At 47.9% G+C, this 117,896-nt stretch overlaps 11 protein-coding genes and 1 pseudogene across 19 annotated transcripts; 10 read left to right on the top strand and 2 right to left on the bottom strand.

Annotated features, from left to right (window-relative positions):
• Nucleotides 1-3,009: 3,009 nt before the first annotated feature.
• On the bottom strand, nucleotides 3,010-4,113 carry TMEM256 (transmembrane protein 256). Its single transcript, XM_016142135.2, has 4 exons — nucleotides 3,976-4,113; nucleotides 3,657-3,688; nucleotides 3,346-3,426; nucleotides 3,010-3,251 (listed from the first exon to the last, which is right to left on the bottom strand). Exons 1-4 carry the CDS (start codon nucleotides 4,058-4,060, stop codon nucleotides 3,108-3,110), a joined length of 342 nt encoding a protein of 113 aa, XP_015997621.1. The 5' UTR covers nucleotides 4,061-4,113; the 3' UTR covers nucleotides 3,010-3,107.
• A 496-nt stretch (nucleotides 4,114-4,609) lies between these two features.
• Nucleotides 4,610-19,605, top strand: NLGN2 (neuroligin 2). 3 transcript variants are annotated; one of them, XM_016142136.2, is made up of 8 exons: nucleotides 4,610-5,545; nucleotides 7,915-8,619; nucleotides 11,869-11,919; nucleotides 14,035-14,184; nucleotides 14,360-14,545; nucleotides 14,663-14,855; nucleotides 15,225-15,821; nucleotides 16,658-19,605. In XM_016142136.2, the coding sequence occupies exons 2-8, from the start codon at nucleotides 8,157-8,159 to the stop codon at nucleotides 17,529-17,531; spliced, it is 2,514 nt and encodes an 837-aa protein (XP_015997622.1). In that variant the 5' UTR covers nucleotides 4,610-5,545; nucleotides 7,915-8,156; the 3' UTR covers nucleotides 17,532-19,605. The 3 variants fall into 3 exon arrangements, with proteins under 3 accessions (XP_015997622.1, XP_015997623.2, XP_036078814.1); XM_036222921.1 differs by having other exon boundaries at nucleotides 4,612-5,545; nucleotides 8,487-8,619; XM_016142137.2 differs by lacking the exon at nucleotides 11,869-11,919.
• A 120-nt stretch (nucleotides 19,606-19,725) lies between these two features.
• Nucleotides 19,726-21,370, top strand: SPEM1 (spermatid maturation 1). The gene is made up of 3 exons (XM_016142139.2): nucleotides 19,726-20,263; nucleotides 20,366-20,426; nucleotides 20,622-21,370. Exons 1-3 carry the CDS (start codon nucleotides 20,120-20,122, stop codon nucleotides 21,368-21,370), a joined length of 954 nt encoding a protein of 317 aa, XP_015997625.2. The 5' UTR covers nucleotides 19,726-20,119.
• A 2,033-nt stretch (nucleotides 21,371-23,403) lies between these two features.
• SPEM2 (SPEM family member 2) lies at nucleotides 23,404-25,151 on the top strand. Its single transcript, XM_016141957.2, has 3 exons — nucleotides 23,404-23,541; nucleotides 23,707-23,764; nucleotides 23,899-25,151. The coding sequence occupies exons 1-3, from the start codon at nucleotides 23,404-23,406 to the stop codon at nucleotides 25,149-25,151; spliced, it is 1,449 nt and encodes a 482-aa protein (XP_015997443.2).
• Nucleotides 25,152-25,924: 773 nt separating this feature from the next.
• On the top strand, nucleotides 25,925-29,842 carry SPEM3 (SPEM family member 3). Of its 2 annotated transcripts, none has more exons than XM_036222253.1 (3): nucleotides 25,925-26,062; nucleotides 26,201-26,258; nucleotides 26,367-29,842. In XM_036222253.1, exons 1-3 carry the CDS (start codon nucleotides 25,925-25,927, stop codon nucleotides 29,816-29,818), a joined length of 3,648 nt encoding a protein of 1,215 aa, XP_036078146.1. In that variant the 3' UTR covers nucleotides 29,819-29,842. The 2 variants fall into 2 exon arrangements, with proteins under 2 accessions (XP_036078146.1, XP_036078147.1); XM_036222254.1 differs by having other exon boundaries at nucleotides 26,201-26,262; nucleotides 26,473-29,842.
• A 1,712-nt stretch (nucleotides 29,843-31,554) lies between these two features.
• Nucleotides 31,555-34,872, top strand: TMEM102 (transmembrane protein 102). Of its 3 annotated transcripts, none has more exons than XM_016142142.2 (3): nucleotides 31,555-31,654; nucleotides 31,976-32,208; nucleotides 32,471-34,872. In XM_016142142.2, the coding sequence occupies exons 2-3, from the start codon at nucleotides 31,995-31,997 to the stop codon at nucleotides 33,616-33,618; spliced, it is 1,362 nt and encodes a 453-aa protein (XP_015997628.1). In that variant the 5' UTR covers nucleotides 31,555-31,654; nucleotides 31,976-31,994; the 3' UTR covers nucleotides 33,619-34,872. The 3 variants fall into 3 exon arrangements, with proteins under 3 accessions (XP_015997628.1, XP_015997626.1, XP_015997627.1); XM_016142140.2 differs by having other exon boundaries at nucleotides 32,300-34,872; XM_016142141.2 differs by having other exon boundaries at nucleotides 31,566-31,654; nucleotides 31,854-32,208; nucleotides 32,300-34,872.
• Nucleotides 34,873-35,567: 695 nt separating this feature from the next.
• On the top strand, nucleotides 35,568-41,067 carry FGF11 (fibroblast growth factor 11). Its single transcript, XM_016142143.2, has 5 exons — nucleotides 35,568-35,877; nucleotides 37,583-37,693; nucleotides 37,881-37,984; nucleotides 38,742-38,940; nucleotides 39,218-41,067. Exons 1-5 carry the CDS (start codon nucleotides 35,685-35,687, stop codon nucleotides 39,286-39,288), a joined length of 678 nt encoding a protein of 225 aa, XP_015997629.1. The 5' UTR covers nucleotides 35,568-35,684; the 3' UTR covers nucleotides 39,289-41,067.
• A 127-nt stretch (nucleotides 41,068-41,194) lies between these two features.
• CHRNB1 (cholinergic receptor nicotinic beta 1 subunit) lies at nucleotides 41,195-48,880 on the top strand. 3 transcript variants are annotated; one of them, XM_016142146.2, is made up of 11 exons: nucleotides 41,195-41,333; nucleotides 41,423-41,562; nucleotides 42,156-42,200; nucleotides 43,183-43,292; nucleotides 43,378-43,486; nucleotides 43,875-44,022; nucleotides 44,337-44,546; nucleotides 46,446-46,669; nucleotides 47,169-47,350; nucleotides 47,690-47,837; nucleotides 48,136-48,880. In XM_016142146.2, exons 1-11 carry the CDS (start codon nucleotides 41,264-41,266, stop codon nucleotides 48,274-48,276), a joined length of 1,527 nt encoding a protein of 508 aa, XP_015997632.1. In that variant the 5' UTR covers nucleotides 41,195-41,263; the 3' UTR covers nucleotides 48,277-48,880. The 3 variants fall into 3 exon arrangements, with proteins under 3 accessions (XP_015997632.1, XP_036079745.1, XP_036079746.1); XM_036223852.1 differs by having other exon boundaries at nucleotides 43,363-43,486; XM_036223853.1 differs by lacking the exon at nucleotides 42,156-42,200 and having other exon boundaries at nucleotides 43,363-43,486.
• A 2,044-nt stretch (nucleotides 48,881-50,924) lies between these two features.
• On the bottom strand, nucleotides 50,925-64,167 carry ZBTB4 (zinc finger and BTB domain containing 4). Of its 2 annotated transcripts, none has more exons than XM_016142145.2 (4): nucleotides 64,022-64,167; nucleotides 56,429-56,498; nucleotides 54,940-55,994; nucleotides 50,925-54,270 (listed from the first exon to the last, which is right to left on the bottom strand). In XM_016142145.2, the coding sequence occupies exons 3-4, from the start codon at nucleotides 55,983-55,985 to the stop codon at nucleotides 52,326-52,328; spliced, it is 2,991 nt and encodes a 996-aa protein (XP_015997631.2). In that variant the 5' UTR covers nucleotides 55,986-55,994; nucleotides 56,429-56,498; nucleotides 64,022-64,167; the 3' UTR covers nucleotides 50,925-52,325. The 2 variants fall into 2 exon arrangements, with proteins under 2 accessions (XP_015997631.2, XP_015997630.2); XM_016142144.2 differs by lacking the exon at nucleotides 64,022-64,167 and adding an exon at nucleotides 57,378-63,982.
• A 114-nt stretch (nucleotides 64,168-64,281) lies between these two features.
• SLC35G6 (solute carrier family 35 member G6) lies at nucleotides 64,282-68,070 on the top strand. The gene is made up of 2 exons (XM_016142147.2): nucleotides 64,282-65,310; nucleotides 65,791-68,070. The coding sequence occupies exons 1-2, from the start codon at nucleotides 65,101-65,103 to the stop codon at nucleotides 66,802-66,804; spliced, it is 1,224 nt and encodes a 407-aa protein (XP_015997633.2). The 5' UTR covers nucleotides 64,282-65,100; the 3' UTR covers nucleotides 66,805-68,070.
• A 111-nt stretch (nucleotides 68,071-68,181) lies between these two features.
• On the top strand, nucleotides 68,182-91,128 carry POLR2A (RNA polymerase II subunit A). Its single transcript, XM_016137084.2, has 29 exons — nucleotides 68,182-68,675; nucleotides 76,489-76,621; nucleotides 76,766-76,902; nucleotides 76,992-77,165; nucleotides 77,268-77,549; nucleotides 77,901-78,062; nucleotides 78,205-78,425; nucleotides 78,595-78,727; nucleotides 79,249-79,373; nucleotides 79,476-79,686; nucleotides 80,225-80,434; nucleotides 80,520-80,688; nucleotides 80,874-80,968; nucleotides 81,128-81,331; nucleotides 81,487-81,709; nucleotides 82,176-82,359; nucleotides 82,779-82,950; nucleotides 83,041-83,146; nucleotides 83,240-83,445; nucleotides 85,772-85,996; nucleotides 86,158-86,404; nucleotides 86,715-86,815; nucleotides 87,634-87,738; nucleotides 87,838-88,020; nucleotides 88,295-88,498; nucleotides 88,697-88,883; nucleotides 89,015-89,128; nucleotides 89,292-89,441; nucleotides 89,543-91,128. The coding sequence occupies exons 1-29, from the start codon at nucleotides 68,583-68,585 to the stop codon at nucleotides 90,697-90,699; spliced, it is 5,913 nt and encodes a 1,970-aa protein (XP_015992570.2). The 5' UTR covers nucleotides 68,182-68,582; the 3' UTR covers nucleotides 90,700-91,128.
• LOC118604804 lies at nucleotides 84,641-84,759 on the top strand (annotated as a pseudogene).
• Nucleotides 91,129-117,896: the final 26,768 nt, after the last annotated feature.

Below are 117,896 nucleotides of genomic sequence, written 5' to 3'. Positions count from 1 at the left end.
CCTTGAAAGCTCTTACATTGGTCTGGAACACACCCCTTTCTCTCTTCATCACCTAATTCCTTCAGGTCTCCACTGAACACTCTGCTATACTGCAGCTGCTATAGGAGTCTGGAGCTCAGTAGGGTTGAGGATGAAAGATAGAAATACTGAATTTAAAAGTATGCAGATCGTAATTAAAGATATGGGGCTAAATGACATTACCTAAAAATCCTCTCATTTAGAGAAATGGTTTGTACTTTTTTGAATGCACATCTTCAGAAAAATCAAGTATGCACCTCCAGTGTACTATACAGTTATGCACTTTAAAAACATACACAAAAATAGAAATGAAAAAGGATAGAATTTAAAAATGTATACATAAGAGTTCTAATTAAAATTTGGAAACTTGATTTAAACTGCATAGAGGAGAAGCTGGCAAAGCATCCACAGAAATAGGGAAAACCAGGCAAGTGGTGTCATAAAAGCAACATGATGTGTTTCAAGGACAATGTGGCTAACTGTGTCAACTGCTGCAGAGAGGCTGAGGAAGATGAGATTGAAAATGATCCATTGGATCTGGCAACCAGGAGGTTATAGTGATTCACAGGATCCTTCCAAAGGCATTTATGGGGAAGAGATGGGAAGGAAGATTGACCAGAGAAGGCTGCAGAGTAAACTTGAGTCCAGACCTTTTTCTTGAGCTCAGATAAACTCCCTGAGCTCCCCAACTACCTGCTTGGTGCCTCCACTTGGATGCCTCCCAGACATTGTGGAAGCAACATATACAAAACTGACTTTCTGATCCACCTTCCCCTAATCTGCCCCTCTTTCAGTTTTTCTCATCTGAATAACAGCATCACCATCCAATCAGGTATGTAAGCCAGAAATCTCCCTCTCATTCACCCCTTATGTCCAATCTATCAGTAAGTCCTATCAGCACTATCTTTCAAAATATATTAATTGGACTTTCACCACCCCTTCCATCCTAAAGCAAGCTACCATCATCACCTCACACATGGACCTCTTTAGTGGCCTCCTGACTGGTCTCTTTGTTGCCATCCTTGCCTTCCTCTGATTGGTTCTTTAGATCTTTTAAACATATAAATCAGATTCTAGCACTCTCACTTTAAAAACCTTTCAATGACTTATTGTTGCACTACAAATAAATTCCAAGTGCCTATCTGTGAGGCCTGCACTGACCATCCGAGACTGCCTAATCATCCACTACCTATCAGCCACACTGGTTTTGCTTTCTCTAACTCACCCAATTTTCTCCTGCTTCAAGGATTTTGAACTGCTCTTTGGCCTGGTTTGCAAGCTGTTCTTTCTGCCTAGAATATACTTCCTTCCCATTTTGTGCACGGTTAATTTCAGCTTCAAATGAACCTTCTCTGCAATGTCTTTCCATCTAAAGGGGCAAACCTTCCACTGCCCCAGTTCTGCTGACTCCCTGTTCTTTTAAGCACTGCACAACTCACAATGGTATATTTGTGTTTAGTTATTGAAGGTCCACTTCTACTACTAGATGGAAAACTCCATGAGGGAAAGGATGACATCTATCTTCTTCACAGTTGAATTTCCTTGTAATGTCTGACACATGATCAATATTTGATGAGCACTGGCTTACTAAATAGTGCCCCTTAAATATCTTCCAGTTCTCTACATGCCATGGGTGCTATCCAGCATGCCTTGCCACCTTTTCTGCTTAATTTAGAAACTGAAGACTCATTTAGCCCCATACTCCTCCATTCCCTACCTTTGTCTCTTTGTTCACTGTGTTTCTTTCACACAACAGTTTTTTTAAGATCTTCTCAAGCACGGTGAAGCATTTTCTAACCCCTAATACATGATTTGAACCCCAAAGTACTGTATAACTACAGTAGTCCCCCTGTATCCAAGAATACGTTCCAAGACCCCAGTACATGCCTGAAATGACAGATAACACTGAACTCTATAAATTGTTTTTTCTATACACACATATACTTGCTGAAGTCTTCATACAGGCTCAATGCTTTCTGACATGACAGGTTGCTATCGGAACATGTTTTCTGTTCATGTCTTCCACCCACAAATGCCTTTTCCATCTTAACTAAGAACTTACCATGCACTGTAGCTTTAATTTTTGCAGTCTAAAGTAAAACAGCAAAACAAGCATAAACTCTTCCTTCATAATTTCATGGATAGAGGATTAAAAGATTCATTCTCAATGTAGATCTCTGCAACCTCGGCAAACATGTTTTTTTCCTTTATTAAGTCAAGAACTTTCACCTTTTTCACTTATAGGAGGCACTTTATAGCTTTTCTTTGACATATCCAAATTGTCAGCATCACTACTCTTGCACTTTGGGACCATTATTAAATAAAATCAGTGTTACTTGAACACAAGCACTGCCAAACCACGACAGTCAATCTGATAACTGAGATGGTTATTAAGTGACAAATAGGCTGGTAATGCTAGACAAAGGGATGATTCACATTCTGGTAGGACAGAGTGGGACAGCGAGATTTCATCAAACTACTCAGAACAGCGCGCCATTTAAAACTTATGAATTGTTTATCTCTGGAATTTTCTATTTAGTATTTCTGGACCACAGTTAATTGTAGGTAACTGAAACTGCACAAAATGAAATCACACATAGTAAACCCCCAAATAAGGGAGGACTCCTCTAATGGCACGCCTGTCCTGCCTTGCCTTAACCCTGACTTCTAGAATGAGTGCTCAATAAATTTGTGGAATGACAGGGCTGAAAACTACTACCCTACAGCAATCTTCAAATTCTGGTGAGCATGAGAATCACAAGATGAGCTTATTAGAACACAGATGCCCAGGCCCCAAAGAGGGCTTCAGTAAGAATCTGAATTATTTCAAGTATTCTTTATAACTTTGATGCCCACCAGTTTAAGAACTTTATGACAAGTTAACTACAAGTGAACAGACTTCCCAGACCCAAAGCTTGCTGATTCAATCTGATTAAAGGGAGGAAGTTCAGAGGTTGACAATCCCTACCTTTCCTCCTCCAAGAAGTTATGTGAACAAAGACTCGAAAGTTCTTTATTTGCCTTTCTCTTTTAATCCCCTTTCAGCTCCAACTCTCAAAAAAGTACCCAGAAATTAAACACAAGGAAGCTCAAAAAGCCAAGGCAAGCCAGCCCAAGAGTAGAAGGCTCCCTCCCACAGGGCCCAAAGTCTGGACGCTAGGGTCTCCACTCAGAGCCTGGTAGTAGAAGCTGGTGCAGAATAAGGTGGTTCCAGAGGCTAGCAGTAACCCCGCCTGAAGGAGATACAAAGAATACAAGCTAGTAAAAACAGGGCAGAACGAGGAGTAGGTGGGGCTTAGTGAGGGTTAGGCAAGGGGATAAGATTACCCAGAGGGGCTTTCTGCAATGGGGCACCCCCAACAGGGCCAGGCTGTGTAAGAAGTGGTGTTTGTTGGCCTTGTCAAAGAGCTGTAAGAAAACGAGAAACGGAGGGACGTCCTAAGGAACGCAGGAGCTTGGATCCCGGGGGACAAAAGTTCAACCCTTGACTGAAGTCCCAGCTTGCGTCTCCCTCAGGCACCCAAGCCTCAAGCTTGCAGCCCTTGTTGCTCCAAAGAGCCACGCTCCGCCTCTCCGCTACTTCCCCCGGGAACTCCAGACTTTGCTCCCTCATAGACCAACAGGCACAGCTACTTCACCTCCTTCCCGTAGGCATCCGGGAACCTGGCGCCTGTGGAAAGGAGGAGAGTCAAAGGTTACTAGTCCTAACGCCTAACACTCGGGAGGACCCAGGAGAACACTGGAGAGAAAGGGTGCCCCCAGGAAGTTTCTGACTGGTGGAAGCACGCATGGGCAGTTCTGGGAACCAAATGGACCAGGCTAACAACTTTAAAAGGTTTAGGGCTTCGTGGGCTGTCTGGTCTATGGGAGCCCCGACACTTCCCATGGACTCTGCCCCTGCACCAGACCTCAAAGGTCGCCCCAACCACAATCCCAGCTCCATCCCTCGCCCCCTACCGTGTGCCCCGTAGGAGGCCAAGGCTAAGGCCCCAGCTCCCGACAAGGCGCCCAAGCGGCGGAAAGAGGTCCCTGGTCCAGCCATGGTAATGAATAGTCACGCGCATGGCAAACACCACCCAGGCCTCCCAGGAGGCCAGCCAATCCTGAGCTCCCGTGCAAATAAGATGCACAGATGCCCAATCCGGGCTGTGTTCATTTCAGCGTCGAATTCTTCAATCCGTGTACTTGCGCCTTTGTAAAGCCTCTGCTGAGTGGCGAAGACGTGTGGCGGGCGGAGAAAGCAGAACCAATTAGGAGCGGAGGAGCAGAGCAGTGGGGAGGCGGGCTTGATGGGGGCGGTATTAGAGGATTTGCGTCACGGATTGGCCCACTTTCCAAGTTGATCGTCTCTTCTAACACCCCCCCTCCCATCTCCGGCTAATTTCCAAAGATCCCGGTCCCCACGCAAAGTTCCGCCCCTTTCCCCACAAGCTCCTCCTTTTCAGCTTTAAACCAGACCTCTCCCAAGAAGAGGCGGCTCCACGGATACCCGTCGCCATTAAACTCCGCCCGCTGTCCATATGGCTCCTCCTCCGGGCCCAAAGGCCCCGCCTTCTTTATATGATGCTCCGCCCCCTGATAGTTCACCCTCCTTCCCTCCCCACTAACCGCGAGAGCCTGGAGGGTGGGAGATGGGGAGGGGGAAATGTCTCCACCTTGTCCGAGTCCGCTTCGTCCATCCGTCGGTCTGTCCACTCCCGCCCTCTTTCACTGTCTCCAATCCCCCTACACTCCAGAGGGCGGGCGGGCAGGCGGGTGCGAGCGAGGGGTGTGCGCTGCTCTCTCTGCAGGGGGCGGGGGAGGCGGCCGCGCGGTGACGCGCGGGGCTGCTGCGGCTGCTCCGCCGGCGGATCATCACTCTCAGGCTGGGATGGACGCGGGGCGGGCGGGCCCTGGCGCGCGGAGCCAGGAGTCCGGGCCTCCTATCTGCTGAGCGTTTCCCGAAGCCTCTCCCTTACCCCTCTTTACCTCCTAGGAGCCGTGCTGGCTCCCACCGCCCTCTGACTCCCCGGACCTCCCACTCCTGCCCGCCCTAGGGATCGACTAGATCCCTCCCCCTCCCCGAGGATTCTGGCTGGATCCCTGCCCCTGCACCGCGGATCCTGCGTTCCGGGGCTCCGGGGTCCTGGGGATTGCCGTGGACTCCACCTCCCGCCCTCGATCTCTTAGGATCCTCCGCTTGTACCGCCCTCTGGTCCCTCGAAACCGGCCCACAGAGCCAGTGGATCCCCAATCCAGTCCTGTCCCGTTGCCCCAACCTGGCTCCGCCGTCCCCACTGCGGGGTTCCCAGTTCTTGGGTTCCTCCTGACCCCATCTCCTACCTCTCCTTTCCCCGGGGATCGACCGGATCCCGGCCCCGCCCCCAGGGGCTAGGGCGATCCTCTTCCCCCGCCGGGTGAGGCGCTGCGGGCGGGGGCTGGGCCTGCGGGACCGCGGGGGCTCAGGACCGCCGCCCCCTTCCCGAAGCAGGTTCGCCCCCTACTCGGAACCCTGGATGGAGGCACCACGGCCCCAGGGCTGAGCCAGGTAGGAGCTAAACCGGGCCGGTGGAAGGGACTGCGTGGCGGTCCATTAGGGTCTCCCACTCCCCATCTCTCTCCTCGTGCCTGGTTTCCCCCAGCCTGCTCTGTCTGCGTGTCTCCGCCTAGGGATGCTCTCGCCGTGTCTCTGCGTCTCGGTCTCTTTGTCTCTGCCTCTCTCCAGCCCATGAATGATCCTTTGAATGGGCCCACAGACCCCGTGTGTTCCCATCTTCCCCTCCCCCTCCTTCTCCCCTTCCCGGCCAAGCCATTTTCCCCACTGCAGGAAGAAGGGGGGGCCTGCGGCCTGAGACCCTGTCCCTCAATTCTCCCAGGCTGGGGGAGCCATGCCTGGGCAGGAATGGAGAGAGCAAGGTAGAGGATAAGGAGGAGGGGGGAGCAAGATGTGGCAGACAGAGATGGAGAGAACAGGGGAGAGAAAATGGGGGAGACAGAGATAGGAAGAGAGGAGAGAGAGAAGTAGAGGAGGCTTGAGGGAGAAATTTGGGGAAGGGATTTGAAGAAGACAGAAAGATGAGAAATACCAAGGAGGGAGATATAGAAGAGAGAGATGAAAAAAAGACTTGAAGGCGAGAGACTGAAAGCAAGAGCTGATGCTGGCTGGAAGAGGCTGGGGAAAATGCTCTGAGGAAGAGCTATGGAGAGGAGAGAGATGGGGTAGCGGGGCTCCAGTAGGAGGGAAAGAAGAAGAAAAACTGCGAGAGAGAAGGACAGGGGTGACAGAGGCAGACTGTGATAGTGGAAGGGGGAGGGGTGGCAAGACTGTGGAAGCAGAGACCAGCCTGGCACGGGCTGAGATCTTGAGGGAGCCAGTCCCAAGTCCCCTCCAGGTGATGGAGGAATAGGAGCTTAAGAGGACCTGAAGAGAGGGAGGGGAGGGCATGACTGGGTGTGTATGGTAAGGATTCCTGTGTCCTCGTCTCTGGAATAAATTGACACCTGCAGAGATCCACCCGCGGGCTGGCGCCTGGCTCTGAAAACCCCGAGTCAGCAAAGAGCTCTGGTGGCTGGGGGGCGGGGGCGGGGGGGCTTGCTGAAATGATCTGGGTGTCTGCCCCTTCAGTCTGATTTCTTCCCTCGTCCTGTCCCTGCTGCCCTGAGCACCAAGGCATCAGAACAGTAACTGTGGGGGGCTGGTTAAGTGGAATGGGAGGTGAATAGCTAGGATAGGATGAGAAGAAAGCCGAAGTAGCCCCCAGGACATGGGTCAAATGCCGAGCATGGAAGAAGAGATGCCTAGGGTCCAAGGCTGTTCAAGACTGGCGGGGGGTGGGGGCAGTGAGTGGGTGCATCTGATGCCCTCCAAACCCACCTCAGCACCCCTTCTCCTCAGCCAGAGGCCTGGTCACTAAGACTGGGCTCTGATTGGTCAATAAGGGGCAAGAGGCGGGTCTCTTAGGGTTCTCTATGCCCCCAATCTCCTGTTCCCCTTAACATATATACTTCTTCCTCTATGCTAAGGTTGGGAGAAACTCTAGCATTCTAACTCATGCCTCTGCTCTTATGCCCTGAATGGACCCCATAACCAAGCCAGTCCCTTCCCCTTCCCAGCGCCCCCCCCCCCCCCGGGGTTAAAGCTGCAGCCCGTTGCCGAGGTAACATTGCGGGGCAGCATCCTGTCGCCCAGCAACCGGACGCAGGATCACGCATCTGTCCCTGCATTTGCCCCCCAGCATCCCCTCCCTACTCTAGCCCCTGCCTCAAAGCACCTTAACTTCCGAGGGAAGAAATGGAAAGGACCAGGGGAAAAGGGGTCCGACTGCTGCACAAAATCTTAAAGAATGGGTTGAAGGGAGCCGGTGCTGGGTTTGTGCAGTCCCAAGAAAGGCCCGAGTCTAGCCTGGTTTGGGGGTTCAGTGCTATGAAATTACTGCTCAGGAATAATTAACACGTATAAACAAACCCGCCACTTCCTGCTAATTAATGACTTGGTATTTTTATTTTCTCTTCCTTGTCTGGCTCATTCCTCCCAGAGAGGTGGGAACTGGGACTCCTGAGTCCCTGAGGGGAACCTATCTGGGAGGGAAAAAACAGCTGGAAGAGTGGCGGGTTGGGTCTGGGGAGCTGACTCTTCCCCTCCTGCTATGTCCTGAACTTTTACCACCCCCAGCCTCAGACTTTTCTATCTGGGTCCCTGCTGACAGAGGGGGTTGCTGAGGTGGGAGGAGGTGCCAGGGTGCCTGAGGGTGGAAGGAGGGGGGCAACTGGTTTGAATTCCAAGTCACTAACCACTTGTCTCTTCTGTTTCCCCATTCCTTTTTGTCTGCCCCGTCCAATTTCCCTTCCCTTTTTCCACCTACCCTCTGTATTTTTCTCTCTCCTTTTGTATCTTACATACCATCCTTCTCCCTGCAGGTCCAGCCTGAGTTCACTTTCTCCCACCTCCTTCCCCTTCCCCACCCCTTCCCCCCCCCAATGGAGAGGAACAGACCCCTTCTCTGTCCAGTCTAACCCAGGTCCCTCCCCACCCCCCTCCTCCCTCCTTTCCCTGCCCCCTCCTCCCTCCTGGGGCGAGGGGGGCCTCCCTCCCTCTCCCCCCCTTCTCTCTCTCTCCGAGGGGGGGGTCCCGGGGAGGGAGGGGGGGTCCCCCCATCAGCATGTGGCTCCTGGTGCTGTATCTGGTGGGGCTGGCGGGGGCTCAACGGGGGGGAGGGGGACCCGGTGGCGGCGGCAGTGCCCCAGGCAGCCCAGGCCTGGGCCTCGGCAGCCTCGGGGAGGAGCGCTTCCCAGTGGTGAACACGGCCTACGGGAGAGTGCGCGGTGTGCGGCGCGAGCTCAACAACGAGATCCTGGGTCCCGTCGTGCAGTTCTTGGGCGTGCCCTACGCCACACCACCCCTGGGTGCCCGCCGCTTCCAGCCTCCTGAGGCCCCCGCCTCTTGGCCCGGCGTACGCAACGCCACCACCCTGCCGCCCGCCTGCCCACAGAACCTGCATGGGGCGCTGCCCGCCATCATGCTTCCTGTGTGGTTCACCGACAACTTGGAGGCAGCCGCCACCTATGTGCAGAACCAGAGCGAGGACTGCCTGTACCTCAATCTCTACGTGCCCACCGAGGACGGTAAGGGCGCGGGCATCAGGCTGGGCACCCCATGGACACAACCCACAAACGCACATACAGATCCTCAGGCACTGGCACAGCCCACCTGAGAGCTGGGCTTTGTGCAGACAGAGAGTGGACAGTATGTCCCTGCTGGCTCTGACTGCCCTCCGAGGGTGGTACCGGGAGACTCAGGAACAAATCCCAGAAACAGCCACCCCAGAAGTTCTTTGTGCCCACAGAGAGCCATTGGTAAGGTCAGCAGGCACTAGGTTGGACTTACCAACCTGGTTCCCACAGAGGCACACAGAGTGGCCACTGAGGGCGATAAGGTGATGGAGGTATCTATCACCTGCCTCAGACCCACTCCAGCTCTGCCCCACCTCCCATACCCACACCTGGCAGAATTTAGCAACATTTATACCTAAAGAACAGCACAGACTCTTCCTTTCCTCCAGGCCAGCACTGCAGACTTGCATCAATCACATCACATCCAGAGCCCCTTACCTGAGCTGAGTGCCTCTTCTCCAGGATGCTATGTACCCAGACCGCTATACAACCCTGAAGGATCAGGGAAACTCCTTGCCAGGGGCTCCTCCACTCACAGCACAGCCCACCCATCCCCATCAGAACACCTTCACTGAGGCTCTCCAACTGGTCGTCTTGTCAGTGAACTCTCAGTTCACTACCACTCTGCTCATAACCCACAGCACGCTCCCCCTGGACAGTTCTCCACCTGTCAACCTTCAGCACACTGAGATTAATCAGAATATCTTTCAGAGTGCCTTCTAGCTTTCTACAACAGGAGTAATCAGCAGAACACCAGCCACCCCAATAGACCATCCTCACAGCCCCCACATAACCCTTTTAACACTCCATGTCACTATTCCAAGACACCCCAACACCTCCACAGAGACCATCCACTTCTACCATACCCCCCACGGGCCATTTTCCAACAACTTAACACATAGTCCTGGTACCCAGGAACCCCTACCCACACAACACCACATCATGTACTCTAGTCCCGAAACAGATAAAGAATCTCAACTACTCAACATTCAATTTAGGTCATGTACCCAACCAACCTATACACTGACCATGTATGCTCTCCAACATCCTATATATATCACAATTCCCAATACTTTTTCACAGCACACACTCCAACACTTCTGTAAAATTGTATACCCTTATCACCCATACCTGTGGCTCCCAGTATCTCTGTTTATAGATCACGTGCCCTACTAACACCCATACATAGATAGACCTTTACCCCAATAACCCTGCATCCTGGACCATGTGCTCCACCAGGCCACTCATACCACAGTCCCTGTACCCAAAGTTCTCATGCCAATCACAGAATACCTCATGCACCCAGCCTACCTACATCCTTCCCAGCACCTTCCATGTGGATCATCCACCCTACATTGCTCATACCAACCATATAACCTAATATCCTAACTACCTCTCTCCATATAAACCATGCCTTATAGTAACCCGTATACACAGTGCACAGAAATATCATTTACTCTAATCCCATCCAGATTCCAAGCACCCTAATAGACCATATATCCCAACACCCTCTGCACGAGCTCTCTCCCTGCCTTCTCATGAACCACTCTCTCCAGTGCCTCCACATAGACTGTTTATCTCAAAACTCCACTCCCACATCTTCACGTAGGCTATCCAACCCAATCTCCTCATCAGTGGGCTATTTCATCACCCCCTATGTGAAACATCCACTCAGCACTTCCCACCAATGGACTGTCTACCCCAACGCCTCCACACAAATTGTCCACCCTGCCCCCACACCACCCATGCCCACACCTTCTGTATTTTTAACCATTGCTTATTGCAGACCTGCTTGAGGCCTGACACATTCAGGTGATCTCACTGAATCTTCACACCAGCTCTGGAAGGAAGAGGTTGACTCAGGCACACACACACTTAATATTCTCATGAGCACTAATGCCCTGCTGACTTCATCCCCATCCCAATCCTGTCACAGAGACAAACAGACCCTGATCCTAATCAGTCCCCATGGGGCCATCATTGCCAGTTGGGAAAAGCCTTTCAGAGGCTGGATCGGGCCTTACTGACCCATCCTTCCCCTTGCTATTGAGGAGAAACCAGTCAGCTGGGGACCCCCACAGGTCTCTGGGTTTCAGCTCTCCCTGATCAATCTCCCAATCTGAAAGAAACCTGAAGCCAAACTCTGGGCCCTGTCTGAGACCTTTCCTTGACAGTGGGCACACTTTTTGCCTCCCAGCACCTCCTGTCACCTTATGTGTCAGGCGGGCTCAGGGCACTATGTTTCCTATTCCCTATTTGTGGACTGAACCCCCAATTGGGGAGGGGGGCTTTTTGGCATTAGAGCAGGGGCTGGCTAGGGGCTGGTTCCCCTGGTGGGAAATTTACCATTTGGAGGGAGGAGAGCAGGCCTGGGTAAGGAATGAGGTTGGGGGGTGGTGCAGAGGGAAGAAGTGGAGTGGAGGGCAAGACCTGATGACCCCTTTCCCTGCTTCACCCCATGTTGGGGAGATGGGGTGAGAAGCCAGGCCTGTGAGTGCGGATGGAAGAGAAGTGCTGACGCTGAGAGGCTGGGTATGTGGGCAGGCAGCCTTAGCTGACCTGCCCACAGCCCTCCAGTGGGGAGCTGAGGGCTTCCAGGGGCTGTGAACTTCAGGGGCAGGCTGCCCCCAACGCCATCCTACCCTCTGCCCTCTAGATTGGTCCAGAGGGAAGCAGAGTCCTTTCTGCTGCAATTCCTCCTCTCTACAGCTTGGGGAAACAGAGAGGTGCTTGGCTGGCCCTAAAGAGGGTCTACTTGAGTAGTGACCCAGAGTGGCACAGCTGGCCTTGGTTTCCTGGGCTCCCTGGCGAGTTTCCACTCCCCTCCCACCCCACCTCTAACACTGTTTCATTTCCAGCCATTAGCCAACACATCGACAAGCCAAATCCTTTCCAGCCAAGTCAATATGTCTTAAGACAGGCCTCAGCCCACTCAGGCGCCCCACCCCCCAAAACCAGCCTTTTCTTTGGGGCATGACTTTTTCCGGGGAGGGGAACAAAATTGGGTTGTAGAAACGTTTTTCTCTTTTCTTGGTTTCTTTTTCTTGCAAACAAATTTTGCTTTTTTTGGCTTATTTTTTCTGCCCCCCACCCTCCCCTTTTCTGCTTTCTCTCCTCCCCTCCCCATCCACCACCTCCCCTGACCCCCATGTTTCCCCACAAAATTGTCCTTTTTTCTCTGTTTTGTGTTCCCGGTCTTAGGTCCGCTCACAAAAAAACGTGACGAGGCGACGCTCAATCCGCCAGACACAGGTAGATTTAAAAATCCCGCTGCTGCATGTGGTTGCTGATAAGAGGACATTCATGTTCACGGCCCTGTCCCTAACTAAATGCCCCCACAGCCCTCAAGGCCCTCAGTTGTTCTCCCAACTAAAAACGAAAAAGAAAAGAAAAGAAAAATTTGTAATAATTGGAAAAAAGAATTATGAAAGCTTCGAAAGAAATTTGAACAATGTCGGAACCACTAGAAAACCTGTAAGAAAAGCCAAATATGGCAAAAATAACATGAAAAAAAATTGGAATGCCAGGAAAAAAACACTGAAGAATTGGATAAAATGTTAAGAGTTTGACAGAAATTTGGACTGTTTTGAACTTTGTGAAATGTAACATTTGAAAAAATAATTTTAATTTGGAGCAAAACAAATTTGAAAAAAATTAAGTTGGCAATTTGACACAACTGAAATATTAGAAACCTGTTACAATTTCCAAAAGCCTGTCAGATGTAGAAAATGCAAACATTTGAAGCAAATTAAAAAATTTGGAAATTTTTGAAAACAGGCCCCAATATCTTGAAGTTTCACCACAAAATTTTGAAAAAAAAAAAAATGCAAGAACTTTTTTCTTTTTTTCTTTTTTTCCAAAAATGGATCTTTTTCTTTTTTTTCTTTTTTTTTTTTTTTCTTTTCTTGTTGAATCAGCCCCGAGAGCTTCTTGCTTTTTGGTTGTTGTTTTTTTCTTTCTTCTTTCTTGATCCTGTTTTTTGTTGTTGGTTTTGAATTCTTGTTGCCCCAGCCACCCTTCCTGCTCTTTCCCTTTCTGACTCCCCTCCCCTTATAATGGGAGTGGAGGTGTTGGGTGGGGAAGAGGAGGTAACTGAGGACCTTTAGGACAGGACCTTGGAGGGAAGGAGACTTCAGCCCAAACTGCTGGAAGGCCACTGGAGGTTCAGGAACAAAGGGAAGAACAGGATTTGAGGACACAGAAGGGGAACTGCCTACCTAGGACCTCCTGGCCAAAGTCAGGCTGAGGGAGGTGGGAGAGAAGGTCCTAAGACACAAGAGGCAGGAAGCTGTCTGTGAGGAGTGGTGGGAAGTGTCTTAGTGACCTATTGGTTGACCTGGCTGGAAGAAAGTTTCTACCAGGTTGAGGGAGGCAGGCAGAGGTGAAAGAGACCAGCTATGGAGACCTAGGCCTGGTTCTTGTTTGCTGAGTGCCCAGGCTAGTCAGAGATTGCAGGTGTCAAGAAAGAGGAAGGCCTGTAGGCCAGGGGTGATCCCAACCCTGGTGCTATGGTGAATTATGGAGGGGCTTCAGGGTACTTGCTATAGCCTTGGGGACTATGACAAGCCCTCTGAGACTCCCACCCTTTTCTGGAGTTAGTCATCCCTCAGTCCAGTCTGGAGTGCCATGTGGCAGTGATTATGGAATTCTTTTGGACATGACAAGAGAGGGATCTGGTGCAGAACCCAAGGCTCAGATCAGTTTGGTGGGGTCCAAGACTAGAGAGCTGCACCCTGGCTTCATTAAACAGGATCTTTCCTACCCTGCCTCCTTCTGCCACAATAATTAGTCTGGGGGTTGCCATGGTGACTAGGGAGGTGACCTAGAAAGGAATTAGGGCGGGGAGGAGACCAAACCCCCAGGGACCCTAGGGCCTGGTACCCCCTCACCCACAGACCAGGCTACCATGTGGAGCTGAGGCCCAATGCCTAAGTCTGAGGAAAGTCCAGGACCCTCCCAGCATCTTTAGCTCTTAGTGCCAACCTTGGGAGCTCACTCTTCCTAGGAGCAGGAAGGAGATTTACTGTGTGTGGGGGGGAGAGGGTAGGAGGTCCCCTGGATCCAGCAGATGTCCTGAGGAGGGCCACCTCCCACCCCTGTCTCTGTTTGGCTTCTTGGAAGGTCTGCCTGGCATTTGGAGAAGTGCTGTGGGGCAGACTGGCAGGAGATGGGGAAGGACTTTCTGCCAGGGCTAGCTGGGGAGGGAGGAGGGGAATCCGGTCTTGCCCCCCAGGGACAGGAGTGACATGTCCCCTGAGCTCTGGGCTGGTCTTCAGCAGGCCTGGGAGCTAGGCAGTGCTACTTCTGGTCTCACTATGTCCTTGTTCCCTGCTCCCTGGCCCTCCCACCCATCCCCTCCCCACACAGATATCCGGGATTCTGGGAAGAAGCCGGTGATGCTGTTTCTGCATGGCGGCTCCTACATGGAGGGCACTGGGAACATGTTCGATGGCTCCGTCTTGGCCGCCTATGGCAACGTCATTGTAGCCACACTCAACTACCGTCTTGGGGTGCTCGGTGAGGGTGGGCAGCCAACTCTTAGGGGCTGGAGTCTGGGAGCGGGGCGTGATGGGAGGGGTTCCTTTAAGCTCAGCAGCAGCAGAATGGCTTCTGGGCTGGACTGAGCTGCCCAGATAGGGGACAAGGCGCTATAACACCCCCAGGAAGCCCCCCTTTCTTCCTCTACCTTCAGGTTTTCTCAGCACCGGAGACCAGGCTGCAAAAGGCAACTATGGACTCCTGGACCAGATCCAGGCCCTGCGCTGGCTCAGTGAAAACATTGCCCACTTTGGGGGTGACCCCGAGCGTATCACCATCTTTGGGTCTGGGGCAGGGGCCTCCTGTGTCAACCTTCTGATCCTCTCCCACCATTCAGAAGGTACGAACAATCTCTTCAGCCTGCCTGTCCTGTCCCCTTTCTCATACCCCTGAACCTACCAGGTTCTCCTTCTCTTGGGCTGATAGTGCCCAGCCTGAAACCTGCCTGTCCCTCCAGGGCTATTCCAGAAGGCCATTGCCCAGAGTGGCACTGCCATTTCCAGCTGGTCTGTCAACTATCAGCCGCTCAAGTACACACGACTGCTGGCAGCTAAGGTGGGCTGTGACCGGGAGGACAGTGCTGAAGCTGTGGAGTGTCTGCGCCGGAAGCCTTCCCGGGAGCTGGTGGACCAGGACGTGCAGCCCGCCCGGTATGGGTATAGGGGTGGGAGAGGGCTGGGTCCAGGACTTCACTCTCCTTGCTGGTTCCAAGGATGTTGAGGGCGAGAGGTGCCTGCAAACATTTTATTTGGAAAGGAGAGGTGGGTTTCTAGTGGCTCTGCCTTCTTCTCTCAGAAGCCTGCCCTAAATGGGGGTGCCCAAATAGAGCAAGTATGCACGAGGTGCCAGGAAGTGCTTCAGGGAAGACTTCCCAACAGGCCAAGTGCCCTGAAGGACTCGTAGATGAGATTTTAACTCCAATCTGTGGAAGAAAGGTCTTTTGGGTGGAGGGCTCACTAGGCTATGAGCCAAGAGGAGGCCAGTGAACAGGTGATGAGACCCTGCCACCTTCTCCCCAGCTACCACATTGCCTTTGGGCCCGTGGTGGACGGTGACGTCGTCCCGGATGACCCTGAGATCCTCATGCAGCAGGGAGAATTCCTCAACTATGACATGCTCATCGGTGTCAACCAAGGAGAGGGCCTCAAGTTTGTGGAGGACTCAGCAGAGAGTGAGGACGGTGTATCCGCTAGCGCCTTTGACTTCACAGTCTCCAACTTTGTGGACAACCTGTATGGCTACCCGGAGGGCAAGGATGTGCTGCGGGAGACCATCAAGTTCATGTACACAGATTGGGCAGACCGGGACAATGGCGAGATGCGACGCAAGACCCTGCTGGCGCTCTTTACTGACCACCAGTGGGTGGCACCAGCCGTGGCCACCGCCAAGCTGCATGCTGACTACCAGTCCCCTGTCTACTTTTACACCTTCTATCACCACTGCCAGGCTGAGGGCCGGCCCGAGTGGGCAGATGCAGCACATGGGGATGAGCTCCCCTATGTCTTCGGTGTGCCCATGGTGGGTGCCACTGATCTCTTCCCTTGCAACTTCTCTAAGAATGATGTCATGCTCAGCGCCGTGGTCATGACCTACTGGACCAACTTCGCCAAGACTGGGTGAGGGCCAGAGGGGCTGGGTGGGCCACCCTGAAAGCCAAGGCACACACACCCTCCATCCTCAGCTCCTTCTTTTTCTCACTCTCTCACAAGGCCATCATCCCTCTATTAAGGCACTCTTAGTCTTGCCTTCTCGACTCAGACACCTGCTGAATACCTTCTCTGTGCCAGACACTGATTTGCGTGTTGGAGATTCAGCAGAGTTACAGAGAGGTCCCTGTCCTTTTTGGGGGTGGACTCACTAGGTGGCTTTGGCTCCATATCTGTCTCTCCTTCCCTCCCTTGCCTACCTACCCTCTTTCTTTTTTCCCCCTGTGCTCTGCCCTCTGACTGCTTTCGTCTGTGTCTGAGTATGTGTAAGGGTTTGTGTCTGTCAGTCTCTTTATTGCTGTCACTAAGTCTCTCTTAAAATCCATTAATATCTTTCCTTTTCCCTTTGCTTTCTTTGATCGGTTTGCTTTTTGCTTGCTGATTTCACCCTGGCTGTCTCTCATGTGTCTTTGTCTCTTTCTATATGTCTCTATTTCACTCAGTCTCAGCCTCTGCCTCTCTCACTGGCTATCTCTTTCTTGTCTCTGCCAGTCTGTCCCTCTGTCCTCATCTCTAGCTGTCTCTGGGAGTCTGTCTCCATCCTCGTTTGTGTCTTTGTCCCTGTCTCTGGTATTTTTTCTCTTTGTGTTCATCTCTGTCTCTCTGCCTCTTTTTTTCTGACTTTCCTTCTTGTCTCCATGGGTCTCAACATCTCTGTCTGTCCCCTCCCCATTCCTCTCCCACCCTTCCACATTTGTTGGAGCCTCACCCTCACTGCTCCTTTCCCTGCCCTCCTGTGCCCACAGCGACCCCAACCAGCCAGTGCCACAGGACACCAAGTTCATCCACACCAAGCCAAACCGCTTCGAGGAAGTGGTGTGGAGCAAGTTCAACAGCAAGGAGAAGCAGTACCTGCACATTGGGTTGAAGCCGCGTGTGCGTGACAACTACCGTGCCAACAAGGTGGCTTTCTGGCTGGAGCTTGTGCCCCACCTGCACAACTTGCACACAGAGCTCTTCACCACCACCACACGCCTGCCTCCCTATGCCACGCGCTGGCCACCTCGCCCACCCCCTGGTGCCCCAGGCACACGCCGGCCCCCACCACCTGCCACCCTGCCACCGGAACCTGAGCCTGAGCCAGGCCCCAGGGCCTATGACCGCTTCCCTGGGGACTCCCGGGACTACTCCACAGAGCTGAGTGTCACTGTGGCTGTGGGCGCCTCCCTCCTCTTCCTCAACATTCTCGCCTTTGCTGCCCTCTACTACAAGCGGGACCGGCGGCAGGAGCTGCGGTGCAGGCGGCTCAGCCCTCCAGGTGGCTCAGGGTCTGGTGTGCCCGGTGGGGGCCCCTTGCTCCCCGCCACTGGCCGAGAGCTACCACCAGAAGAAGAGCTGGTGTCACTTCAGCTAAAGCGGGGTGGTGGTGTTGGAGCGGACCCTGCTGAGGCCCTGCGCCCCGCCTGCCCACCCGACTACACCCTGGCCCTGCGCCGGGCACCAGACGATGTGCCTCTGTTGGCCCCTGGGGCCCTGACCCTGCTACCCAGCGGCTTGGGGCCACCACCTCCCCCGCCGCCCCCCTCCCTCCATCCCTTTGGGCCCTTCCCCCCGCCTCCTCCCACCTCTACCAGCCACAACAACACACTACCCCACCCCCACTCCACTACCCGGGTATAGGGGGCAGCTTGGGGGGGCCCTCCTTCCCAGCCCTCCCACTCGCAGGAAGTGCCACTTGGAAGGCAAGGAAGAGGACTTGGCAACAGGCTTTTCTCTTGTGAAGTTGTCACACATCGAGAAGCATTAGGCGGAAATGGGTTTCCTCACAGGGATGCGTGTTTTTCCCATGCAGAGAGGCCCATTCTCTTCTCTGGACCTGGGCTTTTGAACAACTGGGGGGCATTTGTCTCTTCCATTAGGACACCAGTCTTCGATGTGTGGAAGCGTGGAAGAATTTTCCCACGCAGAGGTGTGCTTTCTCACTAGGGGGTGTGTTTTCCCATGTGCAGGGTAAGGTTTTTTTTGCCGCCCTGGACACATGTTGGCCCCCTCAAAGAATTTCTGCGGGAATTTATACCCCAGAATCAATCATGTTCCCTCATGCCTTCTCCTATCTATTCCCTTCCCCCTACCCCATGGAGACCCTGGAAGTGGTGTGTTCACATGTAGTCACATATAGTGACCCTTGGCCACCAGATAACCGAGGGTGGTACCTGGAATGTATTGAGGAAACCATAGCCACCCATTCCCTGACCCCCTCATCTACCCCAGCAGAGCATGTTAAGCCCCCGTGGCACAAGTCAGGTGAAGCGCGTTCTGCTGGGTAAGCCTCACCTTCCACAGATGACAGACACAGAATCCATGCCAGGGGGACGGGAGATCCATGCATCCCCGTGCTGTCTGGGAACTTGTTTTCCCATGGGTCCAAGGCACATTTCTCTGAGTGGAAACATGTTCTTGCATGTGGATGTGTGTTTTCCCATGCAGATGGTCCCTTTCCCTTCAGCATTTCCCTGCATTCCCTCAAGAACTTAATGCCTCCTGACACAACAGGTGGGAACAGACTTCAAATTGCCGGAAGCTGAGGGGAATGTATAAACCCTGAAGGGAGAGCTCTGCATCTCCCTTCCCCAGAAATGATGGGTTGGGGGTCTGGGGCGTGGGACCTGCCACGTACTAGAGGCCATGCATGTTTACCAAAGCCCTCACTGGGGTCTGAGGATAGCCTTTCCCTCAGTCCTCAGACCATTGCTCATTCATGCCAAACTGGGTAGCTGAATTTTGGGGGAAAGAAACCCCAAAATGTGCCAAGGATTCCCCAGTCCTGGGCCAGAGCAGGTAAACGTGGAGGCAGATGGGATATGGGGGAGGGGGAGGTGGCAGCTAAAGGGGTCCCACATGTGTTTATCTTCACCATCTCATTCCTCCCTCTCTGCCTCAGTTTTCCTTTCCCCCATTTCTATCTCCTTTGAAGCCACCTCATGTCTGTGTCAGACCAGTTTCTACCCTTAGCTGACCACTCCCTTTGACTTGCCTCCTCTTTTCTCAGCTGTCAAAGCTTAAAGAACAGAGTGGTGGAGAGGAGGAAAGCAGGGAAGAAAGGCTTCAAGGGACAGTTTTGGGAGAGAATGAGATCAGCTGTACTGAGGAACAAATGGAGGGAGCAGTGGAGAACTGGGCTTGGATAAACACCAGCAGGAAGTATTTGAAAAGACGTATGTAAGGCGACTTCCCAGAGGCCACTCAAGAAAGTATTTGAGTCCATGGGGAAAAGATTCACGTCAGGAAGTAAGGGACACTAGTGGAGAAGGAGAGAATCCTCATCTGCTGTCATTTTGTGGGTTGTTAGTGCCAAACTTGAGTAGGGGCTGGGGTGCTGTCTTCCATTGACACCCAGATCCAGAATCCTTGGTCTTGGCTCCCCAGAACTTGACTGTCCCTTCTCCCACCTTCACCCATGGAAACTTCATTCTTTTCCCACCCCTTCTGCCTAGTCTGGTTCCTCTCCAAATAGCCATGCCCTTTAAATGCTAGGGACCTGGGCCCTGAATCCTATAGACAGATGCCCCCCAAATTGGGGCATGGGAGAGGGGCTGGGGGACCCCATGATTCAGCCACGGACTCCAATGCCCAGCCCCTCTCCCCAGAACAACTCCCTGACAATCCCAAGTCCCCACCCTTTGAGGCTCTGTACACATTTTTAAACCTGGCGAAAGATGAAGAAAATATTGTAAATACAAAAGTTTAACTGTTAGTTTTGCCTGCTGTGATGTTAGGAGGTGGGGGCAAGGGGCTCTGAGGAAAATAAGCCTTGGGGAAATGAATATACTGATGAGGGAGGAAGAGGGGTCCTCACTCAAAGCTCCTTTCAGAGGTCTGAGAAGAAGTGGGAGTGGGTGCTGGGTAAGGTTGCCATGGTAATGGGGCTGTTTGGAAAGTTAAGATCAGGACCCATGTCTAAAGAGGATGAAGCCTGGTGTAGTGAAGGGCCAGAGGGGCTGATGGATACAGACACCAGACAGGCCAGAGGGCCTAGGGGGCTGGTCCAGGGGCCTGCCTGCAGGAGAAGCATGCAAGGTGAAGGGCTTGGCTGGCCCCTGCCAAGGTCTGGGCCCAAGATTCTACCTCTTGGCACATTGTGAGGGAGAGCCCCAGCATCATTGTGACCCGCTTACCCCCAGGAGCCTCTGGGACAGGCAGGCGGTTTGGTAGGTACTGTGGCACAGTGGGCTGGGGGCCTAAGGGCCCCGGTGGCCCTAGGGACCCCCATGGCCATGGTTGAGCGGCCACGGCCCGGGTGGGCCTCATATCACAGCCCCAACACCAACAATTGCCAGGATCTGGGCAACTCCATCCTGTTGCTGCTGGGCCTCATCATCTGCATTAATATTGGCATCAATATGGTGACGCTGGTCAGGGCGGGGCCGGGTGGGAGGGTGCTGGCAGGATGGCTGGGAGGCAGGCCTGGTGACCAGGGCTTGCCTGGGGTCACTGTGTCCTCCCCCCCCCCCCAGCTCTGGCATAAACTCCGTGGCTTCTTACACCACTTGTTCCACTATATTGTTTGTGAGAAAGGTGAGTGGAGCCTGGGGTTAGGGAATTGGAGGGGCAGATACCAAGCATTCTAGCCCTGACCCTAAGCTGGCCCCATTTCCCCAGCTCTCCCCTCTCAGATGCCATAACTCTGCAGTGTCTCTACCCATAGCCCACCTCTCCATCCCATAGGAGCCAATCTCCCCACCCCAGCCTCTCACCTCTCTTGATCCACAGAAGCTTCTAAGTCACCCTCACCTGGGAAGAAGACCCAACCCCTAAAGCAGAGCTCCCCTGCAGTCCACCTTCGATGCACTATGGACCCTGTGAAAATGACCGTGACCCCCCCACCCACTCGCCGCCATCGCCGTCGAGGCTCATCAGCACGCCGTGCCCGCCGCCCAGTCTCCAGGGCCCCTGACACCGACGACGAGAAGCCCCCACATCGGTACCCGGAAACCTGCTCCCACAACTGGGATTGCCCTGCAGACTGGGAAGGCTTCCAATCCACCCAGGGGTTCTGGGCTGCCTGGTCCCAGGATGCTGTGGAGCCGCCTCCCCAGACCATCCGCTTCCAGCAGACAACAGAGGGAAGGCCCCTCAAAAAAGAGATGCTGTCAGAGCTCGGCCTAGAGGCCTATGTGTACCCTGTAAACCCCCCACCCCCAAGTCCGCAGGTCTTGAGCCACAAGAACAGTGGAAAGGGAGTGGCAGGGGCTGAGGGGAAGCAGGAGCAGTGCTCGCTGGCCACACCAGCATCACTAGTCCCACTACCACCTAGTCAGGGCCCAGCAATAGTCCCAGATGTCCGCCGGCACCGCTCCTCAGGCCGCATAATGTATGATGCCCGTGATGTGAGGCGGCGGCTTCGGGAGCTGACCCGGGAGGTGGAGGCCCTGTCCCACTGTTACCCCTTGGCCTCGGGATCTAGCACTGCTGAGGGAATGGGCAAGGACTGGGTATATGGTCCCCTGACAGAGAGGTGACTGGGAGAATAAAAAAAAAAAAAAAAAAAAAAAGGTTTGTGGTGGTATGGGGGGTGCAAGGGCCCACATAGTACCTTAGAAGCCCCGGTTGCTAAGGGAATGATCTCTCTAACAACAGGGCCTAAAGAATCCTGAGGAACCTCATCTATCTCTTGGTCTCAACCTCACCATCAACCGTGTCGTCAGCCCTTTCCCAGGCCCTTCTTGATTCCAAGGTTCCCATTTGTCTCTACCCTGCTTTCTTAGTGCCCAGAGCAGGCTTCCTAATCCCACTCCACATCCCCAGAGTCCTGCACTAGAGGGGAGACCTTAAAACCCATAAACCTAGCCCCTCAAAGGTCTGGTTCCTACCAGAGCCTAGGTTTAGGCTACAGCTACAGGTACAATGTGGTTCCCTCTTAATCTCTGGTTTATTTGAGTTGGGGATGACTGAAGGTCAAGATAGGTAAGCTCTCACAGTTCCCCAATCAGAACTTGAAGTTCCTGTACCCTTGAGCAGGCTTGAAGCAGAGGATGAAATATTGGGGTCACTCCCAAGGGCTGCGCCATCACAACATCACAGTACTCTGTGACCTCACTCTTCTGATTCATACCTCCATGTCACAAATGAGAAGACTGAGGCTCAGAGAGGCCAAATGACTTATTCATTCATGGTCACATGGACACAGGCTTGGATCAACTTCACAGTCTCAGATGCTCCATCTCCCTGCTTCCACAAGTAGATTCCTATTGCCACTGAATCAGCTTGGCCCATGAGAGTTTACCACCATTCTCAGTTTGCTGTGTGAATGTATCAGAATATTTCATCCACTAGAGAGCAGGGAAACTCAGGCCCTACCCTCCCCCTAGACAGTTGGAGTCACGCACATGCATGCAATCACACAACTAGGGAACAAGGAGCCATGTGCATGCACGCACCCGGGCTGAAGGAGATGGACCTCACCTCCATACCACATGGGTACCTGGAATGTGAGAAGACAGGCCTTCTGTGAATTACCATGCTTCTCTATTCATTTTCATTCAAACAACATCATTGATTGTTTGAAACTGATTCCATTCAGTGAATATGTACTGAGCACCTACTATGTATTGATGAGAAATGCTCCCTGGCTGTTCCTCTATCTCTAAGCTGAGTTGTTCACTGTGCAAACAAATGACTTGTGGTCCCCAAGGCACCCCTTTTGCAAGAACCTAGTGGTGAACCTGGTTTAAATTGAAGACTCCTATTGTCATATCAACAATTACATCTATTTTGTGCTTTGTGAATTTCATGTAATTTTCTTAAGGCGGCAGCTCACAGTTTTTCAACTTGGAAAAGTGGCTCAGTGGGAGAGCAGTTGGTCAAGGAGAGAAACCAGGTGGTCTCTGGCAGAGGCAGCAATCCCAGCATGGTAGAAATCAGTCCTCCTCTGAAGTGAAGGGGCTAATGGGCTCGGTGACTACCACCACCTTGGGCTGAAATCCCTGGCCAGAGAGGGATGGGTAGGGTGGATGCTAAAAGTATTATGACTGGGAAATGGACAGGACAGGGAGAGAATGGTACAGCAAGGTGAACTCAGAGGGGGCTCTTGCTGTCACCCATCCATCTAGTTACTCTAGATGGTAACCCCAAGTAGATATGGGTGGGAAATACCAATAGGCTACACAAGCTGCCATAATATCTCAAAACAACAATGAAATAGAAGAAATCCTTATGCATGATTCAATCCCTATGAAGACAGTCTCACTACTGTAGCTACCATATTTTCAAATCGAGAATCAGATGTCCAGTTAAGCAAGCTCCCATGGAGACAAAGGGACAGACTGAACTCTAGGATATCTGGGAACTAGGCCAAGGGCAGAGATATCATATAAAGTGCCAGCCAAATGAATAAAAGAGCTGCCACCTCTGCATTGTGACTCCTGCCAACATGCCTCATTATGACTCGTCTCCCTCACCAGCTGGCAGGGGTTTCCAGGTCCTGGTATGTGTGCAGTGTGGGTTGGGGCTGGTGGGGGGGTGGTGGCCCAGGTGGCCCTAGGACCCCCCCACCATGGAAAACCAGCTCTGGTATAACACCCTGGGGTGCTGCAATCAATACCAAGAAAGTCCTCAGGATGCCGAGGACTTCCTACTTCTGCTGCTGGGCCTCATCATTCTTGTCAACATTGGGATCAATGTGGTAACTGTGGTCAGTGATGGCTGTGGACCACCCCTAAGGGTTAAGAGAGCTGAGGGTGGGAGCCAGTTGTGGCCTGTACCTTCACCTGCAAGAGCAGTCTTGGCTGAGAGGGGCGTGGGGGTTGGAGGTAGAGAGCTTGGCCTTCACTCCCACCCCACTCCACTCCACCCTCAGATATGGCATGGGCTCCAGAGTGCTTTAGACAAGATGATCAATTGGATTAATCAGAAAAGTAAGTATGGTAGCTAGAGCTGTAGGGAATGCCTCAATCCCCTCTGCTACCACCATAGCCCTAGATACCCAGCATGCCCAACCCTGAACTCTTCTGACAACTGCCCTCCCCTCATGGACTCTTGCCTCCCACAGATGAAAACTCGCAAGCTTGTGAAAGTTCCCCAAAAGATGCCCCAGCCAAGGCCCAAGATGTCCACATCCACTGCACCCTGGACCCTGTAGAAGTGAAGATGGCTCAACCCACTTACTGCTACTCTTCCTCCTATCATCATCTCCACAACCGTAGCCGCCGCCGCCGCCACCATAACCGCTACCGCCGCCACCCCTGCAGCCACCAGAAGAATCCGAAGAACCACAAACAATTCTCTAACAACCACTCAGTCTACCATAGCCCACATCACTGCCACAAGATGTCACAACTGCGGACAATGCCCTCTTTTGATCTGGAGGACCTGGACTCCTTTCTAAAGGAAGAGGATGACCTGTCCTTCCCACATCCCAAGTACCCACGGGGGTACCGGGGAGGGCTCTACCAGCAAATGGGGCTGCCCTCCAATATGGGGCTGTGGGGCCGCCAGGGTGGGATCCTGGCCAGCCTGCCACCACCCTCTCTCTACTTGGCACCTGAGCTGCGCCGCATGCCCAAGCGTGTGGAGGCCAAGTCGGAGCTGAGGCTGCAGTCCTATGGGCCCCACTGCTCACAATCCCGCATCTGGGGCAATATGGACACTGAGCAGTGGACCTCATCTCCACTACCTCCCCGCCGGCTACCTCCTAACCCTTCCTGGGTCCCCTCAGGGGGCCAGCTACTGTATGATTCCTGGGATCGGCGGCGTGGTCTGGAAGGCTCTGAGCCTCCATCTGCACTGGTGCCCCGGGGTTCTCGGCCTGAGGCCCGGGAGCGCTACTCCCCGCAGTCCCACCGTCGGAGCCTCCCCAGCCATGCTAATAGCCAGCCCAACCGCAGCCCCCACCCATCCACAGGACACTTGAACTGTACCTCCCGGGATCCCCACGAGGTACGGCGCCGGGCAGCAGAATGGGCTGAGGCACTGCCCACTCGGCACCCTCTGACCACATCCACCTCCCTCACTGTGTTGGGCGAGGCCTCATACCAACGGTCACTGGCTCCCAGCTCAGCCCTGCTCCCTCACTCCTCCCAGGCCCCGCCTGAAGACCAGGCTACTGAGCCCTCCCCACCCCCACCCACCTTCATGCCACTCAGCCGGAGCCCGGGAGGCAATGCCAACTACCAGGTGTACGACAGCCTGGAGCTGAAGCGGCAAGTGCAGGAGAGCAGAGCACGGGCCAACTCACTGCCACCACCTTCCAGCTCAGCCTCAAGGCCCTCTCTGCATAGAAGCCGGACTGGGAAACTTTACTGACCAGCAATAAAGTTTGCTGATGTGGGTGGTGAGGCAGGGCATGGAGAGAGGAATAAAGAGTCCAGGAAACACTGTGGTGGTCTGTGGCTAGGAAGTGTCACTCCTTCTGCCAACATGGATCTCTGCTCTTAGCTTCCTAAAATGAGAAGCCAGTGTTTCCTTGGCTTGAGGCTTCCCTTGGTTTAGTGGCCACAGTCCTGTCTATAGGCACTAAGATCTTGCAGCTGAAGACTCCAAACCATTGGTCTTTGGGGCCCTGCTCTGTATGAGGCTCTCCTTGTCCCCAAAGAGGGTTCAGAGGCTTAGTCCCATATAAAGAAGCTAAGGTTACATTCCAGATCTGAAAGTTCCATATCTGCGCAGATCCAGGCCCACGGCTTAATAAAGGGCAGGAAGAAGGCCAAGACTCTGGATTCGAGCCAGGCCTTCCCCAGGGCTCTGAGGCCATGATCTTCCCAGTCTCAGAAGTGGTCAAGGGGATGGGATGCATGAATGTTTGAACAAGTGAGAGTTAGTGAACAATGAGGGAACTGATGAGGGTGAGAGCACAGGTGGACTGGCTTCCAGGCTGTCTGAATGTCCAGGCTCATGTACTCAAACCTGGTTACCGGGAAATGCCACCATGGGCCTCCCTTTTCCTCCCCCTCCCTCATTGTGACCCCTACCCACTGTTCCATTATGACCCAGTTCTCCCCCCTCCCCCACCAGAGGAGTTTGGCTCCTAGTGAGTATATGGGGGCCAGGGGGCCCAGGTAGTCCTGGGACCCCCGGCCATGGGTGAGCGAGCCTACCACGGAGCCCCAGTGTGCTCTGGTACCAACCCCAGGAAGTGCCAGGACCTAGGAGACTCAATTCTTCTGATTCTGGGCAGCTTCATCTTGCTCAACGTGGGGATCAATGTGGTGACTCTGGTCAGGGCAGGGTCTGGGCAGCAGGGTTGGGGGAGCCTTGAGGTCTGAGGTGGGAGGGCTGTTGGGATGTGGCCAGATAAAGGTTGGATTTTAGGGCTCACCCTACTTTTGGACTCTCCTCTCCCCTGCTTCCCTCAGCTCTGGAGGCATCTGAAGAGCTCCTTGCGGATTCTTTTCCATCATTTTTTCCCCAAAGGTGAGTAGGCCTCAGCATGGGATCAAGGGGATTGTGGGCCTGTCCCCTTCCTTCTATCCCTGTGCCCTCAGGAACCCAGGCCTTGTCTTATCCCACTTGTCCCTGCAGACAAGCAACCCAGCTGTATAGGCAGCCATCCCATGTGTATGCGCTGCTCCATGGATCCCAAGAACCTGTGCTCACGAGTCTCTTCCCACTTCCATCATCGCCCAAGCTTCCTGCTCAAGCGCCCTAACTACCTTGCCTCATGGATACCGGACACGAATGATGAGAAGGCTTCTAGGTGCTGCTGGATGCCACCTCAATGTGGACATACCGGGGCTCCTGTGGAGACTCCATGGGGACTGTGGAAGGAGGGAATGATGGGAGCTGGGGAGGCACCTCAGGTTACAGCCTCAGAGGCCCAAGCCACCTTTATCTCCAGGCAAGAGACATCTTCCCAGTTCCCCAGGATGAGCAAGTTGGATACGGTTCCACTCCACTTGCCCCAAGGGAACAAGACTAAGACTCCAAACTATGACTCAGCCCATGCCCCAGCCCAGACCCAGACCCATTCCCCAACCCACTCCACTGAGCATACTGCCTCCCAAGCCCAGACTGACTCCCCAGCCCAACCCCCTGAGCACACCTCCACCCAGGCCCAGACTGAATCCCCAGCCCAACCCCCTGAGCACACCCCCACCCAGGCCCAGACTGACCCCCCAGCCCAACCCCCTGAGCACACCTCCACCCAGGCCCAGACTGACTCCCCAGCCCAACCCCCTGAGCACACCTCCACCCAGGCCCAGACTGACTCCCCAGCCCAACCCCCTGAGCACACCTCCACCCAGGCCCAGACTGACTCCCCAGCCCAACCCCCTGAGCACACCCCTGCCCAGGCCCAGATCCACTCCACAGTTCACACCCCTGAGCACACCCCCACAGAGATCCATGGCCCTGAGCACACCTCAGCCCACATGCTGCCTCAAAGCCTATCACATGCCTCAGCCCACTCCCTGGGCCACACCCTTGAGCACATAACGATGGTCCATACCCCAGCCAGAAACCTGGACCATGCTCCTCTAACCTATACTCATGCCCACAACTTGGTCCCTCCCCCAACCTCTGTACCAGCTTCTCCCCTAACTTCTGCCCCTGTGACTACTCCTGCCCCTGCTTCTACACAAGCCTCTGTCCCAATCTCTGCTCCAACCCCTGCTCCAGCACTTGTCATGGCTCTGACTACCACTCCAGTTTCTTCTCCTATTCCTGCCCCCACCCCTACCCACATCCTAACTCCTGTTCCCTCTACCCTGACTGCCTTCAGCCAAGGCCCCTCCACTGGTCATGTGGTCTATGATGCCCGCAGGGTAAAGCATAATTTATTACCTGTGTCCCCCACTCAGAATGCTGAGTATTCCAGAAAGGACTTGGGTACCCTCTCCAGGCCCCAAGAGGGGCAGGGCCTGGTGAGCTCTGATACAGCTGAGCAAACATCAAAGCAACTTAGTGAGGATGGTGCCAAGCTCCCCACAGGATCCATACTGGGTTACCTGGAGTTGGAGAATATGGAATGGAAAATCTCAAATGATGCCAAAGACAAGTTCTTACAGTCCAAGACCTTCCCTTACTTTAGCTTCCATCCTTGCAATTCTGAGGGGAAAAATACAGACTCCCAGGCTCCAGTCTACCCCAAATTCCTGGTCTACTCCAAGGATGCTTCATCTTCTCAACCTTGCTTTCATTCTCCAACCAGTGCCCAGAGCTCACTGTGCACCACACATCCACCATGTACTCTTTCTCTGCCTCTTGTTTCTCCCCGATCCTTTGGTCTTCATCAACCCACCAACCACCAGAAGCCCTCTTCTTCAATACAAACCCCCACCTTTCCTCCAACCTCCAAGTCTCTTCAGTCCATACCCCCCTCCCAGTTCCTCATCCCTCCCCAGTTCTCCACCATTTCTCAACCCCTAGTCCAATCCCATCCCCCTGAACTTCATGAGAGTCTAGACCTCAATGAAGAGTCTGGCCTCCAAAGGACCCCAGGCCCTTCAAAAGACTCTAGAGTTTCCAAGAACCCTGGTCTTACCCAAGATCCAGGCCTCCACAAGAACTCAGGCCTTGCTCAAGATCCAGGCTCATACAACCTTCCAAGCCTTACCCAACACCCTTATCTCTGCAAGAATTCAGGACCTTCTCAAGACTCCAGCCTTCACAAGGATCCAATCATTACCAAAGATACTGGCCCTCAAAAGACCCTAGGTCTTCCTCAAGATGCAGGTATCTTTAGGAGCCCATGTCTCATCCAACCCTCTGACCTCTATAAGAACATAACATTTCCCCAAACTTCTGACATTCAGAGGAACTCAGGTTTTATGCTAGCCTCTGGAGTCTACATGAATCCAAAACGAAGCCAAGAGACTGTACTCTACGAAAGGCAAGATCTCTCCCAAACAACTGGCCTCCATAACAGTCCAGACCCTTCTCAAGATTCTGGAGGTTACAGGAGTATACATAATGCCCAAGATCCGAGAATCTCTAGGAATCTAGGCCTTATCCAAGATTCTGGCCCACAGAAGAATCCATGCCTTGCCCAAGACTCTGGAGTCAACAAGAGCTTGGGCCTTTCCCAGGAAACTGGTGTCCACAAAAGCCCAGGCTTTGTCCAAACCTCTGGTCTCCATAAGTGCTCAGGCCTCACTCAAGACTCAGGAGACTACAGGAATCCAGGCCTGACTCAAGATTCTGAACTTTATAAAAATCCAGGCCTTACCCAAACCAATGAGGTCAAAAGGAGATGTGGTCTTACCAAAGACACTGGCATTTACAGGAGTCCAGAACACACCCAAGACCCTAACTTCCACAAGTACCCAAGAATTAATCAAGATCCTAGTCCCCATAAGGGCCCAGCCCTTACCCAAGACTCTGGCCTCCCCAGGACTCAAAGTCTTATCAAGGAATCGGGCCTCCACAAGGACTCATGTCTTATCCCAAATCCTGACCTCCACAAGAACCCAGGCCTTGTTCTAGGTACCGACTCTGTCCAAATCTTGGGCCCATCTCAGACCCCAAAGTCAACACGGTCCCTGATTAAGTCATTTGTATCTGAGGAAACTCCTCGGAAGGAGGATGCAGAGCAGCATGTATTGTGGACTTCAGTTCCACTTAATCAGAACTGTGCTTCCAAGGCCCAGGTGATCTGTAATGACCTGCAAACCTTCTCAGAGGTTCCTGTCCTAATTGAGCTACAACCATCCTCCCGGAGAGCAGGCAGCCAAGACTGGGTACACCGCCCTGTGGATATAGTTCCTCCAGCCTGCCAGAACTATCGCCAAATGTCTGTGCCTCCCAAAATCAACAGGAAGACCCACTGTCCTGGGCCAGGCACCCGGGTAGGGCATGTAGTCTTTGATGCCCGCCAGAGACATTTTGGAGTGGGCAGAGACAAGTGTGAAGCTTTATCTCCCAGGCGCCTTTGCCAAGAGGCATCTAGCAACTCAGTGGAGACCACCACCGAGTGGGGATATCAGTGTGTGATGAGGCCCTCAGAAAAAGAGGGGACAAAGGTGCATCAGGAATAAAGAGGCGAGAGAAGTGTTCTGTGGTTTTTTGAGGACATCCACCCCAGCCCCATTCCTGATGCTGGCCACCCACAGGGCCTGATGAGGACTGGAACTATACTTTCCCCTGCTTCTCCTCCATAGTTGCAGAGCTAAACTCATTATCCCCAAGGTCCTAGAGCTGCATTTTCTAATACTGTAGCCAGTAGCTAAATATGGCTATTAGAATGTATATTACTTAAAATTAAATAAAATTTAAAATTCTGTTCCTCCTTCTAATTATCTGCATTTCAAGTGTTCAATAGCCATGGGCGGCTAGTGGCTACTGTATTGGACAGCACAGATTTAGAACATTTTCATCATTACAGAAAACCCTATTGGACAGCAATGCTCTAGAGTTTAGAGGAACTTTCTTTTCTTTTGTCACCCATCCCCGGCATCTTCAAAACTCCCAGAGAGCCCAGAGAACTTAGTTCATTTTAGGGTGGCTCATAGGCCACTCTCTGGAGAGGAGGTAAAATGTAAGGATACCCCAGTGCCTGATTACCCCAGACTATTGGAATGAGCCCAGTCCTTAGTTTCCGTGCTCTGGTCTCTTGGGCCACAACCAGATGTGTGGAAACCTACTTCCCCAGTTCTGGGCTGTGTTTTGGGCCTCTGAGTTGCTGAGGGAGAAGAGCTCTTTGTCAATGACCAGGAACTCCTGAGATCTGGGCTCCCGAAATTGAGCTCTGGATCTGGAGATTCTCTCCTTTACAGGACTCTGATTTTTCTAGGTGTCTCTGCTTAATTCTCTTGCCCATGGACTTAGGCCTATCTCACTCTGGAGATATTCCCTGGGGAAAAAGGGATGTAAGAAGTCTTGGTCCATCAATGGATTGGTCTGATCTGTGAGCCTGTGCCTGGTTTCCTATTTTTCTGTCCTAATATTCTGGCTCATAGTGTCATCGTTGACTTAAGCTGTATCTCTGGTAGCATTGGTTACTGAAAACAATTTCCTTCCCCTGATACTTTCCCTTTTCCCTGCACCAACCCAACTGGAAGTTTCCTCTGGATTTGATTTTCAGTCCTGATAACTCTTCTGTGTACACATCAGTTGTGAGATTCCAAAGTGCTCTCTCTACCACCACACGTGTGTCTGAGGTGGACATCACTAATATATGTCCATCCCCTGAGTCACATGTCCATTCCTGGGTCACCTTTTTGTTTTTGCCTAGCACTACCACCAGGGATTCCAAGGGAAACCGCCCAGCTGGGGAGCTCCTTTCTAACACCTCTCTGACTTTGGACAAGTCATGCGCAAACTTTCTAGGATGCAGTCTCAGCTCCAAAATGACTGCATGGACAAACCCTCCCAGATCTAAAGGACCAGGGCTCCTCTACTCACATATGGGATATAGAGAGCTTTATTTCTCCCCAGGCCCTAGGTATGCTCCCCACTATTGTTTGCTATCAGATCCATCCTATCACGCCTCTGCTCAAACTCTAAGCAATGTTTGTGTTGGGCTGACCTGGGCTTGGAAAGAAACAGAACAGTTTATGTCCATAGAAACTACAACTTCAATCAGGCTCTACTTCAGCGGAACAGGAAAGAGTGTGCGGCGAGGACTTAACGCCTTGGATGCGTGGAAGACAACTTCCAACTTCCAAGATAGCGCGAGATCTCAGCGGAGCGAGAGGAGTGATAACGTAGGCGGGGTCGGCCCAGAACCACCCTCACTGCCTTGAGAAAGGGGCGTGGCTGTAATTCAAGGGCGTGGCCCTGCAAGCAGCAGGAAGGAATTACCTGTTGAATCTTTCTAACCATTTTCTTCCCCAAAGGGAAGCCACGGACCGCAACCCTTTTCCAAAAAAGAGGTAAGGGAGGGTAGACAAGGGGCAGCAGAGGAGACTGGCTATTGCATTCCGTAGGAGGGGCCTAACAGCTAGCTACCTTTAACCTGCTGAGTCAGGTGAATCGGTCCATGGGAGCGAGGACCAGCTTATGAGAAAGGACAGGGACGAAGGAAGTATTTGTTTGTTTTCAAGACTAAATTTGGAGACTTTTTATCTGCAGACCTATTGGCAGACTTGTCTGGGGGCTCTTTCTGGGCTTCAGGAAGACAGAAGAACGAAGGAAACTTTTCGGAAGCAAAAGAACGGCCCATCTAGTCTTCCTCCTGTCGTTGTTTTCTCTAGCCCCAAAAGATAGAGCCACATGGCTTCCGCCGTCTGGGGAAGTGCCCCCTGGTGGGGCCCGCCGCCTCCAGCCCCAGCCCGCCCGCTCACTGACATCGACTTCTGCTCTGGGGCGCAGCTGCAGGAACTAACCCAGCTTATCCAGGAGCTGGGTGTGCAGGAGAGCTGGACTGATGGGCCCAAGCCTGGACCAGACCTCCTACGGGCCAAGGACTTTGTTTTCTCTTTACTTGGTAGGTAACCTTCCCTGCCTTCAGAAACTCGCTATTCTCACCCCCTCCTTGACTTTGGGCCACGCCCTCACAATCCCTTCTCTTCCTGTAGGTCTTGTTCACCGCCGAGATCCCCGCTTTCCTCCCCAATTAGAGCTTTTGCTGCTTCGTGGCGGAATTCGCGAGGGCTCTCTGGATCTGGGGCCTGCACCCCTAGGTCCCTACGCCCGGGGACCTCACTACGACGCCGGCTTCACACTCCTGGTGCCCGTGTTTTCTCTAGACGGCTCTGGGCAGGAGCTGCAACTGGACGTGGAATCCTGTTACGCCTGGCTCTGCCTCCCAGAAGTGATGCAGGGGACCTCGGTCAGAGAGGCATGGCAGGACTGCCTAGGACCCCCAGTCCCTGGAGAACTTGATTCGACCCACCGAACCCAAAGCGAAGAAAGTCCCAAGGACCAGCAAAGCTCCATGGACCAGCTGCACAGTTACATCACTGAGCCCGAGTTGCATGTGTCTTTGGAAAAATCACCTAGTAACAGTTCGAGGCCCGAGTCTCCTCGGCAAGATGTAACTGATCTTGGCTTTCCTGCACTGCTGAAAAAATTGAATGGTGATCTCACCAAAGCAGCTATGGATAATTCAGTCCCACAGCTGTCGGAGGCTCCGGAGGCGTGGCCCACATTGTGCCCTGGCAAGGTGGCTGCATGGTTCTTTGCTACGCTGGCCGAGGTCGCCGAGTCCCTGTTCCCAGTCCCAGGTGCCCCGCGCTTGGTCCACGCAGCCCGCCACGCGGGATTCACCACCGTCCTCCTGGCTACGCCAGGGCCCCCACGCCGCCTCCTGCTTTTCGACTTGATCCCTGTGGTGTCCGTGGCTGGTTGGCCCGAGGGAGCTCGGAGCCACTCGTGGGCTGGCCCGCTGACCTCCGAGTCGTCCTCTTTCTACCTGGTGCCCGGCAGCGGCATGGAGCGGCCGGGAGCTTCCGGCTGGCAGCTGTGCTTTGCCCGCCAGGAGCTGGCGCTCAAGGCGCGTATACCTGCTCCGCTACTGCAAGCGCACGCGGCTGCCCAGGCGCTACTGCGCCCGCTGGTGGCCGGGACCCGAGTCGCGGCGCCCTACCTTTTGCGGACGTTGCTCTACTGGGCTTGTGAGCGATTGCCCGCGCTCTATTTGGGGCGGCCTGAGAATGCGGGCGCTTGCTGCCTCGGGCTGCTGGATGAGCTGGGGCGTGTGCTCGAGGCTGGGACGCTGCCCCACTATTTTCTGAGCGGCCGAAAGCTGTGTGCGGGGCACGGTGCCGCTGCATTGCTCTTGGCATTAACCCGGCTTCGTGGGGACCCTGCCCGGGCCCTGTGCACTGCGGTGGAGGAGGCCAAGGCTGCGCGCAAGGGGGGTGGCTTAGCTGGCGTGGGGGGCGGGGTCCATTAAATGGTACTATTCCTACCAGCGTAGAAAGTGCTATTGTTAGCTAACCGATGTGGAGGGGAGTCCTCGCCCCTTGCCTGCCGGAGAGACTGAACATCCTGAACCCAAAGGTCCCGTTCTAGGCTTCGCGGGTTCCTCCCTGTCGTCCCACACCCCCTTCCGCCCCAACCCTGATACAGGTCGTTCCATTCAGTCTCCTCCACTCCAAATCTGTGGCCAGCATCCCTCACGTCCTGGTGCAGCCTCTGGCAACATTTTCCCCAATTCGTATGATCTTTTCTCTCAGGAGTCAGTAGGGTTGGGGGAGTATAATTGCTGGCAAAACGGGGAAAGGAGAGGTATGGAGACCGGAGACAGACCAATTTGGCTCACACAAAAAAAGAGCGATATTAAGGAGGCCAGATTTCTCTCCAGGCCAGATCTCAGCCTCCACTCCTTTACCCCAGTCTCTTAAGTTATTTCCCCCACTTTATTCATTTAGTTCTGTCCACCTATCCCGGGCAGTACGATCCCTTTCTCCATTTTAGGGTGTCCACCGTTCCATCTGTCTTAAACTCAACCTCTCCCCGCATCAGGGTTCCATTTCAGTGGAGTCATCTTTGTGTCTGCTCTGAACCCCGAAACATGCGGCCTTGCCCTGGCCCCGCTTGCTTGTAAGACTGTCTTCACTCCCCACCTCCAAGAAACCTGGGGGTTCCACCAGCCCAGCCTCACCCCGCTATTTCTCCGTGTCTCCGCCCCCTGCCCCGCCCCCGGGCCGGCTCTCGGAGAAGCGGGGAGGTGGGGGGGGGGGCGGGGAACTGCGGTGGCCGCCTCGGCCTCCCACAGTCGCTGCTGCCGCTACTGCGCTTAGTCCAGTCGCCAGGCCCAGTGCTCTGACTTTGCCAGACCAAGGCGCTCTGCAGGGACATCTCTTTTGGGAATCCGGGACGCCTAGCCCGGCGTGGGGGGAAGCTCTGTTTGCTGGGGAGGGAGGAGCCTGGAACCGGAGCCAGCGTCACCCGTCGCCAGATCAACAAGACAGGACAGGTTAAGGGGCGTCGGGGAAAAGGGGGGGTACTATAGGTAGTTCTGGGGAGGATGAAAAAGCCCTGACGCAGAATGCTCTGATGAGCTCTGACTTGTAGGGGGCCTGTTCACCTTTGGATAGCACTCCTCTCCGGGGGGTTTGTTGGATTGGAGGGCGTGGGATCTAAACAGCACCAGTTGTCCCCAGGAAATTAAGGGGCAGCCAGAAAAAAAAAAAAAAAAAAAAAACCATGCTCCTTATTTCGAGGTGACAGAGGGCCATCTGGAAAACCACCTGGTGTACCCGCTAAGAAGGGTGGATTTGGAGGTGACTTAAAAAGGAGTGGAGGGTAACAAGGTGAGGAAAGGGAATCAGCAGCTGGAACCCTGTGCTACTAGGAATGGGGGTGACTTGGTGAAAAAAAGTATTATCCAGAGATAGAGTCCGGGAACCCCTTCTCACTGAATGGGGACAGCCTAGATATTCTGATATAGTTTTAGGGATTTCAGTGAAAAAAAGTGGGGATCCTCTTTACTTGGAGGGAGGCAAAGACATCAAGGTTGGGTTCCTCCCTGACATTGTCAGTGCCCCAGTTGGAGTGGGGTGAGCTAAAATCCTCAAAGCTAAGGACCCACACCCTTTAGATTACAAGAGTGGATTTGGTTAGCAGTACAGGGGACCCAAAATAGGTGCTTGGAGATATTGGAACCATATCTTGGAAATTTTGAGGGTCTTGGCTTTGGGATAGGGGAAGTGGGTACAGGGATACTGGAAAGCAGAGGAGGGAGCAGTTTTCAGTAGGGGATAAAAGTCGAGGGTAGGGTTAATTGAGAGGTATATAGGCTGTTGGACCTGGCGAAGCTATCACGGGGGCCCAAGGGTGGGAGCTGGCAGCTGGGGGTGGGGGTGGGGGGTCTGAGGTTTATCCTCAGGTCCTGTGGGTGGGGCGCTGAGTAGGGAGAGAGCGTCAAGAGCATGCCGTGGTGAGCGGGCTTCTGTGGGGGAGCCTAGCACGCTTCGAGCGCCTGCTGGTTTGGGGGTGTCTCCTACCGGGGGCGCCATGGCGGCGCTGGCCAGTAGCCTGATCCGGCAGAAGCGGGAGGTCCGCGAGCCTGGGGGCAGCCGGCCCGTGTCGGCGCAACGGCGCGTGTGTCCCCGCGGCACCAAGTCTCTTTGCCAGAAGCAGCTCCTCATCCTGCTGTCCAAGGTGCGACTATGCGGGGGGCGGCCCGCGCGGCCGAACCGCGGCCCGGGTGAGTGCCTGGGGCGGGGTCCCCGGGACTGGGGGGTCTGCCTGGGCGGTTAAAGTGAGGGGCTCTGAAGAATGGGGCCCGACTGACGGGGGTTCCAAGAAAAGTGAAAGGGGGTGGGCCAGGACAACAAAATCTCTACCAGTCTGTGCCTCAGTTTCCTCTTTCTTTTGCCCGTAACCCGGAGTCTCCTTGCTTTCGAGGGCAAGGGGAAGGCTTGAGGGGCTAAGTCTGGTGCCCTAAACCTCGCAGCTCCTGCTCACCGCACCCTACGATCCCCACCCCCACTGTCCTTAGCCTACGTGCAGGCTCTCGCGATTCTTTCCATCCCGAGCCCAGAGGCCTGGGGGTTCCGGGCGCCTGGGTCACCCCGAGGGTTTCTGCGGCTCCGGCAGCCCCGCCCCTGCCCCGGTTCTCCTGCTCCTCTATGCCTTGGGTCGGTTACTCCTGGCCGAGCTTACTTGGCTCGGCACCAATCTCCCCAGCTCTCCCCAGGGTGTCCTTGCAGCTACCTCGCCAGCCCAGACCCTCTTGTGCGCTCTCCTCCCGTATCCTGAGCTTCAAGAGGGGAACTGGACACACACACACACACACACACACACACGCACACACGCACACGCACGCACACCCATTACCCACCACATGACTCCAAAATTGGGTCCCACGAGCTCAGGGTACCCTCTGCGGCAAGGAACTCAGACACAGTACAAGGCTGGTGGGAGACCCACACCGAGACTGGGGGTGGGGGGGTAGGGGTCGTACCACCTACAAGGGGGTACAGGAAAGTCGTCCAAGAGCTAGAGACAGAGAAAGACAGTTGTGAAGATTAGCTTGTAGTCCTCGTCCAGGTATGAAAATCAGGGAGTCCCTCTGGTCCCATTCCCGCCAGCTCCCAGTTCCCCTAGGGTGTAGCCCCTTCGTGCCCTCCTCTACCATCACCCCCACTGCCGCCGGCCAGCCACCGTGGTATGGCCCGCAGCCCACCCTTTGAGTGGGACCGGGCCCCACGTGACTCAGCCTGCCTCGCCATCTCCCCCGCCCCTCCTCCCATTTCCTTGGTTTGATACAGAAGGTCCCCCACCCCAGGCAGGTTACCTGACTGAAGCAGAGAGGCTGCGCCTCATGGAGGGCTGGGCCCCCGAGTCAGCAGACAGACAGACAGACAGACAGACAGACAGATGGGTCAGTGTCAGACAGGCCGGCGCTGGGCCAAAGCGAGTCCTGGGCCAAGAGAGCGGCAGCCGCAGCAGCAGGTGCTGAGTCAGCATCAGGCCCAGGCCCATCCCCATTTTTGAGCTGGCGCCCGACTCCTGGTCATCTCACTGCCCCCCACATTTGCAAACACACTGCCCCTTCAGCAGCCCTGTCTGTCCCTCATTGTCCTCTGTCTTTTGATGTATCTCTCCCTTTCCTCTTCCCTTCCTCTCCCCTCCCCACTTCTAGTTGCTCTGTAGAGTAGGAATTAAGCCATTTAAATAAATTTCAATAAATTAAACTGAAAGCTGATGGTTAGAGGAAACAGAGGGGACCACACCCCAGTTTTCTTAGGAGTCTAAAAGAGGTGAGAGAGAGCCTCCTTGGAGGGTCAGAGAGCTGGGACCCAGGGACCCTATTTCTTCCTTTCACTCTCCTTTCTTCTGATCCCAAGTATAGGAATGTTTCTGGGAACAGAGATGTCATTTTCAAAGATTAATGTCTCTCCCTCCAGAGCCTCAGCTCAAAGGCATCGTCACCAAACTGTTCTGCCGCCAGGGTTTCTACCTCCAGGCAAATCCAGATGGCAGTATCCAGGGCACCCCAGAGGACACCAGCTCTTTCAGTAAGAGGGGAAGCCAGCCACTGGATGGGAAGGGAAAGAGTGGGGCTAGGAGATGACAGTCCTATTCCTTCAGGTTGTTGTTTTCAATCTGACTCTGACTCCCAAGGGAGAAAAGGGAGCTAGTATGGGGAGAGCTCAGATGGGGGTTCAAGGTCTGGGGTACTGATGCCCCCTCTCTCCATCCCAGCCCACTTCAATCTGATCCCCGTGGGGCTCCGTGTGGTCACCATCCAGAGTGCCAAGCTGGGTCACTATATGGCCATGAACGCTGAGGGGTTGCTCTACAGCTCGGTGAGACAAAGAGGCTGAGTGGCCTGGGGTTTGGGGACTTCCCCAACTACAACTTTCTCAACTACAGATACTTTACAGCTCAAGATTCCCTTTAACTCCAGTTCTTATGGCTGTCCTGTCATCACTGTCCGTTCTAGAGCACCTCCTGAATGGTCGCTCTAATCCTTACTCTTCACACAGCCCTCCAGATGCCCCCAGGCTCTTCAGGGTAGGGGTCCCCAACCTTTTTTGCACCAGGGACAGGTGCTTCTATGAGAATCTAATGTCCGATGGTCTGAGGTAGAGCTGAGATGGTGATGCTAGCACTAGGGAGCAGCTGCAAATAAAGATGAAGCTTCGCTTGCTTGCCCTCCGCTCACCTCCAGCTGTGTGGCCTGGTTCCTAACAGGCCATAGACTGACCAGGTTGGGGTTCCTTATTTTAGGGTCCCCATTTTTCATCCAGCTTTCTCAGGACTTCATTATTATTCACTTCCTCAGAGTCATTCAGGCTAGCAGATGGTGAAATGTTAGGAATAGAGTGAAGAGAAAGTATCTTCTTATTCCAGGGCTCCCAAAAGTCTAGTTCCTAACTCTCAGGGGCCTACAGACTCTTCCTTGTCCTCCCTTTCTCCCAATTCCCACATGGACTCAGAAGTTGGCCCTCCCAGCCTGAAATGTATGGATTATATTGTGGCTGTTCTTCCCAGGGCTCCCTTCTGTCTGATGATGTGTCTTTGCCTTTCTGTGTGTGCCTTACTGGGTCTTTGTCTCCTCAGCCACATTTCACAGCTGAGTGTCGCTTTAAGGAATGCGTCTTTGAGAATTACTATGTCCTGTATGCCTCTGCACTCTACCGTCAATGCCGTTCTGGCCGGGCCTGGTACCTAGGATTGGACAAGGAGGGCCGTGTCATGAAGGGAAATCGAGTCAAGAAGACCAAGGCAGCTGCCCACTTTGTGCCCAAGCTCCTGGAGGGTGAGTATGGACTGAAGAAAATGGGAGCCACATGGGAGGGTATTGACCTTGACATGGACATTTAGTGATACACAGCTCAGAGGCCACAAGAGGACACCTGTTATGACAGGTCAAGGCAGGAAGGCTTTGGCATTTGGGGGTTTGGGGAGCTCTCCTCCTCTGGGTTGGGGTTCTCAGAGTATGAGTGTAGCGGAAGAGAGCCCTTTCAGAGCTCTAATTCTCCCTAGGTCTCTCTGTGCCTAACTCTCCTTCTCGCTCTTCTCTCTCCCCTTCACAGTGGCCATGTACCGGGAGCCTTCTCTCCACAGTGTCCCTGAGACTTCCCCTTCCAGTCACCCTGCCCCCTGAAACGAAAACCTTGAACCGGAGGCTTTTGCACTTGCACTGAGCCAGCCACCGCCACAGCCTGTCTCCCAGCCCTGATCCTGGCCCTGCTCTCACTCTAGCTGTCATACTCATGCCCTGAGCAGCCAGGCCCCACCAGGTGCTCTACCATGAGGGAGCCTAGGAACTGCTGAGACCCTTAGATCCTTGGATCCAGGAGGGAGTCAGAGAGGGGGATGTCTGAAAATGGGCCTGGTGGATCACTTCTTTCCTTCCATACTCACACACCCCAAAGTCTTTTCCAGAGATGGCGCTGGGGGTTCTCAAACTTACAGAACCGGGACACAAATACTCCGCACCCCAGGCTCAGCCAATTTCTGGAGCCTTTTGCCCTTTTCATCGCCACTGACCCATAGATTTATAGGTCCATTGGAGCTTGGGATTAGTTTCCTTCTTTCTCTATTCTACCTTCTGCCTTGTTCCGAAGGTTCTGGAACACGAGGCACCCCAGCCAGGGCCATTTCTGTACTAAGACTGTGCTAGAATGCAGGCATGCTGCCAGGCTCTGTTCTGGATCCATCAGGCTTCCTTAACTTAGATGGACCCCTGGATTCCAAGTAGAGAGAGGCTGGATTTGAGCCCTGCCCAACTCTTGGCCTTGGCCTGAACTGAGACCAGTCTCAGATCACCACATGTTTAACTTTTTTTATCCCAGAGACACCCAGTTCTAGAGCATGATATTCTGACACACATGGAGCCATACTTCCTTCTGAATCTCAGCTCTAGGACATAGACCACAACTCTTAGCTCCTCTCTCCAGGATGGAACTGGGGCTTATATAGCCATATTATTGCTCTAGAGTAAGTTCTAGACCCACCCTCCCACCTTCTCTAATGATACCTATTAAGGATGAGCTCTGGAAAAGACCCAGCTATGATTCATAAAGAACTAAGTTCTGGATGAATCAAGAACTACTTGTTTTTCCTAGATAATTTTCTAAAGATCTTATTCTTCCTATAGCATGCTTATTTTTACATGTAGTTTCTAGCTCCTGCAATTCAACTGGGGTCCTGCCAGGGAAATAAAGTCTGAAAAGGGACAGAGGAGTTTTAAAAGGAATCCTTGACTCATGGTGGGGAAGCTGAGATGAAGAAAGGGCCAAAACGATGGCATAATTGGACCTGTGCTTGATTTCGGGGGACGTGAACACTTAGCTACCTCAGCAGGAATTTCTTCCAGGTCCCCTTTAGAGCTGAGGTCTTTAGGGTAATGGGTATACAATAAAAAAAAAAATTGAGACATACCCTTGACTCCACCCCCACCCCTTGAAGAGACCCCAGTTCTCTCCCCTAGGTCAGGCTGAAGAGGGTGAAGACCTCTTGGGCTTCAGACCTCATATACCCTCCAGAGCTTCTAACTGAATAGAACTTGTTTCACCTTACAGCTTATAACCTCAGCTGGGTTTTAGTTACCCAAAATGGGCCTGACTAGATTCTTCTGAAAAATGCAGAGAGCTAGGGGCAGGCCTGGAAAAGATCAGGGACCCACTAGTGAACTAGGTGGGAGATTTTGAGCAGCCTCAGACCTGGGCAGGGTAGACTGAGGGGGTCCTAAAGGGAAGGGCTAGGGCTCAGAGGCAGGGTACTTTTTCTCAGGCTCTTTATACTTCTGGCTTGTCGCAGGAGGAGTTGATGCTTCCCTCACCCACACAGACCCTACTCAGTCTCCACCCATCTCCTGGCTCTTCTCCCATGGGACCCAGTTTCCATTCCATGCATTTTCAATTAAAGAAGATTTATACAACTGATTTGTCGCCTGTCATCTGTGGGTGGCAGGCATTGGCAGTTGCTCTGGGCGAGACCATGTCCTAGGGGCGGGGCGGGTGGGCTGGTGGCTGCCCCCAACAACAGGTGCACATTCTTGGGTGCCTCGTCACTTCCCCTGCACTGGCTTTCCTGGCAGCTCACTGAGTGAACTCACTGAGGTACGCGGCTGAGCAATGAACTTAGGGGCGCTGCCGTCGCTGCTGCCACTGCTGCTGGGGGCGCTGGGGGTGTCGCTCGTCCCAGGTAAGTCTGGGCCTCAAAGGGGCAGTGACAGGGCCAGAAGTCATGGTCAGGCATGATGGCTTGCTTCACTTAGTGGTCTCTTCCTCCAGGCGCCCGTGGCTCGGAGGCGGAAGGCCGGCTCCGCGATAAACTTTTCTCGGGCTATGATAGCTCAGTGCGGCCTGCGCGGGAAGTGGGAGACCGCGTCGGCGTCAACATTGGTCTTAGCCTGGCGCAACTTATCAGCCTGGTGAGGGCACACGCCGGGGTTGAGGTCAAGCTCACCCACGGGCTTGGGGGTGTGGCTTTAGATAGGGCAGGGCAGAGGGACGCCTGGGGCGGGACCAGGCTGAGAGATGGACTGCCGTTAGCAGAGATTGGGTCGAAATCGGACCAATGGATAAACTGTGGGCGTGGCTGCTGGACAGGCCAGGAGTAGAGCCGGTTAGGATGATGAACAGGCGAGTGGACCGACCTTGAAGTGGAGCTGAGTTTGATGGACCGACTGGTGGGCGGGCCTTGAGGGTCACATGCTGGGGCGGAGCTTGGTGTCGGATAACGTCAATCAACAACAGTGGATGGAGATTAATGGTTGGGTGAATTACCGGTCGTGGGTTGGGGACCCCGGAAAAAGCCAGGCAGAGGGCCGGCGTGGGGTGGGACTGTTAGAGGAATTGGCTGGCACTGTAGACCGCAGGAAGTTTCTGAGATAAAGGCGGGGCTTGGAACCTAGAGGGTGGGACTCAGAAGAAGCGGGGAATATTTAGGGAGAGTTTTACCCTCCAAACTCCCTCATTTCTCTCCACTTACATCACCTCTACCTTTTAAACTTTTCCCTTCTAGAACGAGAAGGATGAGGAGATGAGCACAAAGGTGTATTTAGACCTGGTACGGAGACCCCATGGGGAGGGAAAGGGCGTCCCACTGCCTTTACAATTTCCTGGAATGTCTTGGCCCAGTAAAGAATATATATGTATATTTTTTGCATCGCCACCTCAGAAAACATTTATAACTGAAACAGAAGCTTCAGAAAACAATACCTGTTTTTCCTATGGGAGTTGCGGTTAAAGCATTTTTCTTTTGTTTATTTACTTAAAAAATGTTTCAATAAGTTAACATTCAATATTATTTTATATTGGTTTCAGTTATACAGCATAGTGGTTAGACATTTCTATAATTTACAAAGCGACCCCCTCCCTGTGAGACTTGTACCCACCTGGCACCATACATAGTTATTACAATATTATTGACTGTATTCCCTATTGCTATACTTTACATCCCCACGACCATTTTATAACTACCAATTTGTACTTCTTATTCCCTTCATCTTTTTCACCCAGGCCCCCATACCTCCTCTCATCTGGCAACCACCAGTTTGTTCTCTGTATCTATGAGTCTGCTTCTGTTTTGTTCATTCATTTATATTCTTTAGATTCCACATATAAGTGAAAGAAATCATAGGGTATTTGTCTTTGACTTATTTCACTTAGCATAATACCCTCTAGGTTCATCCATGTTGTTGCAGTACCTCATGCATTTTTTTATTCTAATTTTTTAACACTGGTTTGGGGCCACTAATTTGATACTCGACCCTCTAAAGGGTCGCAAACTGCAGTTTGAAAAACACTGTTTTAGAGGATAGCTAGTGCAACTGTCCCTTATTACAGACCACGAAATTGGGGTCTGTTGCGAGGAGAGGGTAAATGGGGTCCGAGTGAATGCAAGTGGAAAACCCAGCCTCCAAAACCACAGCCCAAGTGGCACCGCCGTCCCCTCCCCTTGCACTGGATGCTAGTTTCCTTCGGACATTCCAAGTCTCCTCCCAGCCTGCAGCCCCAGACAGCCAGCCCCTTAGCTTCTGCTTCCCTAGGAGTGGACTGACTACAGGCTGAACTGGGAACCCGCGGAGCACGAGGGCATCGATTCACTCCGCATTACGGCTGAATCCGTGTGGCTACCAGACGTGGTGCTCCTAAACAAGTAAAATGTTCCCAAAACTGGGAGGTGGGCGGGGCCTCCGGGAGGGCAGGGCCTGATCCCAAGTGATAAGATTCATTCCCTGCAGCAATGACGGAAATTTTGACGTTGCTCTGGACATTAATGTTGTGGTATCCTCCGATGGCTCCGTGCGCTGGCAGCCCCCGGGCATCTATCGCAGCAGCTGCAGCATCCAGGTCTCTGGTTTCCGCCTGGGAAGCTGGAGGCGCTCTTAGAAACCCTCCTTGTTCTCATTCTAACTCCCACCCCTCCTCCATCATTTTCCATGACCCTCACTTCAATCTTGCCCACTTGATTTTCCCTTGAGTTTTATCTTCTCTTTGTTTACTTTCACTGACAGTCTTCTTCAGTGACCCCCCACCTCCATTGCCCATGGCCTCCCCAAATAACCTTCACTTCCTCTGTGACCCCCACTTCCCTGTGACCTTTCCTGGTGGTCCCTATCTCCTTGGAGCTCCATATCCTCTGACCCCTATCTGCCCTGCGACTTCCCCAATGACCTCTCCGACTCCTCCAGCCCTGTCCAGTTCTTTAGCAGCTCTAGTGACTCCTCCTTCCATCCAGGTCACCTACTTCCCCTTTGACTGGCAGAACTGCACCATGGTGTTCAGTTCTTATAGCTATGACAGTTCAGAGATCAGCCTGCAGACTGGTTTCGGTCCCAATGGGCAGGAGCGGCAGGAAGTACACATTCATGAAGGGACCTTCATTGGTGAGTGGGCATGGCTTCCACATCCATGGGCTTTTTGATTTCCAGTTTCTAACAGGCTGATAAATATACTCCAACAGTGATGCTTGACACAACCCTGTGGTGTCAGCAAGATAGATATGACTACATTTTTCAGATATGGAAATCGAGATGTATTCAAGTTTAAGATGGGCTTTTTAGCCCAGTGTCCTCAACTAGTTCCTTATCACATCAGCCTCCTCTGCTCTAAAATGTGGTAGAGCAAGCCACATTTAGCACCAACAAGAACAGGTCCACATCTGTGTCCCCTTTTTCTGCTCTTCCCCCCACCCCACAAGAGAATGGCCAATGGGAGATTATCCACAAACCTTCTCGGCTAATCCAGCTTCCAGTGGATCCTAGGGGAGACGGAGAAGGACAGCGTGAAGAAGTCACCTTCTACCTCATCATTCGCCGAAAGCCTCTCTTCTACCTGGTCAACGTCATTGCCCCATGCATCCTCATCACTCTACTGGCCATCTTTGTCTTCTACCTGCCACCAGATGCAGGTAAGCAGGCAAGGTGCCTAGCTCTCCTTCTTACTAATAGCTCTGCTTCTTCCTCTTCACCCTTAATCCAAGTAAGATTTTCCAGCCAAGTCAAGCCTTTATGCTCAGCAATCTCACCCAGATTTTCTTTTCAACCAGAGCCTTTCCATCTGGATCCAGATTTTCCCTCCAGCTTCAGGCTCTGCCACTCCTCTGCTGCTCGATTCTTTCAACCCAAGAACTTCTGAACTGTTCTTTTCAGAATCCTAGAATCTCATCATGGGAACCTCTACTCCTCTGACCAACAAACTCCTGGGCTTAGATAACTCACCCTTTTCCCTTTCCCCATTCCTGGCATCCTCCTTTCCCCACTTTTCAGACACCTGCTAGTCCCTTAATCTCCCATTTCCTTTACAAATAATAGTTAATATTTCTGTAGGAGGCAGCATAATGTAGTAATCCTTTAATCTCTATGTGACAGTTTCTTAATCTGGAAATGGGGACAATTATTGTTCCTACCGAATGGGATTATTTTGAGGACCAACTGAGTTAATAGAATTATGCCTGATACCCAGTATATTCTATGTAAGTGTTGGTATTGTCTTTGCTATTTTTGAGCACTAATTGTACTACAATGAACATATTACATAGATTAACTCAATTCTAACCTTTACAACAACTCTGTGAGGTAAAACTGATTTGTCTCCCCATTTTACAGACCAGGATTGAGAGAGTGTAAGTCATTTGCCTGATATTATACAATTAGAGAGAGGCAGTGTTGCTATTCCAACCCTGGTTAGTGCCAGTCTGATTCAGAGACCCATATCCTTAATTCTGGTATCCATAACATGCTTTCCTTCTCTCTGAAATCAAGTCCCCCTTTCTATCTAGGGAAAGAGAGTGATATAGCTTTAGAACATACTTCCAAATGTGACTTTTACTTCCTCCTGGAGCAAGGCAAATCTTGGAACCAAATATTATAGAACTAAAGTAGGGCAGACCTTAAAAGTTATTTATTTCAATACCTTCCATGAAGTTTGCAGTGCCTGTTGTATGCCACAGGAATAATCAGCCACCTGGCATATCCTTATATACTTTGTTTCATTTTTAGAACTTTCAAATTGTTATATACTTCCTGTAAACACTACAAGGGTTGATCCATTTATTCATGCAACAATATTTGTTGAGCATCTATAATGTGCAAGGCATTGGGAATACATCAGTGAATAAAACAGACAAAAATTCCTGCTCTCATGGAGTTTAGATTCTAGTATGGGAGACAGTCAATAAACATAATAAATAAATTCATTAGATAGTATATTAGAAGAGGACAAGTCCTAAGGTGGAAAATAAAGTGGGAAAAGCAGTTGGAAAAGATGAGAATGGGTATAGGAAATGCAACTTAAAAATAGGACGATCAGTGCATGCCTTACTAAAAGGGAATTATTTAATCAATATTTGAACAAAGACTTGAAGAAGATGAGAGAATGACCCTAGCAGATATCTGGAGGAAGAAATTACCAAGAGGAAAAAGAAAAGAAAGTACCGGGAAGAATTAACAGTGAATGCAAAGGCCCTGAGATGGGAGTGTGCATTGCATATTCAAGAAATAACTAGTGTAACTCAATGAAGTAAACAAAAGAGAGTACAGTAGAAGACGAATGCTCATGGGATGGCCTTATAGACCATAGTAAGGACTTTGGCTTTTATGCTCAAGGAGATGGGTTTTAAGGTAAATCTGAAGATTTTAGAGGAGTGACAGGATCTGATTTACATTTTAACAGGAACAATCAGGCCTCTGTTAAGAGCAGAGGAGGGCAGGCAAGGGATGCAGTAAAGAGGAGGTCTTTATAATTATGGCTGTGGAGATTGCCTTCTGGCAAAGCCTAATCCTTCTGTCTTTTCCTCTGTCCCCCCAAGGAGAGAAGATGGGGCTCTCTATCTTTGCCCTGCTGACCCTTACTGTGTTCCTGTTGCTGTTGGCAGACAAAGTGCCTGAGACCTCCCTGTCTGTCCCCATCATTATCAAGTACCTCATGTTTACCATGATCCTCGTTACCTTCTCAGTCATTCTTAGTGTCGTAGTCCTCAACTTGCACCATCGCTCACCCCACACCCACCAAATGCCCTTTTGGGTTCGACAGGTAAGAAAATCTTCAGCCTATGTTAACTCTTAATTTTAGTATTTGGATTTTTGTCCAGGTATTACTTTTCCCTCCCACCGCTTCAAACTTTTTTTTCACAGACCTGAGAGAGAACTACAATTTCTCGTAGAGTATTGAAGTACCAAGGCCTGTTGGGTGTTGAAACATTGCACAATTGATTTTACCCTTCCATTATAACCATTTCATAGATCCAATGCTCTCTTTATCAATGCTGTTTATCCTGGGTCTCAGGGAAACATTCTCAGGATTAGGTGTTATCAGGATGAAAGCCCCTAGAATTTTCCTTTCCAGTCAGGATGCCTCCTAACCCACTTAAGAGCTCTGAAGGCTGTGTGATTCCATTTCTTTGTCAATGTAGCTCTGTGGGACATATGAGCGCATGCTCAGTAATGGGAATGCGGCATGGGGATGGTTGGCTGCTTCCCTTTTGGTCTCAAAGGATGAGAGCCCCCTCCAACAAGCCTCTTCTACTCTACAGATCTTCATCCACAAACTTCCTCGCTACCTGGGTCTGAAGAGGCCCAAACCTGAGAGAGACCAGATGCCGGAGCCACCTTCTATAGCTCTCAAGGATTCTCCTGGAAGTGGCTGGGGTTGGGGAACAGATGAATATTTCATCCGGAAGCCACCGACTGATTTTCTCTTCCCAAAACCCAACAGGTAGTACCTGCGCCCCATTGCCCACATATAAGAAGAGGGGGGAACTACTGTTCCCAGAAGACTGTGCCGAGGCAGCCAGCCTAAACTCCCAAAAGATGCTGTGGTTGAGCAGCATGGGAATTATAGTATCCCTTCTGCTGCCCACTTTGCGCAAAGGCGGGAACTAAAACAGAGGAATGGAAGGAATTGCGGAAGGCTGGAGAGGTCACCGCTGGTGGGGAGAGTATGAGGGCCCTTTTAAGTTGTGAAAAAGACAGGGTGTTGGGGCGGGGCCTAGAGCCCTGGCGCTGGCTGTATTTTTGTGCTTGGGGCGTGACCAAATGGTTCTGCCTCTTCCAGGTTCCAGCTTGAACCGTCTGCCCCGGATCTGCGGCGATTTATCGATGGCCCAAATCGGGCTGTGGGCCTGCCCTCTGAGCTACGGGAGGTCGTTTCCTCGATCAATTACATCGCTCAACAGCTGCAGGAACAGGAAGACCAGGATGCGGTAAGTCTGGCGAGGATGGATGAAGCATGGCAGTGCCTTGGTGGCCTTGGCTCCACCCGCAAACTTGGGCTCCGCCTCTAGCCCTTGGTTTTATTTTTGATTGGAAGTTTGCCTCATTTGGTCCCGCCCCTGTTATCCGACTGGTTCTTTACTCTCACCCCCTCCTGCAGTGTGGCTCTCTTTTGCAGCCCGCCGGTCTCAGAGCTGTAATAGGAGGACTAGGGCGGGTTACAGGGCCCTGGGGGCGGCCTTCTCGGGGGTCTGGAGCTCAGGAATATTTTTGTCTGCCTACCCTCAGTTGAAGGAAGACTGGCAATTTGTGGCCATGGTAGTGGACCGCCTCTTCCTGTGGACCTTCATCATCTTCACGAGCGTCGGGACCCTAGTCATCTTCCTGGACGCCTCTTACCACTTGCCCCCTCCTGACCCCTTTCCTTGAGGACATAGGGTCCTCGGCCAGCTGAATCGAGAGTTTGGCTGTACTCTCGAACCCTATCCCTTACTGCCCCTTAACTCTTTCATTAGGAATCCAGTCTACTCATCATTTTGATTCTGGGGAGAGAGCCAAAATGAGACTGGGCAGATGGAGGCCTTAGGCCCACCAGAAATGCACTATCAGTGTCATTTACTCTTTGGCTTCTTAAAGAAGCTCCTTTGGATACCAACAAGTAGGTTCCAGTAAAATGGAGCAAAGAACAAGAACTAGACTGTAAGCCTTATGTGGGCAGGAACTCTGGTTCACTGTAATATCCCTAGCACCTAGTCCTAACCTATAGTAGATGCTTAACATTTGTTAAATAAATAGGGAATTTTTTTTTTTTCTGGAAGGAAATACACCAATTAATAGTACTTATATTTGCATGTTGGGACTAGTGGTCATTTTTTGTTTTTACCTTTTTGTAATTTATTATGTTTTGAAAAAAGTGTTATCTGTAGGATAAAAAAGGTCATTTCTAAAAGGATGCACTTGTAATGAAGGGGGGAAAGCATAGTTTAAAAATTTCCATTAAAGTTCCAGCTTTCGTGCTCAAACTTAGAACAAACTACTAAATTGCTCTGTCTTAGTTTCCACTTCTGTGCAATGGTACTAATAATGGCATCTGCCCCCTAGTCCAAGGACCATGAGATGAGAACAAGCACTATACAGTATATATCAGAGGTTGCAAACTGGTGTTTTGTTTGGCCCATGTTGGCCTGCATAATTTTAAATTTGAATTAGTTCACTACTTTTAAAATTTGGATGTTTCAGAGAAATTTTGATTTCTGGCTTCTCTTGAAAAATGTAAAAAACTACAGTAACACCAGGCCTGATTCCAGCAACCTGCTAGAGCTTATTAGTGGCTGCCCATTATGGTTAGTTCCTCAAAGCACCCCCACACCCCGCCCCTGCCAGTTGATCAGCTTAACTCATTTTACTTGCCCATCTCTCTATAACACTAGACAAAATACAGGTAAAGGGAGGGGGGGCAAGGAGTTGAAGCCAATGGGAGAACAAGTGTGGAAAAATCGTGTGTCTCTTACAACCATCACACATTTTGTTCTTTAGCTTCCTTTCAGTTTGGAGACAGGGTTGCACTTGGTTTAAGGCTGTGCCTTTCTGGGACATGAAGATCTTGTGCCTATCAGGCTGTGTGAACTGGACTGAGTTTAATGTTTCTGCCTGGAGGTCAGACCGGTTTGGGCCTACTGGCTGCAGCAAATGCAGTGAAGTACCGATGGTCAGCAAGCCCTCACACCGACTTAATTGCTGGAAGTTGTTGTCCTAAGAAGAATAGGGCTACAACTCCCAAAGATCCCTGTGGGACAAGGTCAGCATGTCCCTGTCCGGCCAGACCCACCAGCCACGCAAATAATTGCACCTGGCATCCCACTGCAGAGCACAGTTCATTTGTCTTGTTGGTTTATTGGCCTAGAGAGTTGGACACACACACAAATGCGGAGATAAATATCGGTCAGTTTCTCTAAATCTGGGTCCTCACTACATATAGAGCTAGAGTCTGTAGAATTCTAAATCTTGCGTGCTGTGGCACAGAACCAATGGCCTTCCCACTCCACCATCACCCCTCTTCCCAGGGAACATGGGAAAAGAGGGCACAAACTGACAAGACTTGATAATTTCCAAAAGACGAAATTGTAAAATCCCAAACTTCCAACATCTGACACTTACAATTTTCAAGTTCCCCAGCTCAGATACATCTTTTAATCTCCATTTTGCCACAATCTCATTTGTTGCCCAGAAAAACCAAATTCTGGAAACTATTTTCCTAAATCATATTTTCAAAAAAATAAATGTCTACAATCTCAGTTCTCCCAAAATGTCCATGGTTTTGGCATTTTGACCTGTTCTGAAATTCAAATTCCCTGGTGCATCCTCAACCCCTTCCATCTCCTGTGCTTTTTTTTGCCTCAGAGGAGTGCAGAACAAGGATATAGGGGGATGTCATCCTATCTGCCTCCTTTTCCCAAGGCCTTCCTCAGTCTCTCTTATGGTTCCGCTGTGTATGTGTGTGCGTATGTGTGTGTGTGTGTGTATACATATATATATATAGTGTGTAGATAGATATATATATGTATTCTTATGTACTTTTTCGCAGTTTTTCTAAAGTGCCAGAAACAAGATTTGTGGGAACTTTTTAGTAAATTTTTTTTTTTTTGCATTTTTCCGTTTAAAATTTTTTTTCTCCCATAAAAATTGGAACTTGGTACATTCAGTAGGAAAACTCTTCACTCGGACTGTGGCCAAGACCAAGAAAAGTGCAAAGAGACAGAGGAGGAGTGAAAGAGCAACACTCCTCCGTGGTTAACATTCAGGGAGCCTGTCAAAAGCCTCTCCCTTTTTATAGGCTGGGAGGGTAAGAGGAGGCAGGAGGATGCTCCTGTCCTTCCCCACAAACTCACCTCCTTCCAAAAGCCATGATCTTGCCCTTTCAACATCTGTTGAGGGCAGCCATCTTGGCTCCAGAAACAGTAGCTGGAAAAAAAGGCTGCCATTTTGATAACAGCAACTTTCCCCTTTTTAAAACTGCACTCCTCTAATTCCCATTTATCAAATTTGCTCCCCAAAACTGGCTCTACCCTTGTGAGCTGTGGTTTTTTTTTTTTTTTTTGAGGGTCAAAGGAGGCGGGTAAAATGGGAAATATTCATCCAATCACAGAGTGGGAAGACCCAGTTATCAGAGAATTAGGAGCAAACATTTCAACTCCCCACTGGAAAGAAAGGGGACCCTTGGCCAGGGTTAACTAGTGCAAATTAGGGATTAGGGACTATTTAAAGTCCCTGCACCCCATCCCTAGGCTGGGATCTTTGGGTGTGGGGAACTGAGTCAAAGATAGGGTATAAGGTGCTCTTTTGGAGGGAAAGTTGGTGGGGATACCTCAAAGCCCACCAAGGGAGTAGGATGGTTCCCCAAAAACCATCTGGAGTGATTGGTGAGGGAAGTGACAATGGGGAAGATGGGGGTAAAGGTAAGGATGGGAGGTCATGTGCAAATCTTGGGTTTACCCACCCATCTAACCCCCATCATTTTTCTGGCTATTTGGTCTAGTCTGGGAGAAACCATCATGAAAAAATAGGGAGAAAGTAGATTCCCTTCCCCATCCCATAAGGAACTCCTCCCTTCTAGCCCCCAAATCTGGTTTAGCCCAGAAGAGGCCATATGTATAGGCAAGAAGAGGTGTGATCTACTCACCTCTTTTGCCTTGGAAGAATCTGGGGCTCACTGGATTTGGGGGTAAAGATAGGGCTAATATTGGTGCTGCCCTGGGCTGGGAAAGTGCTTAACTGTGAAGCAGATGGGTAGCTCTCCCCCCAACACCTCCTTGACCTGAATTGGGAGAGGCCTTCTGCAGCATCAAGGAGAATGAGGAGGAATATGGAAGATCCAAAGGCATGGAAGCTAAGGAAGGCATGGCAATTTAACGTGGAGGAAACAGGGACACAGAAATCCACCCTAGGAAGAATAGAATCCAAAGCCAAGCTTCCAGGTGGATAAGTGTTGGGTATCACAATGGTCTGGTCCAGGCCCTGGGCCACGAATGGAATGTGCTAGGAAGCATCTTGACAAGGGCTTAGAGAAAGCTTCAAAATGAGGGGGGATCATTAGGTGAGGGAGATGGTTCCCCCCTAGTTTTACGAATCAGGGGGGTAGGTTAGACATTCAGAGCTGGTGGGGGACATGAGTAGAGATTTATATAAGTATATTGCTCAGTTGCCCCAAGGGCTGGAGAAGGGATGGGAGCTGGCCCTGCCCCTCATGGAGGCCATTCCCTGGCAGAGAACTGAGAGGGGAACCACCAAAGATCCCTTCCCAGGAGATGGGAAAACTACAATCTCACACAAAACAGCCTGACTCCTGAGCTCCAGGGGCCCCTAAGTCCCTGCACAAAAATGTGGAGGGGCTCCCGCGGGGTAGGGAGGCCAGGGGCTGGTAGTGGCAGGGGGTTCAGGGTGGGTGGCATTTGGTGAAAGGAGTCATCTGGGCCCAGAGCTCACCCCACATCTCCCTTCTGGGTTCCCTCAACCCTTGCTCGTTCCCCTTCTCCCTTAGGGGGGACAGGTGGAGGAAGAGTTGGGGGAGGTGGAGTTGGGGGTGTAGGGGGTGCTGCTTGAGGATTGACTGTGTAGCCAAAGACTCCTGGTAGGAAGGGAAGAGACCCTCCACCTTTCTCATCAGGTAGGACCATGTTAAGAGCAACTGGGAGAGCAGCCAAGTTGCTGAAGTTGTAAGGGTAGGCAGCAAGGAGCTGGGGGCCATAGACAAGTGGGTAGGGCTCAGGGTAGAAAGTGACTTTGGCAGCCCCCATTCCTTCCATCCGGTCCCCTTCCCCACCCCCCCCTGACCCATCACTCCCAGGTTTCCCTCTGCCACCACTAGGTTCCCGGCCACTCCCAATCAGAGCCAGCGGAAATTCCTGCACAGGAGGGTATACATAGGTACCCCCTCCTGCCACCACTGGGGGCTCCTCACCCCCTGAGATGACAGGGTCCTGGAGTGAGGCGGTCTCAGAAGCTTCCTCAGCAGCAGCACTCCCGCCACCTGCCTCCCCACTGGATGAGGAGACTTGCATCTCTTGGGGGGCTTCCTCCTTGACATCCCCAGGTCTGGTGCCAGTGCTGCCCTTGGAGTAGGCAATGACAGGTGTGGGTGTGCCTCCAGGCCGCTCAGCAGCATGCCTTTGCCCGTGGCGGCTCAGGGCAGCTGCAGTCTTGCACACCTTGGAGCAATGAGGGCAGGTGAAGCGGGTGGAAGGCCTCCGTCCAGCTCGGGAGCTGTGGGAGCCCCCACTGTGGGCCTCCTGGTGCTTTCGCAGCTTCCTTAAGGTGGCGAATGTCTGGACACAGTCCCCACAGCGGTGCCTCCGCTCACCACAGGCACGCCCTGTGGGGCCCTCAGTTGCTGGGGTGTCCTCCCAGCTCCTCCGTTCCAGCTTCTGTCTCCAGCGTGGTGGCCTGCGGCCTCTAGGTATCCCACTGCCCCCACCGCTGCTGGAGCCTGCAGCTCCAGCCTTACGCTTGGGTTTGTAGGAGTAGTAGGGCCTCCAGAGCTGGTCCTCCCCACCATCCTTCGATTCCTCTTCCTCCTCCTCCTCCTCATCATCATCTTCCTCTTCATCGTCATCCTCGCTCTCCTCTACCTCCTCTCCGCTCAGCTCCCCAGGACGCAGATCAGTTTCTGAGATGCGGCGCTTGACAATGGCCTCCTCACCGATTCGCACAGTGATCTGACACAGTGGAGGTGGTGCCTGTAACTGAGAGGGGCCCCGACCAGGCCCTGCAGAAGGACCCCCGCCCCCACCAATCCCGCCAACTGGCTTGGCTGTGTAGGTCAGAGTCCTTCCAGCCCGCAGGTTTCGATTTTTGGCCTCCTCTGTGGCTGTGGCAGGCCCTGCAGCTGTTGCTGGGCTGCCTACTGTGGCTGGGCTGGCTGGTGTGGCTGTAGGCTCTGGGGGAGGAGGTGGGTACTCACGTTTTTTGGGGGGCCTTGGGGGAGCAGTATAAGTGATGACTGAAGCAGCTTGAGCCCCCCCTGTGCTGGCCAGCCCGCCCCCTGCTCCACCATTACTACTGCCCCCATGAACAATGACAGAAGGAGCTGGATGGGCAAAAGTGATGACAGAGGGTGGGGGACAAGGCTTTGGGGCAGGTGGGGGTCTGGGTGGTGGGCTGGCTGGCATTGCTGCAGGGGCTGATGTGTTGAGGCTTGGAGAAAGGGGGGCCTCAGGGGCTCCCTGGCTGTAGGTCTTATAGGGCCGCTTGGCTGCTCGCATAGGGAGCAGGCGGTACAGCTTAAGGGTATTGAGCTTGGGCTTATAGCCTCCATTGGGTGTCTTCTCACTGGCTAGGAGGCCTGGGCTAATGCCATGGAAGGCTCGCTGGTGGGTCTTCAGGTTATAGTAAGTGACAAAGGTCTCCCAGCAGAAGATGCACTGGTACCTGGGCCAGGACAGAGAGAACAAGGCAGGGACAGAGCCAGTTGTCATTGGCCCTGAAACCAGGGCTTCAGCTTCCTATGTCCTCTACTACCCTCTACTCAGACCTAGAACTCCCCCTAGCCATTTGTTCACCCTCCTTTCATGCTGCTCATCCCACCCTACCCGCCTCAGGAAAGACACCAGTCCTAGCTCAGTGCCCACCCCCCACCATCTGTGAGACACAAGGCCTCAGATGTTCCATCAGTGAATTGGGAATAATCACACACACCTTGCCTAACAAAACCTTCTGAAGCTCAAATGAATGGGGTAATGTCTTATGAACAGGGATACATTATGGAAATACTTATTATAACTACTGGAAGCATGCCTGTGTTCCCCACAGCCCTTTCCTGTGAGGGCAATTTTCTTGATCCTCCTTGGCCTTCTCCATAGCACCAAGCCAGAACATGGCACCTAGAGGTGCTAGCAAGCATCAGCAGAAGGAACTGGGGTTGCAGGAGGCAGATGGGTGAGTGATGGAGAGCAGGGGCCAGTGGTGAGCAGATGTCTTAGAATGACTTCCTAGGCCCCATGCTCTGCCCACTCCCTCCCTTGTTCATGTGGTCCTTGAGTGCTGACTCTTCACCTGACTGCCCCCATTCACCCCAAACCCCAGCCCCAGGCCACTCACCTGCGCTCCCCCGTGTGCCACACCTCATGCTTGGTACGGTACTCAGCCAGGGCAAACACCTTCTCGCAGTAGCGGCAGGGGTACTTCCTCCGCCAGGAGTGTACGTTGCTGTGCCGCTTCAGGCTGGACAGGGTCACGTAGGAACGCTCACAGGCCGCGCACACATACAGCACGTGGCCGCCCACCACCTTCACTACATGCTCGGGGCCACCTCTGAAGCCCACTGCAGGAGGCAGGGCTGAGGCCTCCACTCCTGCTGGGCCACTGGGGCCAGAGCCCCCAGCTCCCAGCTCTGCAGACCCCCGACTGCTGGCCCCCCTACGGCACTGTGCCTCATGGGTCTGTAGCCGCTTAGGATGGATGAAGCTCTTCCCACATCGGGGGCAGAGAACGGGCCGCCGGGGCAATGGGGGCTGCAAGTCAGAAGCCTGGGCCTCAGCTCTGTCACTTTCCCACTCCCCGTCTGGCCTAGGCCCAGGCCCAAAGCTGTCCTCTTCAGGCTGCGAGTTGGCCATTGGGGCTGGGGCAGGAGGTAACCAGGCATCACCTCCCTCCCCCAGGCCCTGCAGGCGGGAGATGCCCAGACGCCGCCCTAGAGCTCCGATCTCTGCCACAGCTGCCCCGTCCCCTCCGCCGCCAGGCAGTGCAAGCCGGGCACTGTAGATGAAGTTGAGGACATCGGAGAAGGCAGCTGCTGGCACCCCTGGCAGCTCCAGGACCCGGGGTGGGGATGAAGTGGGGGGCGAGGCTGGAGGGGGAGAAGAGGAGGAGGAGGAAGAGGAAGAGGAAGAGGAGGCAGCTGTGGTGGTGGCAGGGTTGGGGGCTGAGCCCCCAGTAACTGGTGGGAGGGGCAGTGGGGCTGAAGCAAGCAGGGCCTCTCTGAAGAAGGGACTAGAAGCAGCCAGGACGCTGCGGTGAGCAGGGAACTTGGTGTCTCCGGCTATGAGGGTGACGTCACAGAAGAGGCCACGGAGCCGCTGCTCATTGAGCTGGTGCAGGACGGCGGGGGCATGGGACGGGTCCGTCACCTCTGCTGGGGGCGGCATGGTGCCAGCCTAGACAGAGGAGAAGAGGCCAGGGAGGATCTCAGAGGCTGGGCAGGGGCCTCTTAAATCTGGGAGGTGAGTTGGGAGGGGGTTAGAGGTTGTTCGATTAGTGGAAGGCTGACTAACTTTTGGTCACAGAATTCAGGAGTTAACCTTAGTCACCCATGTCTGGCCAGCATCCAACACCATATGTCAAACATCTAGGGCTAGAAGATGCCAGGGATACTTTAGGTCTTAATGAAGGTCAAGGGGTCAAAACCTTTAAAGTCACAGACTAGAGAAGTAAGCAATGGATACCTCTCTCCCACCGGCAGGAGGAGGAAGGCCCCACAGTAACTGATGACCATTTCACAGTATTCCCCAGCCTAGACAAAATGGCTGCCCTTGCTGGCCTGCTGCCTCAGGTCCAAATTTTTGTAGCTGCAAACCTCTCACCATCTCACCTGAGAGCACAGCCAACATGGAGTGGAATGGGGGTGGCTCAGCAAGTCCCTTCTGCCGGGCCTCTTCCCTCTGTGAAGAAACAGAAACTATGTCCTCAGTAAGGGAACTGGGAAGGAAGGGGCACCAGGAGGTGGGTGGTGGTACAGCTTTTGGGTCAAAGAGGATGCTTGGGCTGCTCTGCAGGCTCTGAACCTCCCAGGAGCCTCTGTCAGGTTATTTGCTTAGCCGTATCCAATCAGACCTAGGAGGTCACACAGACTATTGCAAAGCCTTGTTCTACTGACCCCCCAGAAGTACAGGAACAAGATAATTTGCATATTATTCACTTTAAAACGTATAGCAGCTTAGATCAGTCCCATAGGTCCCGGGAAGCCTGTTAGATCACTCTTAAGTCCCTTTGGCCCAATCTTGGGGCTCAAAGGAAATAAAAGATTTGCATGTTGTCCTTTATTATAATGCTCTTTTTTATATATCAAAATATTTGATTGGACCAAGCTGCTAGATATTCAAATTCAAAGGCTTTCCTCACGGGTGCCATAAATCCTAGATGGGATTTCTGATTCCGGTGCCAGGAGACCACCAAAGACTGTAATTCATACACATGCCAGCCTGTTTCAGTCTCTAGGGGGCGCACACCAGGAGTGAGGAAGCTTGGGTCCCACTCCTTACTCTGTCTGAGAGCTGGTGGCTTTAGGACTTCACCTCTTTCTGTAAGACTCATCCAAAAGGAGTAGCAGGTAACCCAAATGTGATCTGTGGCGGTTACCACATAGAAGGAAACTCACAGCTGCTCTCCTCTGTGAGTACAGCCGGGGCTTTGGGGCGGGGGGGGGGGGATGTCCCATTTTTCAGTTGAAGATCTGAGTTTCAGAGCCATACAGTGATTTAGCCACAGTTACACAGAGCTGATAACAGATAGGGTCTGTTCACAGAGCCAGTCCTGCTTACCTGAGAGCAGAGCTCTTGGTCCCTCTCATCCACCCTCCATGAAGTCTGGAAGTGTTCTTCCGAATACCCTGGGTGACACATTTCCTCTGAGGTGTCCTGCATGAGTGCCTCATACAATTCCCACCCCTCCAAAAAACCTTCTTTTCCCATTTAGTATTGATACTATCTGGACTAAATGGCCTTGCCTACATAGTCCATTTCATGTTCCCGAAAGACTGCTCTGCCTCCTCTCCTGTAAAAAGAGGAGGAAGGTGATAAACAGGGATGATGTGCAAAAGTTCAAGAGCCCTGACAGCCAGGCACACACTTGGGTCAATGCTCCCCTGTCAGTTGTCAAATTGCAGATGAGTCTGGTTGTAAAGTGAGGAAAGAGAGCAAAGCCTCCCACTCCCTTTCATTACCACTACTAGCCCAATGGGAATCCCAACAGTCAATGCTTTACTTGCATTACCTCATTTGCTCCTTTCCTTTTCACTACTCTAAAAGGCAGCAGTTAGTTTCCCCATTTTAAAGTGACAAACCAAGGCTCAGAGGTGCTAGATAGCTCGTCCAAGGATATATGACCAGTTATTAGCAGGGCTGGGATCTGATTCCAGGAAGTTTGGCTCCAACGCTTGTGTTCTTGACTATATAACATCAGGGTGAAGGGTTTGTTTACAGCTATGATATTTTAATACAATAGGAATATATATTTGGTCTTTGTCTCCATAACAGACACAGAGCTCTTAAAATTCTTGAAATTTCTAAGTGATAAAGCATTAGGAGTATCTTTTGTTCTAATAGTTGGTCTTTGACCCTAGTTCCTAACACTAAGCTCCTAAATCCCTTGGAATTCCCTGGGTGATAGGAGCATCTTTTGTTCTAATGAGGTGACTCTTGGTGGGCTCCTGGATGGGGGCTGGTCACGAGAAAGACCAAGTCATGATTAGAAGCTTGGAACTTTCAGTCCTACCCCACCTTTAACCTCAGGAAAAGGGAGAGGGACTGGAAACTGAGTTAATAATCGATCATGCCTTAGTGAGAAAGCCTCCATAAGAATTCCTTAACTATGAAGTCAAGAGAGCTTCTGGGTTGGCAAACACATCCACATGCCAGGAAGGTGGTGCACCCCAATTCTATGAAACAGAAGGTCTTGAGCTCATACCTCTTCATTCACTATTCATCTATATTATCTTATCCTTTATTACATAATAAATCAGTAAATGTGTTTCCCTCATTTCTATGAGCCATTCTAGCAAATTATCAAATCTGAGGGTCACGGGAAACTCCAGTTTATAGCTGGTCAGTCAGTACAGGAGGCCTGGACTTGCAAATGGCATCTGAAGTGGGAGCAGTCTTGTGGGACAGAGCTCTTACCTTGTGGGATCTGACACTATCTCCAGGTAGTTACTGTCAGAATTAAATTGAACTGTAGGATATCCAGTTAGTGTCAGAGAATCGGAAGTGTGGGAGAAATCCACACATTTTGTATTGGAAGTGTTATAAGTAGAGCATATAGAAAAACAGTTGTGTTTTTCTTTTAACAGCACCCACAAGGGCCCCCACTAGCCCATATAACACCTTTGTGAAGATTAGAGGAAGGGCCCCTTCCTCCAGGAGGTAGCAGCTCTTCACAGATGAGCAAAGTGCAGGTTTGATTCCAACCCCCCACTTACCTCCTTGGGCAGGCCACTTGCACAACCACACAGGCGTAGTGCCTGCTGAGGCATTGCTATATGCTGACTGTCAAGATACTTGGAGAAGGACTACTGAGGCTTCTTAGAACCAGAAAAGTTAAAAGCCGGCCTAGCTCAGAGATCACCTAGAATATCATCACCATGGTATGATGTAGCTGCCATTTATGAAATTCTATGTGCCAGGTACAGAGCTAAGCATTTTATCTGCATCATCTTATTTCAACACTCAAAAAGGACCATCATCAATCCCATTGTACAGATGAGAAAACAGAGGTTTTAAATACTCTAAACTCCTCACTTTCAGGTATAGAGAACATAGTGGCAGGGTGATTTTCCCCTGGTCTCATTGCTAACCAAATCGGGTTTGGACCAAGCTCTCCAGAGTTCAACTGCCTCACCTCTGGCCACTGCCCTACAAGGGCTTATAGAAGGTGGAGAAGACAATAGCTATGTGACCCTGGGAAAGCGACTTAATTTAACCTCTTTGTGTCTCCTTTTCATTGTCTGTGAGGTAGAGATAATGAAAAGTCTCCACTTCATAGGGTTGTTGTAAAGAATAAGTGAGTTAATAACTGGTAGTACCTAGAAGAGTACCTGGCACACGGTAACTGCTCGGAAAGTGCTCACTCTTATTATCATCTTGGAACTCGGTCCCGGAAAATGGTGGGGGGAAGTGGTGAAAAAAAAGAGGCAGAAATCAGGCTTCATGGTAGGTTTGGTGGCTCTGTGGTTTTTCATTTTTTATTTGTTTTTACTGTTTCTCTACTCTGGACTGACTGTGTGATCTTAAAGGTGTGTCTGAGGTGGGGATGCAAGCACTGCCACCAGACACACTCCACCTCTTGCTGTTCCCTCTGCTGGGAATGTTCGTTCTTCAGATAGCTTCATGCCTTGCTGCCCCACCTCCTTTAAGCCTAGACTCAAAAGTTACCTTCCTCTGCAGGCCTTCCCTGACCACCCGCTGCCTTCCCAAACTTCCTATCCTTCTCCCCAACTTTTTCTTCTTGGCACTTAGTGAAATATACTGTTCATTTATCTCTAGAATGTAATCTCCAAGGGAGGGAGATGTTTTTGTCTGTTTTGTTTCCTGCTATCCCCAGTGCTTAGAACAGTACCTGATATATAATGGGAGATTTAAATATTTTGGTGAATGCATGAAACTGCATTCTTCAAAGTCTGCCTAGAGTCTCTCTGTCCCCAGGAAGGAAGCCATCCTCAGTGCCAGACTGAGTTGGCCAGGAGCTGGGATGATAAGCGTACTTGACCACTTCTGGGAACTCACTCTTTGCCTGATAATCTTCCAGGGCTTTACATGCATTGCCTCATTTAATGATTTCCCTACAAATGACCACCCAAAGTCAGTATTTATATTATCCCAATTTTACATATGAGGAAACTAAGACTCACAAAGGGATAAATATACCTTGCTCAAGGTTACACAGCTTGTGAGGCACAGAGTCAAAATTCAAATCTGGGCCTGTGTGAACCCAGATGCTGAGTCTTCCCCTCTTCCAAACTGCCAATCCTGCCCCAAAGGGGCTTATGGCCAGCCAACTGGTTGCAGAAATCATCACACAAGGTCTCACATTCTAAGTGCTAATTGTGTCATGTCCGACTCCGCCCTTTCCCTAGCTGCCCATATCCAGCAGTCACCAAGTCCTGTTGAATCTGCAGCCCAGCTTGGGAATGGCTCTGGAAGCCTACCTTTCAACCCACCTCTGGCCCCTGAACTAGCTCAGTACCTTTTACACTGGCATGGTCCAAGGCCATGACCTCTCAGCTATTCCACTGACCCCAAGCTTAACTTTTACCAGCCAGCCTTCCTCTCACTAAAGGTCAACATCCCCAGTGCAGCTGAGGTGATATCACTTCTAGGCTTAGAATCCTTCACTGGTCCCCACTCACTCCAGAGCAAAGTTCAAATTCCTCAGCCAGGCATTCAAGGGTCTAGTTCCAATCTTCCTTTCCAATCTTGACTTGTGTTAGTCTCCCTTCAAGTACCCAGTTTACTTTCCAGCCTCAATACATCCTGCACCTCCATGCCTTTGCCTATGCTGGTCCTCCTGCCAGAAATGCAGCCTTTTCCCAACCTCTTCCCCAAAGCCTTCCAAAGTGTTAAGATCAAACTCAAATGCTACCTCCCTCTTGGCCCTTCCTGACGCACAAGACAAGGACAATCTCTCTTTTACCTGGCTCATCAACATTTTAGCTGGTACCTAGGCAGCAGATATTAGTTCAGTCCCTAGGCAAGGACACCCTGAGTCACTGTTTAAACACACTGGTCTTCTGAAATGGATTGGTGCTGTTGTTAAGTTATACAGAAACTGGGAAAAAAATGTGTGCACAGAGACTGATGGAAAGCTTCGAAAAGGCAGCAGAGGACAGTGTATAAGACCACAGGATCTGGAACCTGTGTTCAAATCCAGCTTTACCTCTTACTAGCTAAATGGCTTTGGGCAAATTACTTCTCTGGGCCTCAGCTGTCTCATCTGAAAAAGAGAAATAATTAGAATAGCTACTTCACGGGGCATTGCGAAAACTAAATGAGTGATCCTATACTGCTATTGTTATTAGCCAAGCCCCAACAAGGGGCTCAGTGATGGCAGAGGGCTGACAATTGTTGGTATAGGCATAGTCCCTAAACAGTAGCTACTTTCCAGGTACATTTCCCATGTGCTACTTTCTTACGACCCTGTTGGAAGATAGGCAGGGTAAGCAGTTAGCCCCATTTTACAGATAAGGAACTGAGGCTCACTCAGGGAAAGTGCCAGTGAGGAAGCGGTAGGGCCAGAACCCCTTGGTTCTAGTCTAGACCTCCTTTCTCTCCACTAGGCCATCATGCACCTATTATATAGGCTTCTCACAGCAGCCAGCAACCCCTTCCCCCCATGCAGGAGGTCCCAGCCATAGTGACTTCCCTGTCCCATGCATACCCACCCTCCCAGCCAGGCTAGGTGCAGTACACAGTGGTATGTACACTTGGAACACAAACCATTCACTCCCTGCATGTGTGTGCGTGCGCGCGCACGCACACACACACACAACCACATATACAGCAGGGCCCAGGCCCCAAAGGTGAGGAAAACCTGTTCTAAGGAATCTGCTTGGTGAGCAAATTCTGTTCCCAGACCCTTCCACAGTTGTAGGAGTGGCCCAGTGTGCATAACAGAAGAGACAGAAAAGCAGAGATAGCTGAAAGGGGGGCAGAAAGAGGGTGAAGCAGGAGGAGGAGGAGGCTAAAAACTTCGTGATTTTTTTTTTTTTTTCCATTTCAGTGACAAGAGTCACACCCGGCCTTTACGTAAACATGACCAAGGAGCCACTCCGTCCAAGTTCATTTTCCTTGCAGCAGCCAGGCCTCTCCTCCCTATGACCCTGACGTGCAGGGCGCGCTGGTGAGGGGTATGCACACAGATCCTACACAAAGAGACTAGCTGAGCTACCCTGAGGACACCCAAGCCTCCCGCCTTTTGCCCTTGCTATGCCCCATATTTATCTTCCTGCCTTTTTCCTAACATAGCCCCACAGCAGCCCCACACGGCCACTTAAACACAAAGAAGGGAGGCACGCACACATAGCTTGTGGCTGATCTCTCGAGGTTGAGGCCCACATGCCCTTGTCACGCCACCTCCCTCCCCACAAGTGTTTTCTGACCAGCTTGCCTCCCAGCCCAATAACATGGACAGGCTCCCACAAACAACGTCACAAAAGAATCCCTTAGAGACTGTTGCACACACACAACCTTCCCCTCGCTCGGCTGCCCAAGATCGCATAAACACAACCTGTACATTCCACCTAGAGCCCCTCACACCAGTGCCAGCTGCTCCGTAAGTACCTTGAGACACGACCTAGGGTTTCTCACGTTCCACATGATAGGTGGTACCTGAGTTCTAGACATGCATGCTCTCCCCTCAACTCACTCATCATACAAATACACAAACCCATCGAGTGGGCCTACTTCACCAAGACTGGCCCATACCTCGGGAGGGCCACAGAAATGCGAACTAAATATGATACCTTCCAACTCAAAGGTACCCAATGGCCCCCTCTAAATAGGCATATGTACCCTGCACTCTGGTGTGGCCCATAGCACTAACATCATGCCAGCTATACAGAAAACACAAGTTCATAAATAGTTCATATGTGTAGACCAAGACATACGTGCAAGAAAACATGCTAGTATAAAACATGCATAAAACCCACATCTAACAAACCCTGCATATATTGTACCTTGCTTTGAATGTGGACCTGTCACCCAAAGCCACCAGGCTACATCTTGTAATTCTGTCCCACAATAGTGGACACTCCATCTGGCTCTCTGTTCTCATGGCCCACGGAGGACTCTATCCAGACCCCTGGCTGCCAGACCAGCAAACGGTGGTGCCCTGGAGAGGTTTACCTTGCCCCACAACACAGCAGGAGTCACACAATCTCCAGGACTCACAGCCACAACCCTGCCCCGACGGCGCAGCAGCTCTGGGGCCCGTGCTCGCCCAGTGCACCCCGCGCACCCGAACTCTGGGGAGCTCGGCGGCCCACCCCTCCCCCTCTCTGCCTGGCTCCTACGCCATCGCCCTCCCAGCAGCTTGCAGCGCCGGCCCGGGCTCACACCCGCCGCACCCCACCCCCAACCTGCCCCACAGAGGAGGGGGATATTCGGCTGCAGAATTAACCCTTCAAATGGAGAGTGAGGATGGCCCCTTCCCTGAACCCTGGCAATCGCCCCCTGCCGCGGCCGCCGCTGGGTCAGACGCGGTACTAGAGCCCCCTTAGTCTCCCCCCAGCGCCCTGAGCGCCTGGGGGCGGGGCTAGGCTCAGCCCCCGACCCCTTAGCCCCCAGGTCAACCCCGAAGGGGAGCGGTCGGGCGCGGGGCGCTGCGGAGGCCACCGCGGCGCCGGGCAGCAGGGAGGGGGCCCGGCTGTTAGCTCCGGTCCGCCCTGGCCCTGCCCGGTTCACCCGGGGCCCACCTGACTGCGATGGCGCCGCGTCTGGCAGGCCCTGCTCATCACCGTGGACGCCCCGGCCGCTCCGGTTTCTCCCGCCTCAGGCTCCGGCTTCGGCTCCGGCTCCGGCCTCGGCCCCCCCCAGCGCCCGGCCCCGGCCCGGCCCCGCCGCCGCCGCCGCCGCCGCCGCCGCCGCCGCCGCTGACATCATCGGCTCCCCCCACCCCGGTCCTACCCCCACCCCCACCCCCGGAAACAGTCCCCCCCCCCCCAGCGCCGCCACAGCCGAGAGGAGGCCGGCGTAGCGCAGGCGACACCGACACAAGGCTCAGGGCTCGGGTTTGGGGCGATAGTGCCCGACGTCCTTCGCCCGAACCGATCCTGGAAGGAGGACAGAGCCGCGCAGGGCCGCCAGACGGGTGGGCACCGAGCGGGTCACGGGCCTGGTTGCAGCCCCTCAGAATCGCACGACCACCCACTCCCTAGGATGAGACCCCCACCCACCCACCAACTCATGCCCTTCACTCTGCGGTGCACACCGCCCAGAGCAGGCACACCCTCTCAAGGCACAGACCCATAACATGGCAGGCTCACAATTAAGTCCAGAGGAATCCGCAGAGCCAGGCTCAGCACACTCACAGGGCTAGCCCTGGACACAGACAACCCCCCCAAAAAATGCACAGGGACCCCCACCAGGCTGCTGGCCAGGAAGGCCCCAGCCCTACAGAACAGGCACACAAATGACTACCAGTGCAGATGAACAAGCAGCTTGGTATTTTGTCCCCACCGGAGAAAATATCCACATCTATATACTTGTCCTTGAATGCAGAGGCCTTGGTATGGGCCTCCTGGGACAGCACCAACAAAACACCAGGTGGAAGCACACACAGAAGAAACACATTCCTGAAACTCCAGAGGGACTCCTCCCTGGTGTTCAAAAATTGAAAACTCAGGAGAAAGAAGAGCCAGCCCTCAGAGCTCCTTTCCGAAAAATCTTTCTGAAACAAGGCGAGACATAAATTAATTTAAAGCCAAAGAAGTCTCATCACAGAACTAGCGGTAAAGAGAAAAAAAAATCATACAAACTTTGGAGTCAGGGAGGCATGAGATATAAAGCAAGCAGAGTTGGAAACAATGAGAAAATAGGCCCTCCCCCACCTCAGGGAGGTTCCAGGGAAGAACCTCCCACCCCCACTCCAGGAAGGTTCCAGGGAAGAACCTCACCCCTACTCCAACCAGGTCACAATGGCTGGAGCTCTGAAGGGTCCAGGCCCCCTGAGCCAGGAGGAGAGGAGGAAGTCCAAGGAAAGATGGTGAGTGTGAGAGCCAAGAAGTCATAGCCCCCCTCCCTGTAACTCCTGGCTGCTCCTTTTCTCCTCCTCCCCTAAAACTTCCCAGCTGTCCTAGAGATACCCACAAATGAAATTCACAATGATGTACCCAGATATCCCTGGAACCTGTGACATTACATAAATACAGAGCATCTGAGGTCACCCTCCCCTTTCTCAAACCAACAGAGCATCCCTGGGTCCTTTTTTTCTCCTCCCAGGAACAACTTACCCAGAGAAACATGATGCTCCAGGACTGCTCACTCCTTGCTTCCTGCTTTAGAGGCTCAAGGCCCACACTGTACTACCTCATCCATCTTTCAGGACCTTTCTAGCTCCCAAGAGTTCCTCAGCAAGACAGCCTACCCCTCTACTGTGCCACAGGGTCCCAGCCTGGCATTTGCCCTGCCCCAGATCCCCTGGGCTATGGTTGCCCTAATGCCCAAGCTCCTTTCTCCCTAACAGGCTGGCAGTCACCCCTACTTCAACCTGCCCGACTTCACCCAGCCATCGCCATCCTCTACTCCGCCCAGCCTCCCCTCGCACCAGCGCTGCCGGCCCTCTGATGCCACCAAGGGTCTGCTCGTGGCCCTGCTGGGGGGGGGCCTGCCCGCTGGCTTCGTGGGCCCCTTCTCCCGTATGGCTTACCAGACTTCTCACTTACCCTCACTGGAGCTGCTCATCTGTCGATGCCTCTTCCACCTCCCCATTGCCCTGCTACTTAAACTGCGTGGTGACCCACTGTTGGGACCTCCCGATGTACGTGGCCGGGCCTGCCTGCACGCTCTGCTCAACGTCCTCAGCATTGGATGCGCCTACAGTGCAGTTCAGGTGGTGCCTGCTGGCAACGCTGCCACCGTCCGCAAAGGTTCTTCCACTGTCTGCTCTGCTCTCCTCGCCCTCTGTCTTGAGAGCCAGGGTCTCAGCGGCTACGACTGGTGTGGCCTGTTGGGCAGCACCCTAGGACTAATTATCATTGTGGGACCTGGACTAGGGACACTGCAGGAGGGGACCACAGGCCTCTACACCGCCCTAGGCTATGTGCTCGCTTTCCTGGGCGGCCTGGCACTGTCGCTGGGACTTCTGGTATATCGCTCCCTGGACTTCCCCTCATGCCTACCGACAGTGGCTTTCCTGTTTGGCTTGGTGGGGCTGGTGGGTTCTGTACCAGGCCTCTTTCTGCTGCAGACCCCTGTGCTACCCAATGATCCTCTGAGCTGGAGCTGTGTGGGAGCAGTGGGGATCCTTGCCCTGGTCTCTTTTGTGTGTGTGAGTTATGCGGTCACCAAGGCCCACCCTGCCCTGGTGTGTGCTGTCCTGCACTCTGAGGTGGTGGTGGCCCTGATGCTGCAGTATTATGTGCTCTATGAGACTGTGGCACCTTCTGACATCATGGGGGCCGGGGTCGTATTGGGCAGTATTGCCATCATCACTGCCCAGAACCTCAGCTGTGAGAGGGAAGGGCAGGTAGAGGTGTGAGATCGGCTTGAGAGGCTGGGGGTTGGGGGGGCAGGGGTAAATAGGAGAGACTGGAATATAAACATGGGAAAATAAGTGACTGGAAAAGAACTGGTGTGGGAGAGGGATACTCCTTAGAGGCAATGGTAACTTGGGGACTTGGTGGAGAGGGATTGCCTGGAAGACCTGGAACAAGCCTTGGGACAAAGAGATGTGGAATCTAGGCTGGGGCTTGGGGATCAGGGCACAACTAAGAGGAAAGTCTGAGGAGATCAAAGGGGCTGAGGCAGGCAGACCATGAGCCATAGGAGGATTTCTCCCTCAGCAGCACAGGAGTTTTGGGGCTGGAGTGTTTGGGGCTTTAAGGCAAACAGAGCAAGCAGCTACGCTGGGAGAAGGGAGTCTCCTTTTTTTTCCTTGAGTGAGGTTTCCCTTCTTGATCCTTGTGCCACCCTCCTCAACTTGGGTAGTGACGTGACATTGCCATCAAAACAAGGATCACTCAATGTGGCTGTGCAGTTGGTGTCATCTCTGCTTTGGAAGGAAGTCCTACCGGGCTCTCACTGGAAAATAATTTAGTATCCCCGCCCACCCCCAATCTTAGTTTTGAAATAGTCTAGAAGGGGGAGGATTTCCTAATGTTCACATGCCTTGACCCTGAACCTCCCAGGGCTTGTGTTCCACCCCATTGCTAATCTGCTTTTCCTGGATTGTCACGGTCCCGTGATCTCTCTCCCGAACGGCGGCCAGCCTCCTTCCGGAGCAGGTCTTTCAGCTGAGGTCTTTTCGAGCGGATCAGGCTAGAGATCCAGGACCAGAGTGCCATACAGCGATCAATTAGAGACCAGGAGATGCCCACCCGTCCCAGAAAGCCGCTCAATAAATAACAGCTACTTCCGGACAAGCAACAAGCCTCGCCATCTTGATATGTTTATGCATATTCAGCGCGGGTACTGCATATTCATGACCAAAGACGGCCCCAGCACTCCCCCGTCCGGGAACCCACTTCGGAGGACCCTGCCGGCCCCGCCTCCTTTATTACCAATTAGCAGAACCAACCATTTTCCAGCGTGGGGGAGGTATTAATGACAGACTTTTGCTGAAGAAAACACACTCCACCTAGAATAAAAGCAGCCTATATTTATTCTTGATCCTTCAAACCTTGAACCTCAGTGCGGGAGTAAGCAATAAGGGGAGGTGGCGGGATAAAAGTGCCCCTACCCCTTGTCATTTAAGATGGTCGCTCAACCGGGGAGGGGGAGGAAGGGAGGAGCAACGACTCGAGCGCGCGCCCCGTGCAGGCCGGCGCTTGCGGCCCCGTAGCGCAAGGGAGGGCGGGAAAGGAAGGGGCGGGGATGCAGGGACGAATCTATAAAGGGTGTCATTCGGCCAGTTCGCTCCTCAGAAGCGCTGAGAGCGCGGCCGGGACGGTTGGAGAAGAAGGCGGCTCCCGGAAGGGGGAGAGACAAACTGCCGTAACCTCTGCCGTTCAGGAGCCCGGTTACTTATTTATTCGTTACCCTTTTTCTTCTCCCTCCCCCAACCTTTTCCTTCCCCCTCTTCTTTTTTTTCTTTTTTGAGAGAAGAAAAATCTCCGGAAAGGGGGAGGAAAACTCCTTTCGCCCCTTCTTGTTTCCCCGCCTTCCTCCCTCCCCCACCTCTTCCTTCTCTGGCCTTTTCCTCCGGACTTGGGGAGGTCCTTCCCGGTGGCCGCCCCGACAGGGTCTGAGCGCCTAAGCTGAGGCGGCGCAGGCTTTTTGTAGTGAGGTTTGCGCCTGCGCAGCGCGCTTGCCTCCGCGATGCACGGGGGTGGCACCCCCTCTGGGGACAGCGCATGCCCGCTGCGCACCATCAAGAGAGTGCAGTTCGGAGTCCTCAGTCCGGATGAACTGGTAAGCGTCTTTGCACTCGCACTCCTCCCTCCCGCGCCGTGGGCGGGGCTTAACAGTGGCTGCGGAAACTTGGCGCTTCTCACTGCGTAACATGACAAGCAGGAAGGATGGGTTACCAGCGCCAAGGCAGTGCGGGGTGCAGAGTTAAATTTTGTTAGTGTGTGAGCAAGCTGAGCCCTGTGTCTGGGTTGGGAACCTGATATCAGGAGGGGCTGGAGAGGAGGGAGAGAAGGGTGACTGGCTCCACACCATAAAGATAACCGACGTTAAGTGAGATCAGACTAATCCTAGGGGGCCTTTGCAAGCTTGGATAAGAAGTCGAGCCCCAGGTTTTTTCCTTCCCTGTTATACAAATATTCTGTGAGCACCTACTATGTAATAGACCCTAGACGCTGGTGATGCAGAGGTAAAAAAGACAGACAAGGGCCCTGCCTTTTAGAGCACTTTCTGTGGGAAGGAGCAGGAGAAACACCCAAAAAAACAAACGAACGAGCAAGATAATTCAGTTACTGGCAAGCGCATTGAATAAAGGGAAACAATGTATGCTATAGTCACTGAGGTGAAGCTATTTTAGATGGGGTGGTGTCAGGGTCTTTGAAGGCCTGTCTTAGGAGATGACATTACCTGAATGATGAGAAGCAGCCACACATCTAGGCCATAGTTTCTAGGACAGGAGCTTGTCAGAGGAAACAGCAAGTGCAAAGGATCTGAGGAAGGAATTACTTTGGTGTGTCCCAGGTGCTGAAAGAAGACCAGTGTGGCTGAGGTTTAGTGGGTGAGGAGAATGTTATCGAAATGGGCTGGAGAAGCATGAGGTGGTGTGGGCCAGATGGGATATTGTAAATCATGGTAAAGATTCTAAATTTATTTTCAATAGGAAGTTATTGGAGAATTATAAGCAGCAGAGTGACATCAATTTTACATTTAAAAAAATGCTTTGTTAGAACTGATTTGGGGGTAGGTCTAAGCATAGAAACAGGAGAAACCAGGGAGGAATGTAGTTTTAGGGGAGAGCTGTTGGTGACTTGGACTCCTTTTGTGGAGCAAACTGGAGGGTTAGTGGGCTGGAGAGAATGGAGTTAAATGGCTGTTAGTGGATGGAGAAGAGTTTGTTGGTGGAGAAGGCTCACTTGTGTGAAATTTGTGTCTGGAGTTAGAACCTCCTGAACTCAAATCAAACCCATACCGCAGAATTAACTCCAGACGGAGTTAAGATTTAAGTCTAAAAAACAAAACTAATGCACTCAAAAAATATAGGAGGCTTTCGGGGGCTGAAACTCTTAATACTAATGAATTAATTATGAGTAAATTTTATTAAGTGCCTATTATGTGATAGACACTGATCTAAGCATTTTACATATAAGAAAGAACAGGGCACATTTCACTTCCGTGACACTATGGATAGCTAAAAACATTGGAAAACTATTTGCAATGTGACAGACAAGATCAGGCTTCTTAATATACAAGGAACACAAATCAGTAAGGAAACCACACATCTATACTAGACAACTGCGTAAAAGATATGAATAGGCAGTTCACAGAATTAGTACAAAAATGGCCAGTAACAATATTAAGTTTACTAATAAAAACAAGTTGAATTTTTTTTCCTACTGTCAAAAAATGGGAAATAGGCACATTTAGACATTGTTGGTAGGATAAATTTATATAAATTTTTTGGAGGACAGTCTGACAATTTTATGAGTAGTTTAATATGGATATTCCTTGATGCCACACCACCACTTCTAAAAATTTATCCTCAAATAAAAAACTCATTTCCCCCCTTCAGCATGCCTCTCCCCTAGTCTTGCCTAGTTCAGCAAGGAAGCAGTGGCTCCACCATTCATCCAGTTGCTCAGGCCAAAAAACCTAAAAGGCATCTTTGATTCTTCTCTTTCTCACAACCTCCACTCAGTCCATCTGCCAGTCTGTCAGTTCTGTTTTTCAAAATATGTCTGGAATTCAGCCATTTGTACTTTCTATTTCAATCACCATGGTGCATTCCACCATCTTCTTTCCCATAGAGTACTGCATTGGCCTTAGCCCCATTTGTTCCTCCTACAATTTGCAGAGCAGCTACAGAGTTTTTTTCATCATCCCTTTCCTTCATGATACCATTTTCAAAGGATCCAAAGCCCTTACTGTAACCTATTAGGTCCTGTATTATCTGGCTCCTGCTTGCTTCACCATCTCATTACCAATCACCTCTTTGCTCGTCTTAAACTACACTGACTTGTTTGTCCTTCAACACTGCAAGCTCATTCTTACCTCGAGAACTTTATTATTTATGGTTCCTGGTGCTCAGAACATTGCCCAGACTTCCTCAGGCCTGTCCTTTTCTGTCAGTATGTTCCCTGCTCAGATATTATACCATTTGGAGCTCTCCCCTGACCACCCTATTTAAATGGCATCCCCCTGCATTCTTTAACCACTAGCCTTGACTTTATCTTACTTCATAAACCTGAGAGGATTAGTTTTTCTGTTTCTTGCCCCCTCAACAAAATGTAAATTTCATTAAGACTTTGTATTCACTCTTCCTTCAGTATCTCAAGTAATATCTGGCACATACTAGGTATGTAATTAAAAAGTTTGTTGAATAAGTGAGTGAATAAAATAATTGGACAAGTACACAAAGAAAGATTTTTATTGTAGCATTGCTTGAAAATGACATTGTTTGAAATTATAAATTGCCTAAATTGATTTACTAATAAGAATCCTTTGAATAGTTCAAGGTCCAATCCTACAACATGTCAAATTCCCTGTTCCTCCCAAATTGCTGAGGCACTGCAGCAAACTCATAGGGGTGCAGGGAGAGAGTTTATATTTTCAAGAGAAGCACAGAAGCCGCTACATTTGTCTGATGCTCTAGGAACTACTAGTTCCAAATAGTTCTCTTTCAACATTAGATGGCGCCAAATCCCTTCCAATGACGTCTTTTTCCCACTCATTTTTTAGTAGTTGCTAAATGCTGGGCAAAAGTCATTGAAGAGCCAGAAATAAGGGTGGTGCTGTCCAATTCCAAGATTTGAGAAGTTGTGCAGTGCCCGGCAGGTGTCATATAACTGTGGTTATTTGAGAAATAAATAAAAATGTTTTTATTTTAACATTGAAATATTTCCCTCAATTTATGCGTATTATTTTTGCAATGGTTATTTAGTTGGTAGGACATAAATATTAAGTTATTTGGATCTGTGTGCTTAATAAGTGGATCACTTTGCCTAAGGTGTGCTATGAAAATTACTGAGACACTAACGGGCACTAGTGTCTGATAGTTTAGGAATTTGGATAAGTGAAAAAGTTACTAAACAATGCAGAATGAGGCCTCATTTATGCAAAAACAAACAAACAAGCAAAACCCCAAAAAACATAGTTGCATTTAAAAAGTGGAAGGTATTCACAAAACTTTGAAGTTTATATAGTGCTCCTATATTTAGAGGGAATAACAGTTCCACTTTGGATAGGAGGATGGATGAGTAAGGGGCCTTTTGTGGAACAGACGATATTTAAGTATAGCATGTTTTCCAGATGTCGCGGGATATGGGGTGTGTATCTACAAGGTACTGAGGGTCTCTGAGAATTGGTTGCAAGGTAGAGCTATCATCTTTGCTGTTAAACGATGTGTTTGGATGTTGTCTAGTAAGGGGAAGGAAGCAAAAAGGTTTGGTGCTGGGCTTTAAGCAAAGCCAGGAGGAAGTGGGTGCTGAATTACATTTGAAAGAGTTGACCCCTATTAAAAGCAGCTGTCTTCTATGTGAAGTATAACTTAATTTATTTATGCCCCAATTTATTCCAAGAAGGATTTAAAACATTAAGAGACTCTTTTAAGTAGTGTGGGCTACATTAATGAATCAGAAGATTACTCTTGTTTCAAATTTTTTATACTCTAGTGAGGGATTTCCTGTATGTGCAACAAATATCTGTTGAGCCCCTACCATGTGCTGGTTACTGTGCTGGGTGCTGAGGATATAAGGATAAATGAAACGTGATCCTTGCCCTTAAAGATTACAGTCCAGTGGAAGAGACAAATGTGTAAACAAGTCATTAAAGTTGGGCTGAGAACCTTTCTGGGTTGTGGATAAGGCTAGATGACTTTACAAAGAGGTAACATTTGAATTGAGTCTTAAAAGGTGAAATGAAGTTTACTGGAAAGTAGGGGACATGAAGAAAAGGAATTTTGAGAAATCTAAAAATCATTTATGCAGTTGGAGCATAAATAGGGAGGATGTGGTACCAAATAAAACTGTAAGAGTGTGTTGAAGCCAAGATGTAAAGCCCTTGCTTGTGTACTTTGCTAAAGACAGAGGAAAGAGAATGAGTATTGAGAATTGATGGCAGGCCTTTTGTTCTGCAACTTCCGGGACACTGGGATGAGCCACCTCCTCGAGTCTAACCTTTCTCACGTGGGTAGTGAGAAAACCAGTGTTTGGATGAAGGGTTGGGGGCTAAAGGAGTTTGCATGTAATCCAAAGAGACAATTAACTAACTTATGGTAGGATAGTCTAGGACAGCCCCTGGCCCAGTCTCAATACTGGAAGCAGTATTAGTTCTTAGAAGGTGGTTGGCTTGGTGAGCATGGACTTAGAGCAGAGGGAGGTGAATAGTTTTGAGTGGGATTTCCCTTAGGCCTCTCTCTAGTGATTCTTCTGGCAGCCTGAGTCAGGCCTACTTTCGCTTTTTTTGTGTTTCATTCAAGGTGAACAAACTACTTAAGAGTTTCTCACAGACACAATGTAGTTGATAGGGTTCCAGCTTTGTGAATTTAGTCACAAAGGCCTGTCTCCCTGAGATTTCATCAGGTCATCTTGATGAGCATCCTGGGTGCTCAGCCTCTTCAGCTTTGCATCTGTGGACCATTTTGGTTTCTACCCAGCAGTGGCCAGTCAGATTTATTATGAGGGGATAACTGATTTGACTGGCAGGGGACAGTCTTCTCTCTTTTTTTCCAAGTTCTTTAAGGGCACTTTGCTACCGTGGTGGGTCCTAAGCAGTTTAATTCAGTTTAACAAACATTTATGGGGAGCCATGGGATCTAGGATGATAGAGAAGTGCCGCCTGCCTGAGAGATGCTTAAAATCTATGGGGAAGACAGACCCCAATAGATAATTTCATTGCACACGGGGTATGCAGTCATAGAGGGGTGGAAAGGCTCTCTGGAAGAAGCAATGCCTCAGCTGAGTCTTTAAGTAGCAATTTGTCTTGTAGAGAAGGGCATTCCAAGCAGAGATAATAGCATGTACAAAGACACAGGCGAGTGCAGCACATATGCTGGGTGGTAGGAAGACCCCAGGGGACTCTGTTACTGATGTGGGGGAAAAATGGAAGGTGAAAACCTTATAAAACACTTTCTGTAAGCTCTCCTGGCTGAGTTTGGACATCATTCTGGGGACAAGAGGGTATGAAGATTAGATTTCCATTTTTAGAGGGAGAATCCCAGTTATGGTGTAGATGGATTGGCGAGAGAGAGAGGCTGGTGACCTATGAAATACTCTGATGTAGACTACAAGGGAAAGGCCTGACCTAGGGCAGTGGTAGTAGGGATGGAGAAGAGGGGTAAGATTCAAGAAATATTTAGGAGGTACAAATAACCAGTACTTGGTGAATGACCGGATATTACATCCTGGGTGTAAGCAGGCTAATTAAATCCTTAACGATTACGTAATTCATTGATAGAGACAGAATTCTAAGCCAAGGGTCTCTGACCCCAGTCCATACTCTTTCTACTATTTTATGCCTGAGGGTAAAGAGGGGTAAGAATTGGTTTTGGACTTGAGTGCCACTATCTTAGAGGGGGACTAAATGAAAAGGAGAGATTTTTGTTGAAAAGGGAGTTTGCTTTTTAGGCTTGTTGAATTTGATTTATCAGTGGGATATTTGATTTATCAGTAGATAGTTTCATATGTGAATCCAGAAGAAAGGTGAGGCCTGGAGGTAGAGGTTTGGGTGTTATCAGTATATAGTGAAAATCATGGGACAGCATATACGGTGTGATGAGAAGTGTGGATGAGCTGAAACCTTGGGGAGTAGCAGTGTTTAGGAACAGACAAAGGTAGAGGAGCCTGGGAAGGAGGCTAAGGAGTAGCAGCCAGAGAGGTAGGAAGAAAGAGTGAGTGTCAAGAAACACCCAGCTGTGGTGTCTCACAGACCAACAAGACAGGACTGAGAGGGTTCTGTTGGGTTTGACAGAGTGGAGCTTGTTGGCCCATCATGAGTGGTTGTACAGATGTGGTGGCAGCGGAAGGAGATGGACTATATAAGAAGATAGCTGTATATAAGCACTCATAATCACTACAGTTTGCTGATTTGAACTCACCCGTCTGTTTTTCCAACATGATATAGTGGAAAAAATGCATAAACAAATCCTGGCTTTACTACTTTCTAGCTGCATGACCTTGGGCCTCTCGGTTTTTGTAATCTGTAAAATGGAGACAGCAATGCATGTTTTATGAAGTTATGAAGACAAGAATGAATCATTTAGCACTGTGCTTAGCACCAGGATGCATCCTAGAGTTTAATCATTTATGCTGCAGCATGGTAGAGTGGGATGAGCATGTTTGGGACCAGAGAGGGTTGGATTTGACTTCTGCTGGCTCCTTGAGATTGAGTCCTTGGGCAAGTCACTTCATACAGCTTCAGGTTTCTCATGTCTAAGAAATAGGGATTCATTCCTAGAAGTTTGTGGTTAGGATTAGAGAAACAAGGCAGAGTAAGTACATTTGGTGCTTGGCATGAAATTGATATTCAGATTGAAGCTTTTCTTAAGTTCTTCTGAGTTCTTCCCTCTGGAAGTTTAGTGGACCAAAAAGCCTAGCTAATTTATTAAAAGTCCTTGGTTATCAGTGTGTGAAAACTAAAGGTTTCTTTAACCAACCTTTAGCCCAGGGCAGAAATCTCTTCTTCAGCTCCTATCTACTCTTCCATTTCTTCCTTTCTTTCACTAAATTGGTTTCACTAAGTCTTGGCTCCACCTCTCTTAGAATTCTGGACCTTGCCTCTGCTTCATCTCAGAAAGTGCCTGGGTTTACCTCTCCAAATAATTGTTACCAGCCCTCCACTCTAGCACCTGGCTCTCCTGTGTTATCATAAAATTTCCATTTGAACATGGAAGGGTTCTGGCTGTCCAGGCCCTTGATAAGGAGGAGGTGATAAGATTGGAGTAAAGAGTGCCTAACTTCATAGAATTGGCAGAGCATGTCTTGGGCACAACACTGTGCTGTCACAGTGGAAAGAGAGAGCTTCCTGCGAGGAACTCAGATTCTGGGCTTGATTTCAGCTTTGGGGAAGACACAGGCATTGATTTTTTAATTTTTCTTGAAACAACTTTTATACCTTTTTGTGATTAAATCTTATGAGTGTTAGTGACCTAGAATTCAACCTGAGGGATATCTGGGGTTTGAGTTTTAGAGGTAAGTGACTTGTATAGAACCTAGAGTCAACCATATGCTGGTCTGTGCACTCCCTGCCTCACTCAGATAGTGACTGGGATAGATTATTTCTTCTTCTTCTTCTCCTTCTCTTCCTTCTTCTTCTCCTCCTCCTCCTCCTTCTCCTCCCTCTCTTCTTCTTCTCTTCTTCTTCCTTCCTCCTCCTTCTTCCTTCCTCCTCCTCTTCCTCCTTCTTTCTTCTTTTTTTTTTGACTGGGACTGACTTGACCATGATATTCAACTTTAGCATTTCCAGAAGTATATACACACTGAGTTCTCACCCCCCGGCTAAACCTGGTTGGTCTTCTGTAACTAGTTTGGAGTTCTTTGAGGCTTTAGTATATGAAAGTTGGAAACGAGGACTCCAATTTAATTATTGCCCTTTTTTCCTACAGAAGCGAATGTCTGTGACAGAGGGTGGTATCAAGTATCCTGAGACAACTGAGGGTGGCCGCCCCAAGCTTGGGGGGCTTATGGATCCAAGGCAGGGGGTGATTGAGCGGACCGGCCGCTGCCAAACATGTGCAGGTGAGTGCTGGAGGGTTGGCACGGAATTGTGATGGGAAAGAGAGACTTGGGTCGTTAAAGAAAACCAGGCCTGAAGGGGAACACCTGAGACCTAGTTGCTGAGGTAAGAGCTGGGAGGAAAGTGCCGGGTGTGTGTTTCCACAGGAAACATGACAGAATGTCCTGGTCACTTTGGTCACATTGAGCTGGCCAAACCTGTGTTTCATGTGGGCTTCCTGGTGAAGACAATGAAAGTTTTGCGCTGTGTCTGCTTCTTCTGCTCCAAATTACTTGTGGACTCTGTGAGTGGGGGATAGGCCTTGGCCTGGGAGAGGGGTTACTTGGTGGGGGGCAGAGGAGCAGGCCCCAACTGACCCTGCTCTGTCTCTAGAACAACCCAAAGATCAAGGACATTTTGGCTAAGTCCAAGGGGCAGCCCAAGAAACGGCTCACACACGTCTATGACCTCTGTAAGGGCAAAAACATCTGTGAGGGTGGAGAGGAGATGGACAACAAGTTTGGTGTGGAGCAACCTGAGGGTGATGAGGATTTGACCAAAGAAAAGGTAGGCGGGGCTGGCAAACTGTCGGGGGTAGGGGAAACGGTCAGGAGGTGGTGTAGAACGAGTGGCTGGATCTCTGGGCTCTAAAACCTCTCTCCTTGGAAGGGCCATGGTGGCTGTGGGCGGTACCAGCCCAGGATCCGGCGCTCAGGCTTGGAGCTGTATGCAGAGTGGAAACATGTCAACGAGGACTCTCAGGAGAAGAAGATCCTGCTGAGTCCTGAGCGAGTACACGAGATCTTCAAACGCATCTCAGATGAGGAGTGTTTTGTGCTGGGCATGGAGCCACGCTATGCCCGGCCTGAGTGGATGATTGTCACAGTACTGCCTGTGCCTCCCCTCTCTGTGCGGCCTGCTGTTGTGATGCAGGGCTCTGCCCGTAACCAGGTCATTGGCTTCTGGACTCTACCTCTCAGCTGAATGGCTAGGTGTCTGAAGGGAGGGAGCCCTGTGGATGGGGGTAGAGGAGTACAGAACCCAGTGGTGGAGTGCATTGTGCATGGATGAGGGACAGATTATCTGAGTCTGAAAATACCCTGTCATTTGCTAGCTGTGTAACCTTTAACAAGGCCTTCTAAGGTGGTTAAAGTTCATGAAGGTGCTTCCGTATCTGTGAAATAAGAGACCAGACCTGCTTCCCAGGGTGGTATGAGGATGAGAGAGGCGCTGGGTGTTGGCACATGTATGCTAACTGCTCATTGGTAACTGGATTATGACCCTGCTGACTTCCTACCTCAGGATGACCTGACTCACAAACTGGCTGACATCGTGAAGATCAACAATCAGCTTCGGCGCAATGAGCAGAATGGTGCAGCGGCCCATGTTATTGCAGAGGATGTGAAACTTCTCCAGTTCCATGTAGCCACCATGGTGGACAATGAGCTGCCTGGCTTACCTCGTGTGAGTCAGCATGTTCTCCACACCCTGTGCCTGAGAGGAAAAAGGATTGGGGCCAGGGTAGGGAGCCAGCATGAGGCCTCTGAGCTCTGGAGGCAAGGCCAATGCTGACTGCTGGGGTGCCCCTACCCTTCTTTCCTCACAGGCCATGCAAAAGTCTGGGCGTCCTCTCAAGTCCCTGAAGCAGAGGTTGAAGGGCAAGGAAGGCCGTGTGAGAGGGAATCTGATGGGCAAGCGAGTGGACTTCTCAGCCCGCACTGTTATCACCCCCGATCCCAACCTCTCCATTGACCAGGTTGGCGTGCCTCGCTCCATTGCTGCCAACATGACCTTTGCAGAGATTGTCACCCCTTTCAACATTGACAGGTATGCCTTAGTTTAGAAGTTCTGCCTGGAGTGATGGGGAAGACATGAGGGGAATAGGCTCAGGAGGGAGCATTGAAATTTAAGAGCTAGGTTTCCATTTGGGGCTTTGGAATGAGGGTGCTGGTATTTCTGGGAAGTGTTTTGTTTATTGCACCTTTTTCCTTCCTAGACTTCAAGAACTAGTGCGCAGGGGGAATAGCCAGTACCCAGGGGCCAAGTACATCATCCGAGACAATGGTGATCGGATTGACCTGCGTTTCCACCCCAAACCCAGTGACCTTCACCTGCAGACTGGCTATAAGGCATGTAACAAGCCAGTGCCTCTCTTACTCACCTGAGCAAGAAGCTTTTTGAATGGGGGCTGACTAAACTGGGCCTGCAGAGACTGTCCTGTTCATTTGGATCCAGGCTTATTGACTCTTTTTAAAAAACTATTGCTGTCCTAGGCTAGCTTGTAGCTGCCAGCCACTGCCATTCTGGGTAGGGGTCACACAAACCCAAGGCCAGCACGAGGGACATAATATGGCAAGGAATAAGGATCCAGAGAGGAACAGAGCAAAAGGCTTCATGTTCAAAGTCTCTCTTGATTTTCTTCCCAACTGAATTCTCTGAGGTTAATGGGTACTGTTCTTAGGTCATCTCTGATAACCTGGTATTTAGGCCAGGGCCTGGCCCAGAGAGGGTGGTCGATCAGTATTTCAAGTGAAACAATACCACAGTATCATCCGTTTTTATCTCCAATGCATATCATCATTAGGTCCACCGTCATTTCATTCTTAGCATTCCATCTCGACTGAGACTTTTCCACATTTTACCTTCCTAGGTGGAACGGCACATGTGTGATGGGGACATTGTGATTTTCAACCGGCAGCCAACGTTGCACAAAATGTCCATGATGGGGCATCGGGTTCGCATCCTCCCATGGTCTACTTTTCGCTTAAACCTTAGGTCAGTACCCTGGCTGAGGGAAGCAGGCTGGGGGTTGGGCTGCCCCCCTGAACTTTCACTGCAGGTATTTTCCCAACTCTGACTTCCCTCTTTTCACTACAGTGTGACAACTCCGTATAATGCTGACTTCGATGGGGATGAGATGAACTTGCACTTGCCACAGTCTCTGGAGACTCGGGCAGAGATCCAGGAGCTTGCCATGGTGCCACGCATGATTGTCACCCCCCAGAGTAATCGCCCTGTCATGGGCATTGTGCAAGACACACTCACAGCAGTGCGCAAATTCACTAAGAGAGACGTCTTCCTGGAGCGGGTGTGTGGTCCTGGAGAGGAATACTGGCTTGAGCAGGCAGAGGGGCCCCAAGACAGTGAGGCTGAGGTCAGGGAGGAAGAGCTGTGACTTTTGCCCGGACTTGTTTTGCATAACCTTTATATGAGACTGCCTTTCCTATGAGGTGGAAGGAAAGAGGGTTAGAAAAGATCAGAGGCCAAAAAAGGTGTATGGCTTTAGCTTTCCATTTAATTCCGTAACATGTCATGTAATTTCACTTATTGTCTGGAAAGTAAAGATGAAGGGAAAAATAAATTACCTTGATAAAATTTTATCTTTTTCTTTCTTTTTACTTTCACTTATTTCCTAATCATTAAAAGTAACTTGTACATAACTGTCACCAAAAAAAGTCTCCTTATGACAACACATTTTTTAATTAAAATTTTGGAAAACATTTTTCTTGGCATCTCTTTACCTTTAAAATCTGGCTTTCACCCTTGGGCAGGGTAGCCTCTCCTAATATTCCCCAAAAGACTCGACAGTTCTGAGTTCCCATTTTTCTGTGCTCTTTATCTCATAGGGTGAAGTGATGAACCTCCTAATGTTTCTGTCCACGTGGGATGGGAAGGTCCCACAGCCAGCCATCTTGAAGCCCCGGCCCCTGTGGACAGGCAAACAGATCTTCTCCCTCATTATACCAGGCCACATAAACTGTATCCGCACGCATAGCACCCATCCTGATGATGAGGACAGTGGTCCTTACAAGCACATCTCTCCTGGGGACACCAAGGTAGGGCCTGGCTTCTGGATGTGTGGGGACAGAGTTTGAACATAGGAGCCTCAGCAAGGACCTTGAGTGGTTGCTTTGTCTGCAGGTGGTGGTGGAGAATGGGGAGCTGATCATGGGCATCTTGTGTAAGAAGTCTCTGGGCACATCAGCTGGCTCCTTGGTCCACATCTCTTACCTGGAAATGGGTCATGACATCACTCGCCTCTTCTACTCCAACATTCAGACTGTCATTAACAACTGGCTTCTCATTGAAGGTATGTATAGGGGCTCTTTTCAACCTTCTGAATCTTCTCTCTACCCCTGCTTGTTGCTCTTTTCTCTCCCTTTCTCCTTCCTTTTTGGTTTTGGTGTTCTTCCATCTACTCTCTTGGCTGTGATTCCATCCCGTGTTTCTGGGCTGTCCAATGAAGGTGTCGCTGATGTTTCGCCTTATCTTTAGGTCATACCATTGGTATTGGGGACTCCATTGCCGATTCTAAGACTTACCAGGACATTCAGAATACTATTAAGAAGGCCAAGCAGGATGTCATTGAGGTGAGAAGGAAGGCTGGGCAAACAAAGACTGAATAAGAACCTCTCATGGACTTTGAACTTAACATCAACAAGAGCAAAGGGAGTGTCAAAATTAGAGAGAAGGGGAATAAAACAGGGATTGATGTTTCACTAAAAACTCTGCCTTCTTTTTACACCCAGGTCATAGAGAAGGCTCATAACAATGAGCTAGAGCCCACCCCAGGGAACACTCTGCGGCAGACATTTGAAAACCAGGTGAACCGCATTCTCAATGATGCCAGAGACAAGACTGGCTCCTCGGCTCAGAAATCCCTGTCTGAATACAACAACTTTAAGTCTATGGTTGTGTCTGGAGCTAAAGGTTCCAAGATCAACATCTCCCAGGTGGGGAGCCTTGTCTTTCCAGATATGGGGCACAATGAAGGTTGGGAGGAGGAGGGAAGGTATGTGTTGCTGGGGGGGCAGTTGAGGAAAATACTGGGAAGTCATATTCTTAAGGCAAAGGGAGTTAGATGCACCCCACCTTTTCTATTTCCTAGGTCATTGCCGTCGTTGGGCAGCAGAATGTGGAGGGCAAGCGGATCCCATTTGGATTCAAGCATCGGACTCTGCCTCATTTCATTAAGGATGACTATGGACCCGAGAGTCGTGGCTTTGTAGAGAATTCCTACTTGGCTGGACTCACACCCACCGAATTCTTTTTCCATGCCATGGGGGGTCGTGAGGGCCTCATTGACACAGCTGTCAAGACTGCTGAGACTGGTGAGGAATTCAGATCCAGGGCCCTTCCATTGGCTGGTACCAGGGAGTACCACAGACTTAGAAGGCCCCTGGGAGTAGGGAGTGGAGGTTCTCAAGCTAAAGTCTATTTCCAGATATATAATTTTGGCCTTTTTGGAAAGAATAGAAATTAAAGCTCAAGAATTAGAGAAGTGCCCTTTTTCTGAATCCCGTATAGCATTCTAGGATAAGGGATAGAACCTCTGGGTCTCTGTTCTAATCTATCACATAGAGATGGTTCCCAGGGGACTCTGCTTGGTTTGGTTCCATCCGACATGGCTTTCGTTAAAAGGCCTTGGGGATGAGGAGCTACTAGCTGGTTTTTTGAGGATCAGGTGGGTTAAAGCACTGGAGTAGCCAGCAAGGCTTATTCTGAGATAGAGATGGTTCCTTGGGCTTTGTCATCCTTTTCTTGCCTTGAGTCTAACAGTCGATAACCTCCCTTCAGGGTACATCCAACGGCGGCTAATCAAGTCCATGGAGTCAGTGATGGTGAAGTATGATGCAACTGTGCGGAACTCTATCAACCAGGTGGTACAGCTGCGCTATGGCGAGGATGGCCTGGCAGGCGAGAGTGTTGAGTTCCAGAACCTGGCTACCCTTAAGCCTTCCAACAAGGCTTTTGAGAAGAAGTGAGGAGGTGGCAGGCGGGTGGTTCTCGCCCCTGGGACCCAGGGCCAGAGTTGTAGGATTCCCCTCTCCCTACAGATCGATCACCTGGAATGAGTCTTGCAGTGGACCTTACCTTTTACAGCCCTTTCACCACTTGTCTGACAGCAGCTGCACTACGGGAGAGGGTGGATGGAGAGCAGAGATGAGACTCATCACCACTTTGTCCCTAGTGAAAGTACAAAGCAAGCCTAGAGGAGCTGTCACAGGCTCAGGTCCCACTGGCTCTCCTTGGGCCTGGAATTTCTATTTTCCCTCCCAGGATTCTTGTCTCCAAAATCCTGTTTCTGTGAGATGCACACCTTTGGAAGCTTCACAGTGCTCCTGTGGGAATCAGGCCCCAGGGCCCAATTGCCCCTTGACCATGCCCTGCCATCTGCAGGTTCCGCTTTGATTATACCAATGAGAGGGCCCTGCGGCGCACTCTGCAGGAGGATCTGGTGAAGGATGTACTGAGCAACGCGCACATTCAGAATGAGCTGGAGAGAGAATTTGAGCGGATGCGTGAGGATCGGGAGGTGCTCAGGGTCATCTTCCCAACTGGCGACAGCAAGGTGCGTTCGGGCAGGAAGGGATATGCTAGAGAAGTGCTGCCTCTGAGTGGCTGTCTCTGACTGACAATCCTTCCTTCCCTCCGGCTTCAGGTTGTCCTCCCCTGTAACCTGTTGCGCATGATCTGGAATGCTCAGAAAATTTTCCACATCAACCCTCGCCTTCCCTCCGACCTGCACCCCATCAAGGTAGTAGAGGGTGAGTACCTACTTTGGGTCCTCCAGGCCGGATGGGTTCAGGAATCTGTTGGGCTATGGTCTAATATCCCTTGACCCCTCATTTGGCCCCTAGGAGTCAAAGAACTGAGCAAGAAACTGGTGATCGTGAATGGGGATGACCCACTGAGCCGGCAGGCTCAGGAGAATGCCACTCTGCTCTTCAACATTCACCTTCGATCCACACTGTGTTCCCGCCGCATGGCTGAGGAATTTCGGCTCAGTGGAGAGGCCTTCGACTGGCTGCTTGGAGAGATCGAGTCCAAGTTCAACCAAGCCATTGTAAGTGTTCTACTCATCATCTCAGCCTTGTTTTTCTTCTTTGACGTATTGACTTTTCTGGGCCCTGAGAACAGCCTACTTCTGCCCACAGTCACCTAATAATAGCTCTCATTTATTGAAAGATTGCTGTGTGCCAAGTCTTGTATTTCAGGCTTTATGCCTTTATTTCTTAGCAGTCTTAAGACGATTCTAGTAGAGGTTGTTAATACCATGTTGTAGAGGTAAAAACAGTCTTGGAGAGATGGTGTGACTATTGTATGATAGTCAGATAGAAAATAAGTGGTATGGCTAGTAAATGAAATGAGAGCGTTCTTTTTGTTTGTTTGTTTGTTTTTCTTAAAAATGCCTGCTGTGTGTGGAATTCTAAGTTAGGTGGAGGTAGGGAATTGGAGTAAGCAGGAATGAGATTTACAGATACTGGAATATACCATTACCGTCTAAGGATTTTATAGGGTAATAGGAGAGAAGCATTTAATTATAGTTTGATCTAAATCCAGTATTATAAATTAAATAACATATATTAGGGTACTATAAAACATGATTTAAAGAAATGAAAAGATTTAAATGGAAAGACATTTCATGTTTATGAATTAGAAAACTTAATATTGTTAAATGGCAATAACCAAAGTGATCTACAGATTCAATACAATCTGTACCAAGTTCCAGCTGCCTTTTTTGCAGAAATTTAATAAGCTATAATTCATATGGAAATGCAGGGGACCTAGAATAGCCAAAACAGTTTGAAAAAGAACAAAACTTGGAAGACACACACTTCCCAATTTCAAAACTTAATACAGAGCTGCAGTAGTCAAGACATTATGCTGCTGACGTAAAGATCCATATATAGATCAGTGGAAGAGGCTTGAGAGTCTAGAAATAAACCATTACATTTACGGTCACTTGATTTTTGACAAGAGTGCCAGGTCAATTAAATGAGGAAAGGATAGTCTATAAAACTCTTGGAAGGAAACACTGAAGTAAATCTTAATGACCTCGGATTAGGCAGTGGATCCTTAGGTATGGCACCAAAAACATGAGCAGCAACAACAGGAGTAAATAAATTGGATTTCATCAAAATTAAAAACTTCTGTGATTCAGAGACCACCATCAAGAAAGTAAAAACACAACACACAGAATGGGAGGAAATATTTGCAAATAAAATATTGGATAAGGGCCACGCAAAAGGACTGTTACGGTCTGTGGCCATGCCACCCTGAACACACCTGATCCTTTCTGATCTTGGAAGCTAAGCAGGATCAGGCCTGGTTAGTACTTGGATGGGAGACCACCTAGGAAGACTGGGTGTCGTAGGTGTTAAAAAAAAAAAAAAAAAGGACTATTACAAGTCAACAGTGAAAAGAAAAAATGTCTGAGGATTTGACTAGAACTTTTCCCTAAAGGAGATATATGAATGACCAGTAAACACATGAAAAGATGCTGTGCATCATTAACCATCAAGGGAATTATAAATCAAAACCACAGTGAAATACCACTTCATGCCCACTAGTATGACTAAAATAATAAAAAGACAGGTGTTGGTGAGGATGTGGAGAAATTAGAACTCTCATACACTACTAGTGGGAATGGTACAACTGCTTTGGAGAACAGTTTCTCAAAAGTTTAAACATAGAGTTATATGACCCAGCAGTTCCATCCCTAGAAATATAACCAAGAAAATTGAAAGAGTATGTCTACACAAAAACCTGCACTCAAATATTTATAGCAGCATTATTCATGATAGCCAAAGCAGTGGAACAATTTGAATGTTCGCTCATTAATGAATAGATACACAAAACTGGTATATTCATACAAGGGAATATTCTTCCATGATAAAAAGTAATATGCTATCAAGCCATAAAAAATAGTTATGATCTTAAATACATGTTACTAAGTGAAAGAAGCTAGTCTGAAAAGAGTATATACTATATGATTCCAATTAAAAGGTTCAATTTTATGGTACATGGTTATATCTCAAAATAATGCATTGGGAGCTTCCCATTTAGAAGTCTATCACCAAATGAAAATTTACATTGTAACTTTTGCATACTTTTAGAAATTTGGGGTTTTTTTTAGGTGGTATATAATACCTTTTTCTGGGTCTAAAGCATATCAAGTGCAAAATAGGATGTGTAAATTGAAGTACTGTCTGAGGAAGGGGATGATCAAATACGACTGACAATTTTAAATCTCTCTGCCTTATCCACATGCCTCTGTCCCATGTTGTGTAAGAGTAGAGGATAGTCCCAGTCCTTATTGCAGATTGCTGTCATTCACCAGAAGAAGAGTGAGTTTGCTTTTTCTGGTGCTAGCTTCTCTTACTCTCTAGGCCCATCCTGGGGAAATGGTGGGCGCTCTGGCTGCACAGTCCCTTGGAGAACCTGCAACCCAGATGACCTTGAATACTTTTCACTACGCTGGTGTGTCTGCTAAGAATGTGACATTGGGTGTGCCCCGGCTTAAGGAGCTCATCAACATTTCCAAGAAGCCAAAGACCCCCTCACTTACTGTCTTCCTGCTGGGCCAGTCTGCTCGAGATGCCGAGAGAGCTAAGGTAGGCCTTAGAGGATGGGCTTCCAGGCAAGAGGAGGAGGAGGAGGAAGAGAGGAACTCTTTTCATTGAATAAAAGGTTTAGGATTCCCTCTACAGGAGGCTTTGAAGAAGCCTTTGATGCTACTCAAATGCTTGTGTCGTGAATCCCTTTCTCTTCCCAGGACATTCTGTGCCGCCTGGAACATACAACATTGAGGAAAGTGACTGCCAACACAGCTATCTACTATGACCCAAACCCCCAGAGCACGGTGGTGGCAGAGGATCAGGAATGGGTGAATGTCTACTATGAGATGCCTGATTTTGATGTGGCCCGAATCTCCCCCTGGCTTTTGCGAGTGGAGCTGGACCGGAAGCACATGACTGATCGCAAGCTGACGATGGAACAGATTGCTGAAAAGATCAATGCTGGTAAGGCTGGGAGTGCCAACCCAGCCCAGGAGTTTTGCCCAGGATACCCCTTTGTCATGTCATTGCACTCCATTCCCCAACCAGCCACCTACCCTCACCGCCTTCCATACCCTGGTTCTAATCCCCCAAGGCATCTCTTCTTTAGTTCATCTCTGCACCTCCTTTTCTTTCAGTGTTTCTCCTCTTTCTAGAAGGGTTCTATGAGAAGGAGGAGGGAGCCAAAAGAACACCCTGTAAGGAGAGAGCTTCAGGTGAACACTGACTGGGAAGTACTGTAGATGTGATCTTTCTCATGGCTCCTTCTCACCAGGTTTTGGCGATGACTTGAATTGCATCTTTAATGATGATAATGCAGAGAAGCTGGTACTCCGTATCCGCATTATGAACAGTGATGAAAACAAAATGCAAGAGGTAAATGGGATCCAAGAAGAACTTCATGTGTCAAACATAGGAAGCTATTAAATCTTGTTCATGACCAAAGAAATGAAAATGAAAGCAACCTGGACACCACCTAATGTAGGAATGGGTAACGGTGGTTAGCAATGATTTTCAAAACTTTCAGCAGCAAAAATTTTCAAAACCTGAAGTAGCAGTTATTTAGATAAAAAAGATAGTGTTAAAGTGCGGATATCTCCATAGTCCTGTCATTGGCTCTTCTAGCCTGAGGCTTCTGCATGAGAGCCCGGGGTAGAGTTAGGGAAAGTGGTGTGATAATGGGTGTAATAATACCCAGGAAAATGTTTGACCAGTGACTTTACTCTGGGCATGGCTCCTAAAAAATTGTTCAACAGGTGTGGGTACCTGGTGCTTTAATAACAAAAACCTAGAACTTAACTATTGAACTATTGAAGAATAGGTAAGAAACATGTCTTTGAGGAATACAGTATACTTTCACTCAATGAGATTATTTGTCTAGGCAGTAGCAGCCTGGGTGAATACTCAGTGGGTGCCAGAACAAAAGCAGATAGTGCTATATGCCTTGCTACAGCCCTCAAAGTTGCACGCATACACAAGTAGAAATTGTGTTAGGATTTTGGAGTGTGGGTGCATTTCTTAGGTTTCTTTTCATGTGAGTATATAAACATGATAAAAAGTAATCTCACTGGAACTGAAGAGGGCAGAGTCTGGGACCTGACTTGACTCTTGGCTCCCAGAGGAGGCTGTGGTTTGGATTGAGCCTGGGAAGAGCCTGGAATATTCCAAAAGTGATGACTTCACTCTTGTTGCAGGAAGAAGAGGTGGTGGATAAGATGGATGATGACGTTTTCCTGCGCTGCATTGAGTCCAACATGCTGACAGATATGACCCTGCAGGGTATTGAGCAGATCAGCAAGGTCAACCATTCCCTCCCTCGCAGTCCTCCCACCTCCTGCTTTTCTCTCTCGCACACCCTCACCCAATCCAACTTGAACTCACTATGTCTCCCTCTCCAGGTGTACATGCACTTGCCACAGACAGACAACAAGAAGAAGATCATTATCACAGAGGACGGGGAATTCAAGGCCCTGCAGGAGTGGATTCTGGAGACGGACGGTGTAAGCTTGATGCGGGTGCTGAGTGAGAAGGATGTGGACCCCGTGCGCACTACGTCCAATGACATTGTGGAGATCTTCACGGTGAGCCTTTTAGAGCTCTACTGTCTGTCCAATAGACAGAGCTCAGCTGTCTGTCCTGGATTACTGGCTTAGACCTGCTCCCTGGGTCTCCTGGCAACAGTTGGATTGTGTACTCTCATTCATAGGATTTCTTTGGTCATATTTTTTATGCCTGAATCCACTTTTAAGTCTGGGCTTTGCTGACTTTTGACTGTCCTCTATGGATCTAGGTGGCGGTAGGAGCCGGGAGCAGAGCTACTCTCTCTTGACCTTTCACCCTCAAACCCAATGCTAGGTGCTGGGTATTGAAGCCGTGCGGAAGGCCCTGGAGCGGGAGCTTTACCATGTCATCTCCTTTGATGGTTCCTACGTCAATTACCGGCACTTGGCTCTCTTGTGTGATACTATGACCTGTCGTGGCCACCTGATGGCCATCACGCGACATGGAGTCAATCGCCAGGATACCGGACCTCTCATGAAGTGCTCCTTTGAGGAAACGGTAATGGCAGAAGTAATGAACAGGGTGGAAGGAAAGAGTGCTTTGAGAAAAAGAGTGTCCACCAAAGTGAAGCGCTGTGGGGTGGGCACTGGTGCTGTTCTTCCCTCTGGTGGGTGGCTTGGCTCTGACAAGGGTGGAACAACCCTGGAGTGCTATGTGGAGGGATCTAATGGGTACTGCTCCCACTTTGGTTGTCAGGTGGATGTGCTTATGGAAGCAGCCGCGCATGGAGAGAGTGACCCTATGAAGGGGGTGTCTGAAAATATCATGCTGGGCCAGCTAGCTCCAGCTGGCACTGGCTGTTTTGACCTTCTGCTTGATGCGGAGAAGTGCAAGTATGGCATGGAGATCCCCACCAACATCCCTGGCTTAGGGGCTGCCGGACGTGAGTATGAGGGCCTCAGTAATGCACAGAAATAGGCTGGGTCTTCGAAGGGGAGGCAGGCCATGAATGTTGTGAGGGTGGCTTGTCCCTAAGTGCTATTCCTCATAAGTCACTGTGTACCTTTTATGTAGCCACTGGCATGTTCTTCGGTTCGGCACCCAGTCCCATGGGAGGAATTTCTCCAGCCATGACACCCTGGAACCAGGGTGCAACCCCAGCCTATGGCGCCTGGTCCCCCAGTGTTGGTGAGTGACCCAGACCAGGAATAGAGTCCTCTTGGTGGTTCAGGAGATGGGCGAGCTGGGTTTGTGAAGAGTCACCATGCTGGAACACAGGAGGCTGTGGAGCACTAGGGAAGGTGTTGGGCTCCAGCTCTGGTTTTAACTTAATGTTTCTCTTAATTTGCAGGGAGTGGAATGACCCCAGGGGCAGCTGGCTTCTCTCCCAGTGCTGCTTCAGATGCCAGCGGCTTCAGCCCTGGTTACTCCCCTGCCTGGTCTCCCACGCCAGGCTCCCCAGGCTCCCCAGGCCCCTCAAGCCCATACATCCCCTCACCAGGTGAGTTTCCCCTTTCTGTCAGGACAAGTTTATTTTCTCCCTTATCTTTCCTTTGGACTTGTCTCTCCATCATTTAACTCCTTTTAATTTCTTTCCCACAGGTGGTGCAATGTCTCCCAGCTACTCCCCAACATCCCCTGCCTACGAGCCCCGCTCCCCTGGGGGCTACACACCCCAGAGTCCTTCCTATTCCCCCACTTCACCCTCCTACTCCCCAACTTCTCCATCCTATTCTCCAACCAGTCCCAACTATAGTCCCACGTCACCCAGCTATTCACCAACTTCTCCCAGCTACTCTCCGACCTCTCCCAGCTATTCCCCAACCTCTCCTAGTTATTCTCCCACCTCTCCCAGCTATTCTCCAACTTCCCCAAGCTACTCACCCACATCGCCTAGCTACTCACCAACGTCTCCCAGCTACTCACCAACATCTCCCAGCTACTCACCAACCTCTCCCAGCTACTCGCCAACGTCACCCAGCTATTCTCCCACCTCCCCCAGCTACTCACCAACATCTCCTAGTTATTCTCCAACCTCACCAAGCTACTCACCAACTTCCCCAAGTTACTCACCCACCAGCCCTAACTATTCTCCAACCAGTCCCAATTATACCCCAACATCACCCAGCTATAGTCCAACATCACCCAGCTACTCACCTACTAGTCCCAACTATACACCAACAAGCCCTAACTACAGCCCAACCTCTCCAAGCTACTCTCCAACTTCACCCAGCTACTCCCCCACCTCACCAAGTTACTCCCCTTCAAGCCCACGCTATACACCACAGTCTCCAACCTATACCCCAAGTTCTCCCAGCTACAGCCCCAGCTCTCCCAGCTACAGCCCTACCTCGCCAAAGTACACCCCAACCAGCCCTTCCTACAGTCCAAGCTCACCAGAGTATACCCCAACCTCTCCCAAGTACTCACCTACCAGCCCAAAATATTCACCCACTTCTCCCAAGTATTCTCCTACCAGCCCCACCTATTCACCCACCACCCCGAAATACTCACCAACATCTCCTACTTATTCACCAACTTCTCCTGTCTACACCCCAACCTCCCCTAAGTACTCACCTACTAGCCCCACTTACTCACCTACCTCCCCCAAGTACTCACCCACCAGCCCCACCTACTCACCCACCTCCCCCAAAGGCTCTACCTACTCGCCCACTTCCCCAGGCTACTCGCCCACTAGCCCCACTTATAGCCTCACCAGCCCAGCCATCAGCCCAGATGACAGTGATGAGGAGAACTGAGGGTCAGCAGGGCGAAGCAGCAGCTGGCTAGGGCAAAGGGCAACCTGGTACTCTGCAGTCCTCTCACCTCCTTCATGGGTGCAGGCCCCTAGCCTAGCTCCCTTGTACATATCCCCTTGTGACAAAGTTACCTGTTGAAGTTCTGGTCCCATTTCCAGTGAGATTTTTTTGTCTTGTTCTCCACTGTGCTGTCGTCTCAGAACCCACTCACCTGGCTGTGATATTCTTTCTATCCCAACTACCCCAGACCTGTCCCCAAATTGACGATTGCTTCTTGCCTATGGCTTGATTGGGGGCAAAGGGTATTTTAATTTCTTAGTTCCTGCTCTGGTTCTTTACATCCAGTCCCCAAGAAGAACAAAGCTAAAGCTGCCTTTTGTCTGTTATTTTATTTTTTGAAGTTAAAATAAAGTTTACTAATTTTGATCAAAAGTGTGTACATTGAATACTTAATTTCAAGGCAAGACTACCCAGGCCCCTGCTTCCTGCTTGGGCTGCTGTGCTGTTTATTGTGTTTTAGCTGCTTCCTGTAAAGGGGCAAGGGAGAGGCAGGAAAATGAGCAGATGGTACATTCACCCATTAAACAAGCACCTATTATGTGCCAGGCAGTGTTCTGTCTTGGGTTTGTGGTAAAACAGATAACAGCCCTAGTCTTTCATTAAAGCAATATTGAATATAACAGATTTTTAACCTGTTTTACTGATTACCATAATATGTAATTTGGAAAAATATAGGAAGGTGTCCAAAAACAGGAAAATTATCACCAACCATCAACACTACCACCAGGAGGCAGGTTTTCTTTTGCTATTTTTCCTACATGTTTCTCAAGTCACTTCTAATCAGTCTTTTGTCCTGGAACCAACAATGAGAAGATTCTGTAAGCATAATAGATTTTAAAGGTGAAGTTAAAGGATTGGGGGATAATTTGCTGTATTTAGTTGGCCATTTCATAATTTCTTAATTTCATAATTTTTTTTTATTAGTGCCATCTTAATGTGGGTACCAACTTAATGTATTCTCTGCAAGTTATTTTTGGAGATATTTTTAATTTTTTTTTTTGAAATATTTAAGAAAATAGGAAGTGATGCGGCCAAGATCTGTTAATTTATCACCAAGGTTACAGATAATAGATAATACTTTGTCATATTCAGATCTTAAATTATTTTGAAAGAAATGATATGTTTTTATGTTTATTATAACATCTCCAAGCACTATAGAAAAAAAAAAAATCTAATCCCATTACCAATAAACTAGTATTGGCAGTTGGTGAACATAATTCCAGACATCTCTCTCATTATAGGATGATAGAACTTGTTTAATAAGAATGAGTTAATTTCTCACAGCTCTGGAGGCTGGGAAGTCCAAGATCAAGGTACTGGCAGATTTGTTCCCTGGCGAGGGTTTGCTTTCTGGTTCACAGATGGCCATTTCTCACTGTGTCCTCACATAGTGGAAGAGGCAAAGGAGCTCTCTGGAGTTTCCTTTATAAGGACACTAAATCCATTCATGAGCATTCTACCCTCAAGAACTAAGTACCTCCCAAAAGCCCCACCTCCAAATACCATCACATTGGAGATTGTTTCAACATAAGACTTTTTGGAAGACAGTCTATAGCATATACTCTTGAATAAATTCAATAATTTTTAAGAAAGGGAAACATGAATTTGCTGGATGTCATATTCTGCTATTTGTCCATAAGAAATATTCCTAAAAGTTCCCTCTAGCATTAAAAAAATACATAATGAAAACTATTGAGAAATTGGTAATGTTAGGCTATTTTTAAAAACAAAGTTCAGATGGTATGGATTGATTTCCCACCATAATATTGTGTTCTCCCTGTGTTTTTATACACACACACACACACACACACACACACATAAATATGCTTTAAAAAGATAAAATGGAACACCTGTATGCCCTCACCCAGTTTAAGAAATTGAATCTTAGTGTCCCTTATATGCCTTAGCATGGTCACCTCTCTTCCCTAGAGGTAACCACTATCTTGAATTTTGTGTTAATTGTTCTTTCTTAAGAACGTTAACATTTTTGAACATATAAATGAAATCACACTATATATCCTTTAAGACATGCTTCTTTTAGTCAACATTAAGTTTTAGAGATTCGCCCATGTTGAGGTTTATAGCTATCCACTAAGTTTTACTATAGAAAAGACTATTACATTGTTTATATTTGCTACTGTTGATGGATATTTGTTTATTGCCACCATGGCAATTCCTGTACCTGTCCAATGTGCATACATGCATGGGTTTCTCTAGGGTGTAACCTGGATAGGGAATTGCCGAATTGGATCATAGGGTGTATGCTAGGTAATAAATTGTGTTCCAAAATGATTCTACTGGTTTAGAATCCTACCAGCAGTGAAAGAGAATTCCCTTGCTCCATAATCTCTTTAATATGTGGTATTGCCCAAATTTAATTCTTTTGCCTATGTATTTGGTGTGAAATAGTATTTTATTATGCTTTTAACTTGCAATTCTTGGATTACTAAGGAGGCTGAGCATGTTATGATAAATGATCAGCTGTTTTCTATGAAATGTGTGTTTCTCTTCCCATTTTTTTCACTTTGGTTGTCTTTCGTGATTGATTTGTAGGAGATATTTATATATTTTTAGATATTAATCTTTTGTCAACTATGTTGCAGATAACCTTCCAATTTAATGGTTTGGCCTTTAACTCTACATGGTATCTTGCGTTCTTATTGTAGTTGAATTTACCAATTTTTAAAATGATTTGTATTCTTTGTATGTTGTTTAAGAAATCCATCCTTATTCTATATAATAGTTTCTTTATTATCCTTCGAAAGTTTTATAGTTTGGCCTTTTACTTTCAGGTTTTTAATCCACCTAAAATTGGTTTTTATTGGATGGGAAGAAAGAATCTAATTTCATCATTTTCATTAGTTTCACATAGATAGCTGGTTGTCCCAGCGTAGCTTATCTTCTCTGCCTAAATTGTTTTCATATATACTTAGTCTGTTTCTGGGTTCTTCATTCCTTTAGTCTATTTTCCTCTTCCACATCATTTTAAATTGCTATGCATACTATATTTTGAATATCTGATAAAGTAATTCCTTCATCTTTTTCTTTAATAATGTTTTGGCTATTTTTGGACTTTATTCTTTTATAAAATATTTATATCTAGCCCATAAAAATAACCTAGCAAGGATTTTTGTTAAAGTTCCATTAAATCTATAGGTCAGTAGAGAGGACCTTCCTACACTGAGTTTTATTATCCTAAAACATGGTATATCTCTCCATTTATTTAGTTTTTATTTTATGTTCTTTAATAAAATTGTGTAGGTTTTCTTCATAGTTTATACTTCCTTTATAAATTTGTTCCTACCTTCTTTATATTTTTTATTGACATACAGTATTTCTATACCTCAGTTTTTAGACTCTTGATGTACAAAAATGAAAAAAACTTTGTATATTATAGATTTTATATCTAGCAAACTCCTTAATTACTTAATACTACATTAACTTTGTTTTGTTTTGTTTTGTATATAGACAATCATATATACACATAATGCCAAGTCTGTTTCTTCCTTTCCAATTATTAAAACTTTCATTTCCTGTGTTTGGTACTCTGGAGAATTTGTGTAAGTTGTTAACTAAAAGAATAACTCATTTTTGTCTGCTCTTGGTCTTAAAAAACAATGCTTTCATTGTTTCACCATGAAGTATGATGTGTGCTACAGTTGTTTTTAAACTTTTAACAATTTAAGGAAGTGCCCCTCTATGTCTAGTTTGCTGAAAGTCTTGTGAATGAATATTAAATTTTATGAAAAGTTTTTTCCCAAGGGTTTGCTAGCCTCAAAGGTATTTGGAATTATTCCTTCATTATCTCTTTTTTTCCAGGGTATGAAATTATCTGTTCTCCAAATACGTGGTAACACTCATCTGAACTAGTTTGAGCTAGATGCTAGGTATTTTGTTTGTGGAAAGATAGTTATATACTGATTCAAGTTCCTTAATTAATTATAGGACTAATCATGTTTTCTATTTTTAGTTTTAATTGTATTTTCATAGACATTTATTTTCAAACAAATTTATTCATAATATCTTTTGTTATTACCTATATAACTTCTTGAGTTATGTCACCATTTTGTCTCCTGTATTGCTTATTTGTTCTCCGTTTATCTAGCCATTTTTCCATAGGGTTGTCTGTTTTTTTCTTTTAAATGAACTTTTGGCTTTATTGATTCTATTATACATTTGAATTCTAATTAATTAATTTCTGTTCTTAGCTATATTATTTTCTGCCTTTCTACTTTCTTTGGGCTTATTTTTCTATTCTTTTACTGGTTCCATTAGCTTTTTAGCAATAAACAGTTACACTATTTTTTAGACTTTAAGAGGAAAACAATAGTCTTTTATATTTACCTAAATATTTAGCATCTCCTATGCTCTTCCTTTCTGAAAGTCTGATTTTCCCCCTGGTGTCATTTCCCTTTGGCCTGAAGATCTTCCTTTAGTATTTCTTACAGAGTAGCACTGCAGGTGATAAATGATCTTGGTTTTCTTTTATCTGTGTATTTCTACATTCATTCCTGAAGAATATCGTCACTGTATGTAAGACTGGTGTGACAGGTTTATTTTTCCTTTTAGAACTTTCAAGATGTCCTACTATCTTCTGGCCTTCATAGTTTCTGATAAAAATGAATCATTATTTTCTTGTGTTATTTTTCTCTGGATGCTTTCAAGATTTTTTTTTTTTTAATTATTGCTTTTCAGTAGTTTGATGTGCCTAGGCATAATTTTCTTATTTATCGTGTTTGGGTTTCCCTGAGATTTTTGATTTTGTAAATTTATATATTTCACCTTATTTGGTAAGTTTTCAGACATTCTTTTAAATATTTTTTTCTGCCTTATTCTTTTCTCTTATTTTCTATCAATAACATTCATATTGGATGTTTTTCTTTTTCCCTACATGTCCCTGAGCTCTTATTCATTTTTTCAGTCCTTTTTTTTTCTTCTTTTTCTTCTTTAGATAATTTCTATTTATCTTCATGTTTACTGAATTTCTTCTGTCATCTACATTCTGCTATTAAGTCTTTTCAGTGAACTTTTCATATCAGATGCTATATTTTTCAGTTTTAGACTTTTCATTGGTATATACAGCTAATTTTCATTATTTTTTATAGTTATACAATCACTGCAAACATTGAATTAGTGAATACTGAACTACTTCTAGGAGAAATACAGGGTTAGGTTCCTGCAAGCTCCTGGTCATATTTTCATCAACTAATCAATATATAACCATGTTTTAAGTGTGTGTCTGTTAAAGAGACCTTATTTAATATATATTTTTTATTCATTATCACTGAACTCATTGTGAAAAGCATCACAAATATTGATTTTGGCTTTACAAATAAATTTTGACAAGTAGACAAATTTGAAAATATGAATCAGCAAAGAAGGATTCACTGGGTCTATGTATGTATCTATTGTTCCTTCTCGCTGTTGAAATTTATTATCTTTTAACTAATTGTAAGAGTATATTTGTTTACCTTATTGAATGTAGTTATAATAGTTGTTTTAAGTCTTTGTATAATAATTCCAAACTTTATCTCAAGGTTGACCTTGGTTGATTTGTGTTTCCCTTTTTGAATGGGTTACATTTTTCTGGTTGTTTATATATAAAGTAATTTTGGATTGTATTTGGACATTGTCAATATTATGGTGACTGGATTTTATAATATTATTCCAAAGATGCTTTGATTTTATTAGGCAATTAGCTTCATTAGACTCAAATTGCAAATACTGACTCATCTGTAATGGATAGCAAGGGTAGTTTTTGAGTTCAGTTATTTCAGCTTTGTTCTGACCCTAAGGGAGCTCTTAACTGTTCTCCTAAACCTAACCCTAACCCGCCCCTCGATGTTCTCTCTGGTGAACTAACTGGCCTACGGTTTAACTTGTTGCTCTTAATTAAGATGAACTACCATCCTCATATTGGCTTACCACCAAAATCTCCATTGTTTTAAAAAGTGCCCTTAGATTTGAACTTCTCTGCACTCTGTTTCAAATAAAGTCAGTTCCTTTGGAGAAGAGTGTCAGGTCTCTCTCTTTTATGGACTGCCCGGTCCCCTGGGCAAAATCTCTGAGCCACTACCCTGAGTGCTGGGTGGGGGTGATAGCCTCTGATCTCAGCTGGCTTCTCCCCAGTATGGAGCCTCTTCCCTATGAGTGAGCTGAGGTGAATACAATTGGATCTCCAGTATTCATGTCCTGCCACACCTGGGGTAAAGCCTCTTTCTTCTGTAGCCCTTGTTTGGGAGCTGAAGAGAGAGGAAGTTGTTTCTTCTTGGCCACACCTGCCCAGAGTGGAGCTTCTATCAGTGAGTTGGTGATAGTGAGGAGGGGTGTGGGTGTGGATATAGAGAAGGATCAGGTTACAGTACAAATGCCATAGGCTCTTACTGTTCTAAGGTTTAGTACATTTTCTTGAATAAATGTTTCCTCATCTGTAGAATCCTCTTAGGACAATTTTCAGACTTTAAATGATATTTTAAATAGTTTCACCAGTTATATCTGTTTTCCTAGGGAGTGGTTCATGGAACTCTTCATGCTGCCATCCTGGAGGTGAAAGTTCACCTTTCTTCTTCATCTCTCTTTTAAAAATTATTAACAACTTTATCGAGATGATTTACATACCATACAATTTACCTGTTTCAAACAATTCATTGGTTTTCGGTGGAATCAATATATGCAACTATTACCACAATTAATTTTAGAACATTTTCACCACACCACTTGCGAAAAAGAAACCCCATACTCTAGCTATTGTCCCCACCCCCCCTCCAGCTCGAAGCAACCTTTAATCTACTTTCTGATTGTATAGAGTTGCTTATTCTGAACATTTCATATAAACGGAATCAGAGTATGTTGTCTTTTGTGATTGCTTTCTTTTTACCTTTTCTTGAAAGGAAATGTTGCTAGTTATTGAATGCTAGTTTGACAGTTATTTTCTCTCAGAACATTTAAGATTATACTTTTATCTCCTGGTTTCACTTGTTGCTGTTGAGAATTTAGTTATCATATTGCCAGAGAGTGGGGATCCTTTCCTGGTATGTTGTTCAAGTTCTTTATGTCTTGAACAAGGAATTGACCAAGACACCGAAATACAGTAGAAAAGAAGAGCTTTATTAGAAGGGAAAGTACACTTCCAAATGTGAAAGTGAGCCTGAGCAAGAGAAGCTTCGCTCAAAAGGCCTGGCAACAAAACCTTTGGGGTTTTTATCTCTATTTACTGTGGGTGGTTACTTTTCTCAGAGGGGTGGGCTTCCTTGATTGACAACTAAGATTGACAGGCCTCACTGATTCATCATTTGCTTTCTGTGCATGTTCGTCCCAGAATTCAGTCTGTTATAATGATATTAATGAACTTCTGGGCATATGCATCATATAATGATGGTATAATGAGGCTCAGGTTTGTTGAAGGTCTTTAGGATCTTCTTTGCGCAGGTACAAATGACTGGCTTAAACTGGTACCTAATTTTCTGCTTGCTTGTTTTTTTTTGTTTAAAAGATGCCTTCTGGCTTGCTTAATTGTAGGGGGATTAGGGCGGACCTCTTCTAGAATAGGATGGCCTCAGACCCTAAACCCTCTAACTTTCCTGCATAACTCTTTTCTAAGAGCCATGAGCCCCCTTATTATTAGTATGGATGTTGAGGGACAGGAGGTCTCTTCTCTATCTGCTTCCTGTTGAGAAGGGCCATTGTCCCTGCCTTTTGGGGTTTCATGGATCTCTCTGCCTTAGTCAGGGTGAGGTCTTGGGTTTCCTGCTAAAATGCCGCCTCAGTCCATAGACAAGAAGATACAAACTTGTTATTTAAATCATATATCTATTAATTTCTATTATTGATTTGCCTATTAAGCAAGTAAAGGGAAACAGGCTTGGCTAATATATTTCTTAAAGAGAAAAAAAGACCTTTGGCCTAAAGTGCCTTCCCTTCTCATACTCTAAGGGCCCTGTCTGGCTTAACACCATTTCTGCTAACAATAGGCTGATGACCCTTATCAATAGAGGATCTGCCTTACCAGTTTCCAGACAATCAGGATTTAAGGAAGAAAGCTTTTTTCCCCACAGAAAGGAGGGAAGAAAAGTAGGTTTACTGAAAAGATTAAGAACACTGCAAGAGATATCCCTTATCATTTCCTGCTAAAAGATTAAGACTTTTACAAGTGATGTTCCATATCAATCAATCTAATTGCTTTTCTTCTGTATGAAATCTGTCTTTTCTCCTTGGCTGTTTTTAAGGTAGCCTTTCCTTGGTGCTTTCACAATTTCACTATCACATGTCTAAATATGACTTCCTGTATTTATTATAGCCCTCTTGTGATATTCTGGGCTTTCCAGATATAAGGATTAATATCTTTCGATAATTATGAAAAAATATTTCCTTTTTTCCATTCTCTAATTTCTCCTTCTGGAATTCTGATTAGATATATATTAGGCTTTCTGAATCTAACTGTCCATGTCTCTTAATCTCTTTTTTTTTTGTTTGTTTTCTGTCACTTTGTCTCTCTTGAATATATTCGGATCTATTCTTTGATTCACTATATTCTTTAGTTAAACCTGTTCTGTTTATTTTATCCATTGAGTTATTTTCAATTTTTATATTTTTTCCTTTCTAGAGGTTCTGTATGGTTCTTTTCAAATCTGCTTAGTTACTCGTTATTGTTGTGGTGCAATCCAATCTAAGACCCACGGAGCCAATTGAGATGAATTGTGAGCCTTTATTAGCTGGCTGGCGACTGACTCATGCAGGGTTAGAGATCAGTCCTGAGCTTCCAGAGGAGGTAGTTTATAAAGCCTAAAACCACAACAAGCAAGCAGGTTTACAGAAGCAGAAGTTGGCCATTAGCATATCTTTGCACAGGATGTCTCCTAGAGCTACACCCTATTTAACGTTAAACAAGCAAGCAGATTATAGAAGCAGAAGTTGGCCATTTGAAAATTTTCCACCCTTAACAGTTATAACATCTTGTCTCTTTTTCAAATTTTCAAGCATTTTTTTAATTCACGTAAACATATCCTTCAGGTTAGGCTAGGTTATGCTGTGGTAACAAACAACCTGAACACCTTAGTGGCTTAAAACAATGATTTTTTTTTTTCCTTCCAGTGAAGGTTTGCTGAATTTGTGTTCTATGTCATTGTCCTCATTCTGGGGCCTAGGCTGATGGGGCAGCACTGTATGGAACTTTGTTGGTTGTGGTAGTAGAGGAAGAAAGAAACTGGTGAAGCTCACTGGTTTTAAAAACCTCTAGAAATGTGACACCTTTCCCTTCAAATCACATTTCATTCATTGTAAGTGAAGACTGACTTTCAGGGGATGGCAAAGTGTAATTCTCTTGCAAAGAGAGAAATAGATATTATTAGTGAATAGTAAAAATACCACTCACTGTAAACGGTGTTAACCAATCTTTTGTTTTTGGCCATTAAAATAAGTGAAGTCTGCCAGGGCCAGGCCTAAGGTGAGGCACAAAATTTAAAGGGAAACAAAAAAACTCATAATTAAAAAGATAAATAGTATTTTAAAGCAATATTTTAAAAAGTCAGAATTAGTGTAAAAATCCATTGTGAGTGAAATATTCACATTTTAAATAAAAAGGCCCAATGTTTTGGCCCAACACTGGTTTTTGTAGGTGTAATTCTGCGGTCTCTTGTCTCTCCCAACTCTCTCATGATGCCTCATTTCCTTGTGTATTTATAGCTTTAGATGGTGAGCTGCTCTTTTCCCTTGGAACTTTATCTGTGGGAGAACTTTGAGTCCTTGATTGAGGTGGCATAGAGAGAATTTTTGAGATTGCTTTTGCTGGGCACCTGGGTGTACCACCAACCTGGGAACACTTTGTATTCTATTGCTAAGTTTTGCCTGGGCTCCTAAGGCAGTGGGAATTTGAGCACAAACAGTGGAAAGGCCGAATTGTGGTTTCAGGTTCTCAGGAGAGATTATTTTCTTCTGCTCAAGGTGAAGACAGGCAAGTTCCCTGTCTCCTTTCCTAAAATGGTTTTTTGTGTTTATTTTCATATACCTTTATAATGAGGTCATAGGAGGTCTCAACCATATGCAGAAATCTCTCACTATCTTGGTAGGGGGAGCGCTAAGCTTTATCTCTTGTCCCCTGCATCCCAGAAAACAATCTGTGTCAAGGTCTCCTGCATTCCACAAACTCTTGGGAGAAAAACTGACTTTGCAACTCCCTTATCTCCTAGGCTTCCTGATTTAATTTCATGTTTGGCCTCTGGAAGAATACTTTTTTTTTTAAGGTTAAGTAAGTTTATTTATTTGGAGGGGGACAACCACTTATCCACTTTATTTTTTAAATATTTAACTGAGATACAATCCACATACCAGAAAATCCATCCTTTAAAAGTATATAAATTAGTATTTTGTAACACACTGAACAACCAAAGTGACTCCATCTTAGGTATAAGACTCCATCTTCCACACAGGCCAGTTCCCGGAAAAGCCACAGATAGCGAGATGATCACCCCACCCTAGACTCAGCCAATCAGAGCAACTATGGAAAGTAACTCTCCAAATTCCCCGCCTTGTTCCTTGGCGCCATCACCCAGCCAATCCTGCTAAGAGACAAGCTCATTGTACCAATCCTGTAACACCGAGACATTGCTCCCCGTGCTTATGATTTTTCCCTTCAAATTCCCCTGAAGCCCCATGTTCAGGATCGCATCCTACTCACTGCTGTGCGGTATGCGGACTGCAGTCCAGACTCGAGTCTGAAATAAACTCCCTCTTGCTCTTGCATCAGTGTCGGCTTCTTGGTGGTTCGTGGAGATACGAGTTGGGGCACAACAACACAAAGTTATATGACTATCACCATTATCTAATTTCAGAACATTTTCATTACGAAAAAAAATTGTGTCTGTTAGCAGTCCTCCCCACGTCAACCTACTCCCAGTCCTTTGCAGCTACTCTCTATTTGTATGGATTTACCTATTCTTTTTTTTTTTTTAATTTTAATTTATTTCTTTTTTATTTTTTATGGTGACATTGGTTAACGAAATCCAATAAGTTTCAGCTGTACATTCTGGAAAACTACTTCTATTTGTGCCAGATCAGCAGTGTTTTCTTTTGTTGTTTTTGTTGTTTTACAAAATATTTATGCTGAATTTTACTCTTTGCAATTAGGAGAGCTATTGAGGATATCTAGTCTGCTGTACGGCCATCCTACCTCCCTCCCAGTTATGGCTTGTATCCTTTCTATTTTGTCAGGCTTTATAATATTTACTTTCTATTCTGTACATATAATCCAGTTGTATAGTCTTACTTATGTTTTAAATGGCTCATCTGATAAAATAATATTGAATGTCAACTCTAATTGAAAAAATAAATAAATGTCTCATCTATAGTCACTGCTTCTCCACTGTCATCTTTTTTATTTATCTCTCTAGTACATTTTTCAGAAAGGGTTCATAATTGTTTTTGTTATGTTCCCTGAATCCTCTTATTTTTAAAAATATCTTCCTGCAGCCTTTAAAATTGAAGCACATCTTGGCTGGACATTTTTTCCTTCAGGATTTTTGTAAAAATCAACATTGGTTGATTTTCGTATTAGGATTCTCCAGAGAAACAGAACCAGTAGGATGATCTATACAAAAGGAGATTTACTATGAGGAATTGGATCATGGAATTATAGAAGCTAAGAAGTCCTATGATCTGCCATTGCAACCTGGAGACCCAAGAAAGCCAGTGGCATGATTTAGCCTAAATCCAAAGGGCTGAGAACCAGGGAAGCTTATGGTGTAAACCCAGTCTGAAGGCAGAAGATGAGATGAAATGTCTCACTCAGCTCAAGTAGTGAAGCAGGAAAGAAAAGAGATGAATTCCTCCTTCCACCACCCTTTGTTGTATTAAGGCCCTCAATGGATGGATAAGGCCCACCCATATTGGGGAGGACAGTCTACTTCACTGAGTCTACTGATTCAAATGCTAATTGCAACTAGAAACACCCTCACAGACACACCTAGAAATAATGTTTAATCAGGGCACTCCTTGGCCAAACTGACACAGAAAATTAACCATGACAAGTCCACTTATAGTCAACTTGGTACCCATATGTACCTCCTTAGATCATACTTAATATCCAAATAAAGACAATAACAAGGTTGTAATTCTGCCTAACATGATACAACTGTGCCATATACAACTGAAATACACTAACCCCTTCCTCAAAAGAGAAGGTAAAGTCCTTGAATTATGTTCACTCTTCTCATTAATATCCTATAACTAAAATACTATGATATAAAATTAATAATACTTAAATGCTATGATATAAAGTCAATACGCTTCATGTTACATGATAAGGGAATAAGAGAGGAAAGAAAAAAATAGATATATACCCACACAAATGTGTCCATAACAAAATAAGGAGGAAATATTCATAACAATTACAGTCCTTATTACTGTAACTGGCCATGTGGTTATAGCTGGTATTTATAACTACCTTCTTCTACCATTCATTGTGTATTTCCTTTGCCTTCAGCAAGCACCTCAGCTGGTGAAGCTTCTTTACCTATGGGTGTAACCCAAACCTTCATTCCTGAAGGGTCTAGTCCGTTACTAATCTTCCTTGGATTAGATTATAATTTTCCATTGACTTTAATCACAGGGCATGGTAATACTAAGAGATGCCCTGTATTTCAGACATACTTTCCTTACCTCCACTGTGAAAGTAGTCCAATTCCCACTTAGTGGTCAGGGTCAATCACCCCATCCAGCCAACACCATAACTCCCTTCTTTGTCTGTTGATTCAGAGGTATGAGGAGCCCAAAGTATTTGGGTGGCAGTCTTAACTTCCAATTCAATAGAATCTTTGTATCTCCTGGTGGAAACAACCCTTCCTCTGGAACTAAAACCACTAGGTTAGCAGGGCATAAAGTCACAGGAAAAAAAGCGAAATTTTTGTTAGTAAGTTATTAAGGGTAATAGTGAGTGGAGCCACTCCCATTTCTACCCCTTGATTCCTTGACCCATGAATCCTGGCTATCAGTGAAACAGCACTACATATTAAATGCTGAGTCATAACATATACAGGCTCCTGGAGAACCTTGTCCCAGCCCTACAAGGTAGTGCCACCTAGCCATCATTGTAATTGAGTCTTCAGAAGGCCATTCCACCATTCTTTCAAACCAGCTGCTTCAGGATTTGGGGGAATATGGTAAGATCAGTGGATTCCATGAACATGGGCTCAGAGCTACATTTCTTTTGCTGTGAAGTGAGTTCTTTGATCAGAAGCAATATAGTATGGAATACCATGACATATGCATAAGTTGTTCTGTAAGTCTATGAATCGTAGTTTTGCAGAAGCATTGCATGCAGAGAAGGCAAAGCCATATCTGGTGTCTATTCCAGTAAGAAAGAATAAACTACTACCCCTTCCACAATAGAAGCTGTCCAATGTAATCAATCTGTAAAGCATCTCTATCACTGACATTTAAGGTACCATTGGATCTGCTGGATAATTTGACCCAAGTGACAGAGCAGCTTGCACAGCAGTCTGGACTTGTTGCACAACCTTCTCTTGTTCTGGGCCCCAGTCATAAAAGCTTTTTGGGTCACTCAGTAAATGGGCTAAAGTAACACAATCAAATGAGGAATGCATTGCCTTCAAAATTCAAAGAGGCCCACTAAGCATTGTGTCTCTTTCTGGGTTGTAGGAAGGACCAGATGCACCAACTTGTCCTTCACCTTAGAAGGATATCTCAACACATTGTGCACCACTAGACCTCTAGAAGGCCCCTGAATTTTAGTTGAATTTATTTCTCACCCTCTGACACACAAATATCTTCTTAATTCTAGAGTAGTTGCTACTTCTTGCCCACTAGGTCCAATCATCATAATGTCATCAATGTTATGGCCCAGTGTTATATCTTGTGGAATGGAAAGATGATCAAGATTCCTGCAAACACAATTATAACTTAGGGCTAGAGAGTTGACATACCCCTGAGGTAAGACAATGAAGGTGTCTGGCTGGCCTTGCCAGCTGAACACAAACTTTTTTTGGTGGACCTTATAGACAGGAATAGAGGAAAAGATATTTTCTAGATTGAGAGCTGCACACCAGGTACCATGGGATGGATTCGTTTGCTCAAACAATGAAACCACATCTGGTACAGCAGATGTAATTGGTGATACCACCTGATTAAGCTTATGATAATCCATTGTTACTATTGATTTTTGTGTTAGTCAGGGTTCTCCAGATAAACAGAACCAGTAAGATATATGTATACACACACACACATATACATAATATATATACACACGTATTATATATACACATACATATTTTATATATATGAAGATTAATGATGAGGAATTGGCTCACATGATTGTGAGGCTGAGAAATCCTACAGTCTGCCATCTGCAACCTGGAGAACCAAGAATGCCAGTGGTATAATTCAGTCTGAGTCCAGAGGCCTGAGAACCAGGGGAGCTGATGTAAATCCCAGTCCAAGAGCAGGAGAAGATGAGATAAGATGTCCCAGCTGAATTCAAGTGATGCAAGGGGAAAAAAAGGAGTGAATTTCTCCTTCCTCAGCATTTTGTTCAATACAGTCCTCAGTGGATTAGATGATGCTGAAGTAAACCAAAGTTTTGCCACCCTAAAGTTGTCTTCTGGGATATTGATTATATGTTGGTTATTAAGAAATGAAAGACTCAGAAAGAACTTTTGACCTTCCCTGTTTCCTGCCCAAGAGATTCAACTAGAAAGGTGCAGATCTTAGGATGTGCACCTTAACCTAATTTGAGTTAAATATGGTACATAGGAGGGTTTAGTCAGGGATCTGTTAGCCTAGATACCCCATGTCCCACTGTTTCTGAGTTGCTTAGAGAGTGTTTGCCTGCCGTGTGTGTTTGCTCTTCTTCAGCTACATGTAAATCACCCATTCTCTGTCCCCTTCTTTTCTCCTTTGTCCAAAATGTCATATATACCCTATGTTGCTTCACTGTCTTTGGAATTTTCATGCTTATGTGAAATCCCACATGCATGTATTAAAATTTGATTTTCTCCTATAAATCTGTTTCAGTCAATTTGATTATTAGCCCGGCTAGAAGAACTTAGAATGTAGGAGGAAAAGTGTTAAGTTTTTTTGCCTCGACAATTCCCATTCGCATTGGAGAGGGCAGTCTGCTTTACTTAATCTGTTACCTAACAGAAAGAGTTCATCCACTTGGCACTAGCAGAGCCAAACACTAAGCACCAGAATTGCCATGGGGAAATATTTTATTTTATTTTATTATTCATTATTTTATTATGAATGGTGCCACTTGGGAGAATGAGAAGCTCGTGCTCAAAAGCCCAAACTCCCTGATGGCATGAAGATTACAAACTATATAGGGTAAAATCACAGGACACCCTGGATTATGAGGTTCTGGGTCATGCTGGAAGCTGATTGGTCTGAGGTGAAGTAAGGGTAATAAGTCATTTCTTAAGGTCTGGAGGATAATTCCGAGGTTTGTTCTTGTGTCCCTCTATCTAGTTTCATGGGAAAGTAGCCAAGGAGTTGGTCCACCTTAGGGCTCAGGTGCTGAAACAGAACTTAGGTCAAGATGTTATCTTTAACTTGTCAGAAGTCTGGACCTTGTGACCATTAGGCAGGTCCAGGCTAGTGTCTTCTGCTGCCTCTGGGGTTGCTGATTATCTGGGGGAAAGACTAGGTCTTTGAGGATATATGTATATGTATATGTATAGATACAAATACATACATATATGTATATATTTAGATATACATATATACATATATGTATACATATACATACATATATATGTATATATGTATATATATACACACACACACATACACTTAGAGAGAGAGATGATTTCTAGAACTAGAATTTAAAGCAAAATTTAATCAAAGAAGTCATAAAGTTCCTTGGTTTCAAATTCACCAATTCAAATGCTAATCTCGACAAGAAACCCCCTTACAGACACATTGAGAAATGTTTTATTTGGGCATCTCATAGTCTGTCAAACTGACATATAAAATTCACTATCGCAACTTTTTTTTAGCCTTAAATGCTGCTTTGGAGAAATCTGAAGTCATCCTGATATTTTTCTCTTTAATTTTCCTTCCTGGATACTTAAGGAAATATCTCTATATCTTTGAAGTCCAACATTGTAAACAGAGTACATTATATTATCTATTACTGTGTAACAAATCACGCTGAAAATCTAGTGGCTTAACAACATTTGTTATATCACAGTTTCTGTAAATCAGGAATCCAGGTTCTTTTCTTTTTTTCAATTGAGGTGAAATTCATAAAGCATAAAATTAACCGCTTTAAAGTATATGTCAGTTGCATTTAATACATTTATAATGTTGTACAACCACCATCTCTAGTTCTAAAACACTGTCGTCACCCCAAAGGAAAACCTTGTACGCATTAGCAGTCAACCCTTAATCTCCTTTCTTCCATCCCCTGACAACCACCAATTTGCTTTTTTTGTCTATAATCTTGATATTTTTGCATGGAAGATGACATGCTAATTCTGAAATTTATAGTGAAGGGTGAAGGGCAAAGAATAGCCAAGATACTTGTTAATGGAGGAGTAAGAAAGGAGGACTATGCCCAGTTAAATATTAAGATTTATTTTTAAACTATTGTAAATAAGATGGCTTTATACTTTTAGAGGGTTAGACATACTGAAAAATAGAATAGAGAGCACAATATTTTTTCTATATTTTTTAAAAATAAGTTTTCATCCAGGAGAAATTGTCATCACTTGGAAATTGTCATCATTCAGAGCCACAGAGACCTTCATCTCAGTGTGAGTTATGATTAGATTTACTGTGCCCTTTCTTTTTCTCTGTTTCATGTCTGGAGAACCCCACTTGTACTACAGGCATGGATTGAGCACTGAAAAGCCATTAAGCTGCTCACCACTAGAAGACTCCCATGGTAGGATGACTTGGTCATGGACCAGGGTAGTTCTGCATTAGGCATCCCGCCAAACTCAAAACAATGTCTTCGTACCCAGACACACAGTAAAAGCACACTCATTAACTCCCTTCTTCATCTGTGACAATCACTCCTACTCCTGGCAGGTCATTTTCTGGTCCTCCTAGACTGGTCTTACTTTACTTTGTCATGGCTTCCTTCCTCTCCTCTTTACTTTCTAGCCTCAACCTCCTGTCTGTGCCTTCTTGGGACCATTTGTTGCTGTCTTCTCCCACTTAGCTGGTCCTGATTCTCCCTTAATTCTCTTTTGCCTTAGTCAAATTGCGAGGACCCTAGAATTCTGCCTCCTCTATAATCAATCTTTCTGGTTCTCACACTGGTCTTAGCTAGTCCTCTCCTGCCCTCATCCCCCCCTCTATGAGATTATTCTGTGTCTTATTTGCCATCTCCTCCTCTGCGGTCCACAATGTCCCCAGAATTCAGAGGGGGAATTTGGCACAAACTGACCTCTCTGGAAAGATTCATTCTCTAGTAAGAATGTGGACTTTTGTCTAATCTGTTTTACTTACTCAGGGCCTTCAGACCTCTCCATACTGTGTCCAGGTCCTAGCCTTCCTCCCATCCTTACTCCAGGCTGTTACCCAAGAATCTGAGTCCCACCTTAAAAGGAGGGCAGAACTCTTCTTTGCTCTGTCCCATACCATCCAGCCCACCAACCCTTCAGCCTTCTCTTGTCTAGGACCCTCCCTTTTTTATTAAACTCCAGAGCCACCAGAGGTTAAGGCCTGGACACCTTCTGGACCACCCAGGGTGGTCCAACCCAGGGAAGCCTGGAAGTTATTGGTTAAGCTACTGTTGAGGGACGCTCTGATACTTAGCTTAGTCGCCTAGTCTGTTGACTGGATGATAATGATTGGGGGACGCCCTTGCCCTTGAAATCTGGTCTCCTCTAGTTCTTCTCCCATTCCAGGCACAATGGGGAATACTTCATCTATACCTGAAGACTCACTTCTTGGCTGCATTCTAAAGAATTGGAAGGCCTTTAAGCTAGATGGCAGACAGCAGAAGAAGCTGGTCATCCTCTGTAATATGACCTGGCCCTAGTACAAACTTGAAGATCAGAAGGTTTGGCCCGAAAATGGGACCATAAACTATAATGCATCTTACAATTAGGGAAAATGGACCAACGTCCCCTATGCCTAGGTCTTTATGACCCTATATCAGGACCCAATAAAGCAAGGCTTCTGTAAAATCTGTTACTCCCAATCCTCCTCTATTACTCCCCCACCAGACAGCACGGACATCCTTGTTGACCCTCTCCTCTCAAGGCTGCCGTCGCCCAGGCAGGAGGGAAGGGAAGACTCAGGGGCCATAGACTCCTCAGCCACCTTCCACTACCTCCTCTAGTTCTCTTACATCACCCGCTCTTTATGCCTCCATATACCCCCTTTACCAGAGGAAGTGGCTGGACCCAGGCCCGCAGGACATATCCAGAGCGGGGACTCTTACCACTCAGAGTCCACTCAAACTGTCCGTTCAGGGAAGTAGTGACTGGGGAAGTGGGAACCCTCAGAGTCCATGTCTCATTTGGACTTTTTTATATTGGACTTGCCCAATATAAAATCAAACTGAGGTGTTTCTCTGAAGATTTACTGATGAATTTCAGGCCTTAGCAATGTCCTTTGATCTGACATGGAAGAACATCCAAGTAGTTATATCTACTCGGTACACCCCCAGAGGAAAAACATAGAATTTGGCTTGAGGCCCAGAGCCATGCAGATAAGATGACTACTGCTCAATCAGATAGGCATCCAGTGGGAGCAACTACAGAACCAAGTCAAGACCCTGACTGAAATTATCAGGCAGGGCAGAAAGACTTAATAAAGAGAGACTATATGATGCTTTGCTTAATGGAAGGAATGAAAAAGTGCATAGTCAAGCCAATCAACTATGATAAGATCAAGGAGGTGACCCAAGACTGGAGAAAAAATCCAGCGTTATTTCGAGTTTGGCTGGTGGAGGCTTTCCAGAGATTTGCTAATATCGATCCCCCTCCCCTGACTGTCCGTCTCTGCTCGGCCAACACTTTATTAGCCAGTCTGCACCTGACATCAGGAGAAAACTCCAAAAGCTTCAATATGGCCCTCAGACTCGATAGTTTAATTATTATACACAGCCTTCAGAGTTTTTAACAGTAGAGATCAGGCTGAGGAGGATAAAAAGACCCAGTATGAGACCTGACAGGCTAAATCAGAGGCTCAAATGATGGCAGTTCCCATCAGTGCTGCCTTGTAACCTCAGGGTCACCCTGTAGAAAACAAGAGATGTGCCAAAGGGATGACACCTACAGCCCTGAAGGGGCCTTGCTTTAACTGTGGAACACCAGGACAGTGGAGCAACCAGTGCCCCCACCTCAGAAAAGAGCTCCCCCCAGGGGCCTGTCCTCAATGCAAACAATTAGGCCACTGGAAGAAGGAATGTCTCCCGCTCTGAAGGGAGAGGGAGGCTCCCAGATCCAAAGAGGACTGAAGGGGCCCGAGTTTCCCGGTGGCTCCTCCTGAAAGACATCTTTTGACTATGGAAGAACCCCAAGATATCCCTGAAACAACAGGTAAACAGATGAATTTTTTAATTGATATAGGAGCCCCCTACACGGTCCTGATGGATCACATAAGGCCCTTAACTATTAAGCTTTGTAACATCAAGGAATGGACAGCCAGCCTGAACAGAAGTACTTCATCCCAGCCCTCTACTGTCATCTTCAAGACTACCTAATTTCCCAGTAGTTTTTAGTTATGCCAGAATGCACTACACCCTTAATGGGGAGAGATTTAACATCCCTTAGCCATATTCTCTGGAAATTGAGTCCTCCTTAAAACCTAGAAAGAAGGCTCTCCAGAAGACCAGCTACAACCAAAATGGAAAGGGAACTACAAGGTCCTGTTAAGTATCCCCAACGCTGTTAAACCACAGCATAAACAGCTGGATACGTCCATCTAGGATTAATCTTTTCTCCTCTGAGTCCTTATAGGAGCCTCCAATCAGCTCTATTTAGGAATACCCCTGTGAATCCATATAAGACCCAAAGCTATTATTCAAGGGAAAAAAAAAAAAAAGACACATCTCTATACTAACAGGTGAGTAACCCCTGACTTCTTGACTTGTTAGCTACTTGTTAGTAACTGCCTAGATTTCAGTCAGACTCTGAACTCTGGCATATCTCCTCCATAACGTTTCAATATGATCTTAATCCTCTTAATTCTAATCTGTTCTCAGACCCTCTGAGCAGAATTGGAATCCAATGCTTTTGTAAACTTTTCTAATATAATAGCAGAGGGGAATAGTTTTTATAACTGCTGGATATGTCACAAACAACCCCACTGTAGTCCTTTCCTGAATTTCAGCCTGTTGATCTTAACCTCACTCATATATCATAGCAGGTTTCCAAAGGTCTGTTCTAAGCCCAACCCCTTGATTGTTGTCCTCAGCCCTACCACTACCAACATCAATTTAAGCTGTCTTACCCTTACCCCAGTCTATAACTGATCTAGTAGGACTGGGATAAGATTCCTTAACTGCTCTTTCTTGTCGACTCTACGCCAAGAATGCATCACGGAGGGGTGGAAATACCTTCAGCATCGCCACTAACTCATCCCTCTATCCCATCACGTTTGATATCTCCCTAAAATGTATTCCTAACATAACCCATGGATGACTAGCAAGCCACTGAGTCCTCGATGGTGCCCAATCCAGTAGGCAATCCTCGAAAAGTAAGCCTAGTGACTCTACTACCTCCCCATCAAGGCAGAAAGAAAGCCAAATGGGCCTAGAGGTGCAGAACTTCAGGGAGGCCCCTTGTCCTTTTGATGTCAGACCATTCCACCTTGGGGTCCAGTTCCAACTCACTGGTTCAATTCCTCTTCTCCACAGTGAGCATGCACTCCATGGGGTTATTTCTTCCTCTGTGAACCTCCCACAAACATACTACCCACTGAAAACAACCTCAAGGATAATATTCCAAATCTTATACAGCACTAGCTTACTCTTGCATTAACAGTTCTCAGTTTGAGGGCCAGTGCAGTCTGGGATATGTAGGCCCATGATACATCTCCTCCATAGCCATCTGTAGTATTAAACAAGTCTCACTCCTAACAAGCCGTAAGATTTATTACATCTGGCATCGTGACTGCCATAGGTCTAGTAGCCCCTCGGGGAGGATTTCCCGATTATGAAGCCACCTTAAAAAACCTAACTCAAAGTCTGGCCGCCCTAGCACAAAGTACTGGAGATGCCCTCCAAAACCTATAACATTCACTTGATTCCCTGGCAAATGTAGTCCTTGATAATTGATTGGCTCCTGATTATTTGTTAGCAGAATAGGGAGGCGTATGCACAGTTATTAACAAGACTTGCTGTACCTACATTGATATCACTGACAGGTAGAGGAAAACATTAAAGAAATTAACCAAGCCAAATGACTACATGAGTTCGCTAAAGGGAACCGCACGATCAATTCTATTTGATAGGCTGTGAAGAACATTCTACCTTCTATCACCTGGTTCCTTTCCTTATTAGCACCTCTAATCATTTTAGTCCTTCTTCTAATCTTTGGCCTATGCTTCTTTAATTTTCTCATCAAATTTGTCTCCTCCAGATTGCAACAGTTCCATGTAAAGATGATGATGCTACAGGGATTTATGCCAATTCACTCAGTGAAGATCACCCTGGAGGAAAATCTTGATCCCCTAGATCAGGCAGGCAGAGATTTTCATTCCAATTTAGGTAGGGACTATGACCTGTCACAGCGGGAAGTAGCTACAGAAGCCTGACCTCCGGTCCTTCAACACCCCATGTGATTATGGGTCTGAAATATCTCAGTGGGGAGAGGCAGGATAGATAGCCCAAGGATTCCCTTCTTCCCTTCCAGGATATGGCTCCAGAAATTTTTTCCTTTCTTCAGACCTCCGTCTATTTTAGTCCCAGTAAGGGAAGGTAAGACCAAACAAGTCTTTTCCAGCTTAGACACCATCTTTAGCTAAAGCCTGACTTTGGCTAATTATAATATCATTATAGTCTCATCCACATTGCAAATACTACAGCTCTCATTATACACCTGATGCCATGACAGTTCCAGAAACACCATATAAGGAAGAAAGAGCAGGAAACCAAGCTCCCTGCCTACTGGGAAGAGACAATGAAACCACATCAGTACCATGTTTCCAGGCTCTGCCTCCAAGAAGAACAAAAGTTCATAAACAGATGTCCTTGCACAACTCTCTCTCTTTCTGAGTTCACCTGCATTCCCCTCTTGAGTATATACTTTCGCTTTAATAAAACTTATGCTTTCCTGCTTGCTGTATGTCTTGCCCTTGAATTCTTTTTCCAGGCATAAGACAAGAACCTCATAACTGAAGCTTCGAGCTCTCCGGCAACAAGTGAACAACATTATAATTCAGTATGTATATACACTACAAAGTGATCACCCCTAAAATCGTTATCATCCATCACCTTACATTGAGCCCCTTCACCTTTTGCCTATCCTCTTCCCCTTCCCTCTGGTAACCATGTATCTATTCTCTGTATCTATGAGTTTTGTTTTATTTGTATGTTTGTTTTGTTTTGGGCTTTTTTTTTTGTTTTAGAGTCCACATATGAGTGATATCATATAGTATTTGTTTTTCTCGGTCTGACTTATTTCACCTAGCATAATACCCTCAAGGTCCTCCCATGGTGTTGCAAATGGAAAAGTTACACTTTTTTTTAATGGTTGAGTAATATTTCATTGTGTGTGTGTATTTAAACAAAAATTTAAAAAAAAATAAAAGAAGAAGAAGAACACCAGTCTTTAAGCATGGTATCTAAAGCACCAGCTGGCTAGGTAGAAAAGACAAACATTTCTGTTGTCTGGAGAATTTTACAAGTGTTTTTATACACGGAGTAAGGGGGAGGAAGATATAAGCCATTCTGAAAGCTATAGACAAAGGGGATAGGAGAAGGTGTGGTGGGGCTGCCTCTGAGACAGATGCAGCAGCAACAGAGTCCATAAAGCTCATGTGTAAATAAGAAGCTGAGGCACCTTGGATTCATAGCAACTGGCTATTCTCTCCTTTTTGATAATCTCTGAAATAGCCACCTGGAAGTTAATTTAAAAGTTCCAACATACACTAAGGAGTGTGAGCAGTCTTTCGTTGGTTTTGCATTGCAGCCGTTAACCCCTATTTGTCTCTTCTTTCCATCCTCTGGCCTGCTGTAACCTAATTTAAGACATCTCAGAATTTTCTCCTTGTCATTACACACACACACACACACACACACACACACACACACACACACACCATATCTTCTTTATCCATTCATCCATTTATGGATACTTAGGTTGTCTGCATGTCTTGGCTATTGTAAATAATACTGCAATAAACATAGGAATGTATATGTCTTTTTGAATTAATGTTTTTCTGTTCTTTGGATAAATACCCAGCAGCATAAAAATAGTGATGCTGGCAATTCAGATATGCCAAGAGGGAGGTTTAAAGTGTTTCCCTCAAGTAAAAAGGTGAGTACAGTACAATAAGATATTTTGAGAGAGAGACCACATTTGTATAACTTTTATTACAGCATATTGTTGTGTTTATTCTATTTTATTATTAGTTATTGCTGTTAATCTCTTACTGTGACTAATTTATAAATTAAAATATCATAGGTCTGTATGTATAGGAAAAACTTAATATATATAGAGTTCATTACTGCCTGAGGTTTCAAGCATCGACTGGGGGTTCTTGAAAGGTATCCCCTCAATGGATGAGTGGGGACTACAGTACATGGGAGAAACACAGGAGTAAATCTCCAAAATGGGCAAAGCCATCACCTTAAATACCATCTTCAGCTAAAGACAAAAGAAGATGTTATAATGGGTTGGGGAGTCTGTTATGGGAGGTTACCAGGAAAATCACAGTAAACAAGGGTAAAATTGTTATACAGATTTAAGTTGTTGCTTTCTCCATTGATAAGACTTTTTAGAGACTGAATCATCCTTTACCATACAGCAGCGATCCCCAACCTTTTTGTCATTAGGGACTGGTACTCCTTTGAGAATCTAACGCCTGATGATCTGAGGTGGAGCTGAGGCAGTGATGCTAGTGCTGGGAAGCGGCTGCAAATACAGATGAAGCTTCACTTGCTTGCCACTGCTCACCTCCTGTCGTGCAGCCCAGTTCCTAACAGACCACAGACCATCAGTTCTAGGCCCAGGGGTTGGAGACCTCTGCCGTACAAAGAGGAAGAGACCCCTATAAACAGAGATTTCCTTTATATATGTAAATATCTCTTAGAAAGGGGTAACTTCTACTCAGTTTGCAGAGCTTCTCCCAGGTCTTCTGTTTGTTAAAAATAACCAGCTGAAAATAATCCTTATGCCAAAGAGACATATTTGAGAGTGGCAAATTCTGCTCCTCTACAGTATCTTTGTGGGAGCCCAGGAGTGTAGAAGTTTAGTGGAGAGTTTTAGCACACCATTGGAGCAAAAAATCCAAGAATACAGGCATTGAAGAGGTTAAGAACAGTTTTACTCCTCCCCCTAGCCCCAGTTACCCCCCACCTATTTCAGGCACCCCCCCCCCACACGTACTTGTGATTGTTCCTAGGGGACAAGGTGAGTAGGTGCCTGGCTTCCTCAGCCCAAGAAGCCTACCACTTTCTCACCCCATCCAGAATGCTGAAGTAATCAGTGGGCTAAGAGGCTGGAAGCACAGCAACCAGAGTTCAGAACTCATCACAGGATTTGGCATCTTAGTAAACCCTTTAAGGACTCTATCAGGAAGACTGCCGAGAGCTGCTTGGGACAGGTTATGAAAAAATGCTCAATATCTCTTATTATCAGGAAAATGCAGATCAAAACCACGAGACATCACTGTACACCTGTTAGGATGGCTATTATCAAAAAGTCGAAGACGTGGAGAAAAAGAAACCCTTGTGCACTGTTGGTGGGAACGTAAATTGTTGCAGACACCATATGAAACAGTGTGGAGGTTCCTTGACAAATTAAAAATAGAACTACCACTCAGTTATTTTCTTTGGGTATATATCCAAAGAAAGTAAAATCACTATCTGGAAGAGATATCTGGACTCCCATCCATGTTCATTGCAGCATTATTCACAATAGCCAAGATATGGAAACAACCTAAATGTCTATCAATGGCTAAATAAAGAAAATGTAATGTATATATAACATATGATATATATATATATCACAAATGTGTAAGAGAGAGATATATAATGGAATATTATTCAATCTTAATGTCTATATATCTTAACATGTATATGTGATATATATACATATATATGTGATAAACATACATATACACACAATAAACGTGTGATATATATTATATATATTTCTATGTCTGACTTAGCCTAATGCCCTCCAGGTTCATCCATGCTGTTGTAAATGGCAGGATTTTCTTCCTTTAAGATTGATTAATTGATTGATATTAAAATAAAAAAAGAAGAAGACAATTCTGTCATTTACAATAGTACAGGTGAACTGGGAGGGCATTAGGCTAAGCCAGACATAGAAAGACAAAAACTGCATGATCTCACTTGTGTGTAGAGTCTAAAAAAGTTGAACTAATAGAAACAGAAAATAGAATGGTGGTTGCCAGCAGCTGGTGTGGGGTGGTAGGGGAAATGGGGGAATGTTGATCTAAGGTTACAAACTTTCAGTTATAAGATGAATAAATTCTGGAGACCTACATCATGGTAACTATAGTTAATAATAATGTACTGGCACATTTAAAATTTGCTAAAAAAATAGATCTCAACTGTTCTCCCTACATACATACAAAAATGGCGACTATGTGAACTGATGAATATGTTAATAAGCTTGATTGTAGTGATCATTTTACAATCTATACTTATATAAAATTATTACATTGTACACCTTAAATATATACAACTTTTATTTGTCAATCATACTTCAATAAGGCTTGAGGGAAGCAAGTTTCAGGATAGTGGTCACCTTATGTTCGATTTGTCAGGGGGACCAGCTGGGTAAGAAGTTCACAGGTAGATAGATGTAAGTTAACATCAATGTTTTAGTTCTTGGTTTGGGTAGTAGATCAATGGATGTTTTTAAAATAAAATTTAAAAATAAAACAAAAGAGAGTCATGCATGGAGTAACAATAACAATGTGTCATGAACCAAGGAACATGAATAATCTAATTTTGTGTGCCCCCACCTAATGTCAAAAAATAAGTTTTAAAAATGTAATTCTCTAACTTAAGATTAAAGTAGGAAAACCAAATGATCATGTAAGTAAATTCAGTAAGAGCGTTTGATGAATATCAATATTCATTCATGATTTAAAAAAACACACACAAAAGTCTAATCAACTAGAATACAAAAATATTTCCTTAGCTTGATAAAGAGAATCTACTAAAAACATACAGGCAACATCATCTTTAATGCTGAAATAGTAACACAATGCATTAAGAAGGGAGAGATATTCTTTTTAAGGTCTAGAATGAGACAAGTGTGACCTCGATCACCATTTTTATTCATCTTGTCCAGGAGAGGACATCTGATTTTACACCTTAAGGACTTTTACTTTGGATTGCATAACAGAGACAACAGAACACAAGACTCAATTTTAAATGCTTCTGCTGCTTAAAAGCTCTAAAAATAGTCAATTTGTGAATCACATGAAACGTGGATATCAAGCATCCTAGCACAATTTATAGAAAACACTATTCTTTCCTCTATTTAATTGACTTGGTACCATTATCAAAAATTGGTTGACCAGAAATGTAAGAGTTTATATCTTGTTAATTTTTTCTCATCTTTCACATTTCAAATCAAACATACCTTCCTCAGTGATGACTTCCCTGACTAGTCACCCCATTTTCAGCACCTAATTAGATAGGGCTTTTGTGATGTGATACCTAAATCCCACTCACAGTCTACTGCATATATGCAAAATTTTTTACGTGCTTACTTGCTCCATGCCTGTCTCTGCAGATTCAAACTCTCTGCAGCTGTTGTAGGATTTGAGTTTCCTGCACCTGATCCCCCATTGCTGGGCTCCCTGGACCCCTTTTGAAAGAGGTTCCTTTGTGGTATTGGTTTTGCCTGCAGGAGCCCTTTTGTAGGGTAACCAACTCATCTCTTTGCCTAGACTGAAAGTCCAGAGTACTATAAAACACCTTGACCCCAGGCAATCTGGATGGCTGGTCACCCTATGTTAGTGCT

Source organism: Rousettus aegyptiacus, unplaced genomic scaffold (assembly GCF_014176215.1).
Source record: "Rousettus aegyptiacus isolate mRouAeg1 unplaced genomic scaffold, mRouAeg1.p scaffold_m13_p_6, whole genome shotgun sequence".
In the NCBI taxonomy this organism is placed as follows: Eukaryota; Metazoa; Chordata; class Mammalia; order Chiroptera; family Pteropodidae; genus Rousettus; species Rousettus aegyptiacus.
The sequence above is the reverse complement of the archived record's forward strand: the minus strand, read 5'-3'. Positions and strand labels throughout refer to the sequence as shown.

Coding starts and splice junctions, on each gene's coding strand:
- POLR2A (XM_016137084.2), top strand. CDS start 68,583: ATGCACGGGGGTGGCACCCCCTCTGGGGACAGCGCATGCCCGCTGCGC. Junction 68,676..76,488: donor TCCTCAGTCCGGATGAACTG/GTAAGCGTCTTT, acceptor TTTTTCCTACAG/AAGCGAATGTCTGTGACAGA. Junction 82,360..82,778: donor AACAAGGCTTTTGAGAAGAA/GTGAGGAGGTGG, acceptor TGCCATCTGCAG/GTTCCGCTTTGATTATACCA.
- TMEM102 (XM_016142140.2), top strand. CDS start 31,995: ATGGCTTCCGCCGTCTGGGGAAGTGCCCCCTGGTGGGGCCCGCCGCCT. Junction 32,209..32,299: donor CTTTGTTTTCTCTTTACTTG/GTAGGTAACCTT, acceptor CTCTTCCTGTAG/GTCTTGTTCACCGCCGAGAT.
- CHRNB1 (XM_036223852.1), top strand. CDS start 41,264: ATGAACTTAGGGGCGCTGCCGTCGCTGCTGCCACTGCTGCTGGGGGCG. Junction 42,201..43,182: donor CAAAGGTGTATTTAGACCTG/GTACGGAGACCC, acceptor CTGCTTCCCTAG/GAGTGGACTGACTACAGGCT. Junction 47,351..47,689: donor CTCTTCCCAAAACCCAACAG/GTAGTACCTGCG, acceptor TGCCTCTTCCAG/GTTCCAGCTTGAACCGTCTG.
- ZBTB4 (XM_016142144.2), bottom strand. CDS start 57,490: ATGAGGCACTCATGCAGGACACCTCAGAGGAAATGTGTCACCCAGGGT. Junction 56,499..57,377: donor ACCAAGAGCTCTGCTCTCAG/GTAAGCAGGACT, acceptor GTTTCTTCACAG/AGGGAAGAGGCCCGGCAGAA. Junction 55,995..56,428: donor CATGTTGGCTGTGCTCTCAG/GTGAGATGGTGA, acceptor TCCTCTGTCTAG/GCTGGCACCATGCCGCCCCC.
- SPEM1 (XM_016142139.2), top strand. CDS start 20,120: ATGGCCATGGTTGAGCGGCCACGGCCCGGGTGGGCCTCATATCACAGC. Junction 20,264..20,365: donor GCATCAATATGGTGACGCTG/GTCAGGGCGGGG, acceptor CCCCCCCCCCAG/CTCTGGCATAAACTCCGTGG. Junction 20,427..20,621: donor CTATATTGTTTGTGAGAAAG/GTGAGTGGAGCC, acceptor CTTGATCCACAG/AAGCTTCTAAGTCACCCTCA.
- SPEM2 (XM_016141957.2), top strand. CDS start 23,404: ATGGAAAACCAGCTCTGGTATAACACCCTGGGGTGCTGCAATCAATAC. Junction 23,542..23,706: donor GGATCAATGTGGTAACTGTG/GTCAGTGATGGC, acceptor CTCCACCCTCAG/ATATGGCATGGGCTCCAGAG. Junction 23,765..23,898: donor CAATTGGATTAATCAGAAAA/GTAAGTATGGTA, acceptor TGCCTCCCACAG/ATGAAAACTCGCAAGCTTGT.
- FGF11 (XM_016142143.2), top strand. CDS start 35,685: ATGGCGGCGCTGGCCAGTAGCCTGATCCGGCAGAAGCGGGAGGTCCGC. Junction 37,985..38,741: donor AGGGGTTGCTCTACAGCTCG/GTGAGACAAAGA, acceptor TTGTCTCCTCAG/CCACATTTCACAGCTGAGTG. Junction 38,941..39,217: donor TGTGCCCAAGCTCCTGGAGG/GTGAGTATGGAC, acceptor TCCCCTTCACAG/TGGCCATGTACCGGGAGCCT.
- SPEM3 (XM_036222253.1), top strand. CDS start 25,925: ATGGGTGAGCGAGCCTACCACGGAGCCCCAGTGTGCTCTGGTACCAAC. Junction 26,063..26,200: donor GGATCAATGTGGTGACTCTG/GTCAGGGCAGGG, acceptor TGCTTCCCTCAG/CTCTGGAGGCATCTGAAGAG. Junction 26,259..26,366: donor CCATCATTTTTTCCCCAAAG/GTGAGTAGGCCT, acceptor TTGTCCCTGCAG/ACAAGCAACCCAGCTGTATA.
- SLC35G6 (XM_016142147.2), top strand. CDS start 65,101: ATGAGATATAAAGCAAGCAGAGTTGGAAACAATGAGAAAATAGGCCCT. Junction 65,311..65,790: donor AGGAAGTCCAAGGAAAGATG/GTGAGTGTGAGA, acceptor TCTCCCTAACAG/GCTGGCAGTCACCCCTACTT.
- TMEM256 (XM_016142135.2), bottom strand. CDS start 4,060: ATGGCTGGACCAGGGACCTCTTTCCGCCGCTTGGGCGCCTTGTCGGGA. Junction 3,427..3,656: donor CGGATGCCTACGGGAAGGAG/GTGAAGTAGCTG, acceptor GTTTTCTTACAG/CTCTTTGACAAGGCCAACAA. Junction 3,252..3,345: donor ATTGCAGAAAGCCCCTCTGG/GTAATCTTATCC, acceptor TATCTCCTTCAG/GCGGGGTTACTGCTAGCCTC.
- NLGN2 (XM_016142136.2), top strand. CDS start 8,157: ATGTGGCTCCTGGTGCTGTATCTGGTGGGGCTGGCGGGGGCTCAACGG. Junction 8,620..11,868: donor CTACGTGCCCACCGAGGACG/GTAAGGGCGCGG, acceptor TCCCGGTCTTAG/GTCCGCTCACAAAAAAACGT. Junction 14,185..14,359: donor CTACCGTCTTGGGGTGCTCG/GTGAGGGTGGGC, acceptor CTCTACCTTCAG/GTTTTCTCAGCACCGGAGAC.